The 144179-nt window shown below is 44.2% G+C and overlaps 2 protein-coding genes across 7 annotated transcripts; both read left to right on the top strand.

Annotated features, from left to right (window-relative positions):
- Positions 1–16371: 16371 nt before the first annotated feature.
- Positions 16372–17804, top strand: MSGN1 (mesogenin 1). The gene has a single exon (XM_025262442.3). The coding sequence runs from the start codon at positions 16865–16867 to the stop codon at positions 17444–17446; it is 582 nt and encodes a 193-aa protein (XP_025118227.3). The 5' UTR covers positions 16372–16864; the 3' UTR covers positions 17447–17804.
- Positions 17805–60661: 42857 nt separating this feature from the next.
- Positions 60662–107635, top strand: KCNS3 (potassium voltage-gated channel modifier subfamily S member 3). 6 transcript variants are annotated; one of them, XM_006051889.4, is made up of 4 exons: positions 60662–61039; positions 82814–82914; positions 92913–93098; positions 105622–107635. In XM_006051889.4, the coding sequence occupies exon 4, from the start codon at positions 105681–105683 to the stop codon at positions 107154–107156; it is 1476 nt and encodes a 491-aa protein (XP_006051951.1). In that variant the 5' UTR covers positions 60662–61039; positions 82814–82914; positions 92913–93098; positions 105622–105680; the 3' UTR covers positions 107157–107635. The 6 variants fall into 6 exon arrangements, with proteins under 6 accessions (XP_006051951.1, XP_006051950.1, XP_045018236.1 ...); XM_006051888.4 differs by lacking the exon at positions 60662–61039 and adding an exon at positions 61656–61789; XM_044926220.2 differs by lacking the exon at positions 60662–61039 and adding an exon at positions 67164–68328.
- Positions 107636–144179: the final 36544 nt, after the last annotated feature.

Here is a 144179-nt window from a genome sequence, read left to right as displayed (position 1 = left end):
AAAAGAACTGCCTCCAAGGCAGTGCCCATGGATATATGATCACAGCTTTCCAGGAAACAGAGATCTCCTGAGGAAATCAGAGTTCAAGCTCCTTTCTCTAGGTCCTCTGAGGTCAAAAAATCGATGTACAGAGAGGTTCAGGGACTGGAGTCTGGACACCTCCCTGCAAGTTGGTTGTCATTAGCAGTGTAGTAAAGTTACAAGAGGGCATCTGAGGAGGGCCAGACACTTGGCTGAATTATATTGTTCCTTGATGAGGCTCAGGTTATAGTAGCAAGAGCCCAGACTTTGTAGAGGAACACCCCATTTTCCAAATGCCAGCCTGCCCATTTATTTAGAACATCTATTATATTAGAACTCTTCATTTGTACACTTCCTTTTTGCTTTCCTGGTGGCTCAGACTGTAAAGCGTCTGCCTACAATGTGGGAGACCGGGATTCAACCCCTGGGTCGGGAAGATCTCCTGGAGAAGGAAAAGGCAACCCACTCCAGTGTTCTGGCCTGGAGAATCCCATGGATGGAGGAACCTGGTAGGCTACAGTCCATGGGGTCACAAAGAGTCGGACACGACTGAGTGACTTCACTGTCTTTTCTTTCTTTGAAAGGACTTTTTGGCGTTTTACGCAAAGCACTGTAACATATGGTTAAGACCTTGGATCACTAGCATGTGACCTCCTGCAGGTTATTTTACCTCTTTCAGCCACAGGTTTTCCACTGTGAAGTATGAGTACTAACACTCCTTACCCCCTTAGTGTCTTGATTAAACCGGGAGATGAAGTACTAGTCAAAATGCATGGAAAGTGCTCCGTAAAAGTTTCAAACCAACATAAGACAGGATAGTTTAAAGTAGAAAAATGAGCTTAAAAGAGAAGAGAAATAAATATTTCAAGCAGGTGGGCACTGAATACGTATCATCACACAATGAGTGATGGGCAGTTGAGGGAAATTAGAAGACAGGAAGACTGTCCTTAGTCCTCAGCTTACATTCTAGTTGAATGGACTCTACCATAGGAGGAAAGCCTTGTGTTAGCCTGTGTAGCACCCAGTATAAACACAATACAGGTGACCAGCACCATGGGGTTGAGAGCCAGTCAGAGTAGACCGGAAAAAAAAAAAAAAAAACAATTAGGATCTAGAAAGGCAATGAGATGGCACCATTCGTCCCAAGCAGGAAATTGTACATCAGCCAATGGGGTGAGCCATCTGTCTTCTGAGGAGAGTGAGAAGGGAAAAGTCCAGACTGAAGGAAGGAAAGTGGTGAGGAGGCAGTAGGAAGCCTTAGTGACAAGTAAGCTGGGTAGTAAGAATATCAAAAGAGGAAACAGACCAAGAGCTCCTCAGCAGGCATCGTCCCCAAAGCAACAGAGAAAGTTGCTAAGATCCGTAAGATGGCAACAGCTTGCACTGTGGGGAAGGGCTGAGAGGGGAGAGGAGGTGGAGAGTGAGAACCCCATCTCCAACCCCACAGTCTGTCCCTTGGCCCAGGCCTGCCCAGGGCTCCCCAGGTCTGCCAGCAACACTCTTCTGCAGCTGGTGGCTTGTGACCCCATGGAGTATAGCCCTTCAGGCTCCTCTGTACATGACATTTTCCAGGCCAGAAAACTAGAGTGAGTCACCATTTCCTTCTCCAAGAGATCTTCCTGACCCAGGGATCGAACTCGGGTCTCCTGCATTGCAGGCCGATTCTACCTGAGCCAATCACAAAGGCTGATGACTGAAAAGCTCGTGTGACTTCAAAGACTCTGCTTTCCCATCTCAGCAATGTCCGGGAAAGCCTAGTTTGAGACACTTACCTTCTCTCTGCCTGGCTGTCTCAGTTGGACTTGCCAAGCCTGGTCTTCCTACAGGGAGTAATTAGATAACATCTTTAGGATGCTTTGAGTTGCGAGAAGGGAGAACACGGTGCACAGACATACAGGCACAATTATTTCGCAGGATTCCATTTCCTCTGTTCTCTTTGCATCCATCTCCTGGTAACAGCTGTCTGGCTCCCTAAAGCCAGCAACAGCTGCAGTAATGAGCCCAGCATTTGAGCCTGTAGATGACACAGGCTCAGCTCCAGGGGTGCAGCTGTTTTTTAAAGCCTGATGTCTCAGCCCTTCCTCACGTCCAGACAACAAAGAGAACCATTCGTTAACACTCCACATTTCAAGTTTTTATATGGGGGGCGGGGAGGGTGGGCACTCCCTTCTCCCTTTCACTAGCGCTGCTGCTGTTGCTGCTGCTTGCTGCTAAGTCGCTTCAGTCGTGTCCGACTCTGTGCGACCCCGTAGATGGCAGCCCACCAGGCTCCCCCATCCCTGGGATTCTCCAGGCAAGAATACTGGAGTGGGTTGCCATTTCCTCCTCCAATGCATGAAAGTGGAAAGTGAAAGTGAAGTTGCTCAGTCATGTCCAACTCTTAGAGACCCCATGGACTGCAGCCCACCAGGCTCCTCCATCTATGGGATTTTAGTTTCTTAATTCTGCCACTTATTGGCTATCTTGCCGAAGGCAAGCACGAGAAGCCTCTCTGAACTTTAGCTTCCTTGGCTTTCTGTTGACAATGATAACATTACTCACCTCATGAGGTGGTTTGTGAAATTCCAAAGATATAATAGATATGGATGTCTTTTCCATGCTATAAGGCAAAATTTCAGTTCAGTTCAGTTCAGTTGCTCAGTTGTGTCCAACTCTTTGCGACCCCATGAATCACAGCACTCCAGGCCTATCACCAACTGCCGGAGTTCACCCAAACTCATGTCCATCAAGTCGGTGATGCCACCCAGCCATCTCATCCTCCGTCGTCCCCTTCTCCTCCTGACTCCAATCCCTCCCAGCATCAGGGTCTTTTCCAATGAGTCAACTCTTCGCATGAGGTGGCCAAAGTATTGGAGTTTCAGCTTTAGCATTAGTCCTTCCAATGAACACCCAGGACTGATCTCCTTTAGGGTGGACTGGTTGGATCTCCTTGTAGTCCAAGGCAAAATTTAGGCATTACTAAAATCCTTGTTTCTGATTTTAGGAAGTAGAAAAATTATTAAACAATACAGGTCAGTACAATACATTTCTGAATTGGGCTGTCCTTATAAATGGTCCTTGAGGAGTGAAGGGAGCACAGAAGTTTTCTGGAGAAGACACTTGGCCCCAGCTTAGAGGAACTGAGAGGTCAAAGGAGAGAGAGAGTCACGTGAGGAACACAGCCCAGGCAGAGCCCAAGAAAAGAAAACTGGTCTAGGGACTGTGTTGGGCCCTCCTGGAGTGGGGCAGAGAATGTGCCTGAGAACCAGGCGGATGGAAATTTGGAAGGGTCAAGATGGGCCAGAACATGAACGGCCTTAAATGACAGGTAGCAAAGTTATCAGGAAAGATTTTCATAGCATGAAAACGTCAAGTCCTGGAGGCCACCCAGGCCTCCTCCTTGCCTCCATCGGTTTCTCTCTGTTTAACAATCTAGACAAAAGGCCTGAGCTGGACGTGCTCTTGGTTTCCTTGGCACCAGGCTCAATAGCTCCTGGAGCCCTGGAGGTCTTCTCTCTTGAAACGTCAGTGATTCCCAGCTTCCCTGCTTATTAAATAAAAAGAGATCACTTGGCTACAACCTAGACTTATCAAATCAGAAGCTTCAGGAGAGGAGCCTGGGAGTCTTCCTTTTAAAAACAATTCTTTTTCTCTCCCCAGGTTACTCTTGTCATCATGGAACTGTTGGAGGTTTGGATGGGAATCATGTGTCCTGAGTGCTAAACACAGAGCCTAGCAAGGACTCAGCAACCCGCCCTCCCTTCCTCCCTTCCTTCCTTTTTTCCTTCCTGCTTTCTGACCTTTTTTTCCCCTTTATTTTTAAATTAGTGAACTACCTAGATGCTTTGATTCAACTTGAGGACAACTATGATCCCCAAGTCTTTGTCTTCTATATAAGGACCTACTCAGGCCAGCCTTGCCTAGCCAATGCTGTGAAAATCCTGATTTTTAAATTGACAACTTTTTAGTACATGTGCGACTGAAGTAAGCATTAAATTAATAACTTTTTAAAATTTAGGAAATACTGACAACTATAAAAGATAGTTACTTTATAATAGCAGCTACTAATAATTGAATGCTGACTGCATTTGAGGTCAGGTATAATGAAATTTCTCTACATGTAGTAATCTTCACAGTGACACTTTGAAGTTATTTGCTGTTATTATTTTCATATGACAAATAGAGAAACGGAGACACAGAGAGATTGTTACCTGCTTAGGATCACAGAGTTACCAAAGTAGACAAGTCAAGTTTTGACCTAGGAAGCCTGGCTGCAGAGTCTCCACTTCTAAGTGTGACACTAGACCACCCCTCAAGAAAAAAGGACGATGAATGAAGAAAATTTACCTTCAATTCCTACCACCAAAAATAACCACTCAAACACTTAGTCATTTTTCTAGGAAAAAATTTAATTGTATTGAAGTATTAATTTCATATATCTTGCCCTAAAATAAGAATTTAATATTAAATTCTATTTCCTATAATATTTGTTTTCCATAAATAGGGCTTTTATCCGTTATACAGAATGCCATCATAAGTCGAGGACATAATTTATGTAATCATTGCTTTGTTTTTAGACATTGATGTTGTTTCTAATTTTTTTTTCTCATAACACTACGAAGAGGGACTTCCCTGGAAATCCAGTGGTTAAGACTTTGCCTTTCAATGCAAGGGGTAAGAGCTCAATCCCTGGTTGGGGAGCTAGGTCCCCACATGCCTCATGGCCAAAAAATCAAAGTGTAAAATAGAAGTAATATTGTAACAAATTCAATAAAGACTTTAAAAATGGTCCACATCAAAAAAAAAATCTTAAAAAAAATACTATGATGAACGTTTTTTGCTCATAAACATTTGACTGCAGGTTTGCTTAGTTCTATAGAATGAGGTTCATGTGCCAAAGAGACTTAAATCTCCAATGCATCCTAGAGACTTTAAAATATTTTAAAAGTCTAGTCAGGTTACCCTCTCACAAGCAGTGTGTAGGAGAGACCATTTCCTCACCCTCTTGCCAACTTTGCCCATTTGGGAAGTGAAAAATGGCCTCCCCTTGTCACTACATTTGCATGTCTTTGATTACTATCGAGGTGAACATTTTCTTCTACTTTTGTTAGCTGCTGGTACTTCTCCTTTTGAGAGCTGTTTATTCATGCCCTTGTTCATCTCCCCAGTGGCAAGCTTGTGTTTTTCTTATCTATATGTGATCTCCATAGCAACACCCTTTGACCCATATTCGTGGGAAATACTTTCCTAAGTTTGTTCTTTGCCTCATATCTGCCTTTTAGGTATCAATTAACTTGCGAATATAGAAGTCTGAATTAAAAATGGTCCAAAGGCGGGGTCAGGGTTTCTGGAAATGAGCAGGCTCATTCGAGAGATGTCCTGCTAAAACACACTGAGTATTCATTTCATCCTAGGAGTTTCGGCATCTTAGTTATGGGTACCAGCAATGACTAAAGAAGAAAGGTTGCACTTTTCTGCTGTTCAGGCTGATAAAAACAGAGGGACATCTTTAGAGAACAGCCTCAGTGCAAATTGCTTTCAACTTTTTTGACATGGGTATTAAAATGCCACCCCAAATACCAGTGGTAATAAAGAATCCAACTTAAAAGGGAGAGTAGGTGTAAATGTAACACATGAGATTTTTTTTTTTCTTTCTTTCTTTTTTTTTGGATCTTGCTAGACAGTTGCTGAAGAATCAGTGGTGGGGTGCTCAAAGCTGCTTCCCCTACCTTCTGGGGAAAACCTCAGGTTAGTTGTGGGTGATATGAGATTTTGAACTAAGACGAACTGCTCATATTCCCTTGCAGTAAGAAAAATCGACACATTCTGCCCTGTTGCTCTCAAGGGAGAATTAGCTTTACTTCCTCTATTTATGACCCTCTTCCCTTGCTCTGATGTTCCTCCACCCCACACATCGCATTCCCCTCTCTGCCACCTTCCTGTCTTCCACCGAACTGCTCATTTTGTGCAGATGTGGTGGTTGGATTTTTTTTTTTCCTCCAGATGAACACATTTAGTCATATGTTCAAAAGAGAAAGCGGCTTATAGTTAGAAACTGTAGGGACCCCACAGGGACATGGCTATTTGGGAATGGATTCTTTTTAGAGAGGGCTTCCCAGGTGGCGCTGGTGGTACAGAACCCGTCTACCAATGCAGGAGACGTTAGAGATGCTCGTTTGATCCCTGAGTGGGAACGATCCCCTGGAGAAGGGTATGGCAACCCACTACAGTATTCTTGCCTCAAGAATTAGAGAAAGCCACACTGCTTTGGCCTCCATCTACATTCATTCGGCAAAAAAAGTTCACCCAACACTTGTCTGTGGAATGGGTTAATGAATGAAGACCTTGAGTTCAGGTCTTCCAAGTGCTGGAGAAAAGAGAAGTCTTAGAGATGTTTGGGAGTGAGGGTGCTACTCTTTCCCACAATGTCACTTAGCCAAGGGGATGGAGGTAAACATAAATTCAGGTCAGGAAATCCTGTTCAGGAACTTCTTGAGAAGTCTGCAAGGGTTTTGTCTTTCTGTCCTAAAGCATTTCTACAGTTGAGCGTCTTTACCTTCTGTCTTTCATCTCTTTTATGAAGTAAACCAAATGATTTCATTCTTTTTTTTTCCTGCTATTTTGTCCTAATTTAAATATTCAGCTGGTGAAAACCGTTTATGTGCACACGACAAAGTGCTTTGCCATTCACTTACAAGGAAATGAAAACCAAAGTGTCAAGTTTTACCCTTTGGCTTTTCAATGAGCCTCAAACTTAAATCAGGAGAAGCAAAACCTTTTACTATTTATTTCCCTAGTTTGTAGAGAGAGTGATGGGAGTGACGTGGAAGCCAGGCTGGGAAGAACAGCTCCTGGCATCACTGGAACCCTCATGGGCTTCACAGGAGGTTGTGTCAGTGACCAACTAGGAAATTGCTACCTTTATTTCTCTTTACCAGCTCAAGGACACAGGAAGATGTCCTGCATTGGCAGGTGGATTCTTTACCACTGAGCCACCAGGGAAGCCCAAAGCACCTAGTACCCTGGGCCAATCTCTGGAGCCCTGTATGTACTGCTTACATGATTGAAAGGTACCAGTCAACTTGTTTCTCATATTTACTGAGTTGAAGTTCAAGACTGAGTTCTGGCTTCAAGAGCACTATAAAGACCATCACACTGATGCCTCTAACCCTTCTCAGCTGATTTGGCCAGTGGTGAAAAGTCTGGACCTGAGGTAGCCTGCCTAGGTACGAATCTTAGGGCTACCAGTCATTAGGTGTGGAGTCTTGGGCAGATTGCTTAACCGCTCTGTACTTCTATTTCTTTTTAAGAAATATTTAATTGAAGTATAGTTGATTTACAATGTTTATGTAAAAATACAATGCCTTAATTTCTGCTGTACAGCAAAGTGATTCAGTTAAACATATACATATATATATGTATACTCTTTTTCATATTCTTTTCCATCATGGTTTATCACAGGATATTGAATATAGTTTCTTGGTATACAGTAGGATCTTGTTGATTACCCATTCTACATAAATAGTTTGCTTCTCCTAATCCCAAACTCCCAATCTCTCCTTCCCCCACCCATCTTCTCCTTGACAACCATGAATCTGTTCTTTATATCTGTGAATCTATTTCTGTTTCGTAGGTGTGTTCATTTGTGTCATATTTTAGATTCCACATGTAAGTGATACCATATGGTATTTTTTTTCTTTCTGACTTACTTCGCTTAGTGTGATAATCTCTACTGCAAATGATAATGTTGCTGCAAATTGTGTCTCAAATTCTAGTATTAGTAAAACAGGATTGGTGATGATCGTGGCACATACTTCACAGGGCTGTTTCAAGGATTAAAGTGAGTTAACCTCTGTTAAGAATCCAGAATAAAACCTGGTGCAGCCTTGGCCTCCAGGCATGTTCCAGCAAACACATCCTCTACAAGCAGCTGGAGTAATGGCTCCGGGGTTCTGCTGGCCAAATCCAGCTTCTGCTTAAATCTCATCATGATGACTAGAAGCTTTCATCATCTATAAGATAGACTCCAAGTGCTTTACCAATACAGGCAAGGTCCTCCTCTCCAGCTTTGAAAGGAGAGGGATTTGGGGGTAGAGGATGAATTGGAAGATTGGGATTGACATATATACACCATTGATTCTATGTGAAAAATAGATAATTAGTGAGAACCTACTGTATAGCATGGGGAACTCTGCTCAATACTCTGTGGTGACCTAATGGGAAGGAAATCAAAAAAAGAGAGGATATATGTACATGTACAGCTGATTCACTTTGCTATACAGTAGAAACTAACACAACATTGTAAAGCAACTATACTCCAATGAAAACTTAGAAAAAAAGAAAAAGGGATTTGCTTGCACTTTGGAAAGCGATAGAAGTTCTCCTTTTCAACAAGTGTGGCTTTGTGGTTTTCTGACCAGCTTCGGCCTCCGGTCGACGCCCTGGGAACATGGAACGACTGGTAGCTTCTTGCACAATTTGTGCTCTATCTAACCTCCAAGCAATGACTAGAATGCTGTCCTCCAAACTTTCACCTTGTTAAAAACAAACAAATAAAAGCTCTGCTTTTAAAGGAGCATCTTTTTAAGAACCCACAGGAATGTTACTTTTATATATCACATGATACAGAAAACCCTCCAGATTCTTTAATGTAGCCCTCATCTGTGTGCAACTGTCTCTAAGACTTGACCCAGGTTTAGTCTGCTCTGATGGCTCTCCTATTGACAATAATGCACATTCTAACCATCCATCTAAAATCCTACATGTGCTAGTACTGCAATGGGGACATACTACAGAGGTCCCAGGGCTGCTTCATACAGTTGTGCAGGTGGCAGGTACCCTATGGTTCAATTTATCATATGGTGTTTTTTTTTTTTTTTAAATTTAGTTATTATAGTTGAAGGCTAATTACTTTACAATATTGTGGTGGTTTTTGCCATACATTGACATGAATCAGCCATGGATGTACATGTGTCCCCCTGTCCTGAAATCCCTCCCACCTCCATCCCTATTCCATCCCTCTGGATTGTTCCAATGCATCAGCTTTGAGTGTCCTGTTTCATGCATCAAACTTGGACTGGTCATCTATTTCACATATGGTAATATACATGTTTCAATGTTATTCTCTCAAATCATCCCACCCTCACCTTCTCCCACAGAGTCCAAAGGTCTGTTCTTTGTATCTATGTCTCTTTCACTGTCTTGCATATAGGGTAGTTGTTACCATCTTTCTAAATTCCATATATATGCATTAATATACTGTATTGGTGCTTTTATTTCTAATTTACTTCACTTTGTATAACAGGCTCCAGTTTCATCCACCTCATTAGAACTGATTCAAATGCATTCTTTTTAATAGCTGAATAATATTCCATTGTGTATATGTACCACAACTTTCTTGTCCATTTGTCTGCCAACGGACATCTAGGTTGTTTCCATGTCCTGGCTATTGTAAACAGTGCTGTGATGAACATTGGGGTACACATGTCTCTTTCAATTCTGGTACACGTGTCTCTTTCAATTATGGTTTCCTTGGTGTTACACATGGTTTTATGAGTATTGTTACTTCTCTGTCTCCACCCTTAATGCTCTCAGCAACACAAAGACAAAAGCTTTTTAACTTAACTTTCTGTCCTCAGCACCCAGCGCAGTACTTGGCCTGTAGTATGTATCAAACAAAACCCATAGGCTAATCTGCTATCCCTTCTTAGCTCTTATTCCATGCTAAGACCTACTAAGGAATCAAAACATAATTGGGGTAGTAAGTCAGATATGTGACTAGATAACCAGAACATCAGGCAGTTAAGTATTAGCAGCAAATAACTGGGGCCAAAGCTTTGTACTGTCTATTCATTAGAGAAGGGACACATTCTAAGAACTGAGACAGATGGGAGAAGCTTCTGGGCAGGAATGGGACTCGAGCAAAGTCTTGCATCTTGTAGATGTTCCCAGGGATTACGTTGCACAGATGACTGCTTCTGGGAGGCAGTGTGTGTAGAGGAAGGAGTCTGGGATTTGGCATTCATGTACTCAGGTTGCATCCTGCCTTTTCTATCCTCTGTGTTTGCTGAACCCCTTTCTGAACATGGGCTTCCCAGGTGGCACTAGTGGTTAAAGAACCCACCCGCCATTGCTCAAGACATGAGACACAGGTTCAAATCCTGGGTCAGGAAAATCCCCTGGAGGAGGAAATGGCAACCCACTTCAGTATTCTTGCCTGGAGAATCCCATGGACAGAGGATCCTGGCAGGCTACAGTCCATAGGGTTGCAAAGAGACTTAACACTCTTTCTGAACACAGGATTCCTCATCTTTAGAGTGTGGTTCATAACCTCTACCCTACTGAATTGCTGCGAAAATTAAGATGAACCAGTGAATCTTAAAACAAAAATAAAATAGATGAGTCTGATTCTCTGCACACGGCAGGAATTAAAGAGTAACTCTGTCTATAGGATTATCCAGCCCATAATACTGGAGTGGGTTGCCGTGCCCTTCTCCAGGGGATCTTCCCAATCCAGAATCTTCCCAACCCACATATCTTATGTTCTCCTGCTTTGGCTAGAGAAACTAGTGCCACCTGGGAAGCCCTCAAAAATGTATATAGGATGGTCTAAATCTTCACATGTGAAAGGCAAGTCCATAAATGAACGAGTCACTCAGCGTTCCACAGTAAGGACAGTCAGAACGAGGACTAGGGCTCAGGTGTCCTGGATCATGGTTCCAAACTGCTGGGCTGTTTAAAGTTCTCTTTGGCAGTGGTGGCACCAGGGACGGGGTGGTGGTGGAAGTGGGCCACACCAGCAAGGAGTAGTCATTTTATTATTGTCATTGTTTGCAACCACCACTATATAGCAATAGTAAAACACAGATCAACTGTTTCTAAGTTATCTCATCTCTGTTTCTAAATTATCTGTAGGTAATGCATTCCTTTATTGTGGGCACTGGAGGCAGATAACTCCAACTACTCACCTTGGGTAACCACTGTTCTTTGGTAAAGCGTGCACATGCTCAGTTGTTAAATCATGTTTCTGCAACCCCATGGACTGTAGCCCGCTAGGCTCCTCTGTCCATGGGATTCTCCTAGCAAGGGTACTGGAGTGGTTTGCTATTTCCTCCTCCAGGTGATCTTCCCAACTCAGGGATGGGACCCGTGTCTCCTGTATTGCAGGAGGATTCTTTACCCACTGAGCCACCCTGGGAAGCCCTCTTTGATAAAGAACTCTGTCTAAATTTGTTTCCCTGAAAGTATCTATCTGGTTGCATTTGAAAGGAGGGAATTTTGATTTCTAAGCAGAGGTGACTTGAAGTCAAAGAAAATGGAAGAGATGCATTTGGGACTACATGTATTGCGGCTCCAACTTCTTTTGACTCAGGGAATCAAGAAGTGATCGAGCACAGTTTGTCAGTAAACTTACACCATACCATGTGTAGACCTGATGAAAAAGAAGACCTCCCTCTATGTGGTCAGTATTAGTATTTCAGTTGTACCGACAAAAGCTGAAGCTAAGACAGATGCATTAACATGTCCAAGGTCATAATGACTCAGGAGCCAGTGTAAGATTTGTCCAATTCTGAATGGCTGCATTATTATACTACTACCACCTTCCATCTGTCCACCAGTGTCTGAACAGCGAACAATTTAGTACTGAAAAGGCTAATATAGCAAAAGAGACACATCACAAGAACCACCATTTGCAGGGGCTATACAGAGGTTACTGGAAGAGGTCAGGAGTGCAGCTTGGACATAGGTCCAAGCTCAGCAATTTTCTAACTTGCATAGAGGTGCCTTATGGGCTAGCGGTGACATGGGACCACTGGTGGATTCAGACTCAAGCATTGAAGCAGCCTGTTTCCTCTTGTTTCCAGTGGATTCTCTGAGCACTGTTTGTCAATTTCCTGGAAGGGGCTCTACCTGGCCCTTAGATGCAGAGTTTATAATCACCTCTGGCTAGTGCGAAATGCCCAGCTGTCCATGCATCTGTCCTGACTGTTATTGGGGTCATGACTGTCATTCCCTCAACTGTTTGTCTTTCTGAAAACTGGACACCAGACCACTCTTTAATCTGTATAACAAAATCCTGGGTTCTTTTCTACAGTGAAAAGTTATTGTAATGACCTGGGACTTGAAAGCTGAGACAATCTGTATCCTTATGCTATTCTTTGGAAACTAGGACCAGGAAGTTTTACAAGTCATCTTAGTAGTACACCTTGGAGTTGCAGACTTTAAAAAAAAAAAATCAGAGTATATTTGCTTTACAATGTTGTATTTGTTTCTGCTGTACAGCAAAGTGAATCAGCCATACATATACATATATCCCCTCTTTGTTTGAATTTCCTTCCCATCTAGGTCACCACAGAGCACTGAGTAGACTTCCCTGTGCCATACAGTCAGTTCTCATTATTTATTTATTTAATATATATCAATAACCTCAGATATGCAGATGACACCACCCTTATGGCAGAAAGTGAAGAGGAATTAAAAAGCCTCTTGATGAAAGTGAAAGAGGAGAGTGAAAAAGTTGGCTTAAAGCTCAACATTCAGAAAACTAAGATCATGGCATCTGGTCCCATCACTTCATGGGAAATAGATGGGGAAACAGTGGAAACAGTGTCAGACTTTATTTTTGGGGGCTCCGAAATCACTGCAGATGGTGATTGCAGCCATGAAATTAAAAGACGCTTACTCTTGGAAGGAAAGTTATGACCAACTTAGACAGCATATTAAAAAGCAAAGATACTACTTTGCCAACAAAGGTCCATCTAGTCAAGGCTATGGTTTTTCCAGTGGTCATGTATGGATGTGAGAGTTGGACTATGAAGAAAGCTGAGTGCTGAAGAATTGATGCTTTTGAACTGTGGTGCTGGAGAAGACTCTTGAGATTCTCTTGGACTGCAAGGAGATCCAACCAGTCCATCCTAAAGGAGACCAGTCCTGGGTGTTCATTGGAAGGACTGATGCTGAGGCTGAAACTCCAATACTTTGGCCACTTCATGCGAAGAGTTGACTCATTGGAAAAGACCCTGATACTGGGAGGGATTGAGGGCAGGAGGAGAAGGGGACGACAGAGGATGAGATGGCTGGATGGCATCACCGACTTGATGGACATGAGTTTGGGTGAACTCCAGGAGTTGGTGATGGACAGGGAGGCCTGGCGTGCTGCGATTCATGGGGTCGCAAAGAGTCAGACACAACTGAGTGACTGAACTGAACTGAACTGAATGTATCTATGCCAACCTCAATCTCCCAATCCATACACCCCTTGCCCCTTGGTATCCATACATTTGTTCTCTACTTCTGTGTGGAGACTTCTTTTTAATTTGTTACAATCATAATCACAATATCTCATAAATATTTTGAGTGAATGACATTTCAATTCATATTAAAATATTTATCCCAATAACAGTATTGTGGGAACTATATATCTTGACTGATATGAAAGCTTACTACTGCTGAACTGCTAAGTCACTTCAGTCATGTCCTACTCTGTGCGACCCCATAGACGGTAGCCCACCAGGCTCCCCCATCCCTGGGATTCTCCAGACAAGAACCCTGGAGTGGGTTGCCATTTCCTTCTCCAATGCATGAAAGTGCAAAGTGAAAGTGAAGTCGCTCAGTTGTGTCTGACTCTTAGCGACCCCATGGACTGCAGCCCACCAGGTTCCTCCGCCCATGGGATTTTCCAGGCAAGAGTACTGGAGTGGGGTGCCATTGCCTTCTCCAATATGAAAGCTTACTTACCACTTAATCTATGTTAATTTCAAGGGAAGAAAAATGACAGATCTGAGAGTCAGTCAGGCACCTTCGGCTTTTTGGTTCACATCTCTGCCACAGCCTTTTAGTGTGATACTGAGCAAGTCATTGTCATCTCCAGAATGCAGATAAAATGGTGGGTTCAATAGTCTCTAAGTCCCTACATGGGTCTGACAGCAGGTCTTTTGATCAAGTGGCATGTTCACACAGTAACATGTTTCATTGCATTTTAGAGCTGGAAGGAGGTTTAATGATCTGGTCTACATGCTTCATTTCACAGATGCTCTTCACAAAGAAGGCAGAACAGATATTATTATCCTTCTTTTACAAATTAAAATACTAAGGTCCTGAGGGGATGAGTCATTTGCTGTAAAGGAGGTGAACTCTGGCTCTTTTTCTTGCTATTTCACACGGTCAACTAGGCTTCATTGGGTCCTGTATAGTCTTGTCCAGTTTCTGTGGTCTGGTCTTCAAGGCAGATTAAAAAAAACCCAAAACACCAATTAGTATGGACCCAACCCCAGGCCTTGAAATGCCAAGGATGTTAGGCTGTCCTGCATCTCCAGTTTCCTCTGACTGAGCACAGAATGCCTCATGGAGACCAGAAGTGTAGGTGCAAGTCTAGTTTTGGTTTGTTTCTCACAAGAGTGAAAGAGTCTACATCGACAAATATGGAAACCAGGCAATTTTCTTTGTTTTAAGAGCAAGTTTTCCAGGACCAGCAATGCTGGGTGACCAGGGTCAGGGGAGAGGAGTCAGAATCCAGTAGGACGTTCTGATACTGATGAGTTTGACCACGAATAGACAGTAACAGCAAGAACAAATCCTACATTTATTAAGGATCTTATAGGACACCAAGGATTTGACAGATACTATCTCACTTAGGAAATGAAATTTCTGAAAATAGAAGTTTAAGAAATCAGCAATTTTAGAAAGAAGCTTTGTGTGTTAGTCACTCAGTCGTGTCTGACTTTTTGTGTTCCCATGGACTATATAGCCCACCAGGCTCCTCTGGCCATGGAATTCTCCACGTAAGAATACTGGAATGGGTTGCCATGCCCTTCTGCAGGGGATCTTCCCAACTCAGCGATCAAACCTGGATTGCCCACATTGCAGGCAGATTCTTTACCACCTGAGCCACAAGGGAAACCCCAGACAGACGCTTTAGAGAGGGAAAAACATTTATGGAGTCTGGAAACAGAAATAGTTTTACATGGAAAACTGTAAAGTCCAAAACATGGGGCCTGAAAGCCAACTGTGGCAGGGGCCAGCACAGCCACCTCAGGTCTGTGGAGAACCCCCTTCTCTCTGAATGGCATTTAGGTCGCCTCCCCCTACCGCAATCAAATGAAATTGTGGACAGAGGAGCCTAGCAGGTTTTAGGACGAACACTTTCACTTTTTGGACTTTTCTGGTGGCTCCAATGGTAAAGAATCTGCCTGCAATGTGGGAGACCCAGGTTTGATCCTTGAACCAGGAAGATTCCCCCGGAGAAGGGAATGGCTACCCATTCTAGTATTCTTGCCTGGAGAATTCCATGGACAGAGGAGCCTGGCAGGCTACAGTCCATGGGTTCACAAACAGTCTGACACAAGTGAGTGATAAACACTTTCACTTGTTTCTTTCATACCAATAGGTAAAGTTTCTTGGGTAGAATCAACAGATTCTAGACTTTCCAATAAAAATTGAAGGAAGAGAAAAAGGAGAAGGGAAAAAGAGCCATGTATTGCACTTATTAGTTTCATTAATATTATTCTTCTCTAAGATATGGCTTAGGGTCCTTTAGCAAATGGCATAATTAAAAGCATTCTTCCACAGATTACCTGCTAGAGCTTTTATTCTCCCCCTGAGCCAAGCTAATTAAAAAATGCCATAAATGTTCTAATTATACCATTGACATTTCTTTTCAATAATTGCAAAGGGGCTTAAATAACCATATTAAAGGACACATTAATATGAAATGTAACTCACTGTGATGCTGATGTTCATACTAATTTGTAGAACTAGTTGCATGGAGAATAAATTTCGTTCCTGGGACAAATGGGGAATCTGAGACTCCTTTTCCAAAACACCAGGTCTCTCTCTCAGAGCATTAGGAAGTGAAGCAACCTAGCAGGACCATCCAACTTAACACATTTGGCGGCATTTGGAGCTGTGGTGGGGAAAACGGGCTCCCTAGTTAATTTCACACTTCCTCTATACATTTCAAAAAACAAGGTGTGACTCTGTGGCTGGATTTTAAAGAGTTTCAGAAGGCTACATGCCAGATATTCTGCAGCCGTCCTGTCTTAAAGGAGCATTCTACTTCCTGGTATCTGTTTGTTGTGGGGAATCCCAAACTGCTCAGTTACAGCAAGGGCTTTAAGCTTCTTGGAGGATATTTCCTCCTCACTGAGGCTCTGGATTTACTGGAGCTGCTGGCTTTTGTCATCCTGAGTGTAAGCATTCTGGGGGCTTGTCTGCACTCTGCAAAACCCAAGGAAACGTGGGAAAGGATGGAGAGAAGAAGACTGGCATTCCCTGTGTGCCTGTGTGCCTTCCCCCAGCAGCCACACAAAGTAAGAACTACTGTCTGCATTTGACAAGCAATAGGGTCCAAGCTCAGAGGGGTTACCTTGTCCCCAAACCACCTTGATTCTCCCACAGAGCAGCCCGTCTGCTCTGAAATAGCTCGGTGGTCGTGGCCCCGGGGGGTGGGGCTCTGTTTTTCTCCAGCAGGCCCCTCGCCACCACCTCCTCGCTGCAGATTGCCCAGGTTTCTTTTTCTTGGCTCCCTCATTAATGAGTTCCACAGGACAATGCTAAGTCTAGTTATGCAGTCTTAATTGGTTTAGTTACAACTAGATAATTCCTTTTTTCTTCTCTCAGAGGCCTGTCTGTTTAAAGACATTTTAGCTGGAAGATGCTAATTATCAATGAGGAGAAAGTGACACCTGAAGAGTTCATTCTCCATCTTGGTCCTTGGTTTCTCCTTTGAACTCCCTCTACCCGACCCTCTTTCCCACTTCATCACTTCTCCCCGGCCATCATAAAAGAGAGCCCTGCCCTGGCCAGGCGGCACAACTTGCCTTCTCACTTGCCAGGGCCTCATCCTCTCTGCAGCTGTGTTGCAGGCATGGACAACCTGCGAGAGACCTTCCTCAACCTGGAAGACGGCTTGGGCTCCTCCGACAGCCCTGGCCTGCTGTCCTCCTGGGACTGGAAAGACAGGGCGGGGTCCTTTGAGCTGACCCAGGCCTCTCCCTCCCAGAGCCTCTCCCCGGTTCCATCCCTGGAGTCCTATTCTTCCTCTCCCTGTCAGGCTGTGGCCGGGCTCGCCTGTGGGCATGGAGGTGCCAATGATCGGGGCGGCGATGACTGCAGCGGCCTTGGGACCAGCGGCCTGGTAGAGGTGGACTACGACATGTTGGCTTTCCCGCCTGCCTACCTGCAGGGCTCTAGTGGCAGCAAGGCCCAGAAGGGCACCAAGGTCAGGATGTCCGTCCAGCGGAGACGGAAGGCCAGCGAGAGGGAGAAGCTTCGGATGAGGACTTTGGCTGATGCCCTGCACACCCTCAGGAATTATCTGCCCCCTGTCTACAGTCAGAGGGGCCAGCCGCTCACCAAGATCCAGACGCTGAAGTACACCATCAAGTATATCGGAGAGCTCACAGATCTTCTCAACAGCGGCCGAGAGCCCCGGCCCCAAAGCGCTTGAGCTCAGTCTGGGGACTTGGGAGACTCACCACCCAGCCCCCTGGGCAGGGGGCAGAGGAGCTTTAAAGACCTGGGCCAGCTCTTGGAACAACAGCACCTGATTATTTTCATAGAGTAAGCGTGACCTTGCTGTCTGGAAAAGTCTAAGGGAATTCCCATTGGACTTTTCAGAAACATCCAGAACACTTAACTGCCAGACAAGCGGGTACTTTTGGCTTCCGGTTTTGCCACCATTTCTGAAGAGACTTGCCCTTTGCAAAGACACAGATGGCTTTGCCCTTTTCTGTCTGTTCAAGGTATTTTAAAGGGTCAGTTATTTCAAATGCATTGTTTTTTTTTTTCAAGCATGTAAAATTGTTACCGTTAATCTTCTCCCTCTTCTGGCATTTTGGTGTGGGGAGCTTTCTTCCTGTTGCTAGCTAAACCTGCATTTTGTACTGGATCCCAGGTGACACCTGGATTCTTATTTAGAAAGATGAGCATCAAGTAAAGGGCTATAGTGCTCCTGTCTCATTTTGTTTGTGTGCTTGTGTGTGTGTGTGTGCGTGTGTGTGTGTGTGTGTGTGTGACTAAAATCGGGTCTTTGCTTTTGCAGGGAACAAAATCACTTAAATGCAGAAGAAATAAGTGTCATGGTAAATAGAAATTCACAAGCAGACAGGTTATATTAAGACAGAGTGGAGGGTTTAAAGGCTGGCTCCTTTCTTAAGGGAAGTTTAAAGGTTTCCCTTCTCTCTTAAAGGAAGAAAAAGGAGGCTGGGGGCCAGAGAATGAAGGGCTTAGAGGGGAGAGGAAGAGAAGGAAAACTTGGGGATGACATGGAATGAGGGGTGGGTTCTCTTGGTGCCAGGCCTGGTTGAATATGACCTTAATGAATCCCATCACTTAACTCATTTGTCAAACAAAGTCTGGTGTTCAGTCTTATCTGACTCTTCTTGGCCCCATGGACTGTAGGCCACTAAGCTCCTCTGTCCATGGAATTTTCTGGAGAAAAATACTGGAGTGGGTTGCCACTTCTTACTCTAGGGAATCTTCCCAACCCAGGGATCGAACCCACATCTCTTGAGTCTCTTGCATTGGAAGGTGGATTCTTTGCCACGAGCGCCACCTGGGAAGCCCCTCAAATGAAAAAATTAGCTCAAAAAGGAGATTTGTTTGACTTTAGAGATAAGTGCAAGGGTGAGGATTAGAATGCAATTCTATATCTCGCCCCTCCAAAGAGATTTATTTCTTTATCCACATCTCCTCCTCCTACCCAATCCCCAAATCACCTCACATGCCCCCCCCCCCCACCACAAACACACACTCTCATCATAGTGCCTCATCCTAGGGTGGGTGGCTGTAACACCCTCAGCTTGGCTAATTTGCTGGCACATGGCACGGAAATGGGGGCTTTGAATTAAGGAGTTTCTTGAAAACTAGTGGGCTTTTTTGGGGCTGACTTTTTCTCTTCCAATCAGTATTAACTAGCTGCATGTTTTTGTTGTTATTGTTTTTAATAACAAATTACATAGATAGTAGATGTGTTCATAATTGAATGTGTAACTTCTCCACTTTTTTTCCTTTGCTAATACAAACATATACCAATAAATATAGGTGTATAGTTTTTAACGAATACCTTGAATTCTGCAAATTGCTTTTTTTTTTCTTAGCAATATATAGTAAAAGCCATTCCAGTTTAACACAAATAAGTCCATGTTGTAAGTACCCTTTTTACCTTGACGTTATAGATGAGGAAATTGAAGCAGATTAAGTCACAAATGTGAAAAATAGAGTGGAAAGAAGAGGTTCCCACAGTGTCCCATAGCCAGGTACGCTTTACTAAATATAGTCTGTCCAGTGAACCACCTTTCAAATGAAGTTTAGGTTGTTTTCAGTTTTTATTACCAAAAATGCTATAACAAACATCACAGACAAATATTCACTGTTTTTGTGAAAATTTTCCAGAAAAAGGATTCCTGAATCTGAGTTGTGTGCATACACATTTTAATTTTAAATAAATACCATGAGGTGACTTTTATAAAGGTTTGTAGTTATTTACATTCCACCAGCTTGAGGTGACAGAAGCAGCTGGTCCATGTTGCCACTGGATATTATCAGTCTTCTGAAGTTTTCAATGCATTAAAAAATCATGCTGTTCTTATTTTAATTTCCTATGCACTCTTTGAAATGGTTTATTTTTTAAAATTTTATGTGACTATTGTTCATTTTGGTTCCTCTTCTATAACTTGCCAGTTTATAGTCTTTGCCATTTTTCCGCTGGGTTATTTATCTTCCTGTTAATCATTTGGGAGAGCTCTTCACATGTTCTATGTATTGAAAAGTTTCCTTCCAATCTATCACTTTGTCATCATCTTTGTTTGTACTTTTGATTCTGTATCTTACATTCTTTGAAGCTTTGATTTTTATATGATCAAATCTCTTTCTCTTTTTTTTTTAGCTGGCTTATGTGTTTCTTCCCTCTGCTCAATTTCTCCCAGTTCCAAGGCTATCTAAATAGCTTTGATTTTGTGTAACTTCTGTGTAAGTTACACAATAGCTTTGTCATTGGAGGTGGTGGATGGTGGTAGGACACAGTTGCTAAAAGGTCATCCTATGTTTACAAATCTTCATCCACTTCTCATATATTCCCTGATGATGTTTTAAAGAAGAAACTAGAAAATGCTGAACAATATTAAGATTTTCTTCAAGGGACTTTACCATGTATAGGTGTTCATGTGAGAATGTATGTGTGTGCATGTATTTGTTCGTATGTATGTGTGTATGTGTGTGTGTGTGTGGTGTTTCCTGTGTCAGAAGAGGAGGATTAGAGAAATAATATTTTAGGAAAGGGAGTGTTCAGCCTTTGAATCAGTTGGTATTTTCCTTGCTGTTTTAAAGAGGGTAGTATCCAAATGCTCTGGCTTTTGGTTTTTCAAACTCAAGCATTAAGTATGTTTTATAAATAGCTTGGGTAATTTTGGTTGCCCTAGGGACCAAACACTGTGGATGGGTTAGGAGGTCCTGTCCTGACTTTCAAAAAATTCTAGAAAGCCATTCAACTACTAGGTAGGCTTGTTCTCAGGACTCCTAAGGCCCTCCCTGGAAAGCCTGGAGAAGATGATAACTTCCTGGGAGTGGGCCTTGGATCCAGAGGTTTTGTCTTCCTAACATCACTTCCAGCTCCGGGTGGGCCTTGATCAGGACAGGCAGCTGACCATCAGCATTTGATTCCAGCAAAAATCCCCAGTGAAGTTGCCTCCTTTGTGCGAAGGATAGCTGGACTGTGTCCCTGATTCCTCTAGAGAGCATTTAAAAGCAGTTGGCTCATAGTGTGGCTCAAGATTAGGAATAAGTTATTTCTGGCACTTGGATAAGGTGTGTGTCTAGTATATTGTGGTCCAAGTTTTCACATTCAGAATTTCATGTAATCTGCCTAACAGCTCTGGGGTTGGGCATCGTTAGTCCCATTTTGAGGATGAGGAAAAAAAGCTACATGGTGCAAAGCCACCTGATCAGCTGGTGGCATGTGGTTGGCTAGTTAGCGAGTGAGTTCAGCTCTAACTCCAAGGCTTAGACCCTACCCTGCTGGCTCTGTGAGCCCTGGGCGGGGCAGGCAGAGAGCTTTCTCGGCAAATGCTCACTCCCAGGCTTCTTAGCCTTGTTTCTGCCTCCCCATCTCTGGGGCCCTCATTTGTTTTACTGTCTGAAACATTTCTGAAGGGGCTATTCATCTTGTCCTCTAAATTATTTCCCTTTGAACTTCTCCCTCCGCCCCAAACATTTCCTCTGAAATTCCTTTCACCTCCTTGCTGGCGCCTCCAGTCCTTAATCCACAGAGAAACCTGACTTCTGCTGTTCATCTGTGTTCAATAAAACTTTCCACAATTCACACCGGGCTGAGGTTTCTTTGTTCTTGTAGTTTCTGCCACATTAGCTAATTGGGAGAGAGGTCAGAGCTGGGGTGGGGGAGAGCCTCTGCAGACTGACAGGTCGACAGAATTACTTTTACTTTCAGACGTCTTAACACACACACACACACACACACACACACACACACACACAGCAAAAGAAGATGCATATGCAAATAAGTTTTGGTACTTCTGCCTTGGGGCTTCCTGGGTGGTAAAGAACCCATGGTAAAGAACCCGTCTGCCAATGCAGGAGACACAAGAGATGTGGGTTCTATCACTGGGTCAGGATGCTCCCCTGGAGAAGGAAATGGCTACCCACTCCAGTATTCTTGCCTGGAGAATCCCATGGACAGAGAAGCCTGGCGGGCTACAGTCCATGGGGTGCAAAGAGTCGGAAGTGATTGAAAGGATTTAGCACACACACACTACTGCTTTGAGCTCCAATTACAGTAGCTTAGGATGTTATGTCGGAGAAGGCAATGGCACCCCACTCCAGTACTTTTGCCTAGAAAATCCCATGGATGGAGGAGTCCATGGGGTCGCTAGAGTCGAACACAACTGAGCGACTTCACTTTCACTTTTCACTTTCATGCATTGGAGAAGGAAATGGCAATCCACTCCAGTGTTCTTGCCTGGAGAATCCCAGGGACGGGAAGCCTGGTGGGCTGCCGTCTATGGGGTTGCACAGAGTCGGACATGAGTAAAGTGATGCAGCAGCAGCAGCAGGATGTTATGTGACTCCTCTGAGGTGTCATCTGATCCCCGTATACTCCAAGCTGCCGGAAGGAGCCTGGACCTGTGCCTTGACCCCTGTGGGCTCAGCCCATGCTGGCTTGACAGCAACCAGAGCTTGGCAAAGCCTCCAGTCCACCTGCTGGAAACCCGAGATAACTTCTACCTTGTAATGAAATATTGAAGACTAAGCAGTGCCTCTTAGAGCATCTGGAAGGACTTGCTCTTAATATTTTGGTTCCAGAAAGTCCCTAGCCCTGAACAAGGAGAAAGCAAAAAACTTCTGAGAAGGCTGGGGAAAAACATATGATTTGTTTGTCTCTCGGGTTTGGGACCATTCGCTCTCCTTTCCTTAGCAGAGTCTCCTACTAAGTTCTTTCTCATATGAATGCTATTGACTTCTGTTTCTCTTCATTAAGTGGGGAGTCCTGCAAGGCTGGAGTTCAGGGCTGTGCAGGAGACAGGAGAGTTTAGCAGGCACTGCATGGGCTGTTCCCAGCCCAGCCAACAGAAGCTGTTGATTCAGGGCCAAAGGCTCTCTGTATCTTTTCTCTTTTACTCTTAACAGCTATAGAAGATCACTAATATTAGCCCATTTTGCAAACAAAGAAACAGGCTCTGGGAAGCCAAGTGATCTTGCTGAAGGTCCCATAATTGGCACAGGGCCCGGGATTCCATGGGATTCCTAGGTGGTGCCAGCGATAATCTGCTTGCCAATGTAGGATATATAAGAGACATAGGTTCGATTCCTGGGCTGGGAAAATCCCCTGGAGGAGGAAATGGCAACCCAACCAGCATTCATGCCTGGAAAATCCCACGAACAGAGGAGCCTGGTGGCTACAGTCCATGGGGTCTCAAAGAATTGGACACGACTGAGCACGCACACATGCACGCCAAGATTCCACTCAGGGCTTCTCCACTGATACGTTTGACAATACTGTGCTTCAAATGCTGGAAATGCAGCCGAGAACAAAACAAGTCACAGTAAAGTCTCTGCATTTGAGCGGCTCCCACTAGTCTACCCTCTCCTTGAAGAAGGTTTACATTTTCATTTGTACTGTGCAAGCAACTTATTAGAATGTACAGAGATCAGGGGAAATTTTATTTTATTTATTTATTTATTTTTAAATTTTATTTTATTTAACTTTACAATATTGTATTGGTTTTGCCATATATCAAAATGAATCTGCCACAGGTATATATGTGTTCCCTATCCTGAACCCTCCTCCCTCCTCCCTCCCCATACCATCCCTCTGGGTCGTCCCAGTGCACCAGCCCCAAGCATCCAGTATCGTGCATCGAACCTGGACTGGCGACTCGTTTCATATATGATATTATACATATTTCAATGCCATTCTCCCAAATCATCCCACCCTCTCCCTCTCCCACAAAGTCCAAAAGACTGTTCTATACATCAGTGCCTCTTTTGCTGTCTCATATACAGGGTTACTGTTACCATCTTTCTAAATTCCATATATATGCGTTAGTATACTGTATTGATGTTTTTCTTTCTGGCTTATTTTAAATTGTGATGCCTTTTGGATGGCATCACTGACTCAATGGACATGAGTTTAAGCAAACTCTGGGAGACAGTGAAGGACAGAGAAGCCCAGCATGCTGCAGTCCACGGGGTCGGAAAGTGGGGACACGACTGAGCGACTGAAAAACAAGAACATTCTCCACTCTCCTCTCATGTGGTATGGAGCATGACCATTCTTTCTCTCATAGACTGGAATTTGAGAAAAGTGTGAGTTTTGTAACAACCTTGGGGCATTTGTATGCCTCCAAGGGTATCATAGTTTGGATTCTAGAAATACCTGTTTTCAGGGGTTACAGTTTATCGTTTTCCTTCCATTTCTTTTGAGTGCAAAATGACCAAATGAAAATTGGCAATAATAATGTTACCAATAGCACAACAACTAATATTTATTGTGTCTTTACTCTGGGTAAGGCATTAAGTACTTTTCATGAAATAAGTATTTTAATCCCTATGAAGCAAGAAGCTACTACCTTATGACATAAGGACAAACATTTACCCATTTTATAGATGAGAAAACTGAGGCACAGAGAGGTGAACACTTATCCAAGTTCATGCAACTTGGCAGCAGCAGACCTAGGAATCAAACCCTGGCAGCTGTGCGCCACACCAAGCCGTTACTACTTACACCAGGTGTGTCCTTATATTGGTTTGGTGATTACAATCCATTTCATATACATTCTTATTTCATTCTTACCTGTACTTAATTATACGTGAAACTGAATAGGGATTGTAATGTCCAGCTTAGAGATGAGGATATTAAAGCTCATAATGACAAAATATCGTAACTATGAGTGAATGACAGAGCTGGCACCAGAATCCAAATTCCTTTAATATTTATTTATTTATTGATTGCTCCAGGTCTTAGTTGTGACATGTGGGACCTTCAATCGTCATTGTGGTATGTGGGATCTTTAGTTGTGGCATATGGGATCTAGTTCTCTGACCAGGCGTCAAACCCGGGCCCCCTGCATTGGGAGCTCGGAGTCTTAGCAAGTAGACCACCGGGCAAGTAGCAGAGTCCAAAGTTTTAAACTCCTGGTCTGGCACTTTCTGGCTAAACTCCTCTGTCTCCAAAGGAAAACTTATTGTGCCCAAAAGCTTGCCCCCAAGAGCATCCTCCTAAAGCTATGTGTACATTCCTTCAATACATCATTTCTTCAAGGCGGCTTTTGCATGGATGCTTTCTGACTTTGTCAATCTCATCAGTGTGCACACAAAATAGTTCACATCTGCGCATAGGAAAGAGTAATGAAAGCCAAAACCCTTGAACAGAATTTTATTTCCCTTCATCCCTTGAGAATTTGCATTCCCAAGAGACTCCCATTGCTGTTTTTACTGCACATCTAATTACTTCCTAGCAGAGAAAGCAGGTGACATTTAAGTAATTTAAGTTCCAGGATTCTAACACACATCAAACGGCCTGAGATATTCTGGGGCAGCTGAGAGTCAGGCAGTGGGCTGAGGACCCCGGCAATGAAACAGAAGGGAGACGTGCAAGGATACTGGGAACTGTGAGACCAGAAATAAGGGTCAGGGAAGGAGACCGGAGTCAGATTTCAGGAGCAGCCCCTCCTCGGTGAAGATGCACAGGGGAGATTCACGCAGCCCAGCGAGTGAGCAGGACCAGTAAAGAGATGAAAGGACCCAATGCTCCTGGAGGGACTCAGGGAAGGCGATACACAGGAGGAGGCTCTAGAAGTCCTCTAGGGAGCCAAGGGCATCCTGATCAGAGCAAACAGCATGTGCTAAAGAATGGCGGTCCGAGAAAGCCCTGGTTGGGGATTAGAAATGGGCTGCTTTGGTTGAAGTGCACAGAGTGAGTTCGAAAGGCAGGGAAGTGAGATGGACAGGAAAGCAGGAGTGGGAGGCTGAAGGCTTGAACATCCCCCCAGCTGTGGGGAAGCTGACTCCCAACCTGAGAGAAGCCTCTCCTGCTCACAGGCTGCTGCCGCTGCTGCGGCTAAGTCGCTTCAGTCGTGTCCGACTCTGTGCGACCCTATAGATGGCAGCCCACCAGGCTCTCCCGTCCCTTGGATTCTCCAGGCAAGAACACTGGAGTGGATGCTCACAGGCTACTTCAGGTCATTACTTCTCTGGGTCCTGATCAAAGCAACCTGGCACAGAACATCACACGCTTGCAGTGAGTGACTGCCATTGTGGTCCACGGGCTCAGTTACTAAATACTCAAGTTTTTGTTTTCCTTTATATGTGCCTGTGCATGCATGCTAAGTCGCTTCAGTCACGTCCTACTCTCTGCAACCCTATGAGTTGTAGCCCGCCAGGCTCCTCTGTCAAAGGGATTCTCCAGGCAAGAATACTGGAGTGGGTTCCTGTGCTCTCCTCCAGGGGGTCTTCCCAACCCAAGGATTGAACCTGAGTCTCTTATGTCTCCTGCTGCATTGGCAGCGGGTTCTTTACCACAAGCGCTGCCTGGGAAGCCCGTTTTTCTTTATATATTCACAAAGAAATCCAGTCCTTAGCAATATTTCTTAAAATCATCTTTTTATTTCTGCTTTTTGTGTATCTCATTCATATTTTATTTTTTGAAAAAAATTTCCTCCCCACTTATAGCCACATGAGTCTTGTTCTTCCCCTGCCCCAATTTTCCCACCATCCCACACTTTGGTACTTGCTCTTCCTTCTGTTCCAACCACATCAGTCCAGCACTGGTGCTCTCATAGGGCAAGGAAGGGGAAAAGGCAGCAGATGGAGCCAGAACCTTCTTTCATCACTAAATACAGTCAATGATCCTCCTATCCTACTTGCAAGCACAGACCTCCAAGAGGGAGGTTTTTTTTTAATCATTTATGCAGTACAGATTATCAAGCATATGTGTACCAAGCTGAGAACTAGGTCTTGGAGCGACAAATGGGTGGAGGGTGACCAAGATACCACAATTTTTAAAAGTATATTTTATTTATTTGTCCCCACCAGGTCTTAGTTGTGGCATGCAGGATCTTTTAGTTCTCTGACTAGGGATTGAACCTGGGCCTCCTGCATTGGAAGCATAGAGTCTTAGCCACTGGACCACCAGGGAAGTCCCAAGATGCCACAAATTTAACATAAGTCTAACTCTGTGCTCTTTCCTAACCTATGCTATCTCATTAACCCTCATAATAACCTTGTGAGGGCAAAATATGGTCTCTGTTCTCAAGAAGTTTAAATGGAGTTGGGGGACATACCTAAATAAGCATATACAGGCAAAAAAAAAATGGACAGAAATTTTTAAAGTGTGTCTAAAATCAGTGAGAATAAGGAAAGGAAAGAGGGATTCTGTTTGAAGGGGAAGCTGACTCTGTAGGTAAGCTGGCACTGAACTTGAACCTAGATGGATAAGTGGGACCTTGCTCGAGTACAGGGGTCATTCAAGAGACAAAGAACAGAGAAAACAGAGGTCCAAAGGCAGAAATCAGTGAGAGGCATGGCATGAGGGCACTTGGCTGAGACAGAGGGTGGAACAGGGAGTCTGGATACAGAGTATAACAGGGTCAGATACTAAGCTACGGGGCAGGACTTAGCAAGCACTTTTATTTTTTATTTGACTCATTCTGTAAGAATTTGTGAAGATGATGAATTCATTCACTGAACAAGAATCGATGAGCTGGTGGCATGTTTCCTAGTCTGTGTCTGGTTTCTGGAAGGGGAATAGGAACCCAGGCCTTTGGACGTGTACACTCCAGTGGTGGAGGAATAAGATTCCATGATGGTTTAAAGGGGATGTGGTTCAGACAGTGAGTCTGCTGTGAACTGTAGGTTGGAGGGGCCCTCTCCGGGGACTGGAAGCACGGAAGGAAGTGGCTGAGGGGTTACAAAATGAGAAAGCTGAGGCTTGAGGGGTGGGAAGGATGTGGAAGGCAGAGCATCCCAGTGGAGCTAGAGAGGAGGGTGAATGAGGAGCCAGGAGAAGTGGTGAGAAGGGAAAGACGGCTCCAGCTTTGGAAAGCTCTGGAAAAGCCAGTGGAAAAGACATTTCCAAACTCTGATCAGTGCGTGCATTCTGCTGTTCCTGAATGTTCACTTCAGTGTGTAAGGGTCAGTAACACTGCTGAGCCCTGGTCTCCACATCCTAATACTCCCAGCAAGGCTGTGAGGTCGAGGCTGCTATTCCCATTTCACAGATGAGAAAACAAGGCTCAGAGAGGTTAGGCAAGTCGCTAGACCTATGGCAGTAAAGGACTAGTGGGCTCCAGAGCTTCCCTGAAAAGCCTCAGCAGCACTGTTGTTGTTCAGCTGCTCAGTCATTCCGACTCTTTGTGATCCCCAAGGACTGCAGTTCCCCAGGCTCCTCTGTCCATAGACTTTCCCAGGCAAGAGTCCTGGAGTGGGTTGCCATCTGCTTCTCCAAAAGAATCTGAAAGTAGAAACTAAAGAATGATTGCCCAGGAAGTTTCTGAGCATAGCATTCAGTTCAGTTGCTCAGTCGTGTCCGATTCTTTGTGACCCCATGGACTGCAGCACGTCAGGCCTCCCTAGCCATCACCAGTTCCTGGAGTTTACTCAAACTCACATTGGTGATGCCATCCAACCATCTCATCCTCTGTTGTCCCCTTCTCCTCCTGCCTTCAATCTTTCCCAGCATCAGGGTCTTTTCAAATGAGTCAGCTCTTCACATCAGGTGGCCAAAGTATTGGAGTTTCAGCTTCAACATCAGTCCTTCCAATGAACACCCAGGACTGATCTCCTTTCAGATGGACTGGTTGGATCTCCTTGCAGTCCAAGGGACTCTCAAGAATCTTCTCCAACACCACAGTTCAAAAGCATCAATTCTTCAGCATTCAGCTTTCTTTATAGCATATAAAGAAACAGCATAGAGCATATATAGAGCATAGCATTATCTGTGATTAATTCTTAAATGATAAACTCCAGGAATCGGGGTGGAGAAGGAAATAGCAACCCACTCCAGTAGTCTTGCCTGGAGAATCCCATGGACAAAGGAGCATTACAGGCTATAGTCCATGGGGTCACAAAAAGTTGGACACGACTGAGCGACTAACACACACACACCAGGAATGGGGGAGGGACAGATACAGTTCTCCCTTTACAGCTGATTTAAAGGAAATGAAAATGCCTCTTGATTTTGATCTTTCAGGGGGATGACCTTTTCAAAAGTCCCAGGGGTTTAAATAGGTACGTACATCCAAATAAAATGCTGCAGTCACTTCTCTGGGGTCTATGATTGTTGCAAAAGAGGTCCTTTCAGGGCATGGTGCTCTGGGGTTCCTTTGCCCCCTTCTCACCAGTAGGCTAGCCTGCGAGGTGCTCCCAGAACCAGCTTTTAACCCTGTTAACAAGGCTGGAGGTGCCAATAGTGGACGCCCAGGGGGCCAGAGGGACCAGGCGGCTCCGTCATAAAGGGCTCTAGTTAAAAGGAGCAAGAGGTGCCAGAGAAGCGCTAGGGTCTTGATTTCCATTTGTGTGGTGTGTGTATTTTAAATATCAGGAAGGAACAACAATTTCCATTCTGGGATCCAGAGCACATCCAACAATGCTGAGGACTTTTACTGGAGAGCAGAGCCTCCAAATATTCATCGTGGAAGCAGGAACCCAATACAGGGGCTATTCTCCCCACTTTTGGAAGCCCCCATCCATCCTGTGAACAGAGGGTTGTTGTTGTTGTTGTTTTTCCTGAAAAGCAGATGTCAGTTTTCCTAGCTAGCAGGCACCCCGTTGCTGCTTCCAGACCCAGGTGCCCTCGGGTGTCTGAATTGGGCGCAAGGGGACAGCGAGCCATGTCCCCCATGGTCTGAGCTCAGCAGTCTGAGCTCAGCGGTCTGAGCCTGGTCTGAACCCACCAGACTGTTCTGCTGCCAGGGAGGCCCCACGGGTGGAAAACAAGGAATCCATTCAGAAAACTGTATTTCCTGGCAAGCAGGCAGTCATGCAGACCTGGTCCTGGACTGCAGAAATGGAAGAGCAGAGAGGATGCCAGGCTCAGTGATGCTCAACCCTGTGCCCCAGGAGTCTAAGAGGCACAGTGAGTGGTGGGCATGAAGGTCACTGGGCATGAAGGTCACTTTCCTTCCTCCCAGCTAGGCTCTGAACAGGCTTGGTGCTGAGGCAGAGAATAGCTTGGCTTCTTGTTCCAGGTAACTGAGAAGCCCAGAGGTTTAGTGAAAAGCACTCTGTTTTGGAGTTACTTAACCATGTCTCCAAAGCCATAAGGTTCACAAACTTCAAGTAAGTGTTTAATCTGCAAAATGAGGGAGCACAGCTTACTTCACTGGTCAGGGGCAATGATAAAATGGGACTGCTGCTGCTGCTGCTAAGTTGCTTCAGTCGTGTCCGACTCTGTGCGACCCCATAGACGGCAGCCCACTGGGCTCCCCCGTCCCTGGGGTTCTCCAGGCAAGAACACTGGAGTGGGTTGCCATTTCCTTCTCCAATGCATGAAAGTGAAAAGTGAAAAGGCAGTGGCATTGAATTGCCAGAACAGTGCTTGATGGAGCAAACGCTCGTTTCCTTCTCCTTAAGTTCAGGGGCACTGGTAAATTGTCTATTTTTCCCTCAAAAAGTTAAAACAGCAAGCTCAACAGAAGAGTTAGAAGTAGGCGAATTTCTTGCCTCCAGGGTGTGGACAGGGGGGTTGGTGGCCTCAGGATGGCTAGAAATGATCCAGCCTGGAGGTAGAGATCCAAACTCAACTACAGAAAGAAGCTGTTGCCCTTAATTCAGTCTTGAGGTCGTAGTGTTATTAAACTCAGTTTCAATTACACAGCAAAAAAAAAAAAAAAAAAAAAGTTCAGCTAGTATGGATGAAGTGAAAATGCAAAGTACAATCAACTTCCCTCCTTGTCTAAACTACATTTTTTTAAATTCCAGAATTAGCCTTATGATTTTGTGATATATAAAACAAAGAAATTGGTATTCACCCTTTTTAAGATACTGCATCTCCTAATTATTCCTTTTACTTTATGTTGGTGGTGGTGGTTGTTTTCAGTCGCTAAGTTGTGTCCAACTCTTTTCGACCCCATGGATTGCAGCACGCCTGGCCTCTCTGTCCCTCACTATCTTCTGAAGCTTGCCCAAGTTCACATTCACTGAGTCAGTGATGCCATCCAACCATCTCATCCTCTGTCATCCCCTTCTCCTCCCACCTTCAATCTTTCCCAGCATCAGGGTCTTTCCCAATGAATCACCTGTTCGCATCAGGTGGCCAAAGTATTGAAGCTTCAGCCTCAGTATCGGTTCTTCCAATGAGTTTTCAGGGTTGATTTTCTTTAGGATTGAGTGGTTGGATCTCCTTGCTGTCCAAAGGACTCTCAAAAGTCTTCTCCAACACTACAGTTTAAAAGCATCAATTCTTTGGTGCTCTGCCTTTCTTATGGTCCAACTCTCACATTCGTACATGACTACTAGAAAGACCATAGCTTTGACTATATGGACCTCTGTTGGCAAAGTGATGTCTTTGCTTTTTAATATGCTCTCTAGGTTTGTCATAGCTTTCCTTCCAAGGAGTAAGCGTCTTTTAATTTCATGGCTGCAGTCACCATCCACAGTGATTTTGGAGCCCAAGAAGAGAAAAATCTGTCACTGCTTCCACTTTCCCCCACTTCTATTGGTAAGATTTGTAACAATAAATTTTGCCCTCTAATTACAGTGTGTTTTTGGTAACTTGTATGTATCATTTCCCCAGCTTTCTACTTGATATCAGTAAGTCATTCACTCTTAAGATCTCTTCAGTTTAAGAATATTTCTCTTCTGTAATTTGTGGTAGTATTCAGTTTTACTTTTGATAAACCTTACTTTCCGAACAGGTAAAACTGGAGTGATTCTTGCTTGCCTCTCATGGTAACTGAAGGACAAATGAGAAAACAGACATGCATGGATAAGAGTGATAGGAGTGTCACAGAGGGCCCAGTTAATTCTTTCATGTTACTGCTGTCATCAGGTGGATTATCTTCCCACACAACCGAGAAGAACTCACCTTTGGACAGCTCCATGGTCAGGGCAACATAACCAAGCCCTGGCTCAACCAGGGTGTGGGTTCGTCTTCTTCATATCATGGAGAAGATATTAACAGATGTATCTCAGTCTAAGAAAAATACAACAGGATCCCTTTAGAAAGGGCACAATACACTGAATCATCAGGCATCATTAGCAGCAAAGCTTAGGGTGGCATTTCCCCACCTCCATCTCCTGTTCTGCTGCTTTTCAAAAAACTCCAGATGGGGAGAAAAAGGAGGTGGAATATCAAAATCCTTCACTTCCATAGAAGCAGAACCCCAAGAAAGAAAGCTTTCAGAAGCAATGTCTTTCTGGCTTTAGTTACCACTTCCCTGCACACCGTCTTACTCAAACACAGGATAAGCTGCTTCAGGTCTGAAGTGAAGGACATGGTTCTCATAAGTCAGGATGTGATTTTCAAATTACGTAGGGAAGAGAACTGTGAACATAACATCATCCTCACTGAAAATATGCAAAACACAAGGATGTGGTAAAAAAAATTCTTATCTTTCTGCTGGTTTTTCAAGTGTTCATACTGAACATAAATGTTGTGCTTGTTTTGATAACAGCTACAAGTTGGCCACATTTGTGTCCTAAAGTGAATTCTGATGGATCCATGCCTGGAACTCCTTCCAGCTTCATTGCAATAACTACCATGGTGTCATTGGACATGGAGTCTTGCTGACACTGACATAAGTAAGGAAGCGCCTTTCCAGAAACATTGTGAACCAGAGAAATGTGAAAATCCCACAACAGAATGACAGCTAGAAATGTTGAGAGGGTATACTTAATCCATCTAGGAGTACGGTTAAGCTTGCAGAGACAATCAATGAAATCCTTGAGACCACAAAAGAAGAGGTAGCCACAACTTGGACAAATGAATAATGACTGGACTCTGTGGCTGCTCTACAGGTGTAGGGGCTGGAGATGATGGTGTTAGTTTTGCTCAGTTGTGTCTGACTTTTTGCAGCTTCATGGACTGTAACCCGCTAAGTTCCACTGTCCATGGAATTCTCCATGCAAGAATACTGGAGTGGGTTGCCATTCCCTTCTCCAGGGGATCTTCCCGACCCAGAGATTGAATCCAAGGTTCCCTCATTGCAGGCAGATTCCTGATCATCTGAGCCACCAGGAAAACCCAATAAACCATGATGTATATTTTAATACCTGTGTGGTGACAGGAGAATCTCAGGCCTGTAGAAGGCTTGGATTTAAAATGTGACCCTTGGGACATCCCTGGTGATCCAATGGATAAGACTCCACACTCCCAATGCAGGGGGCCCTGGGTTCAGTCCCTGGTTGAGTAATGAAGATCCCAAACGCACCAACTAAGCCCGCACACTGCAACTACTGAGCCCATGCACAGCGTCGAAGACCCAGCACAGCCAAAATAAATAATTAAAATGTGGCACTTGTGTGAAGTCTCAACCACTTCCTCACCCTGGAAAGGATTATACTCTCACTGAAAAGGTAAGCTAGAAAAGCTTTGTTTCCACACAGCGGTAAGAAAAGATAACAAAAAGCTTTCTCCATCAGTGAGTTCTTAGGGGTGAAAGTCAGGTAGAGAAGTCTCCCCTGAGAGTTTATAATACCAAGCCTGCCCTCACAACGTGATTTTGGGTTTGAGGTTTTCTAATCCATTTGATGTAGAAAACCAAACTGGGAACTGTATAAAAAAGAATGTTCTCCAGCAGACAATAACCCTGAGGTATCTTGTAGAAGCAACAAAGTCTCTTAGGAGAAATGCATTTTCAAATGAGCTTACATAGATTCCTACAACCAAAATCCCACTCAAGGTGGATTCATAATATAATGTAAAACAACACACAAAGAAACTATAGGATTAGAATTTCAGACAACAGAATTTAAGATATAATTGGCTGTTGTTGTTGTTTAGTTGCTAAGTTGTGTCCGACTCTTTTGTGACCCCATGGACTGCAGCCAGCAAGACTCCTCTGACTATGGGATTTTCCAGGGAAGAGTACTGGAATGGGCTGCTGTTTCCTTCTCCAGGGGATCTTTCTGATGCAGGGATCCAACCTGTGTCTCCTGCATTAACAGATATATTCTCTACCACTGAGACACTAGGGAAGCCCAAGATATAATTTACAAAGCCAATTTTAGAAGCTGTATAAATGTTATTAAACATAAGGCTATGACATTATCAAGTAAGAGGTACATATGAAAAAGACTGAGGTAGTTCTAGAAATGAAAACTCATTATTAAAATCAGTCAACAGAAAATAGAAAAGATTAAATAAAGCTGCAGAGAATTTGAGAAGTGTAAGTACATCTAAAGGATTTATTCAGAATGTAACAGAGACATTAAAAATGTGAACAAAATGAGACATGGAAAAATAAAGGTCTAACACATGTCTGATAGATGTTCTGAAAGAAGAGCATGGGTAAAGTAATATCTGAAGATAGAGTGGCTGAGAATATCCTAGAACTGATAAAAGACAGGTATCTTCAGATTCAAAAAGTATTAATAATCCTGAGCATAACTCTACTGGGATATAACATGTTAAGTCAAAAACATTCTTACATTTTTAGTAATTATTCCTGCTTGTGAATCTGGTTAAACTACTTTTTACTGTTCCAAATTGACCACCCAAAGCAAAGTAAGGAGATAAATTAGGCAAAGAAAGAGACAGATGAAAAATGTGTGCTGTGTGCAATGCAAAGTCGCTTCAGTTGTGTCTGATTCTTTGCAACCCTATGGACCGTAGCCTGCTGGACTCCTCTGTCCATGGGATTCTTCAAGTAAGAATACTGGAATGGGTTGCCTTGCTCTTCTTCAGGGGATCTTCTGACCTAGGGATGGAGCCCGCGTCTCTTATGTCTCCTGCCTTGGCAGGAGAATTTTTTTTTACCATTGGCACCACCTGGAAAGCCCCAGATGGAACATATGACATACTTAATAATCAGCTTTCATCCATAGATTTTTTTTCAATTGTTCCTTGTTTAGGAGTTTTTTTCCTCATTCACAGAGTGATATATCTAGTATATCAAGCACGGAGCTTTAAGTTACAAAGATTAAAAAAAAAATCTTACCTATTAATTCTTCAGAAGAGAAGAGATAAGTCTTAGAAAAATCTTCATATAAGCAAGGGTTTGACTGTCTTTCAAATGTAACTATAGTGAAGCAGTGACTCTGGAAGAACTGATGTCCTAGGAAAGGACAGATTACATTCCTATGAGTAATGAAAGAGAGGGGTTAAATATCACTTTCTATATTATGGTTATTTTGTCCCCAGTCCCACCCACTTTTACAGGTTCTAAAGTCTTCACAAGTTGCTGTCTAATTGGTTTCAAGGGCAAGTGAGCAAATAAGAGTTAGTAGGCTGTGGGGTCAGTTCTGCCTCCAAACAAACATATACATTCAAGAGGACTCCCTTAGTATGCAGTGGATAGGAATTTGCCTGCCAGGGCATAGAACGTGGGTTTGATCCCTGGTCGAGGAAGATTCCACATGCCACACACACATACAAGAGAAGCCACGACAATAAGAAGCCTGTGCACCACAATGCAGAGTAGCCCTGCTGACCGCAACTAGAGAAAGCCGGTGTAGAGCAGTAAAGACCCAGCACAGCCTAAAATAAAAATAAATAATTTTTAAAAGTATTACAAATATATACATACAATAGGATTCAGAGTCTAGACTGTATGTGTATATCAAGAAAATTGACTATTTAGCTTCGGTGCTAGAGCTGACCTGAGCCTAGGTGGTATTTCCATATTATGTATCTAACTCTGTAGTTTTCTTTCTAGTGGTTCAATGAAAGCCTCTGGTAAACGGTTTTGACCATAAATTCTTTCAAATACAGATAATGCCGACAATCTGACAGGGAAGAAAGAAGCTTCTGTTACTGACTAAATTGTCTTAGGATGACTAAAAAGTTAAAATGGAACCACCAAATCTCAACCTTTATCCCAAAGATCCTTTGGGTAGGGATCCAACTCCAGCGCTGAGTGGTCTAACTCAGCAGATGTCCTTTCCCCTAAGAAAAGGTATGGGAAAGCCAAGGGTAAGACTCAATTTATCAGTAACCTGGGGAGGATCCCAAACTCCAAGCCTAGAGCCACTTCCAAGGCTAACTGTGCTCCAGTGAAAGAAGTCACCCCCAGAGGGCCCGGGACACACCTGTACACAGGAGAGATGTCCACAGCTGCACATTCCCCAAGTGGCCCGAGAGGATGGGGTAGCTACACTGGGCAGCCAGAACCTCATCTATTTTTCTTTCTGATCCAAACTGGTTTGAACAGAGCCTTACCAAGTGCCCTTCTCCCCATTCAGCTCCAGGTGCCAATCTACCAGCCCCCACTCTGTAGAAAACAAATTTGCCTGAATTACAGAGCTGAGGAGAGTTGGAGCCAGGATTGAAACTCAGGCCCTTGACTCAAACCTGCACTCTTTTTTTTTTTTTAAATAAAATCAGAAATTTTTGTGGTTTGTCTCACTGACCCCATCTCCCCCAGCCTCCAGGAAGTGCCTGGTATCCTGTAAATGCCCAGTGATGGCTGTTGAGGAATAAGTTACTGCAGTGTGGCAGGGGCTGCGCTGGACACTTGAGGAGTATTTCACCTAGGCAACTGAGGGTCGCAGGGTTAAGACCCCTTCAAGGTCACACAGCTCGTGAAGAACAGAGGTGAAGTTAAACTCAGTTCTTAGCTCTCTCCATGATCTTTTGTGGCTTCTATAGGACACACAGCTCATTTGCAAAATGCTGGCCACTCTCAAAGAGCTGTTTCTTATCCGTAATGTTGTTTGTTGTATCGTCACTAAGTTGTGTCCAGTTCTTTTGCAACTTCATGGTGTAGCCTGCAAAGCTCTTCTGCCCATGGGATTTCCCAGGCAACAATGTTGGAGTAGGTTGCCATATCCTTCTCCAGGAGAGCTTCCTGACCTAGGGATTGAACCCCCATCTCCTGCATTACAGGCTGATTCTTTACTGCTGAGCCACCAGGGAAACCCATAGGCAAGTGCTTATAAGTGTAAATCCATTTACATGTGAAGTCTACCAATTATGCCATGGCCAAGGTCTAGGTCTTAATGACTAAAACTCTAAGGTGGAAAATTGGGGACAAAATAATCATAAAGTAGAAAGTGATATTTTAATCCCCCTCTTTCATTACTCTGGTTGAAACAATTTTGGAAATCTCTTCCACATATAACTTTGGGGTCAAGAAAGCCCCGAGGTGCAGGAGTTTGTGGAAACAGGTCTTTCTGAGCTCTACTTGCAAGACAGGCAATCCTTCAGTTCAGTTCAGTTCAGTTCAGTCGCTCAGTCGTGTCCAACTCTTTGCGACCCCATGAATCGCAGCACGCTAGGCCTCCCTGTCCATCACCAACTCCCGGAGTTCACTCAAACTCATGTCCATTGAGTCGGTGATGCCATCCAGCCATGTCATCCTCCGTTGTTTCCTTTTCCTCCTCCCCCCAATCCCTCCCAGCATCAGAGTCTTTTCCAATGAGTCAACTCTTCGCAACAGGTGGCCGAAGTACTGGAGTTTCAGCTTAACATCATTCCTTCCAAAGAACACCCAGGGCTGATCTCCTTTAGGATGGACTGGTTGGATCTCCTTGCAGTCCAAGGGACTCTCAAGAGTCTTCTCCAACACCACAGTTCAAAAGCATCAATTCTTCAGCACTCAGCTTTCTTCGCAGTTCAACTCTCACATCCATACATGACCACTGGAAAAACCATAGCCTTGACTAGATGGACCTTTGCTGGCAAAGTAATGTCTCTGCTTTTCAATATGCTATCTAGGTTGGTAATAACTTTGCTTCCAAGGAGTAAGCATCTTTTAATTTCATGGCTGCAATCACCATCTGCAGTGATTTTGGAGCCCCCAAAAATAAAGTCTGACACTGTTTCCACTGTTTCCCCATCTACTTCCCATGAAGTGATGGGACCAGACGCCATGATCTTTGTTTTCTGAATGTTGAGCTTTAAGCCAACTTTTTCACTCTCCACTTTCCCTTTCTTCAAGAGGCTTTTTAGTTCCTCTTCATTTTCTGCCATAAGGGTGGTGTCATCTGCATATCTGAGGTTATTGATATTTCTCCTGGCAATCTTGATTCCAGCTTGTGCTTCTTCAACTCCAGCGTTTCTCATGATGTACTCTGCATATAAGTTAAATAAGCAGGGTGACAGTATGCAGCCTTGATGTACTCCTTTTCCTATTTGGAACCAGTCTGTTGTTCCATGTCCAGTTCTAACTGTTGCTTCCTGACCTGCATATAGGTTTCTCAAGAGGCAGGTCAGGTGGTCTGGTATTCCCATCTCTTTCAGAATTTTCCACAGTTTATTGTGATCCACACAGTCAAAGGCTTTGGCATAGTTAATAAAACAGAAATAGATGTTTTTCTGGAACTCTCTTGCTTTTTCCATGATCCAGCGCATGTTGGCAATTTGATCTCTTGTTCCTCTGCCTTTTCTAAAACGAGCTTGAACATCTGGAAGTTCACGGTTCCCATATTGCTGAAGCCTGGCTTGGAGAATTTTGAGCATTACTTTACTAGTGTGTGAGATGAGTACAATTCTGCGGTAGTTTGAGCATTCTTTGGCATTGCCTTTCTTTGAGATTAGAATGAAAACTGACCTTTTCCAGCCCTGTGGTCACTGCTGAGTTTTCCAAATTTGCTAGCATATTGAGTGCAGCCCTTTCACAGCATCATCTTTCAGGATTTGAAATAGCTCAACTGGAATTCCATCACCTCCACTAGCTTTGTTAGTAGTGATGCTTTCTAAGGCCCACTTGATGTCACATTCCAGGATGTCTGGCTCTAGGTCAGTGATCACACCATCGCGATTATCTTGGTCGTGAAGACCTTTTTTGTACAGTTCTTCTGTATATTCTTGCCACCTCTTCCTAATATCTTCTGCTTCTTTAGGCCCATACCATTTCTGTCCTTTATCGAGCCCATCTTTGCGTGAAATGTTCCCTTGGTATCTCTAATTTTCTTGAAGCGATCTCTAGTCTTTCCCATTTTGTGGTTTTCCTTTATTTCTTTGCATTGATCACTAAGGAAGGCTTTCTTATCTCTTCTTGCTATTCTTTGGAACTCTACATTCAGATGCTTATATCTTTCTTTTCTCCTTTGCTTTTCACTTCTCTTCTTTTCACAGCTATTTGTAAGGCCTCCTAAGACAGCCATTTTGCTTTTTTGCATTTCCTTCCATGGGGATGGTCTTGATCCCTGTCTCCTATACAATGTCACGAACCTCATTCCATACTTCATTAGGCACTCTATCTATCAGATCTAGGCCCTTAAATCTATTTCTCACTTCCACTGTATAATCCTTAGATGTGATTAAATCGAAGCGAGATACGACGACTCCCCCTTGCCCCGTCCCATGAAAATGAGGTGTAGCCAGGCTGTGTCTCCTGATGACAAGGCTCACTGACTACTCAGAAGTCCATGTACTGCCCCTGCTGTGTGAGCCTTCAGGGTTGTTCCTGAGACGCTCTGCATACAGTTCAGGGTCAGGAACCACATGGAGCAAAGACAAGGTGGTCAGTGAGCCTCCCAATGTCACTTTTAGCCCTACAGTGCCCAGGTAGACAAGAAAAACCTCCTCATCAGCCTGTAGTAGGGCTCCAAGTCTGCAAACCAAAGCCCCTAAAAGAATTCATCTGTGGTCAAAGACAGTGCAGACACTCCTGCCAAGTCTGCACTTGAATGCCTTACATCCATGACCCCCAGCTCTGCTTCTACAGGCATTGAGAGAAATTTACCAAACAGTGTGAACAAGAGGGGCTGGGCAGGTGGGAGAGAGACAGAGAAAGAGACAGACAGGTGTACACAGGCAGACACACAGACAGACAGATACACAGATGCAGAAAGACAGGGAGAGAGGGATACTGGGAGTGATAATATTTAGCCAGAGACTAATCCTGTTGGTATCACTGATTCAGTGGACACGAACTGGGCAAACTGTGGAAGACGGTGAGGGATAGGAGAGCCTTTGTGCTGCAGTCCCTGGGGTCGCAAAGAGTCAGACACAGCTTAGCGACTGAACAACAACAGCAACGATCATCTGACCCCTATCGTCAGAGAGCCCAGAACCTGAGGCCCCATGGCTTCTCTCAGCTGCAGACCTGCAGAAGAGCCAGGTAGAATTGCTCACCTCACAGCAAGACACAGAGGCGTGGCACAACTAGAGGCCCCGCTCAGCCAACCAGTCGTTTATCTCTGTAGACAAGCCTGTCCTGCTGCTGCTCGGCCTGTCAGCATGGACCTGTCCTCAGTTGGGCTTGCAATTACCAGGAGAATCCACTACAGCAGCCCTTCCTCCCTTTCCCAGCAACAAGATAGGATTCAGAACAGCTGCCCTGCAAAGAGGCCCCCACCATCTCCTGACTCCTTCCCAAGGCTTCCCTTTCCAGCTTGGCCCAGAATGTTCCACAAACATGCCAGAAGTGGTTCCCCAAGTAGGGCTGCCAATAAAACACAGGATGCCCTGTTAAATTAGAATTTCCAGTGATCTGGGGAATATTGCCATTATTTTTAATACTTACGACTTACTTATGGTAAAAAGTTATCCATCATTTATCTGCAATTCAAATTCAACAAGGTATTCTGTATGTGTATGTGCTAAACTTGGCGCCCTGATTGCAAGGTCTTGGTTTTGCTGAGTAGGAAAAGAAAACCAGGCTGAGAAAAACTATCTTTCCAGAAAATCTTCTTTTTTTCCCTGCCATTTTTGGCACAATGTATAAATTAAATTTACATTAAATAAATTAAATTGACCAGGGAAAGGCCTTTGAGATGTTTGGCCAAAACTAAGTGAAATCAGCCAGGGAATGAATGAACCTGACTATATGTGAACATGTCGAGAACACCTCTCTCCTTATGGGAATAAGAACTTTCCATGGAAGGAATATGTTATGGGGTAAGACCCTTTTAATGAGGATTTACTATTTATCAGAGACAGTGCTAGAGAACGGGGATGTGGGGGTGAATTGATCTCCCCTGGTAACCAGCCCCCAGGCTGTTGTGTGAGAGCTGAAACAGAAAGTACGCAGAGGGCAAGGAGAGAAGAAAAAAGCACACCCCTGCAGACCACAGGCGGAGAAGGCACTGGCGACCCACTCCAGTACTCTTGCCTGGAGACTCCTATGGACGGAGGAGCCTGGTGGGCTGCAGTCCGTGGGGTCACCGAGAGTCGGACACGACTGAGCGACTTCACTTTCACTTTTCACTTTCATGCATTGGAGAAGGAAATGGCAACCCACTCCAGTATTCTTGCCTGGAGAACCCCAGGGATGGGGGAGCCTGGTGGGCTGCCGTCTATGGGGTCACACAGAGTCGGACACGACTGACGTGATGTAGCAGCAGCAGCAGCAGCAGCAGACCACAGGTGGCAGGTTTAACATGAAGGAAACTTACATACCAGGCTTGTCTTGGGCAGCTATCCCCTCACCTGTCCTCAAGAATCTTAAAAGTTTATATAGAGGCCTTACCGGGGTCAGTCCTGTACATCATGTAGATGGTTCTCAACAACTCAAGGCTCTGTCAAGGCCACATCCCTGGAAAGGATTCTCACTGTGGGCGTGGTGGGCAGAGCGTACATTCCAGGGGCAGGGAGGGGGCGAGGATGTTCTGCCCTGAGGGTAAGGTGAGTGCCCACCGGGGAACCTGTGAGAGAGCTGGAGCCATTCTGGATGAATGTGCAAAACGGATCTAAAACACCCTGAACACTGTCCTAACTGATGTTGCTCAATGATAGGATTTCCTGTGGAAGGGAATCCAGCAGGTCTAGTATCTTAAAGGTACCTGGACTTTGTGGTCATGAAAACAGTTCATTTCTGGTCTTGATACTCACCAGCTGTGTGACCCCGGGAAAGTTACTTAACTCTTCTGAACTGATTTCTTTTTAATCTGTGAAATAGAGATTTACCGTGTCACAATGTTCTCACGTAAAAGTGCCTGGGAATGTATGGACACACACTCAGGAAAGCAGGTAAGAAACTCCCTCCTCTCCTTCTGCCCCAGCTTCTACTTGGAAAAATGAAGATTCCCTGAGAGAGACAGAGAGAAAACTACTGAGTGTAAAACATGTGATTGTCTCTTGGTATTTTAGCAATTCTTTAACTATTTTTCACAATGAATTTTTTACATTAAAAAATGCCTAAGAGTAGCAATATTATTGTTTGGGCAGTTAAATGGAAAAAAAACCAAGACGCATATCTTCATATTCTTGGTGGCAAAGACAGTAAAGAATCTGCTAATGCAAGAGACCTGGTTCTATCCCTGAGCTGGGCAGATCCCCTAGAGAAGGGAATGGCTACCCATCCACTCCAGTATTCTTGCCTGGAGAATTACATGGTGGGCTACAGTCCATGGGATGGCAAAGAGTCCGACACGACTGAGCCACTAACACTTTCACTTCTTTATCTTCATACCTTCTGTGCACATGGGAAGATTACTGGAAGTAAATACAAGAGAATGGTATGTGAGAATTTTTGCGTGTAGGATTGAGTGAATTTTCCGAGGCTGTGACCCTGTGCAGATGCAATGTTAAGATATGGCCACAGGGAGGAGCCTGTGCCCCTCCGATGACTTTTCGGAGGCCCAGAGGAGATAGTGAACAACTTGAACGCAGAGTGCAGAATGAGCAGAGCGAGACCCGGACAGTCGTAGTTCCTGGAAAGTCACCCCCCAGCCCCCAACCAACCCGACATAAAACCTGTCCTAAGCCCTCCTCTGTAACATTTGCTGACCCTATTTCGTGAGGGCGAAGTGCAAAAAGAGGCTCAGATCAGATGGTACTCACAAAAGCATTCTCGAGTCTGAAGGGTGTGACAGGGGCAAGAAAACAGCCACCCGCCTCCCTCAGTTCAGTTCTGTTCAGTCGCTCAGTCATGTCCGACTCTTTGCGACCCCATGGACTGCAGCACGCCAGCTTCCCTGTCCATCACCAACTTCCGGAGCTTACTCAAACTCGTGTCCATTGAGTCGGTGATGCCATCCAACCATCTCATCCTCTGTTGTTCCCTTCTCCTCCTGCCTTCAATCTTTCCCAGCATCAGGGTGTTTCCCAATGACTCAGTTCTTTGCATCAGGTGGCCAAAGTTTTAGAGCTTCAGCTTCAGCATCAGTCCTTCCAATGAATATTCAGGACTATTGGGGGCAATTAGGGCTTTTCCTCTGGCCCCCACGCATCTCTAGGAACCAAAGTGAAAGGCAAAGTTTCACAGCAGAGGCAAGTGTGCCCCACCTCTCCCCGGACACGGGTCAGAAGCAGGAGGCTCCCCGGAGATTCAGGGAGGAGACTAGTGAAGGTGAGACTGCACACCTGGCTGAGCGGAGATGCTGCAGACTCGCCCTGAGCCACCTGAGCTGGAAGAGCCCGGGGAGAGGTGTCGGGGGAAGCAGTCTCTCTCCACCTTGTTGGCTACGTGAGAACCAGAGACTTCTGGGGCCTACTGGATACTATGGAGGCCCTGAGGCATCCATGTTCGCCCCGCCAGACAGCGTCTACCGGGGAGGGACTCTTAAATACAAACGGAAGGGGACGGACGGGGAGCGGGAAGGAAGAGGCAGCCTCGGGGACCAGAAGCTCCCTCCTTAGTGGGATGTGCGGAAGGGCCTGTTGGTGCCCTGAGGTGTGCATACCCCTCACCCCCCACCAGAGGAACCCGCCCTGGACCTCCTGTCACACAGGAGCGCCCACGGTGGGAACGAGGGGAGCCAGGACCAATGGGAGATGAGCGCAGAGACAGTTCAGTGAAACAAAGAGAAAACCCCAAATAACACACACACCCAACAAATGCTGACTTTCCCCCCCTTTCTCTCCTCCCTGCCCCAATATAGGGAGGTCTTGCTGCCAGAGAAGAAAGGGGGTGTTGTGAGAGGGCAGCCACTTCCCTCCACTCCAAGGGGTCTCTCTGACTTGGGTCCCTTCAGCCTCAAGACCTGCCGGGACCTGGGGGAGTGAAGGTTGTGCACTGGCTATTTGCAATTTTATTTCAAAGTATCCTGGACTTTTAACAAACAAACTACCTGACAGGTGGTGGCATCTGCCCAGGTGTCAGTAAGGGCAAAAAGAGCCACTTGATAGGACAACGTTGAAATTGGTGATTGGAAAAGAAATCCTTTTCAGGTTTTTTTTTTTTTTTTTTAAATTTTATTCTTGGAAGTTTATTTTGAGGCAATAATTATAAATGAAAGATATTTTACAAGATATTTATGTCAATGTTGTTTGGGATAGCTCCACACCGGAATACCGGAAACAAATCCACTAACATGGAAATGGCAAAGATAACTGATAGATTCTTTGAAAAACTACTCGGTACAATGACAAATATATTAAAGGGTTTCTTAAATTTTTTTTTAACTGTGGTAAAAGTCGCATAATATAAAACATACTATTTTAACCACAACTGTATAGCTCAGTGGCACTACGTTTTCAGTTAAGGCTGGTCAACACAGCCTCCTGGCCTCAGTTCTCCCTTCTTTAGCTCCTGCTGGGCAGTGCTCTCCCCTCTGCTGCCCAGAGCCGAGGAGAGGAGAGCGGGGAGGGGCAGCTCAGGGGTACACTGGAGTGACAGGACACAGTCCACCCTTCTCTTAAGGCCCCTGACCTAGATCGTCCACTGTCAGATGCTGTTGATCAGTAAATATAGCTCTGGGTATTCGCTGCAGACAGTTGCTCTTAAAAAACCACATAAGTTGGAATAGAATGCAGAGGACATTATAGCTCTCTGCCCCAACCTCCAACCACCCCTCCCCACCCCCCCAGCAGGCTCCCAGCACCCGGAAGATGCTGTCCAACCCCCTCCCTCAGGCATCTTGGCTCAGCTTCAGGCTTCCTGTCCTCTCTGTTGGTTGTATAATCCCCAGAGGAGACTGGATTGTCAGCCTCCGTGATGACTAACTTGGGTACTACAGAGTGTGTATGTGTGTGTTTGTGTGTGTGTGTTTCATAGAGGGCATCATATGTTAGAGAGAGGAGAAAACATCTCCAGTCACCTCTGTAAGAACCTGGAGCCCCAAGAGGGAAGCAACTAACCCCAAGTTCATCAGCAGCCCTGAAACCAGGTGAGGGCAAGGTCACTGTTACCTGAATGTGCTTTGGAGAGCCACCATGGCTCAGTGCCCTACTAGGGGTGATGGGCACATAGATGGAACCATCTGGAGGGTCTGAGGACCCTCTACCCAATGGCACACATACAGACTGTTTTGTGCCCTTGAGTGTTTCTTACAATCGCTTGCCCAAAGGGAATATGACCCATTCTGCCTTCCCACCTCTTGGGCAGATATCATAGGCTCTGGTTATTTCCTTTTATTCAAACTAGTCCAGTCCAGTTCATGATGCCAACCTCATATGTGATTCAAAACCGTTCTCCTTGCCTGTTTTAGGCCATTGCCATGTTCAAAGGGTACGGAGTGGGGAGTAGCCCACAGTCCCGCCTCCTCTTTCTCTTCCTTTGCTTCTCCTACCTGCTCCAGTCTTGAATCCAACAGAGTGTTTGGGCAAGGAGGCAGAAATGGGGCAGTGGGGTGCTGGTGAGTGTTTAACAACCAGCTCCCTGGAAAAGATTCCCTGATTTGTAGTGTTTGCACATTTCCATGGGGTAAATGCCCTCTGCCACCTCCCCCTGCCCTGGCTGATTTCAAGTTAGTGATGTCGAGTCACACTACGTGTGGAGTTGGGAAGAGATTTGAGCTGGAGTGAGCACACCCCAGCTCAAAGGGGTGAAGGATAGAGGGCTGGTCTCCACTTGAGTGAGCGCAGGTACAGGCTGCTCTTTGCTGACTCCCACTGCCATTCTGGCTGACACCAGTGGCTCTGATGGGCTGGGTTTTTAGTGGGTCCCCGGGCTCCCCACTGCTCAGCTCCTGCTCATGGGAGATCAAACTTTTCCTCCACCTTGGCTCCTGCCAACAGTGCCCAGTCCAGAGCTTCTTGCTGGTGGAGTCCCTCCTGGTGGCAGGGGGTACTTGTAAGTTCGCCCAGGCTGAGCTGTATTCTATCTTGTCTGCTTGACCTCCTGGGAGACCCCATATCCCTGACACAACAAACCCCAGAAGGCAGGGGGTGAGTCCCTTGTCTCTCCTGCCCTGCTCTTTCTATGAACTATTTTTCATTGTCATAACACTTCTGACACCAAATGTGTGGGTTTTCCACTCTGAGTCGTTCTCCAGTTCTCTGCAGACACCAAATGGGTCAATTCAATCCTGGTTCCAAATGCCTTCCTTGATGGCTCAGATGGTTTAAGAATCTGCTTGCAATCAGGAGACCCGGGTTTGATCCCTGGGTCGAGGAGATTCCCTGGAGATGGGAATGGCAACCCACTCTGGTATTCTTGCTTGGAGAACTCCATGGATAGAGGAGCCTGGTGGACTACAATCCATGGGGTCGCAAAGAGTCAGACACAACTGAGCATCTGACACACACACCAACTGCCTGGCTTCCTTCCATCACATGAGGACATAGCGAGAAGATAGCCATCTATGAACTATCAAGCCAGCTCTCTCCAGATATCAAATCTGCCAGCACCTTGATCTTAGACTTTCCAGTCTCCAGAACTGGGAGAAATAAATTACTGACCTGTGCAGAGAATTTTATAACTGTATACCATTCAACAAGCTTTCCAGGTGGTACTAGAGCTAAAGAAACTGCCTGCCAATGCAGGAGACATAAGAGACCTAGGTTTAATCCTTGGGTCAGGAAGATCCCCTGGAGGAGGACATGACAGCCCACTCCAGTATTCTTGCCTGGTGAATCCCATAGACAGAGGAGCCTGAAGGGCTATGGTCCTAGGGTTGCAAAGAGTTGGACACGACTGAAACGACCGAGCGTGCACGCACCTTGACAGCAGGTCTTACAGACATTTTGGATGAGTGAGTTAGTATGTTCATTAGGGTGAACCTGAGATTCCCTCATTCTGTAGGAGGCAACCAGAATGGGAGGGCAAGGGTGTCTGTGGGCCTCCATGGAGTCTTGTCCTGGTCCCACAAATGGTAGGGGTAGAGCTGAGTCTATGGGTTACTTTACCAACCAGCTTTGCTCATCATAGCCAATCTTTGGAGTTCATTTTGGATCTGGTCAATTGGCCTAACTTGCAATGGCACCCCACTCCAGCACTCTTGCCTGGAAAATCCCATGGACGGAGGAGCCTGGTGGGCCGCAGTCCATGGGGTCGCTCAGAGTCGGGCACGACTGAACGACTTCACTTTCGCTTTTCACTTTCATGCATTGGAGAAGGAAATGGCAACCCACTCCAGTGTTCTTGCCTGGAGAATCCCAGGGATGGGGGAGCCTGGTGGGCTACCGTCTATGGGGTCGCACAGAGTCGGACACGACTGAAGCGACTTAGCAGCAGCAGTAGCAGCCATTTGGTGAAAGTTTTCCATTGACTGTGAGATTTTCAATGGCAAGGACAATATATGGTTATGCATATGTAGTGAGATAATATTTTAAAATATTAGTCAGAGTGCTTCTCCCTTCTATATTTTGCATACACAATCTTCCCCTTATTTAGTCAGAGGCTAGGGTTAGCATTGTTGTTAAAGGAATGCAAACAGAAAGAAATGTCAGAGTTTCACTTTTGACTTGCAAAATAGGCTCTCGAAGCCCATAACAATGATTTCCAGGGAAAGGAATTAACTATAGAAGCTCAGTAGTCAAGGTTTTGGCATAAAGAGTAGATGAGAAAGAGAGTTGATGAACTATGATTTTCCTGCTCAAAGTTGATAGTGTCAGCTATGAGATGGTGTTAAGACCTTTGGGACTTATATCTAAGAGGGCTGGTAAAGACGCTCAGAAGGGGAGGAAGATGGACATTCCAGGTTAGTCTGGAAGGATCTGCGATCAGAAGATACCAATATTCATTTTTGCAAGTCACATGGCAATATCTGCTCCCAGCATGACTTTCGAGTCAAGGAGTAGTGGCATCTCAGTCAGTTGTCTGAGAATGTGGGCCAAGGGTACCTTGCAGGATGCCTCACTTACTCCATGTAGTTCAGGAAAAGGGGCTGAGAGTTTCTGAACCCCACAGAGGTATCACAGAAGTGTTATAAATGGGGTGATGGCCCCAAACCGCTTGGGTCAGGTCCATGGGGAAACAGAGTACATTCAACAAGAAACGGAGGGTCCAGTGAACACATGGATATCAGTGATGAGTGGTGATATAAGAGGAATACTAAACAGTGGGAAGCCCTTCCCAGTGGAAGCTCATTGTGGAGTCTTTATTCCACTTATCCTCACTGAGAGGAGATATACAGCCTCCAGAGATTACAGGTGCCTCAGAGGACAAGGGAAGGAAGTGGGAGAGAAGCCTGAATTTACAGAATTTAACTCTGGGAATCACCAGGTTGTCCCAGAACTACTAAGGTTGTTTTTGTTGTCAGGCAGAAGCGGATTCTCAAGAGTTATATCAATGATAGAGAAATAGAGAAAATAAAAAAAATTTGCAGCTCTGAATCTGAGTTCTTGAAATTCACATTCTATAATCCTAGTTCTTTGCCCTGAACCCAGTACAACCTAAGTGTTCAGAAAACATTTTTTTGATTCAGGAAATGAGGGAATAAAAATTCAGCTGTTCTGATTGTCAGGGAGAGCACCCTTGGAAGACATGCTGCCAGCCTTCTCGCCTAAAGGGTCCTGCCTGTTGTCATTTGGCAGGACTCGCAAACTCTGCCCTGAGATGGATCGCATATAATGAGAATGCAGCAACCTACAGTTGCTACAGAATGCAGTTACATACAACCTAGTACTTCATTGTGAGGACGGAATGGTGTGCTTTGAAGTTTATGTGGGATTTATATTGATTCTTCTCCTTATCCAACTAAGAATTTATTTTGTTTATGAGAAATTCCTCTTCTATACAGAATAGGAGCATGGGTACTAAGGACCAGGAGGGAAAGTGGAAGATAATTCACATTTATTACTCCCTCTTGTACTTGGAGTGCTCTAAAGCCTTGCCATACACTTTGAAGTTGGCACTATTATTACCCCATTTTATAATAGTTAAATTGTAGCTGTGGTGAGTACCCTTAGCACTCAATAGACCTTCAAATGTTGCTTGAAGGAATTCATAAATGAAAGTCAAGTCACATGCTTAAGGCAGCACAGGTGGTTAAGTGGAAACACCTTTGAAACCAATGTTTCCATGACGCTATGATGTGCATCCTAGGCTTGTAAATTAACTTCTTGGTGATGATTAAAACCCTCTTTCTCTGTAATCGTGGATCTCTTGGTCATCATTCTTTTGTCTCTAAAGTATTTGGGTCTAAGCATCCTTCCTGAAAGCAAGAGAGAAAGGGAAGATGCATGAAGCCTTAGAGAGACTTCCAGGTGGACCAGATGGAAGTTGAGGGACCACAACTTCATGGCCTCTATCTTCTCAGTAATTAAAGTGGCCAGGTCATATGCTAAGGATAACACCTAGAGATTGGGTTGGGATCGAGAAATTCCAGGACTTAGACTGGAGAAGATTTGGAGGGGGTTCTATGAGATTTGTTTGAAATTAGAGTTAAATTTGCAATAGTCAAGACATGGAAGCAGCTTAAATGCCCATCGACAGATGATTGGATAAAGAAGACACGGTATATATGTACAATGGAATGTTGCTCAACCATAAAAATGAATGAAATCATGCAACATGGATGTACCTACAGATTACCATACTAAGTGAAGTAAGTCAGACAAAGACAAATATTTTATGATATTGCTTATATATAGAATCTTAAAAAAAATGATACAAACGAACTTATTTACAAAACAGAAATAGACTTACAGATATTGAAAACAAACTTGTAGTTATCAAAGGGGAAAGAAAGAAAGTGAAGTCACTCAGTTGTGTCTGACTCTTTGTGACCCCATGGACTGTGGCCTACCAGGCTCCTCCGTCTATGGGGCTCTCCAAGCAAGAATACTGGAGTGGGTTGCCATTTCCTTCTCCCCTGACTGGATCTTCCCGACCCAGGGATCGAACCCGGGTCTCCCGCATTGCAGCCAGACGCTTTACCCTCTGAGCCACCAGGGAAGCCCCCATCAAAGGGGAAAGAAGGGGATAAATAGGAGTTTGGGACTAATAGCACAGGGAACTATATTCAATATCTTGTAGTAACCTATATAATGGAAAAGAATCTGAAAAAGAATATATATAATTAACTGAATCACTTTGCTGTTACACTTGAAGCTGACACAGTATTGTATATCAACTATATTTCAATTAAGATAAAATTAGAGTTGAATAAAAGATTTGCTGAGTACCAGTGGGGGAAATCCCCAAATAATTAAATTATTCCCAACTTGTGGATGAGAAAACTTAAGAATTTCTCAAGATTCTAAAGGGGAAAAAAGTGAAAAGTGCTAGTCACTCAGTCGTGTCCAGTTCTTTGCAACCCCGTGGACTGTAGCTTGCCACACTTCTCTGTCCATGGAATTCTCCAGGCAAGGATGCTGGAGCAGATTGCCATTTCCTTCCAGGAGATCTCCCCAACGCACACATCAAAACTGGCTCTCCTGCATTGCAGGCAGATTCTGAGCCTGTCTGAGCTCACCAGGGAAGCCCCATTTCTAAAGGCAGTAAGTGGCATTTTAGATTCACGTCAACTTCTGTAATTACCTGTATATTTTTATGGAGTCTGCTCTCCATATTCATTTCCCAGTTGACTATTGGATAGAATGCCTGCCTCTTGACAGCAAAGACTATGTTTCTTCATCTTGTGTTTTCCGAAGCCCTTCGCACAAAGTGCAGTGCTGAGCAGGCTCTCAGAGGACTGGGATCAGAGCCAGAGGGTGGGCTTTAGATATACAAGCTGGGCTTAACTCAATCGATATGCTCATTTAGAGGAAAAGCCCTGGAGAGAGATGGATGGAGACTCAGGTAGGAGCTTAACTCGCAGGCTCAAGGAAATATCCTCCATGAAGGTAAGGCTTCATGGAGTCCAGACTGCCCCTGGCTCATCAGGATTTTCCTTCTGACCTTGATCTGGAGTGAGGGAGGGGATCCTCTTCTTGCTGCTTAACCATGAGTGCACCTCCATGGTCAAGGGCTGACTTCTCGAGGTTTCTTCTTCTTTATGACTCAGCATCCCACTTCCAGCCCAGGATACAGGTTATTGAAAATACTAACTCATATAATAGTTTAGTGCTCTGGAGAAATCTGGGCTTTCACAATCGCAGGGAACCACCAGAGCCATCACTGGGTGTGGATATGAGGATGTTACCTGTGTGTGGCTGTTGAGTGTGTGTGATGCATGTAAGCAATTTCCTGAGAATATGCGTGTGCCCATGCAGGTGTGTGCCTGTGAGCGTATAGGAATGTGGATAACAGTACCTGTGGCCCCAAGTCCTGGACAGCAGATGTACAGCCCCGGAAATCTACTCCTAATTCAGTAGACAGAATTTTCCAGATTTTTCAGTCTTAAAATGACCTGAACCCAAACCTTGATCTGGCTCTCCTGGTTGTGAAAGTACTTGCAATACAATGCTATGCCACCATGAAACTTGACGTTTCAGAAGCTAAAATAAATTCTTGAATCTTTGAAGGGTCTTATGTTTTAAAAAAATCTCATAGTTCTTTAGGAACTAAATAAAATAGTAACTATGTATAATATTTATTAATATTAAGTATTTGTTGTCTCAATTGAGATTAGAATTGGTTGCATTAATACAGACACACACATAGACATACAAATAAATTATTTGTTTTTCTCTCAAGTAAAAGAAGTGCAGCTGCTGATATTGATATAATAGCTCTGTGAAATGGTGAGGGCCCCAGGCTTCATTTAGGTAAAGGGGTTTTTATTTGTTTTGGTTGCTGTATGGAAAAATAATGGCTGGGGACCATTAAATTAACTATATATATCCAGGGGTGATATTCAAAATACTTATCAATTGCTAGAAAGACTGTCAGTTCTCACTGGCCCAGGCATTAACCCTTTAGTTGGCAGATGGTGGAAATTTCTAAGGGCTCCTGGGGTAACAAGAAAGACATTCAGGGATCCTGGGGGCAGAGCTACTTACCAACTGGCATAGAAGTATTTCAGTATTTCTGTATCTGTCCTCTCTGTACTCTACAACCAGAAACCCTGGTAATATATTACCATGCTTAATTTTTCCCTGGTCCATAATGTTGACGTGAGAGAGGTTGTTCATCCCAGTGATGTTTATGGTGATGGGGAATTTCTGCTATTCTGGGTGCCCATCATTGGAGAGTGGATAATGTACACAGTAATAAAATGGAGATACACACAGACCAATGGGGATGGAGGTAAAAACCACAGCACCATATGGAATGAAACACATGAGAAGATTGAGATAAAGGCCAAATGACTATTTGCATAAATTTTAAATGTATGCATTCAAAACAGCCATACATATTTTGCAAGGACACATGGAAACGAAGGCAATCAATAAGCTCATTAGAATGGCAGCCTGCGGAGATCAGGTGGCAGTGTCAGTGTGGAAGTGGGGATAAAGGCAAAATAAACAATAAGAACAGGAGAGAGGCCTTGCGTGCTAATGATAATATGATATAACTGAGGAGTATGAGTAATTTAGCTTTCTGTAACCATGGCATCCAGTCCCATCACTTCATGGGAAATAGATGGGGAAACAGTGGAAACAGTGTCAGACTTATTTTTCTGGGCTCCAAAATCACTGCAGATGGTGACTGCAGCCATGAAATTAAAAGACGCTTACTCCTTGGAAGGAAAGTTATGACCAACCTAGATAGCATATTCAAAAGCAGAGACATTACTTTGCCAACAAAGGTCCATCTAGTCAAGGCTATGGTTTCTCCTGTGGTCATGTATGGATGTGAGAGTTGGACTGTGAAGAAAGCTGAGCGCCAAAGAGTTGAGGCTTTTGAACTGTGGTGTTGGAGAAGACTCTTGAGAGTCCCTTGAACTGCAAGGAGATCCAACCAGTCCATTCTGAAGGAGATCAGCCCTGGCATTTCTTTGGAAGGAATGATGCTAAAGCTGCAACTCCAGTACTTTGGCCACCTCATGCGAAGAGTTGACTCATTGGAAAAGACTCTGATGCTGGGAGGGATTGGGGGCAGGAGGAGAAGGGGACGACAGAGGATGAGATGGCTGGATGGCATCACTGACTCAATGGACATGAGTCTCAGTGAACTCTGGGAGTTGGTGTTGGACAGGGAGGCCTGGCGTGCTGCGATTCATGGGGTTGCAAAGAGTCAGACATGACTGAGCGACTGATCTGATCTGATCTGAACCAAGGGAAGACAAGAAAGAGGAAAAAAAGATGACTAGTAAGTTGTGCTGACCAACACTTATATGAGAATGCAGTTGAATTTAAAGAGGAAGCATGGGTGTATTTGAAAGACCCAGAAAGATCTTTTGGTTCCTTTGCACCACCATATCTTGTTAGGGTAGGACTGCCTTATTATTATGGTAAAAGCTGTGATTTTTTTTTCAAAATAAATTTTAATAGAAAATTTCTCCTGTCTCAGTGGCTGAATGTGGCTTCCCAAATGGCTCAGTGGGTAAAGAATCTGCCTGCAATGCAGGAGACACAAGAGACATGGGTTCGATCCCTGGGCCAGGAAGATCCCCTGGAGAAAGAAATGACAATCCACTCTGGTATTCTTGCCTGGGAAATTTCATGGGCAGAAGAGCTTGGTTGGCTCCAGTCCATGGGGTTGCAAAGAGTCGGACATGACTGAGCAACTGAGCACAGTGACTGAATGGGTCACTTCCACTGACATCCCATGGGAAAGACCTCAGTTGTATGCTCTCCCTTAGTGGCACGAGAGGTTTGGACATGTAGACTTTATCCCTGGCCAGCAGTGTAACTTGTAGGATGATCAACTGTCCTGGTTTGTTTGGACCAGGGAGGTTCTTGGATCACTGGACTTTTAAAACTGGGACAATCCCAGGAAAACCAGGAAGGGTTGGTTACCTTATGAGCCAGGTAACCATTGGGGATATTACTACTGAGGAAGCATAAGAGAGAAGATCACGAGGTTGTTTCTAGCAGTCTCCATCACAGAGAAAATCTTCCTTTTTCTGGTTGGAAATGAAGGCTAGACCCCTAGGTTCTATCATACAAATGAAGGATTATTAAAACAGGTGGAGGATTCCCCCAAAGGAAAACCCACCAGGTTCACACATCAGAGGTGGTCTTTGGTGCCTCTGAATTTGCTTTCCTGACTCCTCCCTGAAGCCTGAAGGCCTGTATTCCATCCTTGTATCCATCATCCATCCATCCATCCATCCATCCATCTCATTCTTTTATTCTTAAAGCAGACACAGAGCACCTGTAATGGGCCAGGCTTTGTGGTATTGAGCTGAATAATACCACATAATGTCAGCCTTCAAGGAGCTCACAGTTTACCAGAGGAGACTTAATCCAAGGAGGCAACAGTAGTACAGGAGTATAACTGTACAAAGTAAAATGGGACCCAGTGGAAGGAACAACTAAATTGGATTTGCGGGTTAAAGGAAAGCCTCAGAGAATGGGTGATAATGATACTGGAGGTTGCATTGGCATTTGCCAGGTAAAGAAGGGGGCAAAGGCTCAGAGAGCACACGAAGAGCCCAGGGGAAGAATGGAGCTCACATGTTAGGCTGGATTACAAGAGTGAGAAGCGTGTTGGAGTTGGGGAAGAGGTACAGCAATGAGTAAGGCAGAGAAAAGAGTGCGACACTGACACTGGCTGAAAAGGTAGGCCTCGGCCAGATTACGAGCCATCTGGAAGTCCATCCCTTGTGGGATTCTTATGGCCTAAACTTCTTAGACAGAGCCTTTACTGTACTAAACTGTACTGTGTGTATTGACAAGTGGGATGCAGTATGCATTCGCCAAAGCCTTTGACCAAGGCACAGATGTTCCATGGAACTCACCTTGGGGGTTCTCAGAGGAAATCTCCAAGTACCTAGGAGAGCATTCCTTTGTGCCTAGAGATTTAAGTCACATTCTGTCACAGGGTTTTTTTTTCCTTTAATAAAATATAAACCATGTCCCTTTGTCTGTAGAATTGTAAGCTTTTAGAACTCACAAGGACTTTGCTGCTGCTGCTGCTGCTGCTGCTAAGTCGCTTCAGTCGTGTCCGACTCTGTGTGACCCCATAGACAGAAGCCCACCAGGCTCCCCTGTCCCTGGGATTCTCCAGGCAAGAACACTGGAGTGGGTTGACATGTCCTTCTCCAATGCATGAAAGTGAAAAGTGAAAGTAAGTCGCTCAGTCATGTCCGACTCTTAGCGACCTCATGGACCGCAGCCCACCAGGCTCCTCCGCCCATGGGATTTTCCAGGCAAGAGTACTGGAGTGGGTCGCCATTGCCTTCTCCGCACAAGGACTTTGGACATTATCTAATCCAAGTCCAAAGAGAACTGAAAAGGAGATATCACTGTCCTGTTCAAAGGCAGAAGTGGATTAGAATTCAAGTCTTTGAACTTTAAGGCTATAAATATTTAAGGCATTTTCAAATAATATAACAGAGGGCATTTAAAGTAAGCATACAAGTGATTTTGTGAAAGAAGAGCGATAACTGTAGTAATAATCTAGAATAAAAGCATTCTAGCTAATTAACAAGATTTAGTCTTGAGCTGCCTGGCATCCAAGCAAAGACATCAGTGTGAAAGTTTATATGTTTATTTTAACCTGATAAAAGGTAACAGAGGAAAAAAAGAATGTCAGTTCCCACGAGGAGCAGATTGAGTTGAGCAATCCTATGACAGAGCCACTGTAATTCATTTCACAAATATGCATACCCTAGAGAAGATTGTGGAAATTCAGTCTTCAAGGCCCTCATTGCCTGGTTGAGCATAAACACTTAAAACTTATCTTTGACAAAGGAGGCAAGGATATACAATGGAGACAAGACAATCTCTTTAACAAGTGGTGCTGGGAAAACTGGTCAACCACTTGTAAAAGAATGAAACTAGAACACTTTCTAACACCATAGTGAAAGTGAAGTCGCTCAGTCATGTCCGACTCTTTGCGACCCCATGGACTGTAGCCTATCAGGCTCCTCTGTCCATGGGATTTTCCAGGCAAGAGTGCTGGAGTGGATTGCCATTTCCTTCTCCAGGGGATCTTCCCGACCCATACACAAAAATAAACTCAAAATGGATTAAAGATCTAAATGTAAGACCAGAAACTATAAAACTCTTAGAGGAAAACATAGGCAAAACACTCTCTGACATAAATCACAGCAGGATCTTCTATGACCCACCTCCCACAGTAGTAGAAATAAAAGCAAAAATAAACAAATGGGACCTAATGAAGCTTAAAACTTTTGCACAACGAAGGAAACTATAAGCAAGGTGAAAAGACAGCCTTCAGAATGGCAGAAAATAATAGCAAATGAAGCAACTGACAAAGAATTAATCTCAAAAATATACAAGTAGCTCCTGCAGTTCAATCCCAGAAAAATAAACGACCCAATCAAAAAATGGGCCGAAGAACCAAACAGACATTTCTCCAAAGAAGACATACAGATGGCTAGCAAACACATGAAAAATGCTCAACATCACTCATTATCAGAGAAATGCAAATCAAAACCACAATGAGGTACCATCTCACACTGGTCAGAATGGCTGCTATCCAAAAGTCTACAAGCAATAAATGCTGGGGAGGGTGTGGAGAAAAGGAACCCTCTTACACTGTTGGTGGGAATGCAAACTAGTATAGCCACTATGGAGAACAGTGTGGAGATTCCTTAAAAAACTGGAAATAGAACTGCCATATGACCCAGCAATCCCACTGCTGGGCATACACACCAAGGAAACCAGAATCAAAGAGACACGTGTACCCCAATGTTCATCGCAGCACTGTTTATAATAGCCAGGACATGGAAGCAACCTAGATGTCCATCAACAGATGAATAGATAAGAAAGCTGTGGTACATATACACAATGGAGTATTTATACACTATGGAGTATTACTCAGCCATTAAAAAGAATACATTTGAAACAGTCCTAAGGAGGTGGATGAAACTGGAGCCTATCATACAGAGTGAAGTAAGTCAGAAAGAGAAACACCAATACAGTATATTAATGCATATACATGGAATTTAGAAAGATGGTAAGGATGACCCTATATGTGAGACAGCAAAAGAGACACAGATATAAAGAACAGTCTTTTGGACTCTGGGAGAAGGCGAGGGTGGGATGATTTGAGAGAATAGCATTGAAACATGTATATTATCATATGTGAAACAGATTGCCAGTCCAGGTTCAATGCATTAGACAGGATGCTCAGGGCTGGTGCACTGGGATGACCCTGAGGGATGGGAAGGGGAGGGAGGTGGGAGGGGGGTTCAGTGTGGGGAACACATGTACATCCATGACTGATTCGTGTCAATGTACTGCAAAAACCACTACAATATTGTAATTAGCCTCCAATTAAAATAAATAAATAAATTAAAAAAATAATACAATAAATAAATAAAAAGTATGCTCACACACACACACAAAAACCTCAATATGGAGGAACTTCCCTTGTCTAGTGGTTAAGACTTAGCCTTCCAATGCAGGGGGTGTGGATTCAATTCCTGGTGGGGGAGCTAAGGTTCCATATTTCTTGTGGTCAAAAAACTAAAACATACTTGAGAGAATAGCATTGAAACATATACATTATCATATGTAAAACAGATAGCCAGTGGGAATTTGACATATGATGCAGGGAACCCAAAGCCAGTGGTGCTCTGTGACAACCTTGGGTGGGGTGGGGAGGGAGGTCGGGGAGGGGGGCGGATTCAGGAGGGAGGAAACATACATATGCCTATGGCCAATTCATGTTGTTGCATGGTAAAAACCAATAAATAAATAAATAAATTGCCAACATCCACTGGATCATAGAAAAAGCAAGGGAATTCCAGAAAAATGTCTACTTCTGCTTTATTGACTATGCCAAAGCCTTTGAATGTGTGGCTCTCAACAAACTGTGGAAAATTCTTAAAGAGATGGGAATACCAGACCACCTGACCTACCTCCTGAGAAATCTGTATGCAGGTCAAGAAGCAACCGTTAGAATCAGACATGGAACAATGGACTGGTTCCAAATTGGGAAAGGCATTCACCAAGGCTGTATATTTTCACCCTGCTTATTTAACTTCTATGCAGAGTACATCATGTGAAATGCTGGGTTGGATGGAGCACAAGCTGGAATCAAGATTGCTGAGAGAAATATCAGTAACCTCAGATATGCAGATGATACCACCCTTATGGCAGAAAGTGAAGAGAAACTGAAGAGCCTCTTGATGAAAATGAAAGAGGAGAGTGAAAAAGTTGGCTTAAAACTCAACATTCAGAAAACTAAGATCATGACATCTGGTCCCATCACTTCATGGCAAATAGATGAGGAAACAATGGAAACAGTGAGAGACTATTTCCTTGGGCTCCAAAATCACTGCTGGTGGTGACTGCAGCCATCAGTCACCAGACTTCAATTCAGTTGCTCAGTCGTGTCTGACTCTTTGCCACCCCATGGACTGCAGCATGCAAGGCTTCCCTGTCCATCACCAACACCTAGAGCTTGCTCAAACTCATCTCCATCGAGTCGGTGATGCCATCCAACCATCTCATCCTCTGTTGTCCCCTTCTCCTCCTGCCTTCCATTTTTCCCCAAATCAGGGTCTTTTCCAATGAATAAGTTCTTTGCATCAGGTGGCCAAAGTATTGGAGCTTCAGCTTCAACATCAGTCCCTTCAAATGAGTATTCAGGACTTATTTCCTTTAGGATTGACTGGTTTGATCTCCTTGCAGTCCAAGGGAATCTGAAGAGTCTTCTCCAGCACCACAATTCAAACGCATCAGTTCTTCAGCGCTCAGCTTTCTTTATGGTCCAACTCTCACAGCCATACATGACTACTGGAAAAACCATAGCTTGGACTAGATGGACCTTTGTTGGCAAAGTAATGTCTCTTTTTAATATGACAGCTTTTTAATATGCTGCCTAGGTTGGTCATAGCTTTTCTTCCAAGGAGCAAGCATCTTTTAATTTCATGGCTGCAGTCACCATCTGCAGTGATTTTGGAGCCCAAGAAAACAAAGTCTGTCACTGTTTCCAAAGGGAGAGGAGATGTATCATTCAGGACAGGAAAGGGGTGGTTTTCCTGAGGGTAGTGATTATCAGCTGAATGGTGTGCTAACAGAAGGGGAGTTTGTTGAGCAAAGAAGGGTTTGGTAGAGGGTTTAAGGAGAGAAAGCACCACTGTGAAGGTGGGACAACATGAAAATGGCTGGTGAGTTTAAGGAATTTTAGTGTTTAATGTGCTCAGGTTGGCTGGACTGACATTCAAACTGCGGGATAAAGACTAGCCAATAAGAGCCACCAAATGAGTAAACGTTGCCCATCATTACTGATACCCTCTCACTCTCCCCCTTGCTGCCAGAGATGAGAGCCTCTTCCTTTTCACCTGTAGACCTGTCCCCATTTAAAAACAAATGCGTACTGCTCTTGCCTCCAGGGATGCCTCCCAGTTGTTTTCTTTCCTGAGAACGGAAGCTCAAGGACAGCTTTGGGCAGGGAGAGGGAAGAGATCACATAGACTTGTGGGTAAGTGGGTGAGAGGAGACCCTGAAAATGGGAGGTATCGAGAGCAAGGAGAATATGGAGCCCTGAAGACAGGCTGCATGAGGCCCACTTGCTTGATACACCTCCACTAACTCCTGGAATCTTCTCCCCACTAACTCCTGGAATCTTCTCTGAAACCACGGAGGGGTGAGTACCAGTGTCAGCTGGTGATTAACCCCTTCCAGGCTGATGCATGGCTTGCCCAGGTGCTTCCCTGTGGGCAGGGTTAGTGAAAAGAAAATGGGGTGTCATATCATGGGGCAAAAAGACATTTTGGTGGGGTGGGAGGTGGGTGTGTGGGAGGAAAGAAGCTGTCAGACAGATCAGAGCATGGACTTTAGTGATGGAGACTGTGGTCAGAGGAAGGGGCTCTAGATTTGGGGAGGGGGGTGAAAGTGTGGCTGTGTGTGTGTGGCTGAAGTGTGTGCATTCACCACTTGGCCTGGCTCAACCTTGGAATAGGAAATAGACATGCTTTTTACGGTCCATGCAAAGCTTTTCTGTTATTTCATTGGCTTCACATGATCACACTTTGAGGGAGAAACTTTTCTTATAGGTGAATAAACTAGGGCTGAAAAGCCAAGTGACTTGCTCTCAGGGCTCCCCACAGGGTACAGCAGGATGAAAACTCAGTCTGGCTCTCAAATCTGTGCTCCTTTTAACCTAACTTCTCCCCTAAATATGCCCAGAGTGGAGGAGGCCTGTACTTTCTGTCCCCAGGTCTCACAGATGCCAAGTGTGTGTGTGCCTTCCCTCCAGTTCACATGTGCCAGCCAGACCCCACTGGAAGGATCTCACTCGGACTCTTCTGCACTGCAGATGCCTTCTGCAGTGCTTAGAGATACGGAACATACTTCATTCTCAAGTAAACAATGCTAGACTTTTGGGATAAACTTGGTGATTTAAAAATGATTAAACTGCTAACTGCTGGAGAGACCTGGAAGCATTCTTCTCAGGTGCTGATACAAAGTAAATATATTTTTAGAATAATCTTAGCTTTGATGATAAGATGATGGATGGTGCATGAAAATTTACCTTTCCAGTCCACTTGCTAAGGCAGTGTAGATAAATGCTTTGAATCCTCTTCCACAAGAGATGGGGCAGCCTAGAGGGTTCAAAGAGTGATGGGATCAGGGTCAGAGAGCTCCCCCCCAAAACATCTGTTCTCCAGTCATCTGCATGCCCATCTTGCCTTCCTTGAATCCAGCATCCTTTCCTTGCCAAATGAAAATGCTGGAGGCTGAGAGCAGACGACTTTCTCTTCTCCTCCGCCATTCCTGCTGGCCACCATCCTCTCCTCTAGCCAAACCGCCCTGTAAGGTTCAGGTTTGACCTCCTTCTAGAAGCCTACCAGACTTTGTAAGTATTGCTCCCTTATCTGACTCCCACTGTGGGCTTTGATCAAAAATGACGAGAAAAACCCCAAAGACACCATGGGGGTACTTCGGTGAGGTCAGAGAAAGTGTCTTTCACTCTTTATTCACACCCATTTGCCCTCATCCCCTCCCGAGGGCCTGGCTCAATGCCTGGAACTTAACTATGTGTGTGTGGTCTTGCTAGGTGCTGGTCTGGGACAAGTGATGGGAGAGAGGGTGCTGGGTTGCGGGTGGTTGGCAGACTGCGAGATATGGGGCGGGAATCCGAGGAACACTGGGCGCCTACAGCTCGGAGCAGCTGGCTCCGAAGAATTATTGCAAGTCTGCACAACTTAAAAATCTGCAGTTTGGGGGCGGGAGGGGGAGCGCGGGGGTGGGTCCCCGAGCGTCCCATTTCGCCTCCGGGCGGTTCGCTGAGCGTCCTAGCTCAGTGCGGAGGTGCGGGCGGGGCCTTCTGGACCACACGCCGCCCTCGCCGGGGTTCTAGGTTTGTTCCGAGGCATCTCCTTCCGAACCCCTCGACCATCCTTCGAGAAGGGGGCTGACTCGTCTTCTTTCCGCTCAGTGCACACGTCCGCCAGCTCTTCTGACTTGGTAAGTGGAGAAACGGAGCGTGTAAAACAATCTTGAAGACACTGTGCACGAGTCTTAAGGCAGCGGGGCTGGTGGTAAACAGGCAGGACCTGGGGCTGCTTCCTTCGCACTTGTTTTAAAACAAGTTGGGGGCCGCAGTCTTTGGGAAGAAAATTCTGGCAAATTCGCAGAGCTTTGCTTGCGGGCGGAGAGGCGTTGCGGGGGCCGCCGGGGCCGCAGAGGAGGTCACCGGTCTCCCGCAGGGTCAAGGTGCACTCATCCCCGGAGGGCGCGCAGGTGGGAGGCGCGGGGCGCGCTCCTGCTGCTCCCGCCTGGACCCGGCGCGCCGCCCCGGGGGTGACTCTGCACTTGGGTCCGGGCGGGGGCGCGCGTCCCGCGGGGCCGCCTCTCGGTCCATCCAACAGTCCGCTCGTCGCGCGGCCTGAGTCCCGCAGCCGGCGATCGCCAGCGGTACCGCGCCGCGCCCTGGGCCCGGAGCGCCGACTGTGAGCCTGAAGCCAGGCGGCGAGCGGAGCTGCGACCAATGGGGTGGCGGCCGAGCGGGGGGCCCCGCCCCGCCCCGCCCCGCCGGCGGCTCCCGGGCGCCGCGCTCCTGCCCGACTGGACGGACAGACCGACCGACGCGGGCCACCGGGCTCTCCTCGCCGCCGGCGCGGCGGGCGCGGGGCCGCGCGGGGACGCCTGATCTCTGCAGCGCGGGCGGGTGGCCGCGCGGAGCGGAACCAGCCAAAGGCGCCGGGACGCCTGCAGGTACATGCTTGTGTCCCCTCCTCCCCGCGCGCTCCGGAGACTTCTCCGTGCGACCCTGCAACTTTCCCCATCATCCCGCCGTGGCCCAGGTCACGAGTGCACGACCCCCGCAAACCTACACCTGCAGGGGACTTGGAGTCCTGCCGGGCGCGCCTGTCTCCGGCGCGCTCCATCCTCCGGTCCCCGGAGCCCGTCGTCGCTGGAGCCCTAAGGATCCGCCTGTTGCGCGAGCCGCCGGCAGCCTAGACAGTGTCTGGGTCCCTTGGAAAGCCGCAGGGAGGGTGTCTAGAATCCATTCTTGGGCGCCGGGTGGGGGACGGATGGAGACGGGAGAATCGAGGAGCGGCTGAAAGGCTGCACTTCGCGGAGGGGCAGCCCTGGGGCGTTTCCTTAGCCTGGAAGCCGTTCCTTCTCTTCCTAGAGAAGAGGAGGAGGTGCTTTCCGGACGGCCGTAAGTGCTTCCCTGGCCGCCTGCTCCGCCTTCTTCCCTGTCACTCTTCCCTCCCCTTTGCCCCGCAGCAGTGCAGGGCGCCCCGCGACAGTTGCTGGGATGAGCGCACCCCGGGCGCAGGGTGCTGGCTTCGGTGCCGCGCTGCGCCCGGGGACCGCCGGCGCGCTCCGGCTAGGAGCCGCTTGGGGCTGGCAGGGCCCGGCCCGTGTCAGGTCGCCCGCCGAACGTGCGTCTGGATCAGTGGTCGTGATGGGAGTGGGTACTTCGGGGTCGCAAACTTCCATTTCCCGCGCTCGGCTGCTTGGTTGCCCGACTTCTCGAGGTGAATCGGCTGGCGAGCCAGCCAGATCTGCTGGCAGTGGGCCGCGGCGAGCCGGGCTGGGCGCCTTTCGCATTGCAGGGATCATTTTGAACAACCTCTCCCCCCCCCCTCCCCACGCACCCCCGCCCCCCCCCCCCCCAACCCCGCGCGCTTCTCCTGCTCTGCCTCTTGTGGTCTCTTTTGGGAAAGGAGCACCCTTTGCGCCATTGGTGTCTGAGCGTCTCGGCTAGGGACCCTGAGACGGTAGCCTAGCTTTGGGAACCCAGGACAGGGGTGGAGGGCAACAGAGAAGCACCTCTACACGCCAGAATGACCCTAGAAGTCCTGGTTTGAGGCTGGGGCGTGGAGGGGGTGTTTCTCATCGCCCTCTGACTTGATTTTTGTCTTTCACCTCACACGCCCCCAGAGTAGGGCAGGTGAGAAAAACCAGATCAGAAACCTTCCCATCCCTTTTCATGTATTTGCTTAAGGGATTTGCATAAGCATTCACTTAGAACTGGGTAAGTTACCCCTTTTTGCTCCCCTTTCTGACTACTTGCAAATACCTGCCCAGGTAAACAGAATGCAAGCATTTTCCTGAGCACCTGCCCTCTTGCTAAAGGCAGATGCACTAGTCCTTCTCTCTGCACATGTCTCAGGCTGAGAGAGGGTGGCATTGATTCTGTGGTTGAACTTGCTGTACTAGGTAGGTCTCACTCTTTACCCGGGTGGTAAACTGCTTAAGGACATTGATTCACTCAGTATGTGTTTACAACCAGACCACGGGGGTTGGACCAGGCCTTGGTCATATGCAGTAAGGTGAAGTTTCTGCTCCCAGTTTTGTTGTTGTTTTTTTTTTTTTTTTTTCATTTCTCGCCAGATTCCTTTCTTCTCCTGTTCTAATATTAAATTAGTCATTTCAAAACTAGGAATGATTAGTATTGGGGTAGGGAGAAGATGGTCATGAAGTACTCAGAAACTCGGAATCCAGAGCTTGCTGTGAATATTTTAAGGAGACTTGCAGAATCTGTTTTGCCTCTGTCTTGTGTCTGAGCCATCATTACCTGGAAAATCAGCCTGAACAAGAAAAGCCCTTAATAAATGCAGCAAAGCTAAGGTTTTCCTGGTCGAGTATGTGAGAGCAAATGGGGAGGTTGGAAGCAATCTTCGTTCTGTTCAGAAGTATTAAAATATTAAAAAGCCAACGCTCTGACACTTGAGCTTGTCAGCAAAGCACCAGCTAAGTTTTTTCTTCTTCCTTATTACTTTAAAGAAAGAGAGGGAAGAGTGGGCACTTCAGCCACCGCTTGTGTGTTCAGTGAATTTTGCCGGTCACTGTCATCCTTCAGAGACTGCCTCCCTGTTCTACCAGAGTTCTCCATCTGCCCTGTGTCTGGCGTTTGGGGCTGGGATGTGTGTCAGCTCCAAGAGAGCAGGCATCACAAGGGTTTTCCTCCTCCTCTTTTTTTTTTTTTTTTGGCCATGCCTCGAGGCATGCGGGATCTTCATTCTCCAGTTCCCCAGATTAGGGATGGAACCCAGGCCCGCTGCAGTGAAAGTGTGGAGTCTTAACCACTCGACTGCCAGAGAAGTCCTCTTCTTTATCCTCCTGCAATGTGGGAGACCTGGGTTTGATCCCTAGGTTGGGAAGATCCCCTGGAAAAGGGAAAGGCTACCCACTCCAGTATTCTGGCCTGGACAATTCCCTGGACTGTATAGTCCATGGGGTCACAGAGAATCGGACACGACTGAGCGACATTCACTTTTTATCACAATATCTATCTATATAAACAATAGCATTATGGGCTGGATACCATATGCCAGCTACTCTGCTTGGCACTTTTCCAGGCATTATCTCATTTAATCCTCAAAACACTCCCATTGGGAAGTGAGGCTTCCTTTCTTGGTCATAGTGTTTCTGTGGGAGCCAGCAATACATGGAGCCCATGCAGGGCCCTCTGAGCTGATGGGAGACCGCAGGATGGGGCTGGACCCAAGGTCTCACTAGCAGGCAAGAACAGCTATCCAGGGGGGTTGGAGGCAGAGGGAAGGGTGGGCGTGCTTACAGTCCCTGCTGATCAGGTGTCAAGAAGGTAGATCTGCCCAAGTACCACTTGTGTGAAAAACCTACTAAGACTGGGGGCCTGATTTCTACCTGCTCATGGCTCCTAGACTTACTTTGCTTCTCATTTAGCTGTGAAGATCTTGCTGCTGGACATTATTGTTACCCTAAATGAGGCACTATGTTGAAAGCTCTTGATGCATTAACTCATTTCATCCTGATGACAACCTTAGGAGATAGGCTGTTTTAACACCCCATTTTTTATGTTATTGGCTTAAAACAACAGAAAAAAATATTCTTCTACAGTTCTGGAGGCTAGCAGACCCAAATCAAGTTTGCCCACAGGCAAGGGGAAAGACTGTTCTTGTCCTAGTCCAGTTTTGGGTGGCTCCAGGCATCCCTTGGCTTATTGCTACATAACTCTGATCTCTGCCCCCATGAATCACCCTATTGTAGATGAGAAAAAAGAGACAACTGAGTATCATGTGCAAAGTCACATAATGAAGATGATGGGAAGCTAGAATTCTGTCCCTTGCAGTCTGGCTGTGGAGCTGGAGCCACTGCTCGATTCCTTTTTGTGTATCCCTGTAGCCCTGACCCTGTGCCCTGCGCTTAGTAGGACTCAGGCTGGGCTTGTTTGATGGTGACCTTGAGAGGTGGCTTGCTGTTACGAAGCAACTTTTTGGTTGCTTCTCCCCTTGAAACTCCCCATCTCCCCATCCCCATTCTCCCCATCTCCCCTTGAAAAGAAACTTGAAAACTATGCTAGAAAAATATTCTTTTTTCTTTGGCCAATATTATCCTCTCTCCAGTGGAACTCTGCCCAGCTGGTTGGGAAAAAGGGAAACAGACCATAAAGGTCATGGGGTAGGTAAACATTATGGTTATTTCCAGAAAGGATGTTTATTATCAGTGAGAAATCCAGGAAAATCACAGGACAGTGCACTTTCTGTCAAATCCATTAAAAAAACCAGCCAGTAACCAACTCACAAAAAATTATTGTGTGATTACCTGATGCTGGAAAAGATTGAAGGCAAAAGGAGAAGCGAACAGCAGAGGGTGAGATGGTGAGATAGCATCACTGACTCAATGAATGTGAATTTGATCAAACTATCTCTGTGAGATAGTGGAGGACGGAGGAGCATGGCAAGCTACAGTCCATTGGTTCACAAAGAATCACTAAGTACATAACTTAGTGACTAAACAACAACCACCACCACCTTGTGTCCAGTACTGCAGGCACTAAGGACAGGCAGAATCTAAGATACATTCTGCAAGCTTGAACTTACAGCGGACTTGGAGACTCAAGATTAGCACGCATAAGACAGAACCACACAAGATGCTAAATATGAGTCCTGATAAAAATCACACGTTGTCATCTTTGTCTAGCCTATTGCAGTTTGCAGAAACCTCACAAGGTTATCTCATTTCAGTTCTCACAGTAATCAAGTACAATAAGTGACAGGCTGAGGGGAGGTTAGGAAGTCCAAGTTGCAGATGAAAAAAATAAGGCAAAGTGAGTGAGACTTGGATTTGGCCATTTCTAGGAAATGGCATCCCAGTCCAGTATTCTTGCCCGGGAAATCTCATGGACAGAGAAGCCTGGAAGGCTACAGCCCATGGGGCTGCAAAGAATTGGACATTCCTGAGCTAGCAACACACACAGGAGTCTTCTGACTCCAGGTCCATCATTTTTGTGTCTCACAAGGAGAGCACTGGATGGGGAGGGTCCTTGGAGGTGGTGGAATTTGAATTTCATCCTGAAGCTGGATTTTGGCTGTTACTCTTGGCTAGCTAGAATGCTTAGTTGGGGCAGGGGAGAAGAAGAAAGTACCTTTTACTGTTTTATTTTTGCATTCAGTGACCTGGTAGGTGAAACTTGGAGAGAAATCACAATTGTGATGAACACAACAAAAATATTTGGAGTGTGCAGTCAAATGTAGAAGCTGATTTAGAAAAAGTCCATCCTTATCTTCCTTCATCATTTCTTAAGATCAGCCTTTGCAACTTTGTGACATACATCTATGGGCTATAAAAGTTAACTCCTCTTGCTAAGCTCTAAGTAATTCCTAGATTAGTTTGTAGTATTTTTTTGTTTGCAGACAAGGGGGTCTTGCTCTCTTTGGGATCCTGCAGAGCCTTGCATGATGTTTGTTATTTTTTTCAAAAGTTTTCCCAGCACATTTCTGTTTACATCCTATTGGCTAGAATTGTGTAAGAGGCAGAGAAAGAAAGCAGATTTTTATTAAAAAATTAAATATAATTATTAAGCTTTTTAATTGTTGTATAGTTGATTAACAATGTTGTGTTAGTTTCAGGTGTACAGCAAAGTGATTCCGTTATACATATATATGTATCTATTCTTTTTTAAAAAATTCTTTTCCCGTTTAGGTTGCTACATAATATTGAGCAAAGTTCCTTCCTGCACCATGGTTTGTTTGGAGTAGATACCTTATAAAATTGTCTTTAATTGCACACGTGTTGGATGATAATGACCCAAGACCTCCTTTTAGCCAGTAACACTATAGATAAGCAATTCGCTCCAGTGTTCTTGCCTGGAGAATCTCATGGACAGAGCAGCCCGGTGGGCTACAGTCCGTGGGATCCCAAAGAGTTGGAAACAACTGAAGTGACTTAGCATTATAGCTAAGCAGTTAGTCCTGATAGCAGCTGGCTTCAGTGTGCTTGCTGAAGTCCACAACAAATGAAGCATCCTGCTGATGTCCTGAGCAGATCACCTGAGCCAGCTGAGCACCCAGCAGATGCTCACCCACTTTGACTTAATGATTAGCTTCTGTGGTCGTGTATATATCCTCTTTACATATACAAATTGGCACAAGCATTTATTCAACAAGTATTTGAGTATCTACCCTGAGTTATGTACTAGGCTGGGGCTGGTGAGGAGACAGATGTTAAACAAATGAATGCAAACACTTAAGTAGTGGCAAGAGTTCTAAAGAATTGCATCTGGGAGAGTAGCAGGGATGGGGGTGCGGGTGCTCGTTTAGGTGGGGGAGCTGGGAAGACCTTACTGAGGAAGAGACTTTTCTTTGAGAGGTGAAGAGGAGTTTATTACATTGAAAAGGCAGAGAGAGAGAGATTTCCAGGCTGCGGAGAGTGTGAAGATTCTAAGACAGGAATAAACCTGGACAGTTGGAGGAACTCTAGGAGAATCGGCCAAGGTGCTGGGAGGAGTTCAGAGAGGAAGGCAGGGGCCAGGTCACGCTGTGCACTTAGGGCCAAGTTCAGGATCTCAAGAGCTTATCACCAGGGCTCTGGGGAGGAGTTCATGGATTTGTGGCAGGGAAGTGTCAGGAGCCAGTTTATGTTTCTAGAAGATCAGCCGTGAAGGCTGTGAAAATGAGAGTAGAGACGAAGAGATTGGAGAGGTTCTGGCATGGCCATTGGGAGGCTAGATAGAGGCATGTTGGAGAGGTGAGACCTCAAGCCAGCTGGGACTGAGTGAGAATGAGTACGGAGTGAGGAAGTGGAGATCCTACAGGTGTAGGCCAGTTATCTAAGGGAACAAACACAGGTGAGGGCAGGGGAGGTTTGGCGTCTACGTCTGTCCCTCTGTCCGTGTGGAAGGCGACTGTGGCCGAGGTTAGGGAGCTGAGACCAGCTCCTCGGTAAACCAACACACACCCATCTCTGAATGGGGAGTTATACAATACTAACACTTCTAGAAGATTAGACATTCCTTTGGCTTTGTCTCCAGTCGCTGAGTAAGTTTGAATGTGTTACTTGTCCTTCCCTGCTTTTTCTCCCCACAACCTGGCAATTTTATGATTAAAAAAATAGATGATCTTTCTACAAATATTCTTCTTCCATAGAGTCATTTAGATGTGTTAATTTGGATCATTTTTATAAATTGAATTAGGAGAACTATGAGTGGGTATGTGGGAACATGTGTGGTGAGATTCTAAGCATTTGGTCTTTGATGATCACCAGCAAGCTGCTTTCAAACTGACTTAAATGGAAAGACATCCGTGATCAGCGTGCTGCCGGGGAGATGCGGAGCCTCTCCCAAGATGTATGGGGGCGAGGCCTGATGGGGAGCGTCAGGCATGGCTAGAAGCCAGCTTTCTGCATCTCAGTGGAATCCTTCTTTACCGGGTCTTCCTCATCACATGGGACTGTTCCTCTGTACCCACGGGGATCCCGTTAAAAGATACAAGAGAGTGACATATGGTCTATCATCTGGGAACCCACGTGTAGCAGAATATGCTGGCCTGAAGATCAATAAGGAACATCACAGGGAGCCTGATGGAGTCTTGAAGAAATGATGGACTACCCAGTGACCAATCAATCGTTGAAGGGAAATGACAGCATAAACGGACCATGGAATTGAAAATTACTCCAAAGATCAGTGAAGAGGCATCTGCCTCTTGAAGGCTGCTTTCAGTAGTGCTGACTTATATCCTGACAAATCATTAGTGTGTTCAGATAAAAGAATGCCAGCAGACTAACATTTTGGGCTTGAACATGTTTGCATTTTTTTTTTTTTTTTTTGCTTTCATTCTTCTGTCATCTTGTTTGGCTTTCCTAAGTCCTGATTGGCCTGCCAAGGTGAACCTAAAATCATGTACTTGGGCTTCCCTAGTGGCTCAGATGGTAAAGACTCTGCCTGCAATGCAGGAGACCCCAGTTCCATTCCTGGGTTGGGAAGATCCTCTGGAGAAGGGAGGGGCTACCCATTCCTGTATTCTCTCATGGACAGAGGAGCCTGGTGGACTACAGTCCATGGGGTCGCAGAGTCGGACATAACTGAGTGGCTAACAGTTAACACTTACGGTTTACTTAAGATAACAAATTTATTGGCTAAAGAGATGGGAGAACTCCAGGGCTAAAGACTGTAGTTTGCATATTTTTTGAGGTCAATAAATCATACCTTCTGGATAGTGTTTTTCTTGTGGGTTCTTAAGATCCCAGTTTTCTAAGTGTGGTACCTTCATGAGGGGGTGTCATGAGAATCCACCTGCCAATGCAGGAGATGCGGGGTCGATTCCCTGGAGAAGGAAATGACAATCCATTCCAGTATTCTAGCCTGGAGAATTCCATGGACACAGGAGCCTGGTGGGCAACAGTTCACGGGGTCGCAGAGAGTAAGACACAACTGAGCGACTGAACAGCACCACCTCATGAGGACCCTGCCCACCCTCCTCCTATTGGTGATTAGCTCTTGCCTGGCTAAGATTTAGCCCTTTGGCTCTTTCAGGGTTGAACCTTCTTGGTGAAGCTTGTCTCCTCATCCCTAAATGTGTAAATACAAAGTGTCATCATGTAAAAGTGTTTATCTTTCTATCTTTGAGGAAGTATAAAAGGTATCAGTATCCTCATACCTTCTCATCACCTCCTGAAATCACACATCCTACGGTGTAGGCGCTCTGGATATGCAAAAATAGGAATCTCATGAAAGTTCATATGGTGCCTGAGAGCTTTACCTTTAAGCTGTTTCCCCAAGCTTCTGGATCTAATTAGAAATCAAATGTCAGCGTGGTGCCTCCTTTTGGTGATGAGCCCTGAATTCCCTTCTTCCAGCTCCTCCAGGCTTAAAATGTGGAAGCTGCAGCACACTTTGCCTTCTCATCTCATGTCTTTTATTCGGGGCTTTGAAGTAGAGAGTATCCAGTAGGATGTACAGTTATGTAAGGGGACCCTCACAGCTCCTGAGTTAGCTTTTAGTTGCTTTTTTACCAGTTGCTTCTCTCACCCACATCAGCAGGTAAGAGCACAACAGCAAACCCTTCATTTATAAGTTAGTATCAGCAACTTGGAAATAATCCCCACTTAAATGCTATTTCTGTTGCAGGGCGGGGCAGTGTTCCCTCCCTGTTATTTTTTGTTTGTTTGTTTGTTTGTTTTTTAAATTTTATTTTATTTTTAAACTTTACATAACTGTATTAGTTTTGCCAAATATCAAAATGAATCCGCCACAGGTATCCATGTGTTCCCCTCCCTGTTATTTGACCTGAGGTCAAACTATGGTGGAGCTAAGGAAGATAATGGGGACCTCCTTCAAAAGTTCCCATGCACACACGGCTGCACTCAGGGCCCCCGACCCTGCACCAGGCCACCACCCACCCATGCCTCTGCCTTAGACTCCTGGACACTCACGGGGAAGTCTGGGCCAGTCTCTCATGGGGTCACTGCTCCTTTCTCTGGGTTCTGGTGCCCCCAAGGTTCTATTTGTACCCTCCAAGAGTCTGTTTCCCCAGTCCTGTGTAAGTTCTGGTGGCTCTATGGTGGGTTAATGGCAATCTCCTCCAAGAGGGCTTATCCCATACTCAGGTCTACTGCACCCAAAGCCCCTATCCCCACAGCAGTCCACTGCTGACCTGTACCTCTTCAGGAGACACCCAAACAAACAAACAAAATAACAGTTCTGTTTCAGTCTCTGTGGAAGCTGGAATCAAGATTGCCAGGAGAAATATCAATAGCCTCACATATGCAGATAACACTACCCTTATGGCAAGAAAGTGAAGAAGAACTAAAGAGTGTCTTGTGCTCAGTCGCTTCAGTCATGTCTGACTCTTGCGATCCCATGGACTGTAGCCCACTAGGCTCCTCTGTCCATGGGATTCTCCAGGCAAGAATACTGGAGTGTGTTACCATGCCCAGCTCCAGGGGATCTTCCTGACTCAGGGATCGAACCCAGATCTCTTAAGGCTCCTGCATTGCAGGCAGATTTTTTACTGCTGAGCCACCTGGGAAGCCCGTAGAGCCTCTTGATGAAAGTGAAAGAGGAGGAGAGTGAAAAAGTTGGCTTAAAACTCAACATTCAAAAAACAAAGATTATGGCATCTGGTCCCATCACTTCATGGCACATAGATGGGGAAACAGTGGAAACAGTGACAAACTTAATTTTTTTTTTGGTTTCCAAAATTTCTGCAGATGGTGACTGCAGCCATGAAATTAAAAGATGCTTGCTCCTTGGAAGAAAAGCTATGACCAACTTAGACAGCTTATTAAAAAGCAGAGACATTACTTTATCAACAAAGGTCCGTCTAGTCAAAGCTATGGTTTTTCCAGTAGTCACATATGGATGTGAGAGTTGGACTATAAAGAAAGCTGAGTGCCGAAGAATTGATGCTTTTGAACTGTGGTGCTGGAGAAGACTCTTGAGAGTCCCTTGAACTGCAAAGAAACCCAACCAGTCCATCCTAAAGGAAATCAGTCCTGAATATTCATTGGAAGGACTGATGCTGAAGCTGAAGGAAGCTCCAATACTTTGGCCGCCTGATGCAAAGAACTGATCATTTGAAAAGACCCTGGTGCTGGAAAAGATTGAAGGTGGGAGGAGAAGGGGATGACAGAGGTTGAGATGGTTGGATGGCATCACCAACTCAATGGACATGAGTCTGAGTAAACTCCAGGAGTTGGTGAAGGACAGGGAGGCCTGGAGTGCTGCAGTCCATGGGGTCGCAAAGAGTTGGACATGACTGAGCGACTGAACTGAACTGAAATGCTATTAGATGTTAGGGTAAAGTTTCAGAATGCCCCATGAAGGCAGAGTTAAATCATAAGGAGTGGAACTGGAGGTGGTTTTGAGCAGTGAACATCTGGGACTGTGTGGTGTAGATAGGAGGGGATAGAGTTGTCTCTCCTGCATACAGGGTCCTGCCCCACACACCCAACTACACAGATACACCCTACACATGCTAGAGGAGGAAGGGTCCCATTAGTGTGGGCTGATTAGCTGATTGGACAAAATAGACAGATCCACAAGAAGTACCGTATCGGGTAGAGAGTTCCAGTTTTAAGCATGAAAAGAATTCTAGAGTTTCAGATGGTGTTTGCATGTTGTTATGAATGCTTTTAATACCATTGAGCTGTATACTTCAGAATGGTTGAGAAGGTAAATTTTAGGTCATGTATATTTTACTACAATAAAAATTCAGAAAAAGAAATTGAGATTGCATTGCTGTGAAATTGCATTTTCAAATGTTTTGGTCTCAGGACCTGTATATGCTTAAAAGGTTTTGTTTTGTGAAAGTCACTTAGTCGTGTCAAACTCTTTGCAACCCCATGGACTATATAATCCATGGAATTCTTCAGGCTACAATACCAGGGAGGGTAGCTCTTCCCTTCTCCAGGGCAGCTTCCCAACCCAGGGATCAAATCTATGTCTCCCGCATTGCAGGCAGATTCTTTTCAAGCTGAGCCACCAGGGAAGCCCAAGAATACTGGAGTGGGTAGCCTATCCCTTTTCCAGGGGATTTTCTCAACCTGGGAGTTGAACTGGGGTCTCCTGCATTGCAGGCAGATTCTTTACCAACTTAGTTACCAGGTAATGTTTATATTAGAAATGAAAATACATTTCAAATTAATCATTAATCCATTTAAACTAACGATAATCTCATACCATGTTAACACAAATGGCATATTTTTATGAAAAATAACTATCTTTTTTTAAACAAAATGATTATAAGTGACATTGTTTTACACTTTTACAAATTTATTTGTCTAGGTTAATAGAACACAATGGAATGCTTAGATTTGCTTCTCTACTAAGTCTGTTATGTTCTCAAACAGACTGTATCCTCTAGAAAACTCCATAGGACACTTGGGAGAGAATGAGAAGGAAACAGGAAAATAACATCTTAGTTTATTATGAAAATAGTTTTGACCTCATGAGCCCTTTAAATAATCTTAGGAACCCCAGAGGTCCCTGATGACACTTTGAGAACTACTTGGCTGGCTTGTGTGCATGCTCAGCCATGTCTGACTCTTTGCAACCGCATGGACTGTATAGCCTGTCAGGCTTCTCTGTCTATGGGATTTTCCAGGCAAGAAGAATGGAGTGTGTTGCCATTTCCTCCTCCAAGGATCTTCTTGACCTAGGGATTGAACGCACATCTCCTGCATTGGCAGGTGGATTCTTTACCACTGAGCCATCGGGAGTCACTTGAGAACTACTGCTACAGAATAAATCCACAGCCAAATTAACTTTTGGTCATGTTATATGTTTTTGTCTCTTTTCATGTCATACTATCTAATTTTGGACCTTCACAATTCCCTGTATTGTTTATCTATGATTTCAGGTGAAAAAACTAGGTGGCTCCTGAAAAAGAGAAGTATCATATCATTCGTTGTTTTCAAGCATGCATTCCTATTTACTGTGGAGTGAGGACTTCTGCTTAGGTCAGGAAGAGAGTCTGCACTGGTCCAGAGATGATGCCAAAAGCCATCCCTGGGGCTCTGTCCATGTCACTGCTGTGCTTGCCAGAGCTTGGGGTCTCTCCTTTTCTTCCTTCCTGTTCTACCCCACCTTTTCTTCCTTATATGGAGAACTTTGAAACTCAGAGAGAAGTGAGCACCCTTAGGATGTAGACTGGAGAAAGGAGAGGTGTGCAAATTAATTTTAATAAGTCAAATTGAAAACTCTTTTTTAACTCAGGTTTTAATGAAACAGTAACAATAACAATTGATGAAAGCAACCACAGGATTGGAGACAGTATTTGTTCTAGCCATATCTGACAAAAGAAATTCTAGGGCATTTTAGGAATTTTTAATTTCTATGCTAGTCTACAGTTTGAATTTGCGAGAGGTATCTATGATCATAGGGCTTCCCTGGTGACTCAGACAGTAAAGAATGTGCTTGAAATGCAGTAGACCCAGTTTCAATCCCTGGGTTGGGAAGATCCCTTGCAGAAGGGAATGGCAACCCACACCAGGATTCTTGCCTGGAGAATTCCAAACTGGGGCTTCCCAGGTGGTGCTAGTGGTAAAGAACTCACGTGCCAATGCTGGAGATGTAAGATGCAGATTTGATCAGTGCATTGGGACAATCCCCTGGAGTAGGAATGGCAACCCACTATAGCATTCTTGCCTGGCGAATCCCATGGACAGATGAGTCTGGCAGGCTATAGTCCACAGGGTCACACAGAGTTGGACATGACTGAAGCGATTTAGCATGCACACATATGATCAAAGGGAAGAGTTTATAATCAAATATGGGGATCTCTATGTTATTGGCATTTTTGTTATTTGAGTGTTAAGTATTTTCTCAAGGGTTGGCAAATTTTTTCTATGGAGTGCAAGATAGTAGTGTTTTAGAATTTGAGGACCATTCATTTTTGGTTATATCTACAAATGGTCCTGACATGATATTTTGACTTACTGTTTTTCAACTTTATGATGGTGTGAAAGCGATACATGCTCAATGGAAACTATACTTTGAATTTTGAATTTTGTCATTTTTCTGGGCTTGGGATATGCCATTAGATTCTTTCTCCTGATGTTGGGCAGTGGGAGCCAGCTGCAGCTCCCACTCAGTCACGTGATTCTGACTCGCATCCCCTGGGGATCTCATTATTTTATAATTTATTTATATTGATAAAGTTTGGAGTGAGTCATAGTGGATAGTTCTGGGCAAAGCGTTAAAAAAAAAGTCCTCCCAGCTTGGTTTCCAGGAGCTGGATGTGGATATTTGTGAAGCATAAAAACATTTTTTCTCCCTTCCAAATAATGGATTAGATGTTACATAAACCATCATATTTAAAATGTTAAGTGAAACTTCTTTTTTCACTCCATGAAATAAATAGTCTCTGTGACAACTTACTACAGCAACAGACATTTGGCTGTCTCAGAGTTTTGTTGTAAATATGTTGAGGATTTATGATTTAGCAAAATCTGTGACTTCTAGCAGCAATAGATGCTTTTCTACAATCCTTTGGAAAGACCTTGATGTATCAGGGGCACAGAATAGGTAGAAATGATAGCTTGGTCAAACATTCTCATCCCACATCCTGGAGCCCACATACAGGGAAGACTGTATGGTGTGAAGGCACCCTCCGAGCAGGCTTCTCACTCTTGAGCAGGAGAATCCTTTTTTTTTTTTTTTTTACCGTTAGGTAGAACATTCATTTAGTCAGGATCCCACTAGACATCTCCCACTTGCCTGCTGATATCCCTGTGTGTTGGTGATATTGCTGAGAAGTACAGATCTGTAAGCACCGAGTATTGTGCCTGTGTAGCTAGAGATGTGTGCATGGATGTGTGGACACATCAACATGTGTGCAGTGCCTCAAAAGAGAGTGTCCTGGAAGAGATGACGCTGGAGCTCGTTTCTTGAAGACCAAACAGGAATTAACTGAAAAAGGAGGGAATCAAGGGGACAACTTCAGTGAGATTTGGGAAAGAGAGTGTACCCTATGGCTGGGGATGGGAAGGAATATGTTGCAGCCCAGGAAGAGGGGTTGGAAGTAGATGGGTGTAGACAGTGGTCAGAGATACAGGTGGGGATGTTCTGGCTTTGACATCTGTGGAAAGAAGTTTGAACTCTGTCGTGAACACACTGGGGAGCTACTGTAGGTTTATGGAAAGTATAGACACATTCTGACACGTAGTTTAGGAAAGTCTCTGGCTGCTTGTGGAGAGGGAAGGGGTGTTCGTGAGAGGTTGGGGTGAGATGATGTCACTGACTTGACTATGAGTAGGATTTGGGGCATTAGAGACCTCAGTCACCCACAGAGGTAATTTGACCTGATCCTTGAGACCTGAAATTCCTTAGATTTCTACAGTATTCATGTTGTTTTTAGTCGCTCAGTCCTGTCCCACTCTTTGTGACCCCATGGACTGTGGCCCACCAGGCTCCTCTGTCCATGGGATTTCCCAGGCAAGAATACTGGAGTGGGTTGTCATTTCCTCCTCCAGGGGATCTTCCTGCCCCAGGGATTGAACCCGAGTCTCCTGCATTGGCAGGTGGCTTCTTTACCACTGAGACACCAGGGAAGCACGTACATTATTCATACTCATATTTATATGTATAGTTCTAAGGTCGAGAGTGGAGAACTCTGTGGGAAAGTTGAATGGACTTTTCAGCCACACATCAGTTTCCTCTTCCTGCAGCCCTCTCATTTCCTTTGAGTAATTATTCCTCCCCGTCTGGTTGTTGTCTTGGTGGGATGGTGGTTGTTAAGAATGCCCCTGAGATTCCTTCTGCCCCAGTCCAGCCATGGGATGGACAGACAGTTCGCCCAGCCTGTCAGGCGTCTGTCAGTGGAGGGATGGTAGGATGGAGGAGCCTCCTGGTGTGTTCCTTGTTCTCCCTGGCCAGACCGCTTCTTCTGTCAGTTGTTTCTGTCTCCATGTCCTTCAGAAGGGCCCCGGCTCCTGTCTGTGGCCACGTGTGGCTCTTCAGGCTTCTCTTTGGCCCACAGAGCTTCAAAGAGCCTTCTGTTTGACACAGATGGGATTTATCAGTGAGCCAGCCCAGTTGCTGTTGTTTGTATCCAAAGAGCCCTTGGTGTTGTGAGAAGTGTCCAGAGGCCTCACTTCATACCTGAGCACGAAGACTAACCTCACAGCCTTTCCTACTGGTTTTGAAAGGGGAACAGGGCAAATGCAAGAAGGGTGTTGGCTGGAAGTGAGTGAGGGGTGTACTGAAAGAGACACAGGAGACTAAAGCTCTGCCGGTGAATTTTGCTGGCCTCTTATTGTTGCTGTGGGTGAACCTGATGCAGGTGTGTCTACCTTGGGGGCTGGCGTGGGGGTCAAAATAGCATCAAAGAGATGGGTCAGTCTCTGTGTACTTAGAATTCCAGGTCTTACTCAGCTGACACTCAGGGCTCTGGCAATGCTTAATGATAAAATGGAATAATAAGTATTTATATAGTGCTGTTCTTAGGTGGTGCAATGGTAAAGAATACACCTGTCAATGCAGGAGATGAAGGTTCGATCCCTGGGTGGGGAAGATCCCCTGGAGGAGGAAATGGCAGCCCACTCCAGTATTCTGGCCTGAAAAATCCCATGGACAGAAGGTACCTGGTGGGCTGCAGCCCATGGTGTCATGAAAGAGTCGGACATGACTGAGCATGCATGGCCTTGGTCTTAGATTAAGTTTTGGGCAGATTCAGACTCAAGCAGTGTGGATCCACAGTTTATCCTGAAGGCCAAGGGAGCCATCAGAGCATGTTAAGGTTGTGCATTTTATTTATTTATCTTTTTTCCTTTTTTTAAAAAAAGAATTAAATTGGAGGATAATTGCTTCACAATCTTGTGTTGGTTTCTGCTATATGACAACGTGAATCAGCCATAAGTGTACATGTGTCCCCTCCCTCTTGAACCCACTTCCTCCCATATCCCACCCCCTCTAGGTTGTCACAGAGCACCAGTTTGAGTTCCCTGTGTTATACAAGGCTGTGCCTTTTAGAAGGTAGCTTTAGCTTTGATGGAAGAATGAATTTGAGAGTAGAGACTGTGGACAGGCCTGGGTGGGGAGGACAGTCAGAAGTCTATTGAGTAAACCATGGAAAACACTGTGTGTCTGAATTGAAGCGGAGGCAGGAGAGAGAGGGGAAGGAAAGGGGCTTGAGAGATGTTTGGGAACAGAGGATGAAGGGAAAGTATACACGTGTTGTATTTCAAGGTCCCATTGGGACATTCGAATGGATACATCCAGTAGGCAGTTCTGTGAATCCACAAGGTAGAAGGGGGCTCTGGGCTGGAGATTCACACCTGGGCTCTTGATTTCAGTGAAATTTTCAGGGAGAAGAGCAGCGAGATGAGAAACCCATGGGATGGGGGAAATGACACAAATTTGAGGTCCATGGGATATATCCAGGCTACAGATCTGTTGATTTGGGTAACAGTATTAAAACATTAACCACAAAATTGATGACATTGAAAAAGTTGGGAAAGTTCCCGTAAAAATAAGATTAATGGATATCCTTGACAGTGTGGGGTCATCTGGCCACCTGATGCTCACAGATGAGGGGCAGTGATCCTTTTCTGGCAGGACTGGTGCTCTCCAGGTTGTCACAGTGGCCAGGTGACCTCCTTTTTCATCTTACCTAGTCCCTGTAGGTATTTTATTTTGTGAATTCAGATTTAAGCTTCGGGAAGAAGAAACAGAGTCTCATAGGAAACCAAGAATAAGTAGCCAGAGAAGTGGCATCAGTGAACTGCAAGGGCTGGGAGGTGGGCAGAGACAAATGCCTTAAACAAGCAAGTCACTCAGAGATGTGACGTGAACTTCGGCTTTGGTTGTCTGGAGGTGCCTTTGGCAAAACATTTAGTGCAGCATTAGGGCAAGTATTGTAGGAGAAGAAGGAAGGATGAGTGTAAAAACTGTTTTCGAAAAGCTGTGTTGCAAGGAGGAATTTGGAAGATTTTTTGTATTTTATTTATTTATTTATTTGACTGTTCCTGGTCTTAGTTACAACACAGGGGATCTAGTTCCCTGACCAGTGATTGAACCGGGGCTCCCTGCTTTGGGAGTGTGGAGTCTTACCCACTGGACCACCAGGGAAGTCCCTATTTTGTGCTATTTTTTAATATGTGAGTGATTTGAGCATGTCTGTATAAGGATGTATGTGATATAAAATAGTACTTCCTTTATTTGTCCTTGACTTAGCTTTTATAACTACAAGAAGTCCAGTCTTCCATTGCCTGGTTGGCAGATTATCCTACAAGAAGAAAGTTGTTCTTATTAAAACCACATGCTCCTGGGGTGTAGCATGGAGTGAGGTGCTTTATATGTCTATGAAGATAGCACTGTGAGCTTCAGATTTTATCAATATTAAAGGCAGCTTTGCTATTTTAGTAGGTAAGCAGCAAAGCCTTCAAATGGGTAATTTTGCATTTTAAAAGCAGCAGCACCCATGTAGCGATCTCTTACGTGTTTTTACTCATGCCATTGTAAGCTGTCCATTTCCTTTTTTAAATCATTTGCCAGGTGAAATCTGTGTGATGATCCTATCAACCAACATCACTTCTACTACATTCTGAGTTAGTGTGCTTTTATTGGTTGTATGCCATATGTCAATTTCTCTATTTACTTTTTTGTATTTGTTATGCTATAACTTGATTCATAACTTGTGTGTGTTAGAACTTATCTATTTTGTCTTTGATGTAAAACTCTTTTTATTAAGGAAAAAAATGTATCTCCCATCTGCATTGGCTGATAAGTAAGCTTCTTTTCATCTGTGGTGACCACAGTTTCAAAAGCATATTTTGTGTGATTTTTATTTCCTCCCATTGGGCAATAGAGACTTTCAAATTCGACATGGTGTGGAAGCAGCCAGTAGCCAAGAAATGTGATAAATGTCAACCAGCTAATTGATTCATCAATCAATTCAGTATGCAATTTTTGAGACTCTCATATGTGTCATGTGAGGTTCAAGGTGCTGGGGATACAGTGAAGCATAAGATAAAAATTTCTGCCTTTATGGGGCTAATATCCAAGTGGAGAAACAAACTATAAATAAGATAAAGAAACAAAGCGTATGTCTCTATGTATTTTACAGATTAACAAATGCTAAGGAGAAAAAATAGAGTAAGGAAGGGGACCAGGAGTTTCATTGAGGGATATTTTAGATAGGGTAAACAAGGAAAGTGTCATTCTGAAGCTGTTATTTGAGTAAAGACCTGAAGGATGTGAGGAAGAAGGATGTGGGATTCAATCACCTGGACGCAGAACATTCGAGGCACAAAGATCAACCAATGCAAAGGCCCTGAGGCAGGAATGTGCCTCACTTGGCAGGATTAAGGACTGTTACAGAGACTAGTCCCTGCATTGGGAAGATCCCTTGGAGAAGGAGATGTCAACCCACTTTCAGTATCCTTGCCTGGGAAATTCCACTCATAGAGGAGCCTGGCGGGCTACAGTCCATGGGTCGGAGTCGGACACAGCTGAGCAACTGAGCACACAAACAAAGAGACCAGTGTGCCAGATGGCAGTGAAAGAGAGTGAGAGGAGTAGGAGATGAAATCAGATGAGTCAGGCCAGGGAAGGGAAACTTTACTCTGAGTAAGATGGAAGTTACTACCGGCGTAACATGAAGTGATTTACAATTTTACATTCTTAACTTTTTTTGTGCCATGGAATCCTTTGGCAGTCCTGGATCGTCTATGGACCACTTTTTAAAATAGCATTTTTAAATGCAAAAAAAAAAAAAAAAAAAAAGCCACAGAATATAAAAGAATCCAACTGTATGGAAATACAGTTACCAGAATATTAAAACCAATTTATAACTTAGCAATATATGTTCTTCTCTATTAATTCATTAAAGACGATCTAGCCATTTTGGATCACTGCAGTTCCTGGTTCTACCCAGTGGTAGCTTCTAATTTTTCAGATATTCTATAACAGTGATAATGCCAAAGGGTTTTTTGTTTTAATTTCTCTGACCACAGCTTTGACTAGATGGACCTTTCTTGGCAAAGTAATGTCTCTGCTTTTTAATAAGCTGTCTAGGTTGGTCTTCGGAGAAGGCAACGGCAACCCACTCCAGTACTCTTGCCTGGAAAATCCCATGGATGGAGGAGCCTGGTAGGCTGCAGTCCAAGAAGTCGCTAAGAGTCGGACACAACTGAGTGACTTTACTTTCACTTTTCACTTTCATGCATTGGAGAAGGAAATGTCAACCCACTCCAGTGTTCTTGCCTGGAGAATCCCAGGGACGGGGGAGCCTGGTGGGCTGCCGTCTATGGGGTCGCACAGAGTCGGAGACGACTGAAGTGACTTAACAGCAGCAGCAGCAGGTTGGTCTTAATTTTATTTCCAAGGAGCAAGCGCCTTTTAATTTCATGGCTGCAGTCACCATCTGCAGTGATTTTGGAGCCCCCCCAAAAATAAAGTCTGTCACTGTTTCTACTGTTTCCCCATTTATGTGCCATGAAGTTAGTTTTCTGAATGTTGAGTTTTAAGACAACTTTTTCACTCTCCTCTTTCACTTTCATCAAGAGGCTCTTTAGTTCTTCACTTTCTGCAATAAGGGTGGTGTCACCTGCATATCTGTGGTTATTGCTATTTCTCCTGGCAATCTTGATTCCAGCTTGTGCTTCATCCAGCCCAGCATTTCTCATGATGCACTCTGCATATAAGTTAAATAAGCAGGGTGACAATATACAGTCTTGACGTATTCCTTTCCCGATTTGGAACCAATCTGTTGTTCCATGTCTGGTTCTAACTGTTGCTTCTTGACCTGCACACAGATTTCTTAGGAGGCAGGTCAGGTGGTCTGGTATTCCTATCTCTTTAACAATTTTCCACAGCTTGTTGTGATCCACACAGTCAAAGGCTTTGGTGTAGTCAAAACTATGGTTTTTCCAGTAGTCACGTATGGATGTGAGAGTTGGACTATAAAGAAAGCTGAGCACTGAAAAATTGATGCTTTTGAAGTGTGGTGTTGGAGAAGACTCTTGAGAGTAACTTGGACTGCAAGGAGATCCTACCAGTCCATCCTAAAGGAAATCAGTCCTTAATATCCATTGGAAGGACTGATGCTAAAGCTGAAACTCCAATACTTTGGCCACCTGATTCGAAGAATTGACTCATTTGAAAAGACTCTGATGCTGGGAAAGATTGAAGGCGGGAGCAGAAGGGGACAACAGAGGATGGGATGGTTGGATGGCATCAGCAGCTCAATGAACCTGAGTTTGAGCAAGCTCCAGGAGTTGGTGATGGACAGGCAAGCCTGGCGTGCTGCAGTCCATGGAATCACAAAGAGTTGGACATGACTAAGCAACTGAACTGAAAGCTGAATTTCTCTGACTGTTCCTTGTGGCTGAATGGTTCAGGACACCTGGGGTGTGGTCTCATGTTTCAGCAGATTCTCTGTATGGCCACATGCAACCCATTTTGCTTCCATAGGGACATCTCTCTCCTGGGTAACTCCCAGCTCACCAAGGTGTGGACAGTACAAGTTCTTCATATTCTGAGAAGAAAGAATCTATTTAAATATGTCCAGGGACTTTCCTGGCAGTCCAGTGGTTAGGACTCTGAGCTTCCACTACTGGGGAATCCCTGGTTGGGGAACTAAGATCCCACAAGTCACAAGGCACAGCCAAAAAAAAAAGTAAAATCAATAAGTCTAGGTCATATGGCTACATCTTGGGTGAGTCCAGCCATTTTCTGCTCTCTACCTACTATAGGCATTTTAGTCCCCACATATTACATAAGTTCTTTCCTCTACTTGGAGAGCAGCCTTACTCTCAACTGTTTTCCTTTACTTGTTCGTATTTGACCCAACTCTTAGGGCTCAGCTCTGATACCCCTGGTCAGGCAGTGTCTCTGCTTCCCCATCCCAGGGGACCCTGTACCTCCTCTGAACTGCAGCACCTTCTCAGTGTCTCCTCTTGTGTTGCTATTCTGCCTTGGGTTGCAGTTGTTTATTTACCTATTTTCTCTCCTCCAACATTTTCTAAGCTCCTTAAGCACAGAGGACAAGAGCCATGTTGTGTTCTGTCTTCTGTTATTTCCAGGACAGGCCTGCCTTAAAGCGGATGGAATGAAAAGCAGAAGCTTACAGTCCTACACGTGATGCCAGAGCACGTCGGCGGAGGGCTCTGTCTCACCCAGACCTGTAAGTTGACTTAATGTCTGCTCTTCTGTCTCTCCTCCCTTCCCAAATACTGACCAAGGCTGCTTATGACCTTTTATTTTCCCAAGTAGAAATAACTGTTTTCTTCAGTGTTTTTGTAATACTTTAAAGAAATTCACAGAATGCTGAGAGGTACAGAATAGAAGGCAAAAATCACCCCAAATTCCATCATTCAGAGAGAATGTGTTTAACATTTTGGGGCATATTTGTATAGTTTTTTTTTTCCATTTCATAAAGGCAGACATAGTTTATAAAGATCAGATCATGACACTATTGTATTATAATTATTTTCTTCTCTTACTTACCATTTTGTGACTTACTTTTCTTGAATCTCTGGGCAGTGGAGTCCAGTGGATGAACAGAGCTTTAGAGCATTATTGTTTGAATTTAAACTGTCAAACCATCACTTAGGAGCTACTGACTCTGGACGGTTAGTTAACTTCTCTCTTTGCCAGATGCTGCCTCTGTAAAATGAACCCAGTGGAAATACTACTAGTCCAAGTGTTGTGAGGATTAAATGGATTCAGGTGTGAACACTTAGAGAGGCGCCTGACTTGGTATGCAGAGCTGTTATGATCATGTCAGCATTTTCAATGGCCACAGAGTATTCTTTGGCATGGCCTGCTCCTAATTTTATTTCACCATTCCCCTATCGATGGACTTTTAGGTTGCCTTTATACCCTTATGAATAATTAATGATGTAGTGACATCGTTGTATCTACATCCTTGGACACTGTGTCTGATTTATTTCCTCAGGATACATTCCAAAAGGTGAAACTGTGGGATTTTAAGATATACATTACTAGTGTCCTCCAGATTTCCTTTAATAAATTGACACTGCTACTATCTTTGCATGATAGATTCCCCCCCCACCCCCGTACCCACAGAACTGTTTTCTTTCAGTTGATCATTTTATCACTGTGTTAGTGTAGATGTTGGATGCATCAGTCATGTCATTGCAAACGTGGGGACAGATAAGACTGAACTCAAAGTCTAAAGTCCCCAGGTGGGATGATTTTCCTGTTTCCTGGCTGCAGGCTGAACCCCTGCTTGTCAGCCGTGAAGCTGGGGGACTCCTGCAAAGTGGAGGGAGCCAGGGCATTCCTCCCTGGGGCCAGTGGAATGGTGGCAGTCGTGGAGGAAGACCACGCTAGGGGCAGTGGCCGTGTGGTTTTGCTTTTCCTTACGAGGTGCACAGCCTTCCACAGGACCCTCCTTACCCTCCTGTTTGTGGGTTGTATTTGAAGATGACTCAGCAGCGGCTTGCTGCCTTTTACTGCTCCCCAGGGGAGGTCGTCTAGGAACAGAACCCTGGGGGAAGACAGTGGTGTTCAGTTACCATGCTTGTAGCCCTTGGGATGTCTGGGGATGGTGTTGCATTCACTCATTCTGGATGGCCAAGAGAAGTATAATTTGTATTAACCCTTCAAATATCATTTAGAGGCCTTGCTTTAGCAAGCACTTACTGGTTTTCTCTCTGAATACCATAATCCCTATCAATTTATTTTTAATTCCTGAATATTTTAGACCCTGGGAAGCTTTCATTTTTCTCTTGAGACAGAGAAAAAGGAAGGAAAAAAAAATCTTTGTTAATTTAAGGATTTTTCCTATTGACTTAAGGTATTTCTTTTTATATTTTGGGCTTCCCTTGTGGCTCAGGTGGTAAAGAATCCACCTGCAATGTGGGAGACCTGGGTTTGATCCCTGGGTTGGAAAGATCCCTTGGTGAAGGGAAAGGCTACCCACTCCAGTATTCTGGCCTGGAGAATTCCATGGACTGTATAGTCTGTGGGGTCACAAAGAGTCAGACATGACTGAGTGACTTTCACTACCACTTTCATATTTTATTCGTTTATTATTTTATTATTGGAGTATAGTTGCTTTATAATGTTGTATTAGTTTCTGCTGTATGACAAAGTGAATCATCTGTATATATATACATATATCCCTTCCCCCTTGAGCCTCCCTCTCACTTCCCCCATCCCACCCCTCCAGGCCAGTAGAGCACCCGCTGAGCTTCCTGTGCTGTTCGGCAGCTTCCCACTGGCTGAATTACACGTGGTAGGTGTATATGTCAGCGCTAGTCTCCCAGTTTGTCCCACCCTCCCCTTCCCACTCTGTGTCCACATGTCATTCTCCACTGAAATTTGATACTTTGGAAAAAATAAGTCATTTGGAGATAGATGGTGGCTCAGACGGTAAAGCGTCTGTCTACAATGAGGGAGACCTGGGTTCGAGCCCTGGGTTGGGAAGATCCCCTGGAGAAGGAAATGGCAATCCACTCCAGTACTATTGCCTGGAAAATCCCATGGACAGAGGAGCCTCATAGGCTACAGTCTATGGGGTCGCAAAGAGTCGGACACGACTGAGAGACTTCACTTTCACTTTCACTTCATTCTTAGGAAACTACTTTCTGAATTAACTGGACAGGGTTGTATTATTCTGATTGCTTTGGATTATAGGATTTAAATATGATTTTACTGGCACATTAAATTCTACTATGGTGGCCTGATTGCGTTATTTTAGCTTTATTTAAGCAAAACCCTTGACCACAGTTCTTACTAATGAAGCAAGCTAGAGGTGGAGTCCGGAGAAGGCAATGGCACCCCACTCCAGTACTCTTGCCTGGAGGGTCCCATGGACGGAGGAGACTGGTAGGCTGCAGTCCATGAGGTCGCTAAGAGTCGGACACGACTGAGCAACTTCACTTTCACTTTTCACTTTCATGCATTGGAGAAGGAAATGGCAACCCACTCCGGTGTTTTTGCCTGGAGAATCCCAGGGACGGTGGAGCCTGGTGGGCTGCCGTCTATGGAGTCGCACAGAGTCGGACACGACTGAAGCGACTTAGCAGCAGCAGCAGCAGCAGCAGAGGTAGAATCAGCGTTTACCTTTTCTTTGTCCTTGTATCGCATCATTACTCTTAGATTTTATGGGAAATTGGCCTGTAGATGATGAATAGGGGCAAGACTACCAAACTGATATTTTGTGGCAGATCAGAGTTTCCACAAGATTGGCAGCTTTGATTAGGAGTGGGTGTGGCCAGCAGGAGCGCCCGGCCCACAGGAATTAGGCCACATCTTTGAAACTGTATGAATGTGTGGCCCTGGGTATTATTCTAGCACTGAAAATGTTAGCAAACAGAAGACCGACTCACTGAGAAAATCACTAATCTTTACACTAGACTCAAGATTCAAGTTGTGTGACACATGCTTTGACTTTCAACAAAAGGTTAACCTTGCTTTTATCTTTCTTCATTTGCAAAATTTTGCTTGTCTGACACCAGAAATGCCAGTACTGAATTCTAAAAGAATATGTGTTTTGGAGAAATTTCCCCAGCCCCTGTCAGCAGATGAAGTATTGGTACAATCTGTCTTTCTGATCTTTCTGAACTTCCAGCTCCCATATAGGTGTCTGTGGTGTTTTTCACTCTGCTTGCTGATTTTGCTCTTGAGGGGACATTTGGCAGTATCTGGAGATATTTTGATTGTCACACCCTGGGGGCAGGAAGGAGGTATACTGCTGGCATCTAGGTAGAGTCCAGTGCATGTATGCATACTCAGTCGCTCAGTCATGCCTGACTCCTGTGACCCCATGGTCTGTAGCCCACCAGGCTCCTTTGTCCATGGAATTTCCCAGGCAAGAATACTGGAGTGGATTGCCATTCCCTCCTCCAGGAAGGATCTTGCTCCTCTAGGGCATCTTCCCGACCCAGGGATCACACCTGTGTCTCCTGCATTGGCAGGTGGATTCTTTATGACTGAGCCACCTGGGAAGCCTTTGGGTAGAGGCCAGAGATGCTGCTAAGTGTCCTGTAGTGCATAGGATATCCCCCAGGAAAAAAGAATTATCCGGCCTCAAAATGTCAGTGGTGCTGAGGCTAAGTGTCCCTGCTATAGAAGTTTGCAAGGTCAGCATGTCTCCAGGGAAGTCGGCAGGTTGCTAGGAGGGTGCTCCAAGGTGTCATTTACCTGGTAACCTTATCACGGATTGGGGTCAGCTCTGTCTTAGACTTGCGACTTCAGAAACTCAGGTGTCCCAGAGCTGAGTAAATAAACTTCTGTTTGCTTTACTAAGTTCCACTCTTTAAATAGAAGTGGTGGACAGAGTGGACACTTGTGTCAGCTGCATAGCTTATTTGCTCTGTGTTGGCAAGGAACCTGGGAACTGAAATCACCAGCAGGTGCCTCAAGGAGCTGAGAGTCAGAACAAGGGGAGATTTGGGAGTATGTAATGCTATCTGAGACTCTGAGCTCTGGAGACTTAAAACCCCACTCAAGATGTATCATATCAGTGTTGGAGATGCTGTAAAACTCTTCTCCTTTAGAAAGTTCTGGAATGGGTCTTGGCAACCAATTTTTATCTTTAACACTTTCTTCCTCTGCTTCCATTGCTGATCCTCTGCCTTTCATTATCCATATTGATTCTTTTAATTAATTTACTGTTTAGTCTTGTTGGCTTGGGGGAGAGGAATTGGCTAAAAACAAAAACAAAAACCTGTCAGGTGTCATTGTACAACAGAGACAACTAATTTGAAGATTGATATTAGGACACTGTCCCTAACTGCAGGCTTCTCAGTCTTGTGGGTGGCACTGAAGTCACAACATTTCAGAAGAATGTGAGCAGAGCAGTGACAGGTGCTCTCAGCATTTTCTACAAACTCAGAGGACACAGACCTAGGCTGCAGTGTCACTTGGAGTGCTGCTTTTAAGTTCTCAGGCTCTGGTTTTAAAGTTTAATTTTGGGAGAGCAACATTATTCCTGTGATTCTCTGGGAGAATGATGCAGGGCATCATTATCAGTCTTGTGTACTGTCTGCTCGTCTGTTTGATTCTCCTCGTTCTGTTCCAAGATTGGATGTCAGGCCTCCGGGTGATGAAAGAGTCCTGTCTGCCACTTAATCTTCACCTTTCCCCTCTCAGTATTGGAGGTGGTCATCGTGTTCATTTTTGAAAGCTGTAGTCAGCCCAGAAGGAAATATAGCCAGGCTGGACAGGAGCCCAGGGATGCCACTGAGGGTCTCCCTTTGTCCTGTAAAGAGAGGAATTCTGTGGAGGCTGGAGATACTGAATGAGCTTGATGTGTTTTGTCCGGATCCTGCTGAATCACTCAACAAAGTCAGAAACCAGCAGAAGTGCAAAATCACGAATGCTCCAGTCTTTTTTTTTTTTTTTTTTGAACAGTTGCACACAGATAGGGATGATGGGAACACAGAAACAGAACCAGTTGGTGGGATTGTTCAGCAGGAAGAGGGGAATGTGTCAGATATACACATTTTTCTTCCCCTCAAACCTGCTGGTTTGGGCCATGTCTGCCATCTCTCCTAGTTCAGTTCAGTTCAGTCGCTCAGTTGTGTCTGACTCCTTGCGACCCCATGAATTGCAGCATGCCAGGCCTCCCTGTCCATCACCTACTCCCTGAGTTCACTCAGACTCACGTCTATTGAGTCCATGATGCCATCCAGCCATCTCATCCCAACCCTTCCTTATTTTCCCGCAAGGGCTAGAAGAGGATCTTGATTTTCTATACTCATTGAAATCAGGCAGACCTACCTAAGTTTGAATCCCATCTCTGGTACACACAGGTATGGAGCTTTGGGCAAACAGTGTCTTTGAGCCTCAGTGTCCCACCAGTAAAATGGGAAGGTTCCTGGTGTGTTATAGGGACCCAGAAAATGCTAGTTATCATTTTACATGGAGAGGTCACACCTAGTGTATGAATGCTATAAGCAGGGGATGAACTGACATAAATTCACATCAGTTCAGTTCAGTCACTCAGTCATGTCTGACTCTTTGTGATCCCATGGACTGCAGCACGCCAGGCCTCCCTGTCCATCACCAACCCTAGAGTTTACTCAAACTCATGTCCATTGAGTTGGTGATGCCATCCAACCATCTCTATCCTCTATCATCCCCTTCTCCTCCTGCCTTCAATATTTCCCAGCATCAGGGTCTTTTCCAGTGAATCAGTTCTTCACATCAGGTGTCCAAAGTATTGGAGCTTCAGCTTCAACATCAGTCCTTCCAATGAACATTCAGGACTGATTTCCTTGAGGATTGACTGGTTGGATCTCCTTGCAGTCCAGGGGATTCTCAAGAGTCTTCTCCAACACCACAGTTCAAAAGCATCAATTCTTTGGTGCTCAGCTTTCTTTATAGTCCAATTCTCACATCCATACATGACCACTGGAAAAACCATAGCCTTGACTTGACAGACCTTTGTTGGCAAAGTAATGTCTCTGCTTTTTAACATGCTGTCTAGGTTGGTCATAACTTTTCTTCCAAGGAATAAGCATCTTTTAATTTCATGGCTGCAGTCACCATCTGAAGTGATTTTGGAGCCCCCCAAAAATAAAGTCTGCCACCATTTCCACTGTTTCCCATCTATTTGCCATGAAGTTATTGGACTGGATGCCATGATCTTAGTTTTCTGAATGTTGAGCTTTAAGCCAACTTTTTCACTCTCATGTTTCACTTTCATCAAGAGACTGTTTAGTTCTTCTTTACTTTCTGCCATAAGGGTGGTGTCATCTGCATATCTGAGGTGATTGATATTTCTCCCAGCAATCTTTATTCCAGCTTGTGCTTCATCCAGCCCAGTGTTTCTCATGATGTACTCCGCATAGAAGTTAAATAAGCAGGGTGACAATATACAGCCTTGACATATTCCTTTTCCTATTTGGAACCAGTCAGTTGTTCCATGTCCACTTCTAACTGTTGCTTCCTGACCTGCATATGTATTTCTCAAGAGGGAGATCAGGTGGTCTGGTATTCCCATCTCTTGAAGAATTTTTCACAATTTATTGTGATTCACACAGTCAAAGGCTTTGGCATAGTCAATAAAGCAGAAATAGATGTTTTTCTGGAACTCTCATGCTTTTTCCATGATCCAGCAGATGTTGGCAATTTGGTCTCTGGTTCCTCTGCCTTTTCTAAAACCAGCTTGAACATCTGGAAATTCACGGTTCACATATTGCTGAAGCCTGGCTTGGAGAACTTTGAGCATTACTTTGCTAGTGTGTGAGATGAGTGCAATTGTGCGGTAGTTTGAGCATTCTTTGGCATTGCCTTTCTTTGGGATTGGAATGAAAACTGACCTTTTCCAGTCCTGTGGTCACTGCTGAGTTTTCCAAATTTGCTGGCATATTGAGTGCAGCACTTTCACAGCATCATCTTTCAGGATTTGAAAATTGGAATTTCAACTGGAATTCCATCACCTCCACTAGCTTTGTTTGTAGTGATGCTTCCTAAGGCCCACTTGACTTCACATTCCAGGATGTCTGGCTTTAGGTGAATGATCACACTATCATGATTATCTTGATCTTGAAGATCTTTTTTGTACAGTTCTTCTGTGTATTCTTGCCACCTCTTCTTAATATCTTCTGCTTCTGTTAGGTCCATACCATTTCTGTCTTTTACTGAGCCCGTCTTTGCATGAAATGTTCCTTTGGTATCTCTGATTTTCTTGAAGAGATCCCTAGTCTTTCTCATTCTGTTGTTTTCCTCTATTTCTTTGCACTGATCACTGAGGAAGGCTTTCCTTGCTATTCTTTGGAACTCTATTCAAATGAGACTGAGACAGAACTGTGTTTGAGCGTCTCCTGTGGAGGTACAGGTCGGCAGTGGTCTGCTGCAGGGACGGGGCTCTGGGTGTATGGCATAAGTCCTCTTGGAAGAGGTCGCCATTAACCCCACTATAGAGCTGCCAGAACTTACATAAATTCATATAGAGAAATATTGACTGATTTTGTGTGTTTTCCAAAAACCCAGTCTTTTGGACAGAAATCATGGTGAGGGGAAATGAAGCAAGGCACAGGAATTCTGACTTTTAGGGGAAGAAGAGAAAAAAGACAGCCTAGGATGTTGTTCATGCCTCAGACATTGATGCCCACTGGGCACCAGTTTCTGTAAAAATGATACATTTGGTCTGTCTGTCCCTGGACCAGCCCCATCCTGAGAAGGTGATGAGCCAGTGTCCAGCACTGCTGAGGTTTTCAGAAGTGCTGAATAGCCTAAGGACTTTGTTGATTTTTTTTTTTCTTCAGTAATTAATGTAGTCATATCAAAGCTGTTTGTAGTTAGTTAATTATCTCCTAGCCAGATTAATCTTACCTTCCTTTAAAATGTGCTACTTTTGGAAAGGTGTCTGGTAGGGAAAGGAAGCCTATATTTGTGTGCTGTACCCTTTAAAAAAGGCACGACATTTCTACATATCCAGTGGAACACAAATATCTGAGGCTAACCCTTTGAGCTGCCGCTGGGAGGCTGTGGAGGAGGAGGAGGACGTTAAGGGGGAGGAGGGAGAGAATAAGGAAGAGGAGGAGGTGGAGATGGAGCGGGGGAGAGGAGGAGAAAGGGGAGCAGAAGGACGAGGAGGAAGAGGAAGATGATGAGGAGGAGGAAGATGGTAAGGGGGAGGAGGGGGAGAATAAGGAAGAGGAGGAGGGGGAGCTGGGAGGGGGAGGACCATGACAGGGAGGAGGGGGAGATGAGGGGGAGAGGAGGGGAAGGGCGGAAGGAATGGAGGAGGAGGCTAGCTCCTGAATTTTATTTGTCCATGTTGAAATGTCTCTACCTCTTTTCCAAGGGTCCCAATCACAGAAGTTCAGTGTGGGTAGAGCTGCACTTTTTCTGTATCCTTCCTCATTGTCATCTCTATTAGAGGTGGAAATTTGCTGCAGGGTTGCTCTGGCCCTTGTTGGGACCGGCTTGTGGTTCCTGCTTTGCTTCCCACCCCGTTGCCCCCTGAATGTTGGTAGGACACCTCCACATATTTGTTCTTTGGCTTTGGTCCTCTGCGCTCTGAGATGGGGGAGAGGGCAAGTGCTGGATCTTGTTTGTAATCGCAATGCCTGGATAATATTAGGCAGAGCTTCAGATATAATGAAAGTTTGCAGTGACTGACACAGCTGGAAGCATGTCTTTCACTTTTTTCTGAAGCTCAGGATCAATCCTTTCTTCTTTATCTTCCCTATTTCCCCTTTGAACTTAGCATTGATTGGAAAACATGAAAATCGATAGGTAGATGCTTAGATACTACCATGGGAAAGCACCACCATGAGGCAAAGCTTACCCTGTTGGCAAGTAAAGTTTTTTTTTTTTTGCTTTCTTTAATTTATTCAGAGAGAAAAAATGAAATTTATCCTCTTATTTTCATATTAACTCTCCCTCATACATAACACACACACACACACACACACACACACACACAACTAGAGGACTTTGATCTAGCATGTGTAGTCATTTCTGATGTCTGAAAGATGACAGTGACCAATGAAGCAACATTGAATTTGGCCAGCCTTTGAAACCTATCGATTTCAAATTAGAGCAGCAGTATTCATTCTATTAGTGCAGTCACACTCAAAACTTGGTCTCTAATATGGATTAAAGGTGTTCAATTAGAAGTTTATAAATATGTTGTTCAGTCGCTAAGTCATGTCTGACTCTTTGGGACACCATGAACTGCAACAAGCCAGGCTTCTTTGTCCTTCACTATCTCTCAGAGTTTGCTCAAACTCATATCCACTGAGTTGGTGATGCCATCCAACCATATCATCCCCTGTCGCTCCCTTCTCCTGCCCTCAATCTTTCCCAACATCAGGGTCTTTTTATAAGTATACCCTTGAAAAATATACTAGGAAAATGATGCTCCTGGAAGAAACAGTGTGGGAGGTGAGTGACTAACGTCCTAATTCTAGGACCTCATGTTATGGATGTTTTGTTGGCCTTGGGGTCAGTGGAGATGCCCCAGGTGTCCATTCCAGTCAAGATCTGAGTCCTGGAGCCTGAAAGTGGTTGCGAATCACTTCCTGATGCCTCTGTAGCCACGTGACCAAGGGGAGTGATGGGTTCTGGGAGTTTGATTGGGCTCTACAATATGAGTCTAATTAGTAAAATGCCCAGAGCATTGAGTCTGAGATAAAACTTCTTGGATGTGTTTTCTCCTTGGAGTTACAACATGACTGATACTTTCTTCTGCAGGTGAGAGTGATTTCTCAGCGATTGCTTCGGCTACAACCAGAGAACAGGATTCTTTTCTTTTTGGCTGCTAAATGCCTCTGTACCCCACACTTTCCAGTGAGGGGAGAAGGCTGGAGCTTCTTGGATGATGATGGATATTCCGCTGGGCAGGATGAGGGCAGAGTGTGTGACATCAACACCACAAGGGTAAGAGCTGCCTGTCTGGTGTTTTCTCTGATGCCAGCATTTACCAAAGGAAAGGGAGAAAAACTTAGTGACAGAAATGAGGGTTAAGCATCCGGGAGACTCTTCTGTTTGTAAACATCCATGGGGCAGTTGGGGTAGATGACTGAGGAAGGAAGGGAGAGGGCTGGCCTGGAAGGACTGGGTTGCTCTGTGCTGGGAGACACAGCAGGTCAACTTTGGAAGATCCTGTTGTCCACGTGGCCCACCCTCTTTTGTGGTTATAGTTCAGACTTGAGGAAGTGACACTCCTCACTGTGACAAGGTTCCATTTGTGTCCTGGCCTGAAATAAGTGCTATGGTGCTGAACCTGAGAAGAATCTTGCTCTGGTCCCAGATTGAGGACTTACTGGCAGTACTGGGCCTGGAGACACACTTTTGCTTGAGCTATATAGGTGTCTCAAATGGTAAAGAATCTGCCTCCAATTCAGGAGATCCAAGTTCGATCCCTGGGTTGAGAGGATCCACTGGAGAAAGAAATGGCAACCCCCTCCAGCATTCTTGACTGGGAAATCCCATGGACAGAGGATCTTGGTGGGCTACAGTTTATGGGGTCCCAAAGAATTGGACACAACTGCACAACTGACACTTCCTATAGTGTTAAAAACTTTGGATCAATTCTGATTAATGTTGAGATATCCCACCTAAAAATGAGTATTTTTGTGTTTTCCGGGAACACTGTAAGATACCCCAAACTGGCCTTCTGTTCCCAAAAAGGACTCATGCCGAGTAGTCTTTGCCTCTGAGATAAGCCTGGGTGGTTCACTGCAGTCCCAACCAGCCCCCTTCATTTGTGTAACTTACTTGTTTGGTTGTTTGGTCACTGGAGGCATGTCATTTCACCATGCCTGATCTACAGCCTTCTGCTAGCTCTTTCACAAAAACAGTGTTTTGTTTTGTTTTTAAGAACAGTTTACAGAAAAATTGTGCAGAAATTGCTGAGTTCCCATGTACACCCTCCCCTTATCCACACAGTTCATCCTACTTTTAACATCTTGCCTTGGTGCAGTGTTTATTACAATTGATAGCCAATACTGACATATTATTATTGACTTAAGTCCATAGTGCATATTAGGATTCACTCTTGGTGTGGAACTTTCTATGGGTTTTGACAAACATATAGTGGCATGTATGGACCATCACAGCATCATATAGGATAGTTTCACCACCCCCAAATGCTCTGTGCTCCATCTGTTCACAGTCATAGTTTTTATTGATTCTTCCAGATCAAAATGAATGTCTTTCACTAGAGCATGGACAGCACTTAGCATAAGGGGCTGGGGCTGTGGTGATGACAAGACATAGTCCCCTCCATGGAAAAGCTTGGAGCCTGGTGACAGTAATGGTCAGAGTTGTGGAGGATAAAGAGAACTATAAAGGCAATAAAGAGAAGGATAAAGAGGATAAAGATAACTATAAGGATATAAAGATAACTAAGGATAAAGAGAACTATAAAGACACTGTAATCCCTTGCCCGGGGTAGGGGTGGGGTGGGGGGCAGTGCAGATAAAAATGCACCTGAAAGGCTATGGAGAAGGTGAACAGAGCTGGGAAGTAAGGGCAGGGGGAATGATTCATGTGGAGCAGATCATTCAGTGCTCCAGCAGTCCACCTCTGGACCTCATCGCGTCACCCCGACAGCTGTCTTTAGGGTCTTCTCCAGTGAGTTGGCTCTTTACATCAGGTGGCCAACTGTCTGCATGAGGGTTCCTCTATGTAATGTGATGAGGTAGCTACTGGACAGTTAAGTCTCCCCTCTTGTGGCAAAGTCCACATTTTTCCAATTTCTGGTTGAATATCTTTCACCTCTGGTTCTTTGCTTTTTACAAACAGGACAGATTTCTGGCTTTTGGGTTCACTGAATTAGCCTTCTAAAGCAGCTCCCCTGCTTGGAGATGAGCTGGGTGAGTTACAGGGATCCCTGGAGTTTGCAGAGGGAGTCAGCCATTCTAAATGGAATCTCGAGGAAATGAGCACCTCTCTAGTATGACTGTCCAGATGGAGGTGGCAAGAGAGGGAAAGGAGTAAGTAGGGGCAGGAACAAGGAGGTAGGGGGGGGCTCATCTTTTTTTTTTTTTTGGTTCTACCTATTTGTTGCTACCAACCCATCTCCCTCCACCCCCGTCATGCATGTTTGCTCTGTCTTGTGACCCCATGGACTACAGCCCTACCAAGCTCTTCTGTCCATGGAATTTTCCAGGAAAGGATACTGGATTGGGTTGCCATTTCCTTCTCCAGGGGACTCTTATCTTAATCTCTTATTTTTGAAATAAGGCTTTACATGTATCTTATGCTTTGTGTTTTCAGAAGACTTTTGTGTTTGTTATTGTATCATCAAAGTGTGTACATCATCTTTTATTGATCAAGAACCTCCCATCCAAGGTCACAGAGCTGGGAAGTGGCACTTCAGGCACAAGTTTTCAGAGTCTTAACCTTGTCTTCTTTTCTTTAGGTGCTTCTGATAGTTCAGCATGGATAAGGGGACCTGGTGGGTTCATTTCTTTCAGTGCAACATTTAAAAGTTGGATTTGGGTTATGAATCTTCTGAATTAGGGTGACTGGGGACCTGGCCACTGGTGTGTTGTCAGCTGCACGTAATGCTGTTGGAACACGGATGTGGAAGAGACCAGGAGGGAGTTTCCTTGCTCTGCTTGGCCAGTGGGACTCACTTTGCATCCAGGCTTCCTCATGGACTGGGAAGAGCTGTGTGGAAGGTTACTGGGTGGGGGGGGGATTGGCTCCACTTAGAAGCCTCAGGATACCCAGGAAATGCTGATCCCTGCAAACAAAGACTTAAATCTAGAAGGCTCTCTGAGGCTTTGTATGGCCTGCACACTGGCTCTGGGCATGTCCTCCTCGATGTCTCATAAAGAGCTATTTCTTTTTCAGGATTGTGCTGTAAAAAGACATCTGATCCACAAAGATCTGAATCAAGGACCACTAGCATCTCCATTTCCAAATCCACAGTCAAGGTGGACCATGCAATGCCACTGACATTTCATTATACTCTCTGCTCCTCTGTGACCCAACGCTGACTTCTGATTTTCTTTTCCTTACATGCTACCCACACCAGTGCATGGGGAGCTTGCTCTGGGAGAAGGTCATCACCAGGGAAGGTTCCTGGTGAGAGGATGCTCAATACTTGGGTGTGGATGGAATTTAGATTTTCACTTCTGTTTGCATTTGTTTCGTTTTATTTGGAATAGTCTCACACAGCATGGCTGGAAATAGAATTTAGCATGATGGTGAAGAATCCGCCCGCAGTTCAGGAGACCAGGGTTCGATCCCTGGGTTGGGAAGATCCCTTGGAGGAGGGCATGGCAACCCACTCCAGTATTCTTGCCTGGAGAATTCCCTTGGAGCCTGGTGGGCTAAAGTCCATGAGGTCACACAGAGTCAGACACGACTGATGGACTAAGCACAGTACATCACCCTTTTAAAAAACATATATGATTTTTCTTTGAAAGTGAATAGAATGAAATACAGCTTTTCCAGATGATTATTCCATAAAGACTGCAATATTAATGCAGAAAAATGCTCCCCTCTTTCTCGATGATAGGACTAATGTAGATTTTGGACAAGTGGGAAGGACAAAAGAATCTAGGTTTTTTTGTTTGCTTGTCTGTTTACTTTTATGGAATTGATTTAAAAGAGTGGTTCTGCCCAATAAAGCAAGTAGAAGTGGCTTGTATTTGTTATGCCTTTCTTACTTTTTTGAGCAAATCAAGTGCGTTATCAAAGCCACCCATGCACATGTGTGCATGGATATGTGTCAACCTTTAAAAGACACAGTTTTGAGAGCATTTATAAAGTGAGTTTGAGAGCATGAAGCAAAGAGAGTGGTAAGAGGTTAATGGCTTTGGAATAGATCAACGTGGTGTTTAGTTTAAACTGCCAGAGAATATCTTGGATTTTTGACATCTTTTTTCTTTCTTTTCAATCTTACAAACATCAGGATACACAAGGTGGCCAAATACAGTGTATGGTGTCCTCACCATGAGTGATTTGTGTTGATAGTAGGCAGGAGGATTGATGCAATGAAGTGAAGCTCTTGAGGAAGAGAATGAAAATAGCACTTGAGTTTCCTACCTGTGGCCAGATGCCTTTGGAACACATAGATGTGCCTGATCGGAGACCGCATGTATCCTTGATATGCTAGTACTAAATCCCCTACCAGAGTATATAGCATTCTTTATTGAGGCTGACTAATAAAATATATAAAATTGAAGACCAGCCAGTTAAAGACCTTCCTCCTTCCAGTTAAAAAAGTTAAATGTTTGAGGCATAGTGGAAAAAGTTTGCCCTATAAATCTGTATAATGTTGGCTAAATCCTGAGCCTCAGGTTTTTCTATTTGTGACACGGGGTATAAGGTCTACCGCTAGGACTGCGGGAGAATTAAATGAAGTCATTCATTCAATGATAATCACTCATTGCTCATACTGAGGTACTACGTGAGTTGCTGGGAATTAAAGGATGCACAATAATGTATATGAAAACATGTATCACAGTGCATAGCCGCACAAGGTGCTTAGTAGATTTTTCTTAAAACATTTTTTGATGGAGAATTTTTATATGTACAAAAAAAGAGAATAATTCATTAAATTCCTCTGTACCTGTCACTCAGCTAAAATAATTGCTGTAGTTATTAATTCATAGCCATCTTGTACGATCAGTGACTCCTCCCTGTCCTCCCAACCCCACACCAATGAATTATTTTGAAGTAAATTCTTAATGCAGTAAAATTTTATCCATAAATCTTAGCATATATTTGTGAAAGGTAAAGGTTTTTTTAGCACATAATTACAATATCATTAGCACATTGAAAAATTGAACAATTATAATTTTACGTTATCAAGTGTCTAGTTTAGTGTTCAGATACTCCTGATTTTCATATATATATTTTTGAAAGCATTTGGCTAGCTCGAATCAGTATCCACACAAAGCCACACACTGAATCTATTTGATGTGTCATTTATCTGATCCATCATTTGTCCTGTATAATTTCCCACAGTCTGGTTTTTGCTGATTGCATCCCTATAGTGTCTTTGAACATGTTCCTCTGAAATATCCTATTTGATTTTAACTGTTAGAGCTAGATCAAATTTATGTCTTATTTTATTTTTTGGCTAGGATAGTTCAGAATTGTGTATGTGTTTCCATCCGGAGGCACATTCTGGCTTGTCTCTTTTTGTTACACTGGCTTGAACAGTGAGTTCAGGTATTGTTCCTCTGAACTAACCATTGTGGAGTTCCCTATTCGTTTTTTAACTGGGTTTTAGCAGCCGTTTATGAGCACACTCAGATCTGTTATTTTATTATGAGTTGCACAATGCTGAGATTTTAATTCTATCATCCCTTCACTGTTTTCCAAATTGGTCACACCATTTTCCACTACTACTCATTATGCTTGAAGGTTCTGATTTCTCTGCATCATCACAAACACTTAGTGTTAAAACATAAGACTTGTATTATTATTACTTTTTGATTATATCCATCCTAGTTGTGTGAAATGGTATCTCATTGTGACTCTGACTTGTGTTTCCTAGTGACCGATGATGTTGAGCATCTTTTCATGTGCCTTTTTGGCCATTTATATATCTTTGAAGAAATGTCTATAAAATCCTTTGCCCATTTGTCTTTTTACTGTTGTAAGAGTTTTTTATTTTTTAAATCTATTCTGGATTCTAGACTCCTATTAGATCTATCAAGTCAAGTCAAGTGTTAGTCACTCAGTTGTGTCTGACTCTTTGCAAACTCATGGACCACCAGGCTCCTCTGTCCATGGAATTCTCCAGGCTAAGAATTCTGGAGTGGGTTGCCATTCCCTTCTTCAGGGGATCTTCCTGACCCAGGGATTGAACTCGTGTCTCCTGCATTGGAGGCAGATTCTTCACCATCTGAGTGAACCCCAGGGAAGCCCAATAACTTGCAAATATTTTCTCCTAAATTGTGGGCAGTTTTGCTCAGTATTTCCAAATTCCCCTTCATAAGAATTTCCCTTCATTTTGTTTCCCCAATTGCAGTGTGCAAAAGTACCTGCTTCCCCACATACTTAGTAATAGAGTATGTAGCTCAGTTTTTGTATTTTTTTCCCCATTTTGTTATTAGATATGATTTGTTGTTGTTTAGTCACTAAGTCATGTCTGACTCTGTGACCCCATCGTCTGAAGCCCTCCAGGCTCCTCTGTCCATGGGATTTCCCAGGCAAGAATACTGGAGTGGGTTGCCATTTCATTCTTCAGGGGATCTTCCCGACCCAGGGATCGAACTCACGTCTCCTGCTTGGCAGGTGAATTCTTTACCACTGAACCACCTGGGAAGCCCATTAGATATGATACTGCTCCATAATTTTAATGTGCATTTATCTTACTATGAGCAAGGTAGAACATTGTTTTCCTATTTTAAGATCCATTGACATTTTTTTTGGTAAACTGTCTATTCATATCTGGCCCATTTTTCTATATTGTTTTTCTCTTTTTCTTCTCAGTCTAAAGCCTTTTATATGCTATGTATATTAACCACTTGTTTGTGATATAAGTGGCAAATTTTTTTTTTTAACATTGCTCATGGCATGGTTTTCCATACCAAATTTTACTTTTATGTAATCAAAACCTTTTTTTTGTATTTTTAGTCAAAATTAAAGAGATTTGTCTCACAGAGAAATTGACCCAAATCTTTATTTAGTATTTGTATAATTCTCTCTCTAAATATGGTTTACACTATATGTATATTATGAACATTCCTTTATATGTTCATTTATGTATCAGTTCAGTTCAGTTCAGTCGCTCAGTCGTGTCCGACTCTTTGCGACCCCATGAATCGCAGCACGCCAGGCCTCCCTGTCCATCACCAACTCCTGCAGTTCACTCAAACTCACGTCCATCGAGTCGGTGATGCCATCCAGCCATCTCATCCTCTGTCGTCCCCTTCTCCTCCTGCCCCCAATCCCTCCCAGCATCAGAGTCTTTTCCAGTGAGTCAACTCTTCGCATGAGGTAGCCAGAGTACTGGAGTTTCAGCCTTAGCATCATTCCTTCCAAAGAACACCCAGGACTGATCTCCTTCAGAATGGACTGGTTGGATCTCCTTGCAGTCCAAGGGACTCTCAAGAGTCTTCTCCAACACCACAGTTCAAAAGCATCAATTCTTCGGTGCTCAGCCTTCTTCACAGTCCAACTCTCACATCCATACATGACCACAGGAAAAACCATAGCCTTGACTAGCCGGACCTTTGTTGGCAAAGTAATGTCTCTGCTTTTCAATATGCTATCTAGGTATAGCTTCATGTATAAAATATATGTAAGATAATTATATATAAGGTATACTATAAGTATATATTAAATATATATATATAAATATACCTTTGACACATAGTATTTTCTGAATGGGAATGAATGATGCTGTTAAATGCTGGCCTGAATATAGCAGTCTTGTAAATAACCATGGTCGTTATCTGCTCTTCTTTCTTACTCCTTCGAGTGGGTGAACCAGCACACTGCAGAGCAGAGGGGCTGACATAGGGAGCCCTGGCTTGGGTTTTGCTCTAACCCTTAATAGCTGTGTGGTGCCCATCTCTTCTAATCCTGCTTCCTCACCTGCAAAATCTCAAGGTAATAGTGAGGAGCAGATGATATAAGGACCGATTGTAATTGGCCAGGGACTAGCTTCATGTAAGGGAACCTTGCTACAGTTTATAATGGTGAGGTCTTCTTCTTCCCTGCTCTCCATAAGCTGTTGTGGGCTGGATGCAGCCAAGGAAACCAACGGTGTACTCTGGCAGCCATGATGTGGAGAATCTCATCTTGTCCTCTGAGCTGAAGCATCTGATCTGATATAGAAATGCTTTCTTTTTTCTCTCCTCTAAAAGTCCCATAATGAGAGATCCCTGGTTTTATGATGTATGTTGCTATTGTGATTAGGCTTTGTGGAATGAGGGCTTCCCTGGTGGCTCAGGTGGTAAAGAATCTGCTTGCCAAGCAGGAGACCCAGGTTTGATCCCTGGGTTGGGAAGATTCCCCTGGAGGAGGGACTGTCAACCCACTCCAGTATTCTTGCCTGGAGAATTCCACGGACAGAGGAGCCTGGTGGGCTATAGTCTATGGGGTCAAAAAGAGTTGGACATGACTGAGCGACTAACACTTTTTGCAGAATGCATGGACCTCAGAACAGGCTCCTTTTTACTGGCATAAAGTGAATACAAAGCAAGGAGGACAGATCAGGAAGATGGCAATTATGGTTGATAACAATGTTCTTTGGAAAAGTGATTTTGGAACAGTTGGGAAATGGATGGCACACTTTCTGATTATGAGACTGACTTCAGCAGGTTGTATCATGAAGGGAGACAGTGGCTTTCAACCATTGTGGGTTTCTGGGAAAGCTAAGGAGATAAAAAATAATCCACCAGAAGAAAATGTCCATGAAAGCCTTAATGCTAGCTTCACTAAAACTCGTTCCTTGGAACATTTTACTCTTGTACTTGCCATGAACATAAGCCTGCTTTCAGAGATCTGAGGTTCCATAAATATTTGGACCACGCCATGAGCTCTGATTTAGGCCCTTCAAAGAAGATCTCTAACTAAAAATAGAAAGCTGAGGCAGGAAAAAAATCATGTCTTTTGGAGAGGTCAGCACATCTGTGAAGTGTTTTGCTATGCCAGGCCGTGGTCTCTGGTTTCACGGGAACATTGTCAGTGCTGGTGTGTCCAGAGCAAATGGAGCAAATAGCCTTGTATTCTCTCTCACATGGAGCTTCCTCCTAGGGTGGATGGCAGAGGGCTGTGTTTTCAGGCTGTGTTCTCTGGAGTGTCCTTTTCAGAGGTGGAATCTCTTGTCTCGCTGACAGCTTCGTCTCTTTGTAAACATAAGGACAAGAAATTCCTACCTGGCCTTACGTTTCCTCTAATGATGTCATCCGGCTGTGCAGAGTAGAAAACACATCTTCCTTTTGACTTTCTTCTTCCTTATCTTTTCCTTCCAATCAATGACCAAGTCCTCTTGATTCTACTTTATTTGTTGTTCAGTCACTAAGTCATGTTCAACTCTTTGCAACCCCATGAACTTCAGCATGCCAGCCTTCCCTGTCCTTTGCTATCTCCCAGAGCTTGCTCAAACTCATATCCATTGAGTCAGTGATGCCATCCAACCATGTCATCCTCTGTTACCCTCTTCTCTTCCTGCCTTCAATCTTTCCCATCATCAAGGTCTTTTCCAATGAGTCAGCCCTTCACATCAGATGGCCAAAGTATTGGAGCTTCAGCTTCAGCATATTTCCTTTAGGATTGACTGGTTTGATCTCCTTGCTGTCTAAGGGACTCTCAAATCTTCTCCAGCACCACAGTTCAAGAGCATCAATTCTTTGGTGATCAACTTTTTTTATGGTCCAACTCTCACATCCATACATGACTACTGGAAAAACCATAGCTATGACTATATGGCCCTTTGTTGGCAAAGTGATATCTCTGCTTCTTAATACCCTGTCTAGGTTTATCATAGCTTTTCTTGAAAGAAGCAAGTGTCTTATAATTTTGTGGCTATGGTAACCATCTGCAGTGATTTTGGAGCCCAGGAAAATAAAATCTGTCACTGTTTCTACTTTTTACCCTTCTGTTTGGCATGAAGTGATGGGACTGAATGCTATGATCTTTGTTTTTTGAATGTTGAGTTTTAAGCCAGCTTTTTCACTCTCCTCTTTCACCTTCATCAAGAGGCTCTTTAGTTCTTCACTTTCTGCCATTAAAGTGGTATCATCTGCATGTCTGAGGTTATTGATATTTCTGGGCAGTCTTGATTCCAGTTTGTGAGTCATCCAGCCTAGCATTTCATATGATGTACTCTGCATATAAAGTTAAATAAGCAGAGTGACAATATACAGCATTGATATGCTCCTTTCCCAATTTTGAACTAGTCCATTTTTCCTTGTCCAGTTCTAACTGTTCCTTCTTGTCCTGCATACAGGTTTCACAGGAGGGCAGGTAAGGTGATCTGGTATTCGTATCTCTTTAAGAATTTCCCACAGTTTGTTGTGATCCACACAGTCAAGGCTTTAGCATAGTAAATGAAGCAGAAGTAGATGTTTTTTTGGGATTCCCTTGCTTTTTCTATGATCCAGTGGATGTTGGCAATTTGATCTCTGATTCCTCTTGCCTTTTCTACATCCAGCTTGAACATCTGGAAGTTCTGTGTTCACATACTGCTGAAGCCTAGGTTGGAGAATTTTGAGCATTACCTTGCTAGCATGTGAAATGAGTGCAGTTTTATGGTAATTTGAACATTCTTTGGCATTGCCTTTCTTTGGGATTGGAATGAAAACTGACCTTTTTCCAGTTCTGTGGCCACTGCTGAGTTTTCCAAATTTACTGGCATATTGAGTGGAACACTTTCACAGCTATAAAATTCTTGAATTTGTCACCTCCTCTTTATACACACCACTGATGTATGAGTTTGCGTTCTCTCACTCGTTCTGTTGTAACCCTACCTCTTTGGCCCCAGTCATTCCTGACAACAGTCTTCTATCCTGCTGTCAGTGGGGTCTTTCTAAGTTATAGTCACAAATACAGCCATGTTCACTTATTGATTAAGGTGATTTAGCAGTCTCATCTACAGGATCAAGTCCATACTCTTTTTTTTTTTTAATATTTTTTTTGATGTGGACCATTTTTAAAAAGTCTTAAGTGAATTTTGTTACAATATTGCTTCTCTTTTATGTTTTGTTTTTTCTTGCCACAAGGCATGTGGGATCTTAGCTCCTCAACCAGGGATCCAGCCTGCACAACCTGCAGGTGAAGTCTTAGCCACGGGACCACCAGGGAAGTCCCATGTCTAGACTCTTTAGATTGATTCACAATTCTCTTTGCAGTCTGACTTGTCCCCACCTTTTGATGCCCAATGTTGGGAATGTCCTTTGCCCCCATTGCTCAGCTCTGCTTAAACCTTTAACATTTACCTAAATAGAACCTCTGCTAGGAAGCTTCTCCGGACAGAGGATTGGTGGTTCCCCAGTAACCCCAAAGATGCTTGACTCACTTTGGTAATAATACTACTACCTATATTGGGTTATTGGATTATAGTAAGGAAAAAAACCAGAAAGGGGGTGGGAGGGATATGTGTGTAGTGGATATAGCATGAGCTTTGGAGTTTATCAACCTGGGTTTAAACCATGGCTTTACCATTTGCTTATCTTGTGATCTTGGACTTAACTTCTCTGAGTGTTTACTTTCCTATACATCTACTGTGTAGTATTGAAAGGATGAAATCACATGATATATGCAAAAATTCATTAGTACTTGGTTGGAACTCAGTACGTGACAATCTCCTGCCTTTCTTTTATTTGCATCATCAGCTCTGAGGAATCAGCATTGTATTGGATGATGGTAAAAACCTACTATTTTCTCTCTGAGAAACAGTTTTGGTACATCTTGGTTAGAGTCAAGACTAAAATAGCCTGTATATGCTGGGCCAGTATAGACTTGAGTATCAAAGATTGGGAGTGTGTAGGAGACTGTTTGTGAAGGGAGGAAGGAGATGGCAGAGGAGCATAGTTGTGTCAGGAAACTGATACTGCAATTAACATAAAAAGGTTTCCCTAAGTCACTTTCTTCCCTTGTGGATGTACCTGAAACCCCATCCCATGAAGTGTAACTGTATCTTTAAGATACTAATGGGACAAGGAGGTAATTATATCCTCTTGATTGTCCACATCCAAATGTGGGAAATAGAGCTTTCTCTAAAAGGAGTGAAACATGGGAGCGTAAGAAGAAACCTACATCTTTTGTAAGAGCTGATCTGAGCCCCAGTGATGTGTGGCTTATGTACGAGGTGCAGAGCAGAGAGCTGTTCCTGAATGTGCTTGACCAAGCCATAGGGAACAGGAGAGATGAGCTGCGAGCCAGGCAGCAAATAGCCTGCCACGTTTGAACTGAGCATTTCCAAATGAAGAAGCCTTGTGGCTGAGGTTGGAGATGCTTGTATTGAGTAAGTGATCTCAAATGCATTGCTTTTGGGGTATGGCATGCTATTATGAATGCTTCAAAAATAGAGAAATAGGAATTGGAAATTCATAAAAATTATATGGCAGTCTTTTCCAAAAAATGGATATATAAACCCATTTTTTAAAAACTAAAAACCTATTTTATGTTGAATTTCTTATTGTCGAAGGGGGATAGTATATTCTTTTTTATTTTGTTTTCTATTTTGCTTTCTTTTTTTTTTTTAATGGTATGTAGTCTTTCTTTTTTAATAAGATGACTTTTGTTTCATTTATTTATTTTTTCTGGTTGAGTTATGAGGCACGTGGGATCTCAGTTCCCCAACCAGGGATCCAATCCGCAACCCCTGCGTTGGAGGTGTGGCATCCCAACCCCTGGACCGCCAGAAAAGTCCCTCTGTTTTTGCTTTTAATGTAGCCCATTATCCTGGAAAGGGCAGATTAAAAATAAGCTTGGCACGGCTGCTCGGAACAGGGCTCACGCCGTCTTGTGTTCCTTCCAGGGCCAGCGTGAACTCCCTCGTCTACCTTCCCAGCCAGCTCTCCACCGCCTGGATCCACCATGGTGTTTGGTGAGTTTTTCCATCGCCCTGGACCAGACGAGGAACTTGTCAACTTGAACGTGGGGGGCTTTAAGCAGACGGTCGACCAGAGCACCCTCTTGCGCTTCCCTCACACCAGACTTGGGAAACTGCTTAGCTGCCACTCTGAAGAGGCCATCCTGGAGCTATGCGATGACTACAGCGTGGCTGATAAAGAGTACTACTTTGATCGCAACCCCTCGCTGTTCAGATACGTCTTGAACTTCTATTACACGGGGAAGCTGCACGTCATGGAGGAGCTGTGCGTGTTCTCGTTCTGCCAGGAGATTGAGTACTGGGGCATCAACGAGCTCTTCCTGGATTCCTGCTGCAGTAATCGCTACCAGGAGCGGAAGGAGGAGAACCACGAGAAGGACTGGGACCAGAAGAGCAACGACGTGAGTACCGACTCCTCCTTCGAAGAGTCGTCTCTGTTCGAGAAGGAGCTGGAGAAGTTTGACAAGCTGCGATTTGGCCAGCTCCGGAAGAAGATCTGGATCCGGATGGAGAACCCAGCCTACTGCCTGTCGGCCAAGCTCATTGCCATCTCTTCCCTGAGCGTGGTGCTGGCCTCCATCGTGGCCATGTGCATCCACAGCATGTCGGAGTTCCAGAACGAGGACGGGGAGGTGGACGACCCTGTGCTGGAAGGTGTGGAGATCGCGTGCATCGCCTGGTTCACGGGCGAGCTGGCCATCCGGCTGGTTACCGCTCCCTGTCAAAAGAAATTCTGGAAGAACCCCCTGAACATAATTGACTTTGTGTCCATCGTTCCCTTTTATGCCACGTTGGCTGTAGACACCAAGGAGGAAGAGAGTGAGGACATCGAGAACATGGGCAAAGTGGTCCAGATCCTCAGGCTCATGAGGATTTTCCGAATTCTCAAGCTTGCCCGGCACTCGGTGGGACTTCGGTCTCTCGGTGCCACACTGAGGCATAGCTACCACGAGGTTGGCCTGCTGCTTCTCTTCCTGTCGGTGGGCATCTCCATCTTTTCTGTGCTTATCTACTCTGTGGAGAAGGACGACCACACCTCCAGCCTCACCAGCATCCCCGTCTGCTGGTGGTGGGCCACCATCAGCATGACGACCGTGGGCTATGGAGACACCCACCCGGTCACCTTGGTGGGAAAGCTGATCGCCAGCACGTGCATCATCTGTGGCATCTTGGTGGTGGCCCTTCCCATCACCATTATCTTCAACAAGTTCTCCAAGTACTACCAGAAGCAAAAGGACATCGATGTGGACCAGTGTAGTGAGGACCCGCCAGAGAAGTGTCAGGAGCTCCCTTACTTTAACATTAGAGACATTTATGCTCAGCGGATGCACGCCTTCATCACCAGTCTCTCTTCGGTGGGAATCATGGTGAGCGACCCTGACTCCACAGACGCTTCAAGCATTGAAGACAACGAGGATGTTTATAACACAGCATCCTTGGAGAACTGCCCCCCAACGTGAGCAGGGACCTTTGTGCCTGGACCGCGTGTCCCTTCCCGATGTTAGGTTAACACAGCTTTATCAACCTCAATGGGTTCGTTAAAATCATTTACTTCTCAGGGTGTACTCTTCAGCCATAGTTGGACATTTCATTGCTCTGAAATTACAGAAATGTCTTTATTTTTCTCAGTGAGGCGAATGAAATGCCTTGCTCTGAAATTTATTTTTTACAAGAGAGTTGTGATATGATTTTGATTTTGCAAAAAAAAAAAAAAAATTATGGTATATGGTATTAGGTGGGATTTCTTGCTCCGGCTTCTGTATCATTCTGTGTTTATCATTTACTCACATTGAGCTAACTGACAAGTAGAATCAAAGGCCCAGCTGGAGGCTACATGCATGTAAGATCCACAAAATGAGACAATGCATGTCAATCCATGTTCACATTCTAGACATGGACAATAGGAGCCTAATAAATTGCCTAATTCAGTACAGAGAATGTCTTGGTGGTATGTTTTTATGTAAAGTAACTATATTTCAATACGTTCACAATCGACTTGGTAGAGAAAATGCTCTTTTTAGCACATCAAGAGCCCTTTCTGTTTGTTTTTGAATTTTGGATATACATCATCAGTGGGCTAGTTCTTCTGTTTAGTACCGTTGGTGGAGGTTTGCAGGTGGAAGGGTCATGTTCATGATTAAACCACACTTCCCGGTGTAACCTGATTATGCATGTACATGTTTAGGACATACTCAAATTGGTATATGTGCATGAAACATGTGCCCCTACAGATCTGTTTCCAGTATTTATTTTCTAATTTCAACTGCTAGAATAAAACCTCATCACCTGAAAATTGTGGAGCAGAGTAAACCTACACATTCACAGACAGAGATAACATTCAGTGGCTGGAAGGAAAGAGAAATGCTGTACAAACCCACAGATGTGACTCACCGTGGCCAGAGGAGTGAGACTTAAATCACTGAACACGGCTATGCCAGCAGCTGTGAAATGAGCTAGTATTTAAAAATAGCCTGAGAGGCAGCCATGTCCACCTCTTATGTTTCTACTCTTCATAACAGGAGAAGGCATATTAATACATACTCATTTCCAGAGCAGTGACAGCAGTTCTATCCAATGTGAAGAGAATGTAGCTAAAATCTTAATTTTGGAGATGCATGGCTTCCCTGGTGGCTCAGACAGTAAAGAATCTGCCTGCAATGAGGGAGACCTGGGTTCGATCCCTGGGTTGGGAAGATCCCCTGGAGGAGGGCATGGCAGTTCACTCCAGTATCCTTTCCTAGAGAATCCCCATGGACAGAGGGGCCTGGCGGGCTACAGTCCATGCAGTTGCAGAGTCGGACATGACTGAGCCAGTAAGCACCACCAATGACGACTCTAACTCATGCTGTCAGATTGGGCTCTTCCTGTGAGATCTTCTAAATGGAGGAGCTGCGTGGATTTATGATCCAGCTTTTTAGGTTTGCAGATGTGTTTTGTTGAAAGAAGGTTGTTCTCTCTAGGTTATCTGATGAAGGTAATTTTTGGACTCACCACTCCTGCTGTTTCCTTGACTTTTGAGATGGTTACAACTAACAGGATTTATAGTCACTTTTAAATCTGGAGGCTTATTACATGTATATGTGTCATCTCCTGGGACTTCCCTAGTGGCTCAGTTGGTAAAGAATCCACCTGCAGTGCAGAAGACCCGGGTTTGATCCCTGGGTCAGGAAGATCCCCTGGAGAAGGGAAAGGCTGCTCACTCCAGTATTCGTGCCTGGACAGAGGAGCCTGGTGGGCTACTGCCCATTTGAAGAAATGTTTCCTTTTTCCCGAATGCCTTTGATGTTGGCATAATTATGTTGACTTTGAAGCATGGCAATAGGATTTGGAACCCAATTTTATTTAAGACTTCCCAAATAGTAATGAAGTAATTGAAGACTGCTTAGATAGTAATAGTGATAGCAGTAGTCATAGTAATAACAATAGTAGTGGTAATAAACAGCAACAGCAATAATAATAATAAGCTACTATGTAAAGGCTTTACTTATATAATCTCATTTATTCCTTACAACATCCCTAGCAGCAAGGTTTGATTAACGTCCGGTCTGGGGGATGGGGGAGAGCAGGGAGGGGGTAGGGAGTGAGTGTTTTAATAGGGACAGAGTTTCAGTGTAGGAAAAGTTCAGGAGATGGGTGATGGTGAGAATTACACAACCACGTGAATGTGTTTAGTGCTACTCTACAGTTAAACATGGTTAAAATAGTGCATTTTCTGTTTTGTGACTTTTACCACAATTAAAAAATGAGGACACAGGTCATAGGAAAATAGCTCGAGTTCTCATGGCAAGTAACAGACTTGGGCTCAGATCCTGGGAGCCAGACTCCGGAGCCTGTCGCTGGAACCCTGCACTGCACTGCCTCCTGCTGCGCTGGGTTCAGGAGTGGATTTAAGGATGCGTCAGGGCCATGTGCATCTGAAGAGGCAAAAAGCAACAGACTCTGTCAGACGTTGATTTTTCCAGTACGTGAGTAGAAAGGGAAAATACTGGCATATGTACCTTCCTCCTCCTGACTCACAAAGCTAACACAGTTGTTGACAGGGCAGGGTTTTCTAGAAGCTGGAGCAGCCTCTAAGGGTCCTTCCCTGATCCTGAGTGGCAGATGCAGTGGGAAACTTATGGTTCTATAAGAATCCAGAGCATCTCCCAATTAGTAGGTCCTTAAGAAGAGCTTTCTGGATCCTTTTACTCTTGAGTTCTAACAAGCTGTAAAGGACTTGTGTTTCTGCCTGATGTTCAGTGGCTTGATGGTGTCTGACTCTGTGACCCCATGGACTGCAGCTTGCCAGGTCTCCCTGTCCCCTACCATCTCCTGGAGTTTGCCCAAGTTCATGTCCATTGAATCGGTGACACTATCCAGCCATCCTCACCGGTATCATGTGTTAATTCCTAGGAGTGGCTGGCCAGAGCACGTGATGGTGTGTGGAGTGAGTGGTGGGCTTTGCCAGCTGGAACTCTCTCTCCCAGAGCCTCACTTCAGTCCTTGCCATGCTCTTCAGTTGAAATTTGTGCCGCATCGTTAAGGCTCTAGCAACAGAGCTTCAGACTCTTCTTGTGTTTATGCCTCTCTCGGCTTTCCTGGGATGCATGCAGGTCACCTGTTGGTCATCCCCATGTGGTGAGATGGGGGTTCCTTCCTGAGGGAGGAGCTGAGTCAGTGGCTGAATGCCCACTGCATAGGGATTCTGGAGGTGGAGTGGGTGCTGAGGGCAGAGGAGGAAGCCAGGCAACCTGCCCTAACCAGCATGGCTTCTCTTGGAGCTGTTGAGTCCCAGCCACTGGGGTTCATTTGTTCCAGTGGGACCAGATAACCTTGCAGAATTTTGTCTTCTCGTTCTTTGAAATTCCTGTCCCTACCTTGTGGCCACTTCCTCCATTTCCTTGGATTTGTTGTATCATTCTCAACAGCAGTTCCTATGTTGCTTTGGAATGTCCTTGGAGCACCCAAGGACCTATCCACCAGGCATGATTTTCTCCCTGTCATTCCTTCCCCTTTGGAAATAGTTTTAGTTTCTTGTGTCTCCACTCAGCACGACCTGAGTGCTTACTGGGGTGTGTGCTCAGGGCAGGCACTGAAAATATAAGAATGAGACATAGTCATTGCCCTCAGGGAGTCTTTAAAAGGCTGATAAGAGATGGATAAATCCATTGACTTGCATGTGTGTGTGTATGTGTGTACATGTGAGAGAGAGAGAGAAGGAAGGCTTCCTGGAGGAGGTGACATCCTCTGTTGGGGATCATTGGTCTCAGAATGTGGTGAGTTCAGTTCAGTCTTAGGGATAAAAACTTTGCTGATTGAGGACAGGTCCCAGTCACAGACATGGTTAATCTCTGCCTTCAGGGCTTCTTTCCCCACCCCTGCTGATCACCCCTCTTTAGTTAAATGATCTTCTGCCTTTAGTTGTAATGATCCCCTTTTTTTACTGTGGGGGTTTGCTGCTGCTGCTAAGTTGCTTCAGTCGTGTCTGACTTTGTGCGACCCCATAGACGGCAGCCCACCAGGCTCCCCCGTCCCTGGGATTCTCCAGACAAGAACACTGGAGTGGGTTGCCATTTACTTCTCCAATGTATGAAAGTGAAAAGTGAAAGTGAAGTCACTCAGTCATGTCCGACTCCTAGTAGCCTCATGGACTGCAGCCCACCAGGCCCCTCAGTCCATGGGATTTTCCAGGCAAGAGTACTGGAGTGGGTTGCCATTGCCTTCTCTGAGTGTGGAGGTTTAGCGATGCCCATGTAGGTGGACTTTGTGTCTTTTTGCTTGCTTGTCCTCTTTTTGGTTTGTTTGCTGTTGCCGGCAATATTTGGTCACAGTTGCTTTTGTATGTGCCTGAGCTCATCCTCCTGTGTTGATCTGATATTTAACTTAGAGTTTTGGGGGCACTTGGTATTGTCCCCATCTAGAGGATCAAGATGAGCCATTGCCTTGGAACTTCCATGCTCTGAGACCCCTGTTCTATTTTATAGAGATTGATTGATGTTATTGAAGAAGGTTTTCTAACATCCAGAAAGGGATTATTCATGCTATTATTTTGATCTAGAATAATAGCAGTTTCAATATGGTTCAATTTAAGGTTAAAGGTTTGCCTCGTGTTAGCAAAAAGGAATTCTCAAGTTCTTAGGCAAACTCTGTGGCTGGTCCCATCTGTATGTCTAGTTTAAGGAAGAAGTGGGCATCAGGAGGGGCTTCCCAGGCAGTGTTAGTGATAAAGAACCTGCTTGCCAATGCAGGAGACAGGGGTTCGATCCCTGGGTCAGGAAGATCCCCTGGAGGAGGGCATGAATACTCCAGTATTCTTGTCTGGAGAATCCCATGGACAGAGAAGCCTGGTGGGCTACAGTCCATGGGGTTGCAAAGAGTCGGGCATGACTGAGTGCCTGCCCGGGTCACCTGGGAAGCCCACCATGTAGCTATAGTAGTAGTAGTTTAGTCGTTAAGTTGTGTCCGACTCTTGCGACCCCGTGGACAGAGGAGCCTGGCAGGCTACAGTCCATGGGGTTCTCCAGGCAAGAATGCTGGAGTGGGTTGCCATTTCCTTCTCCAGGGATCTTCCTGACCCAGGAATCAAACCCGCGTCTCCTGCATTATGAGCCTGCTATTCAGCTTCTGCTATTATCGAAACATTTTCTCTTCCCCAACTCACTTCCTCTCCTCCCCAGGTTATTTTGAAGCAACTGTCAGTCATATCGTTGAATCTATAAGTATTTCAGTATATTTAAAAGAATACATTTTTTTCAGAACACAATTGCAGTGCCATTAGAAAACTTAAAAGTAATTTCTCAGTACTCTGAATGATACAGTCTTAGAAGATATTGCAGAGCCATTACTTTCCAGTTTCCTGGCGTCTTTGAACACCTAGTTCAGGTAAGAATTTCTACAGATCATGGCTAAAAGAATCACAGCAAAGCAAGGAGCCTCAAGAAGTAATTGAAGTGATTTCTGCTTAGACCTGCAAATTATCTGAGACACAACTATTTCCTCCAGATTTAAAAATCTCCAGAGGCTCAGCAAACACACCTTACAGCTTACATTTAATGTTACAGCTTATAGTTAAGTGTTGCCAACATGGCGGCTTAGATGGTAAAGAATCTGCCTGTAAAGGAGGAGACCTGAGCTTAATCCCTGGGTTAGGAAAATCCCCTAGAGAGGGGCATGGCTACCCACTCTAGTACTGTTGCCTGGGAAATCCCATGGACAGAGGAGCCTGGCAGGCTACAGTCCATGGCGTTGCAAAAGAGTGAGCAACTAACACTTTCAACACTTGTCAACAGCAGTTTCAAGGTCTTTCATCCTTGTTTCACTCTCCCTAAAGGTGGAACCAACTACAGCTGCCCCTGAATAAGGAATGTCTGTGTCTGAGCTATTCCGTTTCCATCCTGAGTTCTTGTGTCCTTAAAAAATCTCTAAACTCATCCTGAGGTCTCTAAAGAATCCCAGTTTTGAAAACTTAACTCAGTTTTTTTCCAGGAAGGTAAGCGAAGAAGATAAAATATTTATTAGGTGTTACTCAATTTGAACAACAGTCAAATGAAGGAAGGTATTAGTAGAGAGCTTAAACGACTTTCCCAAGAGTGATAGTTTCCTGAGGCTGCTGTGACAGGTCATCACCAACTGGGTGACTTAACACAATAGAAATTGATTCCGTCCCAGTTCTGGAGGCCAGAAATTTGAACTGAGTCTAAAAGAGGCTAAATTTGCGGTGCTGGCAGAGCTGCTTCTTCCGGAGGCCCTGGGCTTGGGGAAGTGGGGATCAGTTCTGTGCATCTTCCAGCCTCTGATGGCCGCCCGCATCCCTCAGCTTGTGGTGCACCACTCCAGCCTCTGCCAGTGTGATCACATTGCCTCCTCTTCTGTGTCACACCTCTCTCTGCCTCCCTTTTATAAAGATTCTTGTAATTACAGAGCTTCCCTTGTGGCTCAGCTGGTAAAGAATCTGCCTGCAATGTGGGAGACCCAGGTTCGATCCCTGGTTTAGGAAGATCCCCTGGAGAAGGGAAAGGCTACCCACTCTGGTATTCTGGCCTGGAGAATTCCATATAGTCCATGGGGTCACAAATAGTCGGACACAGCTGAGCGACTTTCACTTTGTGATTGCTGTTAGAATCCACTCAGATAATTCAGGGTAATCTCCCCATGTCAAGATCTCCAGTTTAACCAAAGCTGGAAGTACCTTTCCCTGTAAGGTAACAGTTCCAGCTGCCAGGAATGAGGCCCTAGATATCTTCCAGGGCCCATTTCAGCCTACTATTCCAAAAATTACACTGTTACTAAGAAGCTTTCATTTTATTTATTTATGGTTGTGTTGGGTCTTTGTTTCTTTGCTCAGATGTTCTCAAGTTGTGGCCAGCAGAGGCTGCTCTTCCTTGCAGTGCACGGGCTTCTCATTGTGGTGGCTTTTCTTGTTGTGGAGCACAGACTGTAGACACAAGGACTTCAGTAGTTGCAGCTGGTGGGCTCTAGAGCACGGACTCAGTTATTATGGTAGAGAGGCTTATTTGCTCCATGGCATGTGTAATCTTCCCAGACCAGGGATTGAACCTACATCCCCTGCACTGGCAGGTGGACTTTGTTATCCACTGCGCCACCAGAGAAGTCCAAGAAGCCTTCATTTCAATCATATGCTAATATAAATAATCTTATTGGTTGGGAGAAAGGAACATTGGATAAGAACATGGGTTTTGGCATCTGATAAGCTTGAGCTCTAATCCTAGCCTGGTCTGTAATCATAGACAAGCTCTTTAAACTCTCTTGAGTCTCATATTTTCATCTATGCATGGGGTTGATACTGATCTTCTCAGAGAGATAGTATAAGGATTAAATTGGCTAGTCAATATAAACTTTCTGGTGCAGTGCCTGGCATAGGATACACCCTATAAATGGTCTTCCATGTTATTTTAGTGCAAGGCATCTTTTGATTTATCTCAAGTGGTACCCAGGAAGGACCTGGTATTTTCTGTCTGATGTAGTACACTAATGAAATCAAACACAATTTCTACTGACACCTTTAAGACATTTACAGACAGGTGTCAGCAGAAAAATTATTTATGAAGTAGTATTGTGTGAAAAGACACTGACGCCAATACAAAATCAAGAAATATAAATCTAAAACAGAAGAATCACATTTAATGTTAGGTCAACTTTTAAGTCAGAGAAGGCAATGGCACCCCACACCAGTACTCTTGCTTGGAAAATCCCATGGATGGAGGAGCCTGGTGGGCTGCAGTCCATGGGGTCGCTAAGAGTCGGACATGACTGAGTGACTTCGTTTTCACTTCTCACTTTCATGCATTGGAGAAGGAAATGGCAACCCACTCCAGTGTTCTTGCCTGGAGAATCCCAGGGATGGGGGAGCCTGATGGGCTACTGTCTATGGGATCGCCAGAGTCGGACACGACTGAAGCGACTCAGCAGCAGCAGCAGCAACTTTTAAGTAGATAGTAAGGGCTTTTAGAAAACAGAAAATGTCACTGAGATGTAACGAATTTGAAGATGGAAAAAAGCATTGGATCTGGAGTCAGAATAACCTTTGTTCACATCCAGATCTGCTGATTTCTTTCTGAATGGACTTGGGAAGCCACTTCACCTCTCTAAGCCTCAGTGTCTTAATGTATGAAAAGGGAACAAGATTATGGTTGTGAGCATTTACAATTCTTCACATGTGTTCCACAAACACTGCATAGTAAGAAGCTATCATGAGGCCTTTTTATAAGCAAGGCAGAGAAGCAACTACATGTGGTGTCTATCTATGATGGATTTTACTGCCTCATTAAAAAAAAAAATCAATGAACATGGCTCCTGAAGCTTTTCGCAGCTTTATTTGAACACAGCTTTCTTTTCAAATGAATCCTGCAAGCTACCAATGTGAGTATACATTTTATTGTGAAGTTCCATGGTGCTGTAAGGCCAGATGTATGAAGCACGCAGAGCTCTTTTTCCAGTAGCAATTATCTGATGAAATTGCGCCTTGTCTGCAGCAGGCAAACCGGATCTATTCCCATTGGAGTAGTGAGCACGTGCTGTGGTATTTATAAACTGTAAAAGATGTTTGTCAGCATGCACAGCACATACTTTCATCCCTGAGTACTGGCAAGAAACAGCCTTATTGTTTCTGAAGAACTAATAATGGATTCATAAATCCTGTTAGCAAAGTTATTGCTGCATGGGATTCTCTCCATGGATGGTAATGATTCTAGGACGTGCAGTTCTGATTGTAGACTGAATTAAGTGCAGGGACCCAGATCAGACTCTTGGCCCATTCTTCCCTGGATCAGTCCCAGCAGATTCCAGAAGCAAGGGAAGAGTCATAGTGTACAGTCCTTGGTGACATAGAGAAGTTGGATCATGGAAGGTCAGCTCACTTACAGTTTTCATCTTCATCCCTGCCATTGCCCATCAAGAGAGCTTTCAGAACCATCTCAGATATATTTCGCTGCTATGCTGGCAGGTGGGATCTGCAAAGACAAGGACATTTGAATGTTTTTCAGGTCCTAAAGGGGGTTGGCTCAGTTAGGATAGGGGCAAGAGTGGTTCACAGTTTCTATACCTTTTGTCTCCTGGCCAACCCAGCTGCCTAGCTCGTGAAGGTGAACTACAAGTTCACAGCCATCGACCCAGACCCTCTTGTTCACAGCGATAGACTCAGGCCTTCTTCACCAATCCCTTCCAGCTTCCAATGCATCTGGGTGTGATCTGGCTCCTGACTCTCAGGTTTGACTTTTGTTTATCATCTTCCTATCAGTTCAGTTCAGTTCAGTCTCTCAGTTATGTCTGACTCTTTACCATGGACTGCAGCATGCCAGGCCTCCTTGTCCATCACCAACTCCCAGTTTACAGTCGGTGATGCCATCCAACCATCTCATCCTCTGTCGTCCCCTTCTCTTCTCGCCTTCAGTCTTTCCCAGCATCAGGGTCTTTTCCAATGAGTCAGCTCTTCGCATCAGGTGGCCAAAGTATTGGAGTTTCAGCTTCAACATCAGTCCTTCCAATGAATATTCAGGACTGATGTCCTTTAGGATGGACAGGTTTGATCTCCTTGTAGTCCAAGGGACTCTCAAGAGTCTTCTCCAACACCACAGTTCAAAAGCATCAATTCTTCTGTGCTTAGCTTTCTTTATAGTCCAACTGTCACATCCATACATGACTACTGGAAAAAACCATAGGCTTGACTAGACAGACCTTTGTTGGCAAAGTAATGTGGATCTTGGCAAGTGATTTCTCTCATAATTTGCCCTCATACCCTGTGTATATTTGTCTCTTCATTTCAAACCATTTTTAATGTGAATCTACCCCCAGCTGGCCTCTTAGGAAAACCCCAAACCCCAACCAGCCAGGGATTAGCCCAACCCCCTGAAAGTTCTGCAGGGAGAAATGACATTTCTGGCTGTTAAAATCCATGAGCTCAGCTGATTGATGTAGGACCAATTAGACTTCACTCTGGGCTTCATAGCAAGAGTTATCAGCTAACGGTGGGAGCCCAGGGTCAAACCTAAGAAAATGCATGATGGGTAGTAGGGTTTTGAATGGACCACCCTTCCCTTTGCATATTCTTGGGATCTCCAGTATAACTAGCAGTTATAACCAGCAGTCCCAGCTGCTTTTGGTGGTTAAGGAACTTTGTGGAGTTGGGTAGTTACTTGTGGTAGCTTCTTAGGTTGTTGTAAGAGGACCCTGAAGCTCTTAGGGCTTTTCAGCTAGCTCAGCAGAAAAGAATCCACCTGCCAATGCAGGAGATGCAGAGACACAGTTTTGATCCCTGGGTTGGGAAGTTCCCTGGAAAAGGAAATGACAACCCACTCCAGTATTCTTGTCTGAAAAATTCCGTGGACAGAGGAGTCTGGTGGGCTATAGTCCATAAGGTCACAAAAGAGTTGGATATGACTGAGTACTCACTCACTCGAGTACTTATTCTGTGTGATTGCTTTCAAGGATCCAGATTACTTATGATTTTGCCTGATTTACAATTTCATTTGTTCAATGTAAGTTTATTAAGGGCTCTATGTTAATATATATTTATTTAATACATATGTCTATATATTCTGATATACATGTGACGAGGACACAGATCCTGCTTCCAGGAAGCTCATGGTGTAATGGAATGGGCAACTGAGCTGAGGTGCCTGAGGGAGAGCAGGAACAGAGTACAAGCCTTGGAGGGACTTCCCTGGTTGTCCTGTGGTTAAGACTCCAAGCTTCCACTGCTGGGAGAACAAGTTGGATCCCTGGTTGGGGAACTAAGGTCCCACATGCCATGTGACACAGCCAAAAAAAAAAAAAAAATTAATAAAGCACAAGCCTTGGAGTATGGACCTTATTGAGGGTCTGGCTTCATCACTTACTTCTCTGATCGTGGTCAGATTATTGAACCTCTCTGAAGACCTCTGTTTTCTCAACTAGTCAAAAGGGGCTAATCCAGCCCATTTCACAAGGTTCAGATAATGCACATTAAAGATGCATGAAAAGAAAGTGAAAGTGAAAGTCATTCAGTCATGTCCAACTCTTTGTGACCCCAAGGACTATACAGTCCATGGAATTCTCCAGGCCAGAATACTGGAGTGGGTAGCCTTTCCCTTCTCCAGGAGATCTTCCCAATGCAAGGATCAAACCCAGGTCTCCCCCTTTGCAGGCAGATTCTTTACCAGCTGAGCCACAAGGGAAGCCCAAAGATGTGTAGTGGGGGCTCAATAAACATTATTTTCTTCTTCTTTCCATTAACCAGTATTGCACTCTTGGATAAGCTTTCTAGTTAAGAAGAACTGAAGCCTTGACATGTATTTAGTGAATCTGAATAATGTGGACAGAAAGCCAGATGATTCAGACTTCCCATCTTCTTGCTCATCACCTCATCCTTTGCCTGATAAATTTGTGTTGGCTCCTCAGAATGATATTAAATGCCCTTAGTGCTCTGAAGTCAAGAGCAACCTCTTCTACCCCTGACTGATTGCTGATACTGACCTTTTTATCTTCCCCTGATGATCATATGCATTCTGAATCAGGAGATCCCTGAACCACGGGAACTTCCTTGAGCAGCTATGGACTTGCTGAAGTTTGTGAGTTCAGTGTTGCCTTGTCAAACAATGAGGGATTCTAAAAACAACATGGGCCCAAAATAACTGCCTCATGAACGTATTTGAGTGATGACAGTCATCAGCATGGCCCATAAAAATTTCGGCAAAGGTTTCCAGCCTTCACTGAGTACCAGACTTTTACAATGGAGCCGCACAGTTTTGTCCTGGGATAAGCCTCCTTCATTTATGATGGTTAAATGCCTCAGTCCATCTCAGGATATCATCTGCAATCAGCAGATCTAATAAAGCTGGAGTTTTTTTTTTTTTTTTTTTTTTTTTAAGCTGGAGTTTTTAAAGTAATTTTGGTGCCTTTGGGATGTGCGGTTGCATTTGAAGTGGCAGCTGTACAGTAATAATATTACATATGTCCTTGGCATTGGTTTGAGTGCTTTATATAAATACACTCATTTAATCACACTCATTTAATCCTTACAACAACCCCATGAAGTAAGTTACTGCCTTTACCCTCATTTTACCATTAAGAAAACTAAAGAACAGAGGGATTATGAAACCTGCCCCAAGTCACCCAGCTGCTAATATGGAAGCTAGAATTTGAACCAAGGCAATTGGTTTGACCTCAGAATTCATGTTCTCAACTGTTACAATATATTGAAAAGAAAGTGTTAGTCACTCAGTCATGTTCGATTCTTTTGCAACCCCATGCCCCCCAGGTTATTCTTTTCGTGGGATTCTCCAGGCAAGAATACTGGAGTGGGTAGCCATTCCCTTCTCCAGGTAATCTTCCCCACCCAGGGATCAAAGCTGAGTCTTTTGCATTACAGGCAGATTCATTACCATCTGAGTCACCAGGGAAGCCCCACAATATACTGACTCAATACTAATTTAAGTCACACAGTTAATGGTTGTTCAGAAATTTGATTGATGAGATTTTGACTATCTCAAAAGGCTGAGTTTTTAACCTTCAGCCAAAGTGTGACTTCCAAATCTGAATGTTGAAAATTGGTTGTTCCTTTTCTTGTCATGGCTGTTTTTATGGAGACCCTGCTCTGTGATGAGGATTTTCTTAATTGGATGGGGAGAAGACTGGAGGATCATTAGATACAGTCCTATAGAGGACTGTGTAGAATCTGAAATTTTACCCTGTTTGCATGGTCATGAGTCTGTCTGCCATAGATTCACAGATGCTGGTGGAGAACACAGGATTCTGGGCTCAGAGACAATGGGCAGTTCATTAATCACAGCAATAACAGTCATCAGAGTGTCAGCGTTGACTCCTGTTTCCAAGCCCATTTCCTTAGGGTAATGCAAAGTGGGCCTGAAGAAGACACTAGAGCTGAGGGATCTCAGATGTCTTATATTGGGAAGTAAGCATGTCCACCCTTTGCCCCAGAGGGTGGCGTTAACTTTATTATACTGCACAGTTAGCAAACTTACCTTTTGTTTCCAGGCACCACCTGGAGATACTCTTTCCATTGTCTGGGGCTGTTTGTTCTACAAACATCCTTGAAAAGATAGTTTAGAATGAAGGCAATTCATGGGTCTCTTGTGTTTCTTCTCATCTTGTGAGCAAGAATTGTCTCCTAACAGGTCCCTAGACTCCTAAGAAGACTCTAGAATTTCATTGTGTGGGTATGAACAACAGACATGAGACAACGTCTGAGTAATATAGAGGGATTGTAGAGTTTGACAAATAGAAAGGGCCTCTTGGAGGGGAAAGTCATTGTGAGCTGCAGGGGGTATAGAAGTATGAAACAGGAGCTATTACACTAAGCAGAAGAAATTGGAGAGTGAAAAAAGGGTGAACATTTTACGTAGCGTCACAGCTGAGGCTAGGTGTTCAATCATACAGGGCTTTGCACTTGGGGTCAGACCTGAGCTCTAATCATGGCTCATTTGTTTGTTTGTTATGTGCCCTATGCAACCTCTATAAACCTTCTGGCTGTTGCTTATTGACTTTTTCTTTCCTTTTCTAAAGGGTATGAGTACTTATTACCTGCAGATGTAGAGGTCAGAATTTTGATCAAAATCATAGTGAAAAATGACAAGACCTTTGCCTATCTACACCCGCAATGCAGAGTTAAGAAAAAAGCTTCTTTGTATTGAGGAAAATGGTGATGTGGCCACAGTTACTCAGATTGTTTGAATAATTGCTGATCCTTCCTCTCTTAACCAGTGAGACACAAGCAAGCAATCTCCCTTCTCCAGTGAGTTTTCTTTGACTACCCAACTCAGCCTAGCCTTCTCTATCTGATCATGTTCCTGTTGCTCCCAGTCCCTCGGTTGTGCTCTTTGTCTAAGGGTGAAGTTCTGACTCCACAGCTCAGCTCACGTGACCTCTGTGAACTGGCCCAGCTCTGCCACTTCTGCTCCATCTCTTCTCTGCCCCTTAGACTTCACTAACCAGCTAGACTGAAAGTGGTATTGTTCGTACTCACACATACACACGCACAACTGGTTTTTCAGCTTTTCATGTTTTTGCTTACACTGCTCTGTCTCTCTGGAAAGCTTTCTTTCCTGCTCATTCGTGTTCATCCTTCATGAATCAGCTCCAGAATTCCTTCTCCTCTTCCCTTAAAAGTAAAACAACTAAACTTAATGTTCCTACTTAATTTCTCACTTTTTCCCTCTGATCTCTCCATCCATCCATCCACTCATCCATCCATCATCTATCTATATCTTGCTATATTTACTCCCATGGTAATATAAATTTATAAATTTATAATATAAATTTACTCCCATGGTAATATAAAATGTATAAGTGTCTCTCCATTAGACTGGGTTTTTAAAGGCAGATAATAGGCCTTCAGTAGATATTTGTCTAATGAGTGAATGAAAACATTTAAATGATTCTGTGAATGAATGACTGCTTTGGGGCCAACAAGCATACATCTGAGTCAAGACCCTCATGGCAAGTGCCCCGTGTGTCAGAGATTCATAGCCTCTCCTGCACGTGTGGATGCAAAGGAGGGTGGGGGGTAGGGCTGGCTCTGGGCACAGCCTGTCTTCTCCAACTCTTTCTTACCTTCTCACCCCTTATACTACCCATCCCTGTCACTTATCCCTGTCTCATAGCAGATTAGTCAAAACTAGAAGCTAGGATTAGAAGTTTCGTGGTGGGGAGATAAATTTCTATGTACTCTCATCTCCCTTCCTTCTAAGAGCACTTTGGTTTTTAGAGAGGCCTCATGAAGATGCAGGGCTTCCCAGGTGGCATTAGTGGTAAAGAATCTGCCTGCCAATGCAGGAGACACAAGAGACGCGGGTTCCATCTCTGGATCAGGAAGATTCCCTGGAGAAGGGCATGGCAACCCACTCTGGTATTCTTGCCTGGAGAATCCCATGGGCAGAGAAGCCCGGTGGGCTGCAGTCCATGGGGTTGCAAAGAGTTGGACACGACTGAGCACGTGAATATGCACACATAAAGATCCAAGAGCCTTTAGCCCTCCTACCCTGGAAGAATCCTGAGCAGTGAATTCTAGGTCAGAGGGGAACACAGGCTCTTCGGAGCTCTGCTCCAGATCCTTCTGTTCTGTCTGCAGGAATGAAAGTGGACTCTGCTCTCTGTTATGCTCATCCAGGCTTTCAGGGTCATAGTGAGGTCATAGTCCATCTCTGTAAGCCTGTAGACAACTTTGAGAAAACAAGCATTATCAGGGAAGGCGGTAGATAAGTTCATTTTCTCAGGGCATCCCAGTGGCAAGCTGGCATCTAACTTCCATGAAGCTGAAGCCAGAGAAGTTTTGGGATATGACCACCACTTTTTCTGAGGCATGAAGTTTGTGTGAGGGCTCTACAGACGTTCATCTCTTGTGCTGTTGAATTCTCAAAGAGAGATGCAATTCAGTGAATTGGTGGATCTGAGTTGGAGATGACCTTGTGATGGACCGCAAAGCCACGGAAAGCCGTTTTTGCTATGCTTGAGTTCCGGGAGGGAGACTTTGACCTTGGGGACATTGCTGGAGAAATCAGGATGATAGGTTGAATTCAGTGGCACATTCTAGCCCTTCCCACTTTTTAGGTGTTCTGTGGGGTGTTTGTGTATACCCATGCACACATTTTAATATATTGTGCATTTTAGAGGAAAAAGCCAGGATTTAGGTGTCTGGTACACTTGGATTCAGATCTCTAACTAGCTGAGTAATCTGTATAGCTTCTTCCATCTTCAGTTTCCCCATCAGTAAAGTGGGGAAACCACCCAATTTCACTATCGTGAGGGTTACGTGAAATAAAATATGAAGAGTCCTTGGGCACAGTCCCCAGTGAATATTAGGTACTCAGTAAATGGTATCTATTGTTACTCTAGAAACAGACTGCATTTATTTGTTTGGTTACTAATACTCTACCTATTCCAGGAAAAAAAAACTGGGGTCACTTACAGAGAGTTAAAAGAGATTAGTTCCCCAAACATGTTCTAACCCCAGCTACCACTTCAATCAGGACTCTGAAATAGAGATGAGAGAAACAAGAAGATAGGGATAAATTACTTGAGGAAAATACACTGGTATTTTCTCTTTGAATTCTCACGCAAAATACATGTACCACGTAAAATACATTGTAAGTATGCAGAGCTATACACTTCAAAAGTAAATATTTTAAAATTATTTACACCTTGACTCATTTCAGGAGGGTTTATTTAGATGGACCCTTTTGAAAGTCTTTGTTGACTTTGTTACCCTATTGTTTCTGTTCCATGTTTTGTTTTTTTGTCCTCAAGGCTTGTGGGATCTTAGCTTTCCAACCAGGGATCGAACCCTCACCCTCTGCACTAAGAGAATGAAGTCTTAACCACTGGACCACCAGGGAAGTCCCTTTTAGAAGGTTCTAATGTAGTTTACAAAGATATATTCCTCTAACATGACAGAGTTAAAAGATCTGCAATATATCCATTCATGCCCTGACTGCTGCCCCAAATGACTTTAACTTGTACATTCAGAACAAATGCCAGAAAATTAATATTAATAAAAAAAGAACAAAAATGAATTAAAAGAAGAAAAGTTGAATTGAGCTGAGATGCAAAGTGTGTGTTTTCTATGAGCAGTAAGTGGCCTCTGGTATCCATCCAGACCCTTCATGATAGTGCATAAACACTAACCAGGGCAAACTTGAGACCCTGAGAGATCATAGTTTTCTGCAATCATCTGGCTTCCCCTGCTTTGCTTCCAATCATCTCTTCTTCTGCCTCTGCCCTGACTCTTGACTTTGATTCCTCTCTGTTTCACTCCTGCTCTCCAGTTTATACACCAAATCCTGTCCTCATTTGACTTCACCAAATCCCTTGGGACTTTGTTTGGTTTTTTTTTTAATTTTATTTTATTTTTAAACTTTACATAATTGTATTAGTTTTGCCAAATATCAAATGAATCTGCCACAGGTATACATGTGTTCCCCATCCTGAACCCTCCTCCCTCCTCCCTCCCCATTCCATCCATCTGGGTCGTCCCAGTGCACCAGCCCCAAGCATCCAGTATCATGCATCGAACCTGGACTGGCAACTCGTTTCATACATGATATTTTACATGTTTCAATGCCATTCTCCCAAATCTTCCCACCCTCTCCCTCTCTCTCAGAGTCCATAAGACTGTTCTATACATCAGTGTCTCTTTTGCTGTCTCGTACACAGGGTTATTGTTACCATCTTTCTAAATTCCATATATATGCGTTAGTATACTGTATTGGTGTTTTTCTTTCTGACTTACTTCACTCTGTATAATAGGCTCCAGTTTCATCCACCTCATTAGAACTGATTCAAATGTATTCTTTTTAATGGCTGAGTAATACTCCATTGTGTATATGTACAACAGCTTGCTTATCCATTCATCTGCTGATGGACATCTAGGTTGCTTCCATGTCCTGGCTATTATAAACAGTGCTGTGATGAACATTGGGGTACACGTGTCTCTTTCCCTTCTGGTTTCCTCAGTGTGTATGCCCAGCAGTGCGATTGCTGGATCATAAGGCAGTTCTATTTCCAGTTTTTTAAGGAATCTCCACACTGTTCTCCATAGTGGCTGTACTAGTTTGCATTCCCACCAACAGTGTAAGAGGGTTCCCTTTTCTCCACACCCTCTCCAGCATTTATTGCTTGTAGACTTTTGGATCGCAGCCATTCTGACTGGTGTGAAATGGTACCTCATAGTGGTTTTGATTTGCATTTCTCTGATAATGAGTGATGTTGAGCATCTTTTCATGTGTTTGTTAGCCATCTGTATGTCTTCTTTGGAGAAATGTCTATTTAGTTCTTTGGCCCATTTTTTGATTGGGTCATTTATTTTTCTGGAGTTGAGCTGTAGGAGTTGCTTGTATATTCTTGAGATTAGTTGTTTGTCAGTTGCTTCATTTGCTATTATCTTCTCCCATTCTGAAGGCTGTCTTTTCACCTTACTAATAGTTTCCTTTGATGTGCAGAAGCTTTTAAGGTTAATTAGGTCCCATTTGTTTATTTTTGCTTTTATTTCCAATATTTTGGGAGGTGGGTCATAGAGGATCCTGCTGTGATGTATGTCGGAGAGTGTTTTGCCTATGTTCTCCTCTATGAGTTTTATAGTTTCTGGTCTTACGTTTAGATCTTTAATCCATTTTGAGTTTATTTTTGTGTATGGTGTTAGAAAGTGTTCTAGTTTCATTCTTTTACAAGTGGTTGGCCAGTTTTCCCAGCACCACTTGTTAAAGAGATTGTCTTTAATCGTTGTATATTCTTGCCTCCTTTGTCAAAGATAAGGTGTCCATATGTGTGTGGATTTATCTCTGGGCTTTCTATTTTGTTCCATTGATCTATATTTCTGTCTTTGTGCCAGTACCATACTGTCTTGATAACTGTGGCTTTGTAATAGAGCCTGAAGTCAGGTAGGTTGATTCCTCCAGTTCCATTCTTCTTTCTCAAGATCGCTTTGGCTATTTGAGGTTTTTTGTATTTCCATACAAATTGTGAAATTATTTGTTCTAGCTCTGTGAAGAATACTGTTGGTAGCTTGATAGGGATTGCATTGAATCTATAGATTGCTTTGGGTAGTATACTCATTTTCACTATATTGATTCTTCCGATCCATGAACATGGTATATTTCTCCATCTGTTAGTGTCCTCTTTGATTTCTTTCACCAGTGTTTTATAGTTTTCTATATATAGGTCTTTAGTTTCTTTAGGTAGATATATTCCTAAGTATTTTATTCTTTCCGTTGCAATGGTGAATGGAATTGTTTCCTTAATTTCTCTTTCTGTTTTCTCATTATTAGTGTATAGGAATGCAAGGGATTTCTGTGTGTTGATTTTATATCCTGCAACTTTACTATAGTCATTGATTAGTTCTAGTAATTTTCTGGTGGAGTCTTTAGGGTTTTCTATGTAGAGGATCATGTCATCTGCAAACAGTGAGAGCTTTACTTCTTCTTTTCCAATTTGGATTCCTTTTATTTCTTTTTCTGCTCTGATTGCTGTGGCCCAAACTTCCAAAACTATGTTGAATAGTAATGGTGAAAGTGGGCACCCTTGTCTTGTTCCTGACTTTAGAGGAAATGCTTTCAATTTTTCACCATTGAGGATAATGTTTGCTGTGGGTTTGTCATATATAGCTTTTATTATGTTGAGGTATGTTCCTTCTATTCCTACTTTCTGGAGAGTTTTGATCATAAATGGATGTTGAATTTTGTCAAAGGCTTTCTCTGCATCTATTGAGATAATCATATAGTTTTTATTTTTCAATTCGTTAATGTGGTGTATTACATTGATTGATTTGCGGATATTGAAGAATCCTTGCATCCCTGGGATAAAGCCCACTTGGTCATGGTGTATGATCTTTTTAATGTGTTGTTGGATTCTGATTGCTAGAATTTTGTTAAGGATTTTTGCATCTATGTTCATCAGTGATATTGGCCTGTAGTTTTCTTTTTTTGTGGGATCTTTGTCAGGTTTTGGTATTAGGGTGATGGTGGCCTCATAGAATGAGTTTGGAAGTTTACCATCCTCTGCAATTTTCTGGAAGAGTTTGAGCAGGATAGGTGTTAGCTCTTCTCTAAATTTTTGGTAGAATTCAGCTGTGAAACCGTCTGGACCTGGGCTTTTGTTTGCTGAAAGATTTTTGATTACAGTTTCAATTTCCGTGCTTGTGATGGGTCTGCTAAGATTTTCTATTTCTTCCTGATTGAGTTTTGGAAAGTTGTACTTTTCTAAGAATTTGTCCATTTCTTCCACGTTGTCCATTTTATTGGCATATAATTGTTGATAGTACTCTCTTATTATCCTTTGTATTTCTGTGTTGTCTGTTGTGATCTCTCCATTTTCATTTCTAATTTTATTGATTTGATTTTTCTCCCTTTGTTTCTTGATGAGTCTGGCTAATGGTTTTTCAATTTTATTTATCCTTTCAAAAACCAGCTTTTGGTTTTGTTGATTTTTGCTATGATCTCTTTTGTTTCTTTTGCATTTATTTCTGCTCTAAGTTTTAAGATTTCTTTCCTTCTACTAACCCTGGGGTTCTTCATTTCTTCCTTTTCTAGTTGCTTTAGGTATAGAGTTAGGTTATTTATTTGACTTTTTTCTTGTTTCTTGAGGTGTGCCTGTATTGCTATGAGCTTTCCCCTTAGGACTGCTTTTACTGTGTCCCACAGGTTTTGGGTTGTTGTGTTTTCATTTTCATTCGTTTCTATGCAAATTTTGATTTCTTTTTTGATTTCTTCTGTGATTTGTTGGTTATTCAGCAGCGTGTTGTTCAGCCTCCATATGTTGGAATTTTTAATAGTTTTTCTCTTGTAATTGAGATCTAATCTTACTGCATTGTGGTCAGAAAAGATGCTTGGAATGATTTCTATTTTTTTGAATTTACCAAGGCTAGCTTTATGGCCCAGGATGTGATCTATCCTGGAGAAGGTTCCATGTGCGCTTGAGAAAAAGGTGAAATTCATTGTTTTGGGATGAAATGTCCTATAGATATCAATTAGGTCTAACTGGTCTATTGTATCGTTTAAAGCTTGTGTTTCCTTGTTAATTTTCTGTTTAGTTGATCTATCCATAGGTGTGAGTGGGGTATTAAAGTCTCCCACTATTATTGTGTTATTGTTAATTTCTCCTTTCATACTTGTTAGCATTTGTCTTACATATTGCGGTGCTCCCGTGTTGGGTGCATATATATTTATAATTGTTATATCTTCTTCTTGGATTGATCCTTTGATCATTATGTAGTGACCATCTTTGTCTCTTTTCACAGTCTTTGTTTTAAAGTCTATTTTATCTGATATGAGTATTGCTACTCCTGCTTTCTTTTGGTCCCTATTTGCATGGAAAATCTTTTTCCAGCCCTTCACTTTCAGTCTGTATGTGTCCCCTGTTTTGAGGTGGGTCTCTTGTAGACAACATATGTAGGGGTCTTGTTTTTGTATCCATTCAGCCAGTCTTTGTCTTTTGGTTGGGGCATTCAACCCATTTACGTTTAAGGTAATTACTGATAAGTATGACCCCGTTGCCATTTACTTTATTGTTTTGGGTTCGAATTTATACACTGTTTTTGTGTTTCCTGTCTAGAGAATATCCTTTAGTATTTGTTGGAGAGCTGGTTTGGTGGTGCAGAATTCTCTCAGCTTTTGCTTGTCTGAAAAGCTTTTGATTTCTCCTTCATACTTGAATGAGATCCTTGCTGGGTACAATAATCTGGGCTGTAGGTTATTTTCTTTCATCATTTTAAGTATGTCTTGCCATTCCCTCCTGGCTTGAGGAGTTTCTATTGAAAGATCAGCTGTTATCCTTATGGGTATTCCCTTGTGTGTTATTTGTTGTTTTTCCCTTGCTGCTTTTAATATTTGTTCTTTGTGTTTGATCTTTGTTAATTTGATTAATATGTGTCTTGGGGTGTTTCGCCTTGGGTTTATCCTGTTTGGGACTCTCTGGGTTTCTTGGACTTGGGTGATTATTTCCTTCCCCATTTTAGGGAAGTTTTCAACTATTATGTCCTCAAGTATTTTCTCATGGTCTTTCTTTTTGTCTTCTTCTTCTGGGACCCCTATGATTCGAATGTTGTAGCGTTTAATATTGTCCTGGAGGTCTCTGAGATTGTCCTCATTTCTTTTAATTCGTTTTTCTTTTATCCTCTCTGATTCATTTATTTCTACCATTCTATCTTCTAATTCACTAATCCTGTCTTCTGCCTCTGTTATTCTACTATTTGTTGCCTCCAGAGTGTTTTTAATTTCACTTATTGCATTATTCATTATATATTGACTCTTTTTTATTTCTTCTAAGTCCTTGTTAAACCTTTCTTGCATCTTCTCAATCCTTGCCTCCAGGCTATTTATCTGTGATTCCATTTTAATTTCAAGATTTTGGATCAATTTAACTATCATTATTCAGAATTCTTTATCAGGTAGATTCTCTATCTCTTCCTCTTTTGTTTGGTTTGGTGGGCATTTATCCTGTTCCTTTATCTGCTGGGTATTCCTCTGTCTCTTCATCTTGTTTAAATTGCTGAGTTTGGGGTGTCCTTTCTGTATTCTGGCAGTTTGTGGAGTTCTGTTTATTGTGGCATTTCCTCACTGTGTGTGGGTTTGTACAGGTGGCTTGTCAAGGTTTCCTGGTTAGGGAAGCTTGTGTCGATGTTCTGGTGGATGGAGCTGTATTTCTTCTCTCTGGAGTGTAATGAAATGTCCAGTAATGAGTTATGAGATGTCTATGGTTTTGGGGTGATTTTGGGCAGCCTGTATCTTGAAGCTCAGGGCTGTGTTCCTTTGTTGCTGGAGAATTTGCTTGGTATGTCTTGCCCTAGAACTTGTTGGCCCTTGTGTGGTGCTTGGTTTCAGTGTCGGTATGGAGGCGTTTGATGAGCTCCTGTCAATTAATGTTCCTTGGAGTCAGGAGTTCCCTGGAGTCAGGGTTTGGACTTAAGCCTCCTACTTCCAGTTATCGGTCTTATTTTACAGTAGTTTCAAAACTTCTCCTTCTATACAGCACCATTGATAAAACATCTACATTAAAGATGAAAAGTTTCTCTACTGTGAGGGTCACTCAGAGAGGTTCACAGCGTTACATGGAGAAGAGAAGTGGGAGGAGGGAGTTAGAGGTGACCCAAATGAGATGAGGTGGAATCAATAGTGGAGAGAGTGGGCTAGCCAGTAGTCACTTCCTTATGTGCACTCCACAACTGGACCGCTCAGAGATGTTCACAGAGTTATACAGAGAAGAGAAGAAGGAGGCAGGAGACAGAGGTGGCCAGAAGGATAAAAGGGGGAAATGAAAAGGAGGGAGACAGATCCAGCCAGTAATCAGTTCCCTAAGTGTTCTCCATCGTCTGGAACACACAGAAATTCATAGAGTTGGGTAGAGTAGAGAGGGGTTAGAGAGAAGATACAGGCGACCTGGTGGAGAAAACGGAGAGTCCAAAGGGAGAGAGAGCAGTCAAGCCAGTAATCTCGTTCCCTAGTGAAAAATGGGTCCTGAAGATTGGGTTCTTAAAGGTACAAAATTGGTAACAAAACATAAAAGCAAAAATTAAAAGTCTAGAGTAGAGTTTGGAATTTCAAAAATGCGATGTTAATGAAAAGAAGAAGGAACAGAAAGAGAGAAAAAACGAACAAAGAAAAACAAACAAGCTTGCGAAAATTATAAAGAAACTACAGGTACAAAATTGATAACTAATACCAAAAAGCAAAAGTTAAAAATCTAGAATAGAGTTTGGAATTTCAAAAATACAATGTTTAAAAAAAAAAAAGAAGAAGAAAAAATAAAGAGAGAAAACAAACAAACCAACAAAAACAATGTCGCAAAAATTATAAAGAAAATACAGGTACAAAATTGATATCAAATACCAAAAAGCATAAATTAAAAATCTTGAGTAGAGTTTGGAATTGCAGATATACGATGTTATATAAAAGAAGAAGAGAAAGAAACAGAGGGGGAAAAAAAGAAAAAAAAAGTCACAGAAATTATAAAAAAAAACTGTATGTACAAAATTGATAACATATACCAAAAGGCTAAAATTAAAAATCTAGAATAGAGTTTGAAATTTCAAAAATATGATGTTAAAGAAAAGAAGAAGGAAAAGAAAGAGAGAAAAAATGAACAAAGAAAAACAAACAAGGTCACGAAAATTATAAAGAAACTACAGGTACAAAATTGATAACTAATACCAAAAAGCAAAAGTTAAAAATCTAGAGTAGAGTTTGGAATTTCAAAAATACAATGTTAAAAAAAAGAAGAAGAAAAATAAAGAGAGAAAACAAACAAACCAACAAAAACAATGTCGCAAAAATTATAAAGAAAATACAGGTACAAAATTGATATCAAATACCAAAAAGCATAAATTAAAAATCTTGAGTAGAGTTTGGAATTGCAGATATACGATGTTATACAAAAGAAGAAGGGAAAGAAACAGAGGGAAAAAAAAAGTCACAGAAATTATGAAAAAAACTATAGGTACAAAATTGATAACATATACCAAAAGGCTAAAATTAAAAATCTAGAGTAGAGTTTGGCATTTCAAAAATACAATGTTAAAGAAAAGAAGAAAAAGAAACAAAACAAAACAAAACACGGTCAAAAAATTATAAAATATATATATGAAGTTTGCTGAAGAAAAAAAAAAATAGGGTCTTTTTTGTTTTTATGCAAAGTAATAGTTATAAAAGTGAAAATTAAAGGACAATAGAGGACTTAAAATTTTTTTTAAAAAAAATTAAAAGAAAAAAAAGAAAGAAAGATTGATCGTAAAAATAGTAAAAATATATCTAGGTCTTTCTCTGGTTTTGTTGTGAGTATTGTGGGTTCAGTTCATTTTTGGCTAGTTCCTTGGTCTGACTTATATTTCTCAAGATCTATAGGCCCCTTCCTATGTAGTCCGTAGTAACCACAGGGTTTTAATCTATGGCCTGTAGCTTCCAAGTCGTTTCCCTCTGTTATAGCTTCTTCTGTTTGCTGGTCTCTTCAGTGTCTGGTTCCCGCCCTGACACAAAGGGGACGGTGGAGGACACTATTTTTTTAATTTTATTTAGGCTCACTTGTTCAGCCGCGCTGTGGGGAGGGAGGGAGGGATGCTGCAAACAGATAACACTGGCGTGCGCTCACAGTGCCTCAGCCACACTGGGTCTGCCCCTGCTCACGGCGCGTGTAGCCTCCCTGCCCACACTACTCGGGCTCTAGGTTGTTCCGCCGGGAACAATCAAAGGCCGGCCCTGGGCTGAGCTCCCAGGTCCAAGCCGCTCAGGTTCAGGCACTCGGGTAATCCTCAGAGGCGCAGACTCGGTTGGCCTGCGTTTTGTGCTCTTCCCAGATCCGAGCAGCTCAGGTGATGTGTTTGGCGGGCGCCAATGCTGCGACTTATCGCCTCCCCGCCACTCGGTTATCTGGGTGTAAAATCGGCGCACCTTCTCAGGCAGATGTTGACCGTCCAGACCCCCAAGAAGTTTTAGTTAGCAAAGAAGCCTGCTTACAGTTTTATAGATAGTGTCTCTCTTGGGCTGCGATTGCCCCCTTACGGCTCTGGCTGCCTGTCACCGGAGGGGGAAGGTCTGCAACCGGCTATCTCTGTTCAGTCCTTTGTTCTGTGTGCGGGCCTGGCGGTGTCTTAGGTTAGGGCTGGCTTTTCGCGTGGTAGATATCCCACAGTCTGGTTTGCTAGCCCAAATTATTTCGCTCAGATAGCGCTCAGGACATTCCGGCTGATTCTTACTCTAAGGGACACAGCCCGCGCCGCACTTCCCTGCCCAGCCCCCGCTTGCTAATGCCGTGTGCAGGCGTCTGCGCTGCTTCTCCGCTGGGGGAGTTACCATAGGGCTCACAATCTGCGATTTTAATTGTTTATTTATTTTTTTTCTCCCTTTTACTTTGCCCTCTGTGCTTCCAAAGCCCGGCACAGTTTTGGCAGTGAGAAGGTTTCCTGGTGTTTGGAAACTTCTCTCTTTTTAAGACACCCTTCCCGGGACGGAACTCCGTCCCTCCCTCTTTTGTCTCTTTTTTTGTCTTTTATATTTTTTCCTACCTCCTTTCGAAGAGTTGGGTTGCTTTTCTGGGTGCCTGATGTCCTCTGACGACATTCAGAAGTTGTTTTGTGGAATTTACTCGACGTTTAAATGCTTTTTTGATGAATTTGTGGGGGAGAAAGTGTTCTCCCCGTCCTACCCCTCTGCCATCTTGGCTCCCGGTTCCCCCTTGGGACTTTGGTTCAGGCCTCCCCCAGCACTCTGTTCCTGGCTGCCCCATCTTGGATTAATAGGATCCGAATCCCCATATGGATGGAGTTGTCTGGTAGGATGGGATGTGTTGCTCAGTTAGCAGCCCCACATCCACTCTGATTGACCCCCTTCTCTGGTTGTTTCATTTGCCTGACTGTCTGTTTCACCAACTTGTCGGCTTTTGCTGTGAAGCCTGGACTTGGGACCCTTCAGTTCTCTCGACTGTGTGTCAGGCACTGGACTACTTTGTGCACTGTTGGTTTCTGTAAGTCACTGGCTGGCTTGTCAATTTGCTGACGGGACACTGTGCAAGTGTAATCAAGACAGCCATTATAAATGGTTTTCAGGTTTCTGCTAAATAAAATATTTAGACACAGGAGGGCTTGCTTCTTGGCTGCAAACAACATCAACACAAACAACAACAGCATCCTCTTCAATTTTTGAGCACTTCTGTGGCAGGTGCAGTGCTAGACACATTATACTTGTTCTCACAACATCCCATGACTGAAGGATAATATTTAGCACTGTTCTGCAAGTAACAAACTCAGGTACAGAGAGGTTAGATTTTCCCAAGGTCAAATGAGCAAAAGTTTTAAACAGGATTATAAACTATGTCTTCATGACTCTATCGCCAGCTTTCCCCATGCCATAGCATCTTCTGGGTTGTTTGGCCTCATCCATGGCAGCCAAGGGACCTGCCTGGAAAAATTCAGGGAAGAGGGTCCTCACTTGGGGTCCCTGTGTGACAAGTGCCTTGACCTCTCAGCACACACTCTCTCCAAATAGCTACTGAGGGAAATGTTCATTCAAAGTGAAATCTTTTACTTATGATTGCTGGGGGGAAGGATGGGAAAAATAGATAAGTTAGGGAATTGGGGATGGACATTTACAGACTGCTATGTTTAAAATGGGTGACCAACAAGGTCCTACTATACAGCCTGCTTAATGTCATGTGGCAGCCTGGATAGGAGGAGAGTTGGGGGAGAGTGGATTTATGTGTATGTATGGCTCAGTCCCTTCGCTGTTCACCTGAAACTATCACAACATTGTTAGCTAATCAGTTACACCCCAGTACAAAATAAAAAGTTTTTTTAAAAGTGAAATATTTTGCTGCAATGCTAGTTATAATCCATTGCAATTTATTTATACCTGCACCCATTCTGCCTTCTTTCCAGTCCATGAAAGTCTTTCTCAAAACCATTCTTTTCACCTCTGTCTGTCCCTTTGTTTACTTGTTCATCATTCTTTCATTCAGTACTTATCAATCACCTGCGGGGTGCCTGACACTGTGCCCAGCAGTGGGAATAACACTTGCTCATCCATCAGTGCCAGCCTTTCAGGGCTTCCATCCATCTGTCACCCCCTTTCTGTCACTGATGTCCCATCTCTGTCTTGCTGGTTTGTTCCAACTCAGCTTATAAAAATGCTCCAGTCTTTTTCATCTTCTCCCTTCTTTTGTCATCTTACTTTTCCTCTTCTCCACCAAGCTTATAAAGAATTGCTTTCAGTTCCAGAAGTCCCTTCCTTTTTGCAAAATCCTCACAGTCTGGGTCCTACTCTCCTGGCACTGGCCTTGCCAAAATCACTCCACTACACACTCTGAGCCCACACCATGCTGGGTCTCTCAGCTGCACTGGACAGCTTGGTCCCTCCCACCTTCTGGAAACCATTCTTGTGTCTTTGACCCTACTGTCTGGGTTTTGTAGACTCCTGAATGTTCTTCCTCTGTCTTCTTTAGGGCTTGCTCATGCTTTGCCTAGCACTTCAGGATGGGTCTGTGCAAGCTTCCTCTTGCCCAGTGCTCTGCTTTCCACATGTGTTCTTCCTCTTGTGGCCCCATCCATTCACAAAGCAAAGGCTGTACATGAGAAGAGGCTTAAGGGCTTGATCAGAGTAGTGACATGATCATTTTTATTTTGTCTCAAAGTGTGGAGAATGGAGAAGAGAGAGAGGGCACAAGAGAGAGAGGCTGGTTAAGAGGCATGAGATGATGGTGGCTTGTCAGTATCAACCTCCACCCTCCATGCTGCCCCCAAACAGAGCTGTAGGTCACTTTACACCAAGTCTGTCAATTTGGTTTGAAAGAACTCAGTTGTCTCTCTGGAGAGAGTAACCCTGATCACTCAATTTCATGAGCCCTGTGTCTTCCTCAGATCAAGGGCTTTATGGGATGATTTAACTCGAATTCTCCTGAATAAGCTGATTTGCTGCCCATGAGGCTGTTTTCCAGTGATTCCTTCACATCTGCTAAGCCCTACCCCCACCCCCAGTGCCCCGCTCCCCCCCATCAGTCAGACACAAGCCAGGCTGAGGTCACCCTGTCAGTAGTGTCCTTAGATCTGTGTCCAGAAGGGATCAGTAGTGCCTACACCCTGGTGGCCAAGGATGGCCCCCCAGACAGTCCAGCACCTCAGGGAGTGGGGGCGGCCTCCCCCGACCCTGGCCTCGGTGGACCTCTGTGTGAGGCAGCTGCCCTCTTGAGCCAAGGCCTCGATGCCAGCAGCCTAGCTGGGGTCACGTGCAGCCTGGGTCACATGAGGCCACTTTTAAGGGGAAACTGGAATAAGGTTTTAAAATGAATTAATTTTTTTTCATCATTAAACTTTAGAGCTGGATGTATGGGCTGCAGCTGGAATCTGAGTGTGAAATGCACCTTGAATATTCTCTGAGTGACCCTTCCTCCCAGCTATATGGATATTTATTGAATGAAGGTGCAATCCCTCTGCCAGAATTTTAGGAGGCTTCATCTTGCAAGAACATCAGAGCAACAAGTCAGGATTTGGAGGGGGCCCCTGGAATGGGTAGATGGTGGAGGCCATCACACAGGAGGGAAGAGACTGGGGGGCACTTGGTAGTGAAGGTGCTGTGTGGACAGAAAGAGAAGCAGTAGTCACGCTTTGCTCTCACATTTGGGGAAAGAGGAATATGTTCAAAAAAGACTTTTAAAGAAATCGTGCTGTGTGTTTTATGGGAGGCATAATCCTCTTCAGTTCAGTTCAGTTCAGTTCTGTTGCTCAGTCATGTCCAGCTGTTTGCGACCCCATGAATCGCAGCTTGCCAGGCCTCCCTGTCCATCACCAACTCCCAGAGTTTACCCAAAGTCATGTCCATTGAGTCGGTAATGCCATCCAACCATCTCATCCTCTGTCGTCCCCTTCTCCTCCTGCCCTCAATCTTTCCTAGCATCAGGGTCTTTTCCAATGAGTCAGTTCTTTGCATCAGGTGGCCAAAGTATTGGAGCTTCAGCCACATCCCCAGTCCTTCCAATTAATATTCAGGACTGATTTCCTTTAGGATGGATCTCCTTGCAGTCTGAGGGACTCTCAAGAGTCTTCTCCAACACCACAGTTCAAAAGCATCAATTCTTGGGCGCTCAGCTGTCTTTATAGTCCAACTCTCACATCCATACATGACTACTGGAAAAGAACTTGACTAGATGGACCTTTGTTGGTAAAGTAATGTCTCTGCTTTTTAATACGCTGTCTAGGTTGGTCATAGCTTTTCTTCCAAGGAGCAAGCATCTTTTAATTTCATGGCTGCAGTCACTATCTGCAGTGATTTTGGAGCCAAAAAAATGAAGTCTGAGTTCCTTCAAAAACTTCCACTAAAGTTCGATGTTATTCTTCAAGGTCTTTGCCGTTCGATTTGTGTCTTATTTCATGTGTCAAGTGGCAGAGGCATGCCTCCAGGAAGCCCAGACATTCTGGTTTACAAATAAACAAAGGAGCGTGTCGGCTCCTTCACTGCACCATGCTTCCGGCAGGATCCTGGGGCTGGCTCAGCTCTGCCGGTGTCGCAGGGTCCTGGCAGAATCATCAGTACAAGGGACTTTAAACCAATGTTTGTACTGCCTCATTCTGGACTCTCAAAAATTCCTAGGCTGTCCGAATTTACCACTGGAAAATTGTAAATCATTTAGCATTTTCCTGATGGGGACATTGAGGCTCACAGAATGATATCACAGGATATTATGTAACTTCTCAAGAACTGGAACATTCTTGGGAGGAGAGCTTGTTTCTTTCTTGTTTCCCAGTTCCCTCTTGTCCTTAGGCTTAGTAGCTGAAGTGGACTTAAATTAGAAACTCCCTGTGTCCATGAAGACTCTTTTGGTTACAAACAACAAAAACAGCTTCTAGATTACTTAAGCAAAAGGTAGGATTCGCTTGAAATCACGAGGGAGACTCAGTGGCCCATAGGAAGAACAGATACCACGCCGTGGGAGGACACGACTAGGGCAGCTGCCGGGTCGCCAAGGACGCCTCCCTGGGGACATTGCGGACTGACTCCAGATGCTGGGGTTTTGGACTCAGAATAATCACATGGTTCCTAAAAAAATTTTTTTTTTCTAGCTCTTTTACCATCTCAACTGAAAGCATTTGAAAAAATCAAAATTGCTCAACTGATTCTTGTTTGTTCAAAATAATCAGAACTTCTGTTGATGGCAAAGATAATTTTTGCCACCTTGTGTTCAAGTCTTTGAATAAATGCTTGGGCATGATAGGTGTTAGAAAGTAGGGGTGCAGTTGGAGGAACCTGACCCAGCTTGGCTGTACAGGCTGCCCTTAGGCTACTTGCATGGATGAGTGATATTAGACTGGATGACTGGGCATTGATGAAGATAGAGTGTTCGAGGCTGAGAAAACTTTGGTCAAAGGTGATCCTGGAGTAAAGGGAGTGTACGGGGTGGAGATGAGAATTTCAGGCAAATACAGGGTGCGGTGCCAAGTCATGAAGAGCTTGGATCTGATCCTGTGCCCGGTGGGAATCTTTGAGGCAGCATTAAGGAGGGGAAAATGGGAAGTTTGTATTCTAGAAAGCTTTCTTCGGCAGCCATGTGGTGAATGGGCCGAATGAAAGTGAGGACAGTAAGAAAAGATGGAAAACAGGAAAGTGAGGACTTAGAAATGGGATGTGCAGCAAACTTACTCCACATTTTTGCAACAGGCAAGTGAAATTTAGGAACAAAGAGAATTCACTGACAGTTTTCAGCTGTACAGCAATCTTATTCATGTCAGTTCAGTTCAGTTCAGTTCAGTCGCTCAGTCATGTGACCCCATGAATCGCAGCACGCCAGGCCTCCCTGTCCATCACCAACTCCCGGAGTTCACTCAGACTCACGTCCATCGAGTCAGTGATGCCATCCAGCCATCTCATCCTCTGTCGTCCCCTTCTCCTCCTGCCCCCAATCCCTCCCAGCATCAGAGTCTTTTCCAATGAGTCAACTCTTCGCCTGAGGTGGCCAAAGTACTGGAGTTTCAGCTTCAGCATCATTCCCTCCAAAGAAATCCCAGGGCTGATCTCCTTCAGAATGGACTGGTTGGATCTCCTTGCAGTCCAAGGGACTCTCAAGAGTCTTCTCCAATACCACAGTTCAAAAGCATCAATTCTTTGGCGCTCAGCCTTCTTCACAGTCCAACTCTCACATCCATACCTGACCACAGGAAAAACCATAGCCTTGACTAGACAGACCTTTGTTGGCAAAGTAATGTCTCTGCTTTTGAATATGCTATCTAGGTTGGTCATAACTTTCCTTCCAAGGAGTAAGCATCTCTTAATTTCATGGCTGCAGTCATCATCTGCAGTGATTTTGGAGCCCAGAAAAATAAAGTCTGACACTGTTTCCACTGTTTCCCCATCTATTTCCCATGAAGTGATGGGACCAGATGCCATGATCTTCATTTTCTGAATGTTGAGCTTTAAGCCAACTTTTTCACTCTCCACTTTCACTTTCATCAAGAGGCTTTTGAGTTCCTCTTCACTTTCTGCCATAAGGGTGGTGTCATCTGCATATCTGAGGTTATTGGTATTTCTCCCGGCAATCTTGATTCCAGCTTGTATTTCTTCCAGTCCAGCGTTTCTCATGATGTACTCTGCATATAAGTTAAATAAGCAGAGTGACAATATACAGCCTTGATGTACTCCTTTTCCTATTTGGAACCAGTCTGTTGTTCCATGTCCAGTTCTAACTGTTGCTTCCTGACCTGCATACAGATTTCTCAAGAGGCAGGTCAGGTGGTCTGGTATTCCCATCTCTTTCAGAATTTTCCACAGTTTATTGTGATCCACACAGTCAAAGGCTTTAGCATAGTCAATAAAGCAGAAATAGATGTTTTTCTGGAACTCTCTTGCTTTTTCCATGATCCAGCGGATGTTGGCAATTTGATCTCTGGTTCCTCTGCCTTTTCTAAAACCAGCTTGAACATCAGGAAGTTCACGGTTCACATATTGCTGAAGCCTGGCTTGGAGAATTTTGAGCATTACTTTACTAGCGTGTGAGACGAGTGCAATTGTGTGGTAGTTTGAGCATTCTTTGGCATTGCCTTTCTTTGGGATTGGAATGAAAACTGACCTTTTCCAGTCCTGTGGTCACTGCTGAGTTTTCCAAATTTGCTGGCATATTGAGTGCAGCACTTTCACAGCATCATATTTCAGGATTTGAAATAGTTCAACTGGAATTCCATCACCTCCACTAGCTTTGTTCATAGTGATGCTTTCTAAGGCCCACTTGACTTCACATTCCAGGATGTCTGGCTCTAGGTCAGTGATCACACCATCGTGATTATCTAGGTTGTGAAGATCTTTTTTATACAGTTCTTCTGTGTATTCTTGCCATCTCTTCTTAATATCTTCTGCTTCTGTTAGGTCCATACCATTTCTGTCCTTTATTGAGCCCATCTTTGCATGAAATGTTCCCTTGGTATCTCTAATTTTCTTGAAGAGATCTCTAGTCTGTATTCATAACAAGGTCCCATTTATTAGACTGACTCACAGCCCAGACTTGCAGTGGCCGTAGAATGAAGTTCCTGCATATACCTGCCCTCAGGTAAGCAGCCCTCTGTTAGGTGCAGAAGTGACATGGGGACTGGCATGGCTTATTGTTTGGAATGGTTTTCTTTTCTCTTTTTTTTACTCTTTTTCTTTGGAAACTGTCTGGGCAGAAGGGTCTCTCTCTGGTCACGTGATTGGTTAGAGCTCAATCCCAAGAGAATTAAGGAGCCACAGCATGTGGTCCCTTGTCTGAGACTGGGTCACAGTCACATGCTACCTGGCTCTCCAGGCAGGGTGACAGTTCACAGGTAGGGGCTGTGTTGATGTTTTACTGTTGCTCTGGGGTCAGCAGGGCCAGTTTGTGTGACCCAGGGTACAGACATACCAGCCCCTTGAGGAGCAGAGGCTTGTTCTCATGGCTGGGCAGGCATATGGGAAGGCAACCCCGGGGCTGAGCCCTCTCTCTGACACCGTGGGGACTGTTCCTTGGCTGCTACTTCCCTGCACTTTTACAACAGCCTCATCCTTTGTCTCTCTACCTCCACCTTCTGTGCAGCGACTACATATTCATCATACCGTAATCTTCTCTTGGGTTTCCCAGGTGGCGCTAGAGGTAAAGAACCCTCCTGTCAATGCAGGAGATGTAAAAGTCGTAGGTTCGATCCCTGGGTTGGGAAGATACCCTGGAGGAGGGCATGGCAGCCCGCTTCAGTATTCTTTCCTGGAGAATCCCCATGGACAGAGGAGCCTGGTGGGCTACAGTCCATAGGGTTGCAAAGAGTCGGACACGACTGAAATGATTTAGCACGCAGCATGCATATTCTTTTGATTCCCCAACTACAATTTAATTTTAAGGAAAGTTTTAAAAGTTGAATTGTGGTAAAATACACACAACATCAAATTTACCATCTTACCATTTCTAAGTGTACATCAGGAGTGTTCAGTAGTTTACACATTGTGGTGCAACCCATCTCCAGATCTCTTTTCATCCTGCAAAATTGAAACTCTGAACCTCTTAGCCCCAGGGGTCCCCAAACTCCAGACTCTAATGCCTGATGATATGAGGTGGAGTTAGTGCAATAATAATAGAAATAAAGTATGCAATAAGTGTAATGTGCTTGAATCATCCCCAAACCATCACCCCCAATCCTGGTCCAGTGAAAAACTGTCTTCCGTAAAACTGGTCTCTGGGGCCAAAAAGCTGGGGGACTGCTGCCTTAGACAATATCTCTCAGTTGACCCCTTCCCCAGCCCATGGCAACCATCATTCTACTTTCTGTTTCTATGAATATGATCACTGTATGTACTTCATATAAGTGGAATTGTACAGAATTTTTGTTTTTGTGATTGGCTTATTTCATTTAACATATCTTCAGGGTTCATGTATATCATAGCATGTATCAGGATTTCTTTCCTTTTTAAGACTGAATAACATTTCACTATTGTCTATACCACATTTTGTTTATTCTTTCATTTGTTGACGAACACTTGGGTTGCTTCCACCTTTTGGCTATAAGAATAATGCTGCTAAGAACATGAATGAACAAACCTTGTCCTTCTTTGTATAAAGTCCTGTCTCCTGAGCCCACCCTTGTCTTTCATCTGGAGAGCAATGACATGGCAGCTTTTTCTACTTTCTGCCCAGCCATTCTGCATCCAGGTGGCCTAAAGGAGTGTCTGTTCTACAAGGACATTCCGTATTGTTTCAGTTGGGCTATTTAATCCTTGTGCCTCAACTACCACATATTTTTAGGAGTTTCTTTATAAATTTTTTTTGCAAGTTTTGCTTCCTGATCTCTTTTCCATCATTTGCTTTTGGAGGGGATAGAACAGGAGCATTGCTGTGTGAGGGGAAGATGCTCCCTAGGGTGTTGCTCAAGGGAAACAGTCCGAGCAAGAAGACGGTACACTACAGGTGGTGGAGAAGCAGATCCTGCCCTTTATGGGCTCGTTAGTTGCAAGGATGACTGCAAGGATGACTTTGCAAGGACTGAAAGTCCCGGTGTCCATCGGTGCCATCATGTGGGGAGAACTTGACCAATTGTTGGGAACTGTAGGCCCAGGAAAAAGCATGGACCCATGCCAGGGTGACATGCCACTTGGATGAGAAGGAAAAAGGGACAGGAGACAAGAGCCTGTAGGACCTGCATGCATGTGATGGGGGGAGAGGAATCAGTGCCTGAAGGTATTTCTGGGAGGCTATTTGGGAGCTGAGATGTGTAAAAACCCCTGCTTTGGTGCCCCCTTTTTTAAACCTTTATTTTTAAGTGCTCTTAAGATCCAATTTATGTTTCCTTTGCCTGTGACACCATCCAGAGGCTTGGTTGTAGAGGGCTTCCCAGGATTTATTAAAGTTAAATGTTGATATTAAAGCTGCCTGTCTTTGGTCTTTGGTCAATACTTCCTTAGTTTGAGTTTGGCTGTGCTTCCCCACCACTCTCTCCCCATTTTACTCTTAGATTTAGAAAGAAGGTAGTTTATAATTTCATATCTAACTTGTCATCTTCCTCCAGACCCAGGAAAAGTAAAATGGGATCTCTCGAAAAACACCAATAAGAGGAAGGCAATTGTGTTTTTTATACAGGAATTTAAGCTTTAAAATGGAAAAAATTTCCTTGACTAATGCTTTCCTGAAGTCACTGGAAATGTGATTTCACCCAATTTTTCCAACATTCAGTTCAGTTGCTCAGTCATGTCCGACTCTGTGATCCCATGGACTGCAGCACGTGAGGCTTCCCTGTCCATCACCAACTCCTGGAGCTTGCTCAAACTCACGTCTGTCGAGTTGGTGACATCATCCAACCGTCTCCAATATTTCCATTTCCAATATTATACTAATATTTTTCCTATATTACACTAATACTAATATTACACTAATATACACTTGTGTACTTAATACACATGAGGACACTAATATTTTTAAATTATAAAATATAGTATTTCCTATGTTATATGTTTATAAGCAGTTGGCTTGAGGAACATTTCCTTACTCTTGGCCTGGTATTTGAGAGCACATACGTCAAATGCCATTAAAGGAAAATGGTTCTAATTGGCAGAGATGCTGTGGGAGATTAGGAAGGATTTACGAAGCAGATCAGGGATGAACCCTAGAGTTCCTGCACTTTGCTGCATTCTTGCCTGCTGTCACCTGCAACACACTCCTCTGTCTGTGCGATGCTCCCATCTGAAGAGCCACAGGCATTTTTTTGCTCCTTTGAAAGAGGTATCTGTGGATCACACTTTAGTATTCACTTATCTGGGTCCTACCATGAATTCCAATTAATATTTCCTTTGAGATCTAAGACAATCCTTTTACTAGCTTCCTGGCCTCTATTTCTAACCATCATTTTAAACTGTTTAATTTCAGGGCTGACTGGTCACCAGAAATATTGTTTGCACTAAAGCAAGTAATTTCAAGCTTGTGAAATTTAATAATGATTGAATTCTTCCATTCAGAAAAATCTCTCTAGGAGTCAACTATGAGATTAGGAGAAGGCAACTTTAGAAAGCTGACATTATAAGCCTCTGTGTCTATGGGACTGAGGCCATCCTATGGAGGCATTTAGTCAGGAATGTGAATGCTTTCTCACCTGGTGTTTTAAATCTGACGTCACCCCCTTCGTCTGTATGACACTAATGTGTTTTCAGCTCCTGTTAATGTCTTTGGTGGAACCCTGTGATCTCTTGTGTGCATGTGTGCTACACTGCCTCAGTCATGCCTGACTCTATGGACTGTAACCCACTAGGCTCCTCTGTCCATGGGATTCTTCAGGTAAGAATACTGGAGTGGATTGCCATGTCCTCCTCCAGGGATCTTCCCGACCCAGGGATCGAATCTGCATCTCCTGCAGCTCCAGCATTGCAGGCAGATTCTTTACTGCTGATCTACCGGGATCTATTAGTGCCTAATAATTTATGGCTTTTTTTCCCCCATGTGGATTTCATCTCTAAATTAGGTAGATTGATAAATGCTGGTAAGGTTTCATTTCATTATTCTTCCTAGCTTCATACTAGTACTAACTAATTTCTTTAGACTATTATAAGAAACTTGTCAATCACCTGTCATACCCCTGCATTGATTCCTCCAACAGGAATCTCTTGTTATTGGAGATTTCCTGATGAATGAGAATTGAGATATTTCCTGCCATATCAGTAAATGAATGAAGTCCCAGTCAGCAGCATTAGCAGCCATCACTGAAGGGGAGCTGGTGAGCCCTGAGGAAACTCAGGATGTGAAAAATGCAGGATACTGGTCCCAGATAGCTGAGGTGGATAGCAGAGGAATGATTTCAGTGAGCCCAGACTCTTGCATCTTTCCGTAGATTAAAAAAAAAAACAAACATTAAATTCCTTAACTTGGGTATCTGGTTTTCTTTAATCTACAATAGACTTTCCACATTCAGACTACCTGCATTTGTTGCAAAACTTCTATGTAACCTGGCTTCTCTTCCTCACCTCCCCAAAGCAATTCTTTCAGGGTTGCTTGAGATGCTGCCCGAAATCCTAAAAATTCCTGCTGTATAAAACATATCTCTCAACGTTTAGGCT

The sequence above is a fragment of the Bubalus bubalis genome, chromosome 12 (assembly GCF_019923935.1).
Source record: "Bubalus bubalis isolate 160015118507 breed Murrah chromosome 12, NDDB_SH_1, whole genome shotgun sequence".
Classification (NCBI taxonomy): Eukaryota; Metazoa; Chordata; class Mammalia; order Artiodactyla; family Bovidae; genus Bubalus; species Bubalus bubalis.
This window is presented reverse-complemented; position numbering and strand designations above follow the sequence as displayed.

Coding starts and splice junctions, on each gene's coding strand:
- MSGN1 (XM_025262442.3), top strand. CDS start 16,865: ATGGACAACCTGCGAGAGACCTTCCTCAACCTGGAAGACGGCTTGGGC.
- KCNS3 (XM_006051889.4), top strand. CDS start 105,681: ATGGTGTTTGGTGAGTTTTTCCATCGCCCTGGACCAGACGAGGAACTT.